General features: G+C 44.4%; 1 protein-coding gene across 1 annotated transcript; it reads right to left on the minus strand.

The window, feature by feature from the left end:
- Window positions 1-35,646: 35,646 nt before the first annotated feature.
- Window positions 35,647-64,427, minus strand: LOC308046647 (adhesion G-protein coupled receptor V1-like; the record flags this gene model as incomplete). Its single annotated transcript, XM_080354635.1, has 24 exons — window positions 35,647-36,142; window positions 38,283-38,443; window positions 39,798-39,937; window positions 40,109-40,358; window positions 41,521-41,705; window positions 43,438-43,845; window positions 45,990-46,232; window positions 48,575-48,746; window positions 49,645-49,762; window positions 50,722-51,569; window positions 53,180-53,315; window positions 53,700-53,871; window positions 55,119-55,262; window positions 56,036-56,512; window positions 57,361-57,510; window positions 58,174-58,413; window positions 59,480-59,699; window positions 60,204-60,402; window positions 60,504-60,652; window positions 61,145-61,377; window positions 61,691-61,876; window positions 61,996-62,134; window positions 63,272-63,395; window positions 64,385-64,427. The coding sequence occupies 24 exons, from the start codon at window positions 64,425-64,427 to the stop codon at window positions 35,970-35,972; spliced, it is 5,310 nt and encodes a 1,769-aa protein (XP_080210761.1). The 3' UTR covers window positions 35,647-35,969.
- Between the last annotated feature and the right edge of the window lie 79,752 nt (window positions 64,428-144,179).

Consider the following 144,179-nt stretch of genomic DNA (forward strand, 5'->3'; position numbering starts at 1 on the left):
GTAGGATAAGTTTTAGGTTTAGGGGTTAGGATTATGGATAGGGTAAGGGATGGATAAGTGTTAGGGTTATGGCTTAGGGAGTTTTGTTATTTGAATGGTCAGTTTTAGGTTTTAGATTTATATTGCAGGGTTAGGGATAGGACACTGGGTTAGGGTTAGAGGTAGTGTTAGTGTTATTTTTGGGATAGGGGCTCAGGGTTATAGTTAGTCTTAGAATGATGGGTTAGGCTTTAGCATCAGATTAGAGCTAGGTTTAGGTTAGGCTTTAGGGTTAGGCTTAGAGGTTGAGTTAATGGTTAGGGTTAGATATTGGGGTTGGGTTAGTGTTAATTTTAGTCTAAGTGCTTACGGTTGGTGGCTGGGTTCATGGGCTAGGGATATGAATGGGGCTAGGATTAGATTAGGGTTATGTTTAGGTTTAAGGTTTGGGTTAGAGGTGAATTTAGGAGTTAGGTGTAGATTTCAGGTTAGAATTAGGGTTAGTGTTGGGTCTGTGTTAGTGTTCGTGTTAGGTTAGGATAGGTTAGTTACGGCTTACCATTAAGGTTAGGTTAGTGATAGAGTTCGTGTTAGGTTAGGGTTAGAGTTTAGTATTGCGGTTAGAGTTTAGGGTTACTGTTAGAGTCAGCATTAGGGCTCAGTTTTAGATTTATGGTTAGAATTAGTGGTAGTGGTTAGGATTAAGGTTAGGGTAAGGGTTGGAATAGTGTTAGGTTTGGGGGTTAGGGTGTAGTGTTAGGGTCAGTTGAAGTGGTTAGGTTTAGAGGTTAGGTGTATGGGTTAGGGAAAGGGATAGGGTTAGGGTTAAGTTTAGATTTAAATTTAGGTTTTTGATTAAAGTTAGAGGTAGGGTTAGGGTTTGAGTTTAGGCTTAGACTCAGGCTTTGATTTAGGATTAGAGTGGGGGTATGGGTTAAGCATTATGGTTAGATTTTTTTTTAGAGATAAGTTGTAGGGGGTAGGCTTACGGTTAGGATTAGGTTGTGAATAGGATAGAGTTTGGGGATGGGGGTAGAGATTAGGTTAGGGTTAGAGTTATGGTTTAGAGGTTAGGATCAGGGTTGAGGTTGAGCAATGAATGTTCATATATGTGGTTATGGTTAGGGGTTAGTTTTATGGGTTAGGGGAAGGGTTAGTGATTAGGGAATGAGTTAGTATTATAGTTAAGGATAGGGTTAGGGTTAGCAGTTATGACTTAGGGTTAGGGTTTCAGCTACGGTTAGATGATGGTTAGGGTTAGAGTTGGCATTACTAGTTGGCGGAAGGGTTAGGGTCTGGTGTTACGGTTTTGGTTAGGGGTAGAGTTAGCGTTAGATGTTTAGAGTTAGACTTGGAGTTAGGTTTAGGAATTACAGTTAAGGTTAGTGTTAGGGTACAAGTTAGGGCTTAGTTTAAGGGTTAAGTTAGGTTTAAGAGTTAGGATTGCATTTAGAGTTAGGGTTAGCACTAGGGTTATCATTTAGATAAGGGTTAGTGTTGGATAAGGTTTAGGGTTAGGTTTAGATGAGGGTTAGGGAATAGAGTTTGAGTCAGGGTCAGGATTAGAGTACAGGTTAGGTTTAGGGGTGAAGGCCTATGGTTAGTGCTTGGGGTTAGGCATTTGAGATAGGGTTAGGGGTTAATTTTCAGGTTAGAGTTAGGCATACTGTTAGGATTAGGCATTAGAGTTAGTGAATAGTATTAGTGTAAGCAGTCAGAGTTAGGTTTTAATACTAGGTGTGAAGGGTAGGATTATGGTTAAGTATTAGAGTTAGATTAGGTTTAGAAGAGGGTTAGAATGTAGGGTTGGAGTTAGCATTAGGGGTTAGTTTTATGTTTTGGGTTAGAGTTAGGATTACGTTTTAGCTTTAGATTTAGTTAGAGTTAGGGGTGGGATTAGCATTAGGATTAGGGTTAGTGTTAGGCAGTAGCGATAGTGGAATGGTCAGAGTTGGGTTTTAGATTTTTATTAGAGATTGAGGGTGGTTTTGGCACTTAGGGTCAGAATTCTGGTTAGTAGTTAGGGGGTAGTGTTAGTGTAAGTCGTTAGGATTAGTATAAGGGGTTAGTTTTATGAGTTTGGGGTAGGGAAAGCATTAGCGCTACATTAATGGGTTAAGGTTTGAATTAGGGATATTTCAGGGTTAGAGTCAGTCATAAGAGTTACAGGTTAGGATTTAAGGTTAGGGCTTGGTTTAGTTTAGTGTTTGGTTTAAGGCTGGTGTTAGTATGATGGGTTAGGGTTAGTTTTAGGGTTAGGCTAGGGATATGGTTTAGGTTTAGAGGTCACATTAGGGTGATATATCAGGTAAGAGTTTGGGTAAGGCTAGGGTTAGGGTTAGTTTTAGGATTATGGGGGGTTTGGTTTAGGTTAGATTTTGGGCAAAAGGTAGGGTTAGTTTGGTGGTTGGGTTAATGTTAAGGTTAGTTTTAGGTGAATGATAGGTGTAGGGTAAGTTTGAAGTACAGGGGTTAGGATTAGGGTTAGGGTAAGGGATGGGTAAGTGTTAGGTTAGGGCTTAGGGAGTGGTGTCAGTGGAAGTGGTTAGGGTTGGGGTTTAGCTCAGGGTCCCAGGGGAACTTGTGAGGTACCAAGACCTGGATGAAGAGCTCCCTTCTGGGTCGCACACATCCCAAAAGACAGGGACACGTCTGTGACTGATCTGCCTGGCGCTGTCCCACCAGCAGTGGCAGATGCATCCTGGAGAGGAGCGGAGCTGCCAGGCGCTGTCAGAGGATCTCCCTGAGGTGCCACTCACTGCCCACCCAGACTCACACACTGTCCCTGGCTGGGACAGATACACCAGCTACGAGCTCTGGACACAGGACACAACAGTCCAACAGCAAAGACCATCTCTCCTGTCCTGACAGACTCTTATGACCCCTGGAGCCCAAAGCCATGGACCACATGAACTCATGGGACATTTTAGAGGCGGGGCATATAGACTGAGGAATGAGATCTGTATGTATATCCAGAGATAGGAAAGTGCTGTTGATTAACTGGAATGTATTGGAGAGTGTGGGACCCGGGCACAACACAGATGGTACAGAATAAGGGGGGGGGGGGCACTGTCCTGGTTTCAGCTGGGAGAGAGTTAATTTTCTTCCTAGTAGCTGGTAGAGTGTGGTGTGTTGGATTTAATCTGAGAAGAATGTTGATAGCATAGGGATGTTTTGGTTGTTGCTAAGCCATGTTTATCATAAACCAAGGAGTTTTCAGCAAGGAGGCTGGAGATGCACAAGAAGCTGGGAGGGGCACAGGCAGGACAGCTGGCCCAAGTGGCCAAAGGGATATTCCACACCATATGATGTCATGTTTGGTATGTAAACTAGAGAAAAGTTATCTGGGGGAGCGCTGTTTGGGATCTGGCTGGGTGTCACTCAATGGGTTGTGAGCAATTGCATTGTGCGTGACTTAGATTATTACCATTTTTGGTAATAATTATGGTAATAATTTTTTGGTAAAAATTATTACCATTTTTGCAATTACTACTATTACTACTGCCATCATTATTATTATAATTACTATTACTATAATTATTTTATTTATTATCATTATTATATTATATTTATTGTAGCTCTTGTAGCTATTGTAGCTGTTATTGTTTTGCCTTTCTGTCTCATTAAACTGTCTTCATTTTAACCCAAGATATTTCTTTCTTTCCTGATTCCCTCTCCCATCCCACTGGGCTGGAGAGAGGAAGAGAAGGGCTGTGTGTGATGTTCAGCTGCCCGCTGGGTTAAACAAAACAGTCCTGGTCAAAGGAGTGATCATGCAAGGTGTCCCAGAGGAAGAGGTGAACCTGAGGAAGGCACAGGGTAACAAGGGCCCTTCAATGCCAGGACAGGCTGTGAGGAGCCAGGATGCCAAAAGATGTCAGACTGGAGACTGTTTCAGGACACCATCTTGGTTCAGCCCTCCCCTGCCCTCTGTGCCATGAGAGACACCCCATGGTCCTGCCCAGCCTTGTCCTGGGCTCCTGAGCCAGCTGGGAAGATGGAAAGGGCTCAGCAGCAGTGATCCTCATCCAGCTGGGTCTGTTTCCCAGCCCAACCAGCGTGGCCAGAGCAGAGTCACCCATGGCCCCAGGGCACCACAGCCCCTCGCTCTGCAGAGCAGCATGGCCAGCTCAGGGCCCTGTGGGGAGCACAGGGAGGGAACCAGGACCAGCCGGCCAGGCCAGGCTGGACACCCTCACCTGGGGAAAGGGATGTCCCTGGAGAAGAGCAAGGCAGCATTTCTGTGCCTGCAGGGAGGAATCCAGGAGCAAGAGAAACCTCTTTCTGCAGACACTCATTGGGGTCAGGCTGCTCTGTTGCTGGAGCAGGACTCTTGTTCTGGTCTGAGGAGAGGGGCTGGCACTGATGGACACAGGTCATCTGTGGTGGGGGTCTGCTGGAGTTGAATCTGCTTTTCCTGTCTGTCCACACCTCCTCAGGAGACATTCTGCATCGGTATCCATGGGGGAATTCTTCTATCACATGTTCAAAGTGCTCACTGCCAAAACGGTGTCATCCTGACCAACTTCTCTGTCATCTTCACTCACACAAGATAAATCAACCTGTTGGCCCATGTCATTGAGCAGCTCCATAGATCTGAGCTGGTCCTTCACACAGGGGGATCCCTCTGTCCTCACTCTCCCTGGGACTCTCTCCAGCAGACCCTGTATCCTTCAACTGAAACACCACAGCTCAGCAAGCTGCCCCACCTCACCTCATATAATCCAAAACTGTCACAGTGCTTTGACAAGGCATGGAGCACCTCCTGGCAGTGGATGTTCGGAAGCTTGTTCAACGCTACACCATCTGGCTTTCCACCATCCAGAGGGACACAGATTGCCTCTGTGATACCCCTCTTGTAGAGTCAGACCTAATGAACAGCATTTTAAACAATACCTCAGACTCTGAGTGCATTTCCTTCGGGGGTCATACCAGACCAGCATCAACTGGGGAAAAACACTCTCCCAGCACTCTTGGCTGCAAACCCTCTGGTCCCAAGGGCTGGTAAGGCTGCAGTTTGCTCATGAAACCCCTGGCTTGATCCTCATCCACCACAGCTGTTGCCCTCCAGAGTCCTGCCTGGAAGCACAAAGGCCTGGAAAACTTTGCTGCTGACAACTGATGCAAAGACATGGAGACATCTTAGGTCTACCTACACCTTGTCTTACTAAATTCAGTAACAGTCTCCCAGTATTTAGAATTCTCCTTTAGCTGTTTCTGAATTAGCAACAGCTTATCTTGATGACCTTCAATTCCTTTTGGAGTTTTAATTGTGTTTTGATATGAACCATTGCTGTGCCTGGAGGACGTTGTCCTTGAAAACTAGATGTATCCAGGCATATTGTGAAAGTATTTGGTCTTTTTGTTGATTGTATCATCAAGAGACTGAGTGAAGATCCATGTGTGATGTGCTGCTTGTTCATGCAATGCCTGCAGCTGTTGGGTAGAGAAGAGACCAACCTTGCTTTTCTGATGACATCTGATGACTGATGTCCCTGGGAAAGCAATGGAACAGCTTCTCCTTGGTGCCATCTCAAGGCATATCAAGGATAAGAGGGTTATTAGGGTCAGTCAGCATGGCTTCACCAAGGGTAAGTCATGCTTGACCAACCTCATAGCCTATTATGAGAATGTAACAAGGTGGATGGATGATGGCAGAGCGGTGGATGTGGTCACCTTGACTTCAGGAAAGCCTTTGACACAGTCTCCCACAGCATCCTCACAGCTAAGTTGAGGAGGTGTGGTCTGGACAATAGAGTAGTGAGGTGGGTTGCAAACTAGCTTAAGGAGAGAAGCCAGAGAGTGGTAGTCAATGGTGCGGAGTCTAGTTGGAGGCCATTACCTAGTGCGGTGCCTCAGGGGTCAGTACTGGGGCCAATATTATTCAATATATTAATTAACAATTTAGACGAGGGAATAGAGTGTACTATCAGCAAGTTTGCTGATGACACTAAGCTGGGAGGAGCGGCTGACACGCCAGAGGCTGTGCTGCCATCAGAGACCTGGACAGGGTGGAGAGTTGGGCGGGGAATAACCTGATGAAATTTAACAAGGGAAAGTGTAGAGTCCTGCATCTGGGCAGGAACAGCCCCAGGTTCCAGTATAGGTTGGGAAATTACATATTAGAGAGCAGTGTAGGGGAAAAGGACCTGGGGGTCCTGGTGGACAACAGGATGAACATGAGCCAGCACTGGGCCCTTGTGGCCAGGAAGGCCAATGGCATCCTGGGGTGTATTAGAAGGGGGGTGGTTAGTAGATCGAGAGAGGTCCTCCTTCCCCTCTACTCTGGCCTGGTGAACCCCATCTAGAATATTGTGTCCAGTTCTGGGCCCCTCAGTTCCAGAAGGACAGGGAACTGCTGGAGAGGGTCCAGCGTAGGGCAACAAAGATGATTAAGGGATTGGAGCACCTCCCTTATGAAGAAAGGCTGAGGGAGCTGGGTCTCTTTAGTTTGGAGAAGAGGAGCCTGAGGGGTGACCTTATTAATGCTTATAAATATATAAAGGGTGAGTGCCATGAGGATGGAGCCAGGCTCTTCTCAGTGGCAAACAATGATAGGACAAGGGGTAATGGGATCAAGCTGGAACACAAGAGGTTCCACTTAAATTTGAGAAAAAACTTTCTCAGTGAGGGTGATGGAGCACTGGCCCAGGCGGGTTGTGGAGTCTCCTTCTCTGCAGACATTCCAACCCACCTGGACACCTTCCTGTGTAACCTCATCTGGGTGTTTCTGCTCCATTGGGGGATTGCACTGGATGAGCTTTCCAGGGCCCTTCCATCCCCTCACATTCTGGGATTCTGTGATCCCAAAGGGGTGGCTAAAGTAAGATCTGCTTGTGTGCTGCAGATCTCTGCATGGAAAGAACACCTCTGTATAGTGACTGATTGATCAAATAAACCGAAAAATCTCCACTCTCTAAGACTAAGGACAAAAGCAAATACAGCTCAGAAATTAGGTGTGAGGACTTTACAGGGAGTACCTTGATAGGTTGGACATGAGGAAGAGGTTCTTCAAAGGTGGGTGGTGGACACGAGAACAGGCTCCCCAGGGAGGTGTCACGGCCCCAACCTGACAATGTTCAAGAAGAGACTGGACAACATCCTCAAACACATGGTGTGAACTGTGGGGTGTCCTGTGCAGGGACAGGAAGTGGACTCCATGACCCTTGTGGGCCCAACTCATAGATTCTATGAATATACCTCAGACAGTGTTATAGGCTTAGATTACATATTCTATTTGTCCCTGTTTTGGAAGCAAGGCTTAAGTACCTCTACAGTTTCTAAAGATTCTCTTAAATCATAGTCATCTGGAACAAAATACAATGGCATTATTAAGGCAACCAACATGGTACCTGGTTAATCAAAGAACTAAACAAAATCAGCATGTTCACTTTTCAAAAAATTCTACATGGATAATAATCAAAAGAAAGTAGATTAATAAGAGAAAACACAATATTCTTTTGTGCTTAATTCTGAGTATTAAGTATGAAACACCCTCGACATCATACAGTTCGTCTTGTGTTTAACTTTACAATTCTGAAAGAGAACAGAAAGTCACTTTATTTCTCTTAAAAACTTTTCCATTCCTTCATGGTTTCCCACCAACAAATGCAATAGTCAAGAGGGAAAATTTTCTGAAATCACTTAAATATAGACAATTTAGGGCAAGGATGACTGATCCTCTCTCTCCAACCTGATACTGCTTATTAATTTCAAATTTACGACTCTGGTCACTCTTCAGATGTTCTCAAAATACCAGTCCCCTACCCTACTGCTACTGGCTGCAGTATGTCAATTTAAACTACATGTACTCCTAATGTTCTCTCATCAGAGCTTATTAGATATTCAAAACACGAATTGTGCATGCCACATTCATCTGCACAATTACCACAGATCAATGGGACAATTCAGAGGAGTAGGCTTGTTTACCATGAAACAAAGTTGTTTTGGACCTGAACGGCATCCTGCTGTGATGTTTCATGGGAAAGGAGAGGACGAGTTTCTCATGTTCACCACCACAGAGACGGCATTTGTAACTGAGCACATTAAGAGAAGTCCCACGGCATGAAAGAATAAGGAGAGTACAGTGCCCGATAACAACTGGTGACCATCATTTGAAGAGTTAACAAGGGCTACGGGTTAAATGAAAAGGAGATAACAGAGTTAATTAGCTTAGCTGAATGCAAGAAGTTTATGTTGTGATTAATTTGAGGAGTGACAGGAGTTGTGGAGAGCTATCAGAAGGAGAAAGGCTCTCATGAGAAAGCAGCAGAAAGTCGAATTACAGCATCCAGCATTCGGTCAGAGCCAAGGAGTAGATATGAAGAGGTCAGGGTTGGCAAAGATCAGTGAAGGAGTGAAGTGGGTTTAGGCAGAGACACTGCTGGAGAAAGAAGGAAGAAGTAAAAATAAATGCAGAATTTTGGTGTAGCAAGGGTGGGATGTAGGAGAGGATGGAGAGATGGCTACAGTGAGCATGATATGAGCCATTGTTAAGCAGCAGCTGATCAAGATTTAAGGCAGAAAGTAAACAAAGGAAAATTCCAGTAACTACTGTAGGAAACAGACTGGTCTCTATGCTTATGAAACAAATTTTCATTAACCTGGCAAAGAGTAGCAATGGGAGTATTCTGGCCTCTGCACTTTGAATCGCTGTGGGACAATTCAGAGGAAAATGACCTGTGCCTCATGAATCTGGAAAGCCTACAAGAGATGAAGTAACCAGATTAACTACAGCATATGCAACCAGAATATTAAGAGGAGTGGGAAATGACATTTCTTCAATATCATTCCATCATGGCACACACCTGAAATATTTTGAAAAGAGCTGGCATCACAAAAATAAGAAGCAGAGTCTCCTGGATAAGTGGGATTTCAGGAATAAATTGGAGAAAAAACAGAAGGAAACTAGAAGAGCACAACGAGCCAGTTCCCACATTTACTAATACCATTATTGAAAATATATAATTAAAAAAAAAAAAAATAGGCACACATTCTCTAGTCTGTCATTTTCTGCAGCTTTTTTTTGGTTGCAAATTGCGTCAATGTTTAGGTTTTCAGCTTAGTCTTCTAGTCTGCCTCAGCTACTTTAGTCTAGCTTGTCTGGTCTGGCTAGTCTTTGTCTTTTGGTTTCTTTTTTCTCTATGACCCTATCTGTGTATATATATCCATCTCATATATATCTCTCTATATATCTCCCCATTTATTTTTATGTGTATATCTATGCGTGTATATAAAGCAAGGTCAGTTTTTAGTCTGGTAGAGCTTAGACACACTTTCAAAATACGAAAAGTTTTATACACTTCATATTTTTATACTTCATTTTTCACTGACACAGTGATCCCTGAGGAATGTTATTAATTCACTGAAGATCCTCAGAACATCCTTAATACAAGTTCCAATGTCAGTGTAGTGAAATCAGATTTTTCCAGTTCTGAAACAGATTCCAGAATCTTCCCATCTTGAGATACTTATTCCTAAGCAGCCTGAATTAAATAAATGAACCAACTCAAAGAATAACTTGCAGCAAGTGGAAGAGTGACAGAAGCTCATAATTGATTATTGACATAACCTCCATCTTTGGAAACATAAAACACGTCAGTCAGATTAAAACTACTTCTTAACGGTCATAATTCAAAATATTTATCAAAGTCTCGATAAAAATATTTCAGTAATACTATCCTTAGCAATCTAGTTCTAGGAACAATGAGGATGACTCCAACTACAAAAAGTTACAAGACGTAACAATGTTAGATATTAAAGACTTTTTGTTTGTTTGTTTTCAGTTCTATGATATTAACATACCACTTATCCAACGTTAGGGGGAAAAAAAGTTATGCCAACTGTATGTTAATTCTTCCTTCACTATTAACTACACAGTGTAGAAGAGGTACTCTCAATTAAATACAGAAGGACCTGGTTGCCCTGTTTCCCATATTGCGATTGTATCCACTTCTGCTGTTGGTCAGTTGTGAAGCACTTATCAAGACAGTAAATTGCCACCTGATATTAAGGCCCACAGAACAAACAAACATCACTGTAACCTCATACAATAATTTCACACAATAGAAGCTGATGAAGCTTAACTGTTTCCAGGTTCTTATATCACCTGAAAACTACATAATCTTCACCTTCATCAAGGGCCTGAGATCCCACATTCACTGTCCAAATAAAGAAGTTTCTGAATTCATAAGGACAGTAGAAAATATAGTACTGGATGGGTGGAAAAATACCAGATTACAAAACCCCCCACAGTAATCCTTTAATGAAGGTTTTAAACTAACATGAACCCATTAAATAATGTCACATTTAATGAGTACTTAAATAATATCATTAATAATGGAGTAATTGGACCTCTTTACAAAAAGAAAATCTATTTAACACTGTCATCATTTCCGGCAATACAAGTCACAGAATAGTGTCTTGTTCTTAGTTGTTATTATTTTTTAAACATAAATAAGCCAGAAATAATGAGTGAGAGCAACTTTTCCGGGAACTGCAGCCCAACCATTTAATTTCTGTTCTGTAAAAAAAAAAACCCAAGACACTGTCCATCTGCTATTATATCAGGTGGGAATATAAAATTACTATTGTGCTTGTGTTGTCTTGGAAATGCCTGCATCTTGGCCAACTGACTGGCAAGATGACATTTTATCATCCAAAGACAAAATCGACAATGAATTTTTACTATGTATGTATTCACATTCACATATGACTTTAAAGGTTTATCATATTAAGTTTTATATATGGCCATCAATTAAGAAAATTAATTTAGCATTCATCATGTCATTCTTTAAACAAAGTCATAGTTTAAACACTATAGTGCCATTTAGATAAATAGACCAATGTCAGACCAGTCAAAATTAATTTTTCTTTCATTTTGTTCGATCAAGGGAAAGGAATTACTTTTATAAATATATATAGATGCTTTTTAGAGCAATGAGTTTGAATAAATTCTCAATTTGAAGTATTTCTATATTGACACTTCTCAAGATTTTAAGATGAAAAACTGTACAGCTAAGAGAAAGAAATGTGTCAAGTCCAGTACCCACACTCAAAATGTTCAATTAGTCTAGTAACTAATCTTTATACTAAAGAAATTTCTTAGCATATGCAATTGTCAGTTTTTATATTCTACTCCATTATTTGTTATATAAAATTTAAATTATTCATCATAGATAGCTAGACCATCTTTAGATGTCTGATTAAAACTATATAGTCAGACTACTCATGTAACTGCCTAAACTTCTGTGACGCTCACACAGGTCCAGCTCTAACAAAAACACCTAGAAAACACAGGGCTGAAAATCTATGCTAATATAAGTCACTAGTACAAATTTTTCAGTCTAGTACTTCAGCAACATAGATTTTTTTCAGTGATTAAATTTGTGTTTAATTATGAGAAAGTGAATTTTGTTCTCAACTCAGATTTTATTAATTTCTAATCACACTAATAACTTTTTTGTTGTTGTTTATAACAAAGACTTGCAAGAGAAAATGTTAGTTTTGGTCCCTGTGAGCAATTGTTAAGAATCTGAAGAGAAAGGTGGAGCCTACAGAGCTCAGCAGCACATGGCAGGTATAACGTGGCAGCCACCTGTAAACTGAAGTCAGGTGCAAATCAAACAGGACTGAGTGACGCAGGGCTGGATTGCTTCCTTTTTGTCTAGTTTCTTGCAAAACCGGAGTCTGATATTTCCCATTCAGCTCAGGATTGGCCAATTCTAACTGAATCTGCAGTGCTCCCATACACACCTGTTGTTATTCTTGATCCCATCCATAACTTCAAAATGTATAACACACCTGATAATTTATTTTCACTTGTTTGCTTTTAAAAATTCTGTTTTGTTTTAGCAAAAGAAATATTTTTCCTGTACCATGTTGTGCTGCTTTTCTTCACTTTTCTATGTTAAATATATATATATATATAATAATAATAATAGGCTTAAAAAAATGATACAGATGAGTTACCTGTCAAATTTATCTTCATTTCACATGAAGCAGGACACCATTGACAGCAATTAAACTTACACTACACTCCTTGATCTTGATCCATATTCTAAACCAAAGATTAGAAAATGAAACCAAGGTGGAGATTACTCTGTGAGAGGTACATAGTAGTCTTGCTTTTGCTGAAGCCTACCCTGCAAGAAGAACCTCTAAGCACACCAGTCTGCAGTGTCCATCTCAGATACATCTACACAGTTATTCCAGATATCTTTTTAGAGTGTGAAAGAAAGCCTAGTTTGGGTGTTTTGCTTGAATTGCTTAGAAACAGCTCAGAAAACTATATTAAAAAACACATACCTTTGATACCACAGTGATGAAGACTGTATCTTTTCTCCACGTCACCCAGAATTACATATTGTACAATAAAATACCTGCATTGGAACAACTGAAATTAAGCAAACAAATGTGTTTTCTGAAATTCAGCAGGCAACAATATGATCTGCAGAGTTAAACCATCAGAAGCACCTTAATTCACGCATCTCAGCGTAATCACTAAATGTAACACTTTGAAAAACAAATGTCGTTGGAATTATTTAGCCTATTTAGAGCATTTTAGGCTATTGATGAATTATGATAGATTCCAATGAGAAGCACTGGATTTACAATTTGGGACAAACTGAGTTACATCAAGAAAAAAATCTCCAAATCCCATTTTGAATTTCAAGTCCACCTATAAATACTAGAACTGCAAGAAAAAAGCCACTTTTAAGTATAAATTTGTTTGATCAGTTTGATCAGTTCTCTGTATATTCTCTCACTTGCACAGGGAGCTTTTAACAAAGAGTGGGACTACATGATCTCTAGAGCTTCTCCAATCGTAATTATTCTGTGATTCTGTTCTACGATTTGTCCGTTAATGACCGGTTAATTTCTACCATGATACACGCCCTCCAAACAGGTGTATCTGGGTCAAACTCGCTCTCCATTCATAGCTCTGCTTGAGTCACCTCAAATGCTACCAAGCACTGGGGCAAGGAAATACATGATAGAAGGAACTTTCATGGACAGCTTTGTTGTTGGAACAAAAACCAGTAAAACCACAGAAACAGAAGTGACACACTGACAAGGACCATAGGGAGTCATAACTTTCATCACCTTTACAGAATTGCGAAAACAAGAATAAGAAAACAAGACAAGTCCAAAATTGATGCAACTCTTACAGCACAGGGGAAAAAACCTCATTCTCAAAACCGCTTGGGAATCCCTAAGTGCTACCTTGACAACCTATACCAACACAAGAAAGTCTGCCAAAGCAAAACAAAACCCACCTCCAAACCCCTAAAATTTAATAAATAAATAGCAGGCTCTTTCCTTGTACTTAGAAACTCAGTACTTTGAGGAAAGGGCAGTCAACCATGAACAGAAAGGAAATAATCTTTTTTTTTTTTTTTTTCAAATTATAAAGTAGATCTATAGAACTTCTTATTTCTAATAGAATGCAGACTTGCTAAAACTCCAGTGGAAGCAGAAGGATATTTAAAAAGCACACCCACTTTTTCACCTGCTCCATACATTCAACACCACACCTATTAAATTAGGAGGGGTACTTTAGCAGCTAAAGTAAAAATAAGGACAATTGCAAATAATATATTCTCCCAGAATTTCCTTGAGTACACAGGAAAGAATGAAAGAAAATTCTCATCTAGAAAAGAACATGAAAAATTCCACACAGACTAGTAAAGCTCTGTAATCTGATCTATGACATGGCTACGCTATCAACACCGATAGTTAAGTGTTTTAGTGAAACATAGAAAGCTTTACAATATCCATAGTTCAGATGGTTTCAGGAAGAGTGGGTAATATGTTAATATGACACAGAACAAAAAATCAATTACATGGACCCAGTCCAAGTTCACCAACACCTGTAGGATGAAACAGGCTTTGGACAAAATCCATCTGCTTTTTACATACTGGTGACCTGTTCAGTGGGATGGAAAGTTTATCATTCCCCTTGTTAAATATATTTTCCATTTTATCATTTTTAAAATATTTGAAAGAGCAAACATCGCAGGGCAGGGCCCACCCCTTAGGCTACTACTGTAATTACAGAGTGAGTTCAAGGTGAGTATTCAACTCTGTCTGACTGAAAGTTGGAAAACCAGAGCTCAGCAGCAGGATTAAGCTTGGAACTCAATTTAATGAATATGACATCACTAAATACATCCTAGAATTGCACTAGGTGAAGCATATTTTCATTGAATCACAGAATCCTAGAATGGTTTGGGTTGGAAGGGACCTTAAAGACCACCTAGTTCCAACCCCTGCCATGAGCAGGGACATCTTCACCAGCTCAGGTTGCTCAGAGCCCCGTCCAGCCTGGCCTGGGATGTCTCCAGGGATGGTTCATCTACCACCTCCCTGGCGAACCTGGGACAGGCTCTCACCATCCTCAGGGGAAAGAATTTCTTCCTTATATCTAAGCTAAAACTACCCTCTTTCAGCTTAAAGCCATCACCCCTTGTCCTATAACTACATGCCCTTGTATAAAGTCCCTCACCAGCTTTCTTAGAAGTCCACTTTAGGTACTACAACCCCAACTCTTTCAGCCGGTGCTCACAGGAGAGGTGCTCCAGGCCTCTGATCATCTCCATGGCCCTGTTATTATAGGATCTAAAATTCACATTGTTTTCAGCAGCACAATAACTCCAAAAGGAAATGTAAAAGTAAATAAGCAAAAATAAATCAAACATAGAACTTAAAAATAGAATTAGTTTTAGTAATCCCATACCATCTGAGAGTACAGAAACTGGGTCATGATAAACAACAAGAGGGCAATTATGCTATTGAGCTGACCACACAGTTGGACTGAGGGTAAAAGCAAACTATAAGGAAAATATTTGTCTCCAGATTTCCACCTGCTGTGTGGGTAAGTCTTGGATGCATAGGGAAAGGAAAGGGAAATTAGGGTCTGATATGGCTAATGCGTGTTCCTGATTTATCAGTGATACTTGACTTTTCTGAACAGCACCCTCTGTCATAGGAAGCCACTACACAAAGCTTTGCAAATCTTGTTTAGAAAGCTCTGGCAATATTAAAATTATGTTCAACAATGTGACCTAGCAAATAATTTATTTTTGGGCACGTACTACAATCAGTCCATGTATATCATTCTATCTTAAGAAAACCCACTTTATTAGTAAGTAAATGACAGCTCATAATTTACTAGATTGCTTGAAGCACATTAGTTTGTAATTATCAAACAAGAGCTTGCTCTTAACTTCATGAATTTGTTTCTTGCATCTGATGAAAATAACCTACAATGCTTCATTGAAAGTCTTGACAAGTGGGCACAAAGCAATATTAGAAAGCAGAACGTTGAGCTTGAGTTGATAATACATCTCAGTTCCCTCTGTTTCAGACTAGAAATGCTGAAAATTAAATTACAGGGACTCTACCCTTTTATTTTATTCTACAGAACTACAATCCTATTTTAAAAATACATTAAATAAATGTAGTAAATTAATCTGAGGCTCTGAAAGCATGGTGTTGGACCTTGGTTGAAATCTAGCTACTATAGATACAACTCCTTCAACAATTCACCTATATAGTAGCTCAAAAATTAGCATGGTGCCAAATAAAGTTCTACTAAGCATTTATTTTCTCCAGTTTAGTGTTCCTTCAGTGTTTGACTGCAGTTGTGTGATACACCAGATTGTATAACAGAACTATCTAGGATTATTTAGCATCCAAGATCATTCAATGCATGTCAGGATAGCATCACTACAAGTACTTGTGGTCTGTTTAAGACTAAATTGTGGATAAATATGAAATAAGTCATGTGGAGCTGCAACACTTACATTTTCATCATTGATGGCAAGTGATAACCTCCTAAATTGGATTAATCTTCTGTACCTTTCTTTCTCTCTCTCTTTCTTTCTTTCTCTTTCTTTCTTCCTTTCTTCCTTATTTATCTGTCTGTCTATCTATCTATCTATCTATCTATCTATCATCTCAATCAACAACCCTCAGCAGCTTAAAATATTCTGAAAGGATAATACAATGCAATTTTCAGGAGAAACTTCAGGCAGAAAATATGTCTAAAGCTAAAGTCAAGGATTAGTTCTTCTCTTCAGATATCTGTTTGTAATGTTTAGCGCATTGTAAGTATCACAAACAGTGCGTAACTTCATAAAGTAATGAAGCTACAAGTGAGCAACTTGTATACAACTATGAAACAATTAAGCAGGCAATGACCTACTGAAAAATAAAGGCTTGCATTAATTTGGTTTCGCTTTATTAAAAAAAAAAAAATTGTTTCCAGTTTTCTAGAACTATATTAATGAAATAGGCAGTGAATTTTGAAAAGGGGATAGCTTGTGTTATACATAGCTAAACGTTAGCAGATCCCTCTAGAATATTTTAATGGTTTGAAGATATCATTGTAAGTAATTTCAGAGGCTGGAAAAATAAACTGCTTCTTTTTTCCTTTGATAAATCTACTGGAATCTGACATTTATCAGGCCCACTAATAAAGCCTGTGATCTCAGCATTTCTGGACAAAGGCAGTTTCTGAAGGTGGTGAAGCTTAGTAAGGACACTCAGAATTGTGAAGGCTGGAGGAAAGAATGACATGCGCCTTTCGGCAGACTGCTTAGATCAGCACTGATATGTTGTGTTTCCTCCTCCAAAAGTGAACTGTTTCAATATAAAGATTAAAAAAATTAAACCTGAAAGACCTAAAGCATTAGCAAATGCCGTGAAAGTCACCACAGCTCTGTGCATGCAGATTAGTGCCTTCAGTGTCTAAACAGAAAATCAACATAGCCTTACATTTGCTTCCTATATCAGGGAAGATCTATTAGCACAATTAAGATCAAGTTCACCTTTGACTTTACCCTTTTAGTAGTACCCAGCATATAGGCATAGAACAAAGCAAGCTTAAAATGTAAGTGATAGAAGCCTCCAAGCTAAATTATTTTAAAACTCTTAAATAGACACACCAAGAATACATTATGGAGTAAAAATTTCACAAAGGTAGAGGAAGATAAACGTGACCTTTCCATCACTGATTCGTAAGATTTTATACATGGAAGGCTGCTGAAAAGCTAATGCTTTAGACTTAGCAATCACACAGTGAACATCACCTCATCCATCTTCCTTATTTGCTTCTATTCCACTCCTTTTCCAGTGAAACCACATTTATGCAATGCTTTAAGAAAACAGCCTGATGTCAACAAAACATATTTTAACAACAGATAGCATTTACTATCAAATACATCCTGGAACTTTTTGCTCTTCAAAGTTGGGAAGCTGAGACACACAAAATAATAATTATCCTGAAGTGATTCATTGCTAGATGTTTGACCTCAGCTAAAAGTTAGTAATGAGCAAAGAATTAATGCCATATATTTGTCTGCATAAAGTCGAAGGTAAGGTACTTGTTTTTACAAACTATAAAGGTTAATATATGAACATCACTTTAAGCTGACCCAGGTCAAGGGTAGGACTCTGTGCATCACAATGGGTTAATGACTTAGCAATCATTAAGATGAGGGTTTAGGCACACATTAGCCACCAATGTACCCAAAACTCTGCTCTAAATTGAGAGACTGCAGGATCTGCACTAACTAAGGAGCACGGTTTAATCTGAGGATAGATTTTGTTAACAGAGCTCAGTCTTTTATCTCCTGTGCAGACCTTTTTGACAATGTTCGTGTAATTGTCTCCAGCTAAAGTTCACTACTGTATCTAGGTCACACATTACACTCAAGCACAATTCACAGTATTTTAAAAATACTTCAGAAATAACAAATAGCACCAACTATGAGCCACTTACACGTGTGCATTTAGAAAGAACAGACAGTTCTGTACATACACTTTTCACCTATGTGTTTCCCTATCTGCCTCTCATTTTGTGCTGAATCATGCACATCTATGAAAGAGGTGGCAGGAAGATAAAACATGTGGGTATGTTAGACTTAGAGGACTGATGTATCCTCAACGGACACACTTATGTTATATGACTTCTTGATCTCTCTTGCAAACTTTGTTCTCATTGTGACAACGCATTAAAAAAAAAAAAGTCATCTATCATGAACCAGGGCTTCAGTTATTGCTTTAGTTTTCTGTCTGTTTGTGGTGGGTTTTTGTTTGTTTGTGGGGCTTTTTTGTTTGGTTGGTTGGTTGGTTTGGTTTGGTTTTGTCTCGAAAAGAGAAATTATTTCCTAACTTACCCTCAAGGTTGAATTTTCCTGATTTTGAACCTGAACACTGTAGAGCTCAACCACCCTAAAAGCACACGTGAGGGGGATCTGCTTGGCCTTGTATAACATAGTGAAAACATTTGTATGCCCCCCATTTGCCACCTGCTTCTGTAGAGTGGTGCAAGATCATGCAGTTCTGTATCAGACCACGGACGAGAGCAATGTCTGTCCAAAACTGTTGCAGGACACAATAAAATACTGTGAGTCTCCGGATAGTATCTGTGCAAGGACCAAGGATAAATACTGGTTGGGGGGGCTAACACTTTTCATCAGAAAATCTGTCTTTCGGGTGGAGCAGGCATTTCATGGGTAAATGGTGAGATGACTGGGTGTTCATTTGATGCAGTTCTCTTTGTTTACTCACAGACAGTCTTAAGGCCCTGAATTCCTGTGCTTTCCAAGTTACTTCTTGCCAGCTGACCCACAATTATTGACTAAGGGAAGATTCCTATCCCATTCCAGCTGTGAAGTAAAAACAAAGTTGTCGATTATCTTGTATTTGCTTATTTCCCTCTCTCTTCTCTCCTAGAAACATATAAAATTCTGTCATTGCCAGAAGACTTTCCAGCCACACAATTTCTACTGATGTACATGTCTTGTGTTTAAGAAGCTGGTTTCTATTATTTCGTCTTTCTTATTCCAAAAAGATCTCTCCTGCTTCCTTCATTTTCTTTGATTGTCCACTAGCTGCCTAGCTATTAATTTAGAAAGAACAGAGCAGCATTTCATATATGATGTCTCTTCATTGACTGGATTCCCATCAAAATAGCACCTCAGTGGTTTTGAACAGTTTTCTGCAATGTTTTGAAGCAGGTGACAAGATCTAGGCATATACTTTGCCATTTTGTTACATCAAGCAATCTTTTAGATTGCCTGAGTTTCCAAATCCTTTAATATAAGAAGAGAAGGTTCCCACTGAAAGGGAAATATGGAAATATACCATAGCCTATGATCAATGATCATGGTTTTGTAAGCCTTTTTTTAATGACTGAACACAAACAGTCTATTTATTTTCAGCACATGACCATATACTTCATATGCTCCTCATTTCCCCCTCTGGCTAATATACAGCCCAAACTCTTTATTAATTATTTCACTCATCATTCACTGTCATTCCCAGCATTTATGGATTCATGGTCATTTTTTAGAGTCTATTCAGATCAGCATCTGTATTAGTACTTTGCTGCAAATCATATTTTATTTAGCACAAGATACTGACATGACCTATATGGAACAGTAAAGAATAACCAAAATGGACATTCTATCTTGTCTTTGTGTTGTGACCTGTTTGTTTGACTATTGTAAATACACACAATGCCATTTTCAAAAGACACTTTCTATACAACAACAGTAAAAAATCATGATGTGAACAAAATCCTATATATAAGTGTATAAAATTCTACTATAGCCTGCTTATTAAAGTATCAAAAATTATAGAAGTGTATTTAATCACACTTAACTTTAATAATTAGTAAGCTGATATTTAGTAAAATCTTTTTCATTTATTTCAAATGCTATTAGGACTCTGGTACGCCTAAAACTACACTTGCCATATGAATCTCGCAAGGTCAGGCTCTGGTTTCATGTATACCAATAATTAATCCAATTAGATCTTGAAAATGACTTGTTAATCTACTGCTTATGGAACATTAGCTGCCTGGAAGATATGAAGAAGTAGGTCATGAGAAAACCAGCAAAGAAAAAGAAACAAAAAGACAATTTCAAAACATTCTTGCACATACTCTTGCACTTGGAAGTGAGCAAAAAAAGTGACAGTGGTGGAGTGAAAACAGGAGCTGAACATTCAGTGGTTGGTATTATTTAAATTGTCTGTAAAGGAAAAACATCGAGGTGCTATTGTTCACAAAAGCCTATGGATTTCTTTCTCCACAAGGCAAGATAAATTAATAATGGTTTGGAAGGTTCAGATTCACAATGCACAGCTGTTTCTAGGGCCAGAATTTATGGGTAAAGCAGCTACTGCGGTTCATCTCTCCATCTAGACAGGGCTGAGGAAAAACCTGTAGTGGGGAAGTGAGCAATGGGAGATTGGCTAATTAGGAGGAGTAATAGATATCTACCTTCTTATTAAAGCAGATGGGCATGCATGAGTGGACAGAACAAAGGGAGAGGAAGAAAGGAGAACTGGGAATGAGAGCTGAAAAATAGCAATGAAAAGCATGAAGCAGAAAGAGGCAGCAGTGTAACCTGCCTCTCCATAAGACAGAGGGAAAAGCAATGAATAGGCACCTTGGGAATGTTTCTGCCTATTCCTCTCAGTGTGTGGTCCCCAACTGTTTGTGATGTTGGGGAAAAAAAGAAAATAGGGTATAATGAAAAAAGAGCTGGAAGGCATTAGCTGATAGAAATCTCATATCTTTTACTTTAAAGTGATAAACAGAACATTTGACTGTTTGCAATGAAGACAGAAGGTGTGAGATATCGTAGTAGCATTCTAACATATGGTATAGTATTGCTCATATATCTGAGTTCTGGCAAACACTAGAAGATAATCTATAAGAAGATACTAACAGCCTGTGCATTGACACTACGTGGTGACTCAACACAGAAAAGTGAATAAGGGTGGTAAAGTAACATTATCCCTATGAATAGTGAAAGCAAAAATACATGGGTACTGCCGTTGCAATAAATTACCAGTGAGACACCAAAATCCTGTGTTGGCTGATGAAAAACTTAACATAAAATGTAAACAATCTGTGTATTTCAGATCTATTTCTTACATGTCCCATCACCCACCATGACTCCTAGAGCACCACTTCTTGCCCTCCCTCCATCATATATCAGCTGCTTCTACACCTCCACACTCCCTAGACTGAGATCTTAAAAATCCACTTTTATAGGGACTGCATTGCTCTTTATTTTTGCCTGAGCTTTGGGTATCTACACATGGGATCATGTGTATTTCAAGCCTCTCAGAGCCACAGCAGCTCGACATCTGATGGAACTCCATAGGCAAGATGACTCCCTCTACTGGAAAAAGGGAAAGATGCTGCAACAAGGTCCCAGTGGCTAAACCGCTCTTCTCATCTCCTGACATCTCGAGAAAAATTATAATTTCTTCCACTACAAATCCCTGATTAGCTCCATCTTTGATTATCTGATTCTTCTTGGATATTGAAGACTCACAAGTAGTAACATAATTTAATAGAGATGGGCCCTCGGAGCCTGATCATAAAACTGCATTGCTTTGCTACAAAAGCATTCAATTTGGATTACTCTGCTATGAAATTGTCTTTTATGATGTAAACTAATCCCCAAATACTTCTACTAATTACTAGGTTGAAACTGCTTCTGAAAAAGAAGTTGCATGAACACTCTGCTGTGTCTTGGTGAGAATGACTGAAATCAGCTAATAAGTAATTAAATTAGTAGGAAGCCTACTAATACAGTTGCTGGCAGGAAAGGTTTAGGTGTTAATTCTTCTTGCAAAGGTAACAAAGAACACAGGTGAGACTCCAAGAAATGCCTACATGTTGTATTATACCAGAACATGTTATCAGCAGAACTAGGGAATACATATCGCATACCCTGAAACAGAGTGACCGTTGTTGTAAAACAACTATCATTTATTTACTGAAATCATAAAAATGTCATTTAAGGAATTGGTCAAAGCAGCTTATCCACATAAACATTCTTAGTGATGTATTTTTCCCTTCTGACATCCCCAACAAGTGTCTTAGCTAGCTGTGCTGGACAGAACTCTAATTTTAACAGAAATGTGTAATTTAAACTAATATTGCTACTCTTCTACTATATAATAAAAATTAATTTTAAATATAAATTTGCTGGAAAACATAATTATCATCCTTATATTTGATAATGGAAGTAAATTATGTGGTATCAACTGAAGCCTAACGCTGACCCTTCAGAGTGACCCCAGACTCCATGGAAGTAATGCAAGCCAGACTTCCAGGAATACACAATTTTTTATTCTGGTGATAACAAATGATTAGCAGAAGGACTGTTTTCCTTTATCGGGAAATATGACAGTAAAGGCCTACCAGGAAAGTCTGCTCATCCTATGGAAACTTCACTTATCCCAAGACGAATGGAATATTCCACAATTGTCTTAGCAGAAGTTGTGCAGGGACAGAGAGATTGCACACCATCCTTAAGAATTCAACCCATTATGAAATCCCACCTAGGGAGTTAATGGCTGAGTACTCATTTGAGAAACATTCTCATCACTTCAACATCATCAGGTATTCCAAAATGCAAAGAATGTCCAGTTTTCTTGAATAAGTAACAATATTCCTCTAAGAGAAATTGAAATCTTTTCCACCTTTCACTGTAAGTAACACCTGTAGAATCTCCCATTCTCTAAATGATAATTTTTTAGATATTATTATCCCAAAGATAAGAACACTGACAATAAGTGTGGAAGAAGACCACCTACTACTCATCATTCTTCTTACTGAAAAATTTCACGTTGAAGAGTAACAGGAAAAAACACATTAACATGACACCGAATTTGCAGAGTAGGCACCAATTCTGGATCCCCAGGTCTCATTCTCACTGGCTTATTCTGGACGTTCCCAAAATTTATGGCTTTCTCAGCTTCACAAAGGGCAGACGGTACCATGTGCAGCATTATTTACTGATGTCATGTTACAGCAAGAAAATCAGAGCAAGGAAATTGCAGGCCTAGTTACCCTCAAAGACAATTAGGTTTTATAAAGAAAATTCCCTCACCCTGGGCAACTGGGTTCTAACTGTAAAGTAATGCACAAAAATATTTGTTTCGTATTCCATAAGAGGTTTCACATTCCATATGGACGCAGAGTTTAGTGAAGCTCTGCAACAGGGTTCTCAGAAATAGCTTTGTAATTAGTATTCCCTATCAGTGACTAAAAAGCAGAGGTTTACCATAAAGAAGGACCGAATTGAGTTGAAGGCTCCTCTCTACTGCCAGGACAGGGTCCTGTTGGAGAGGGGCCAGAGGAGCCACAGGAATGATCCGAGGCTGGAACAGCTCTGCTAGGGGACAGGCTGAGAGAGTTGGGGTGTTCAGCTGCAGAAGAGAAGCTCTGGTGGCCTTTCTGTACTTAAAAGGGCCCGTGAGAAAGATGGGGACAGACTTTTGAGCAGGGCCTGTTGTGACAGGACAAGGGGTGATGGTTTAAACTAAAGGAGAGAGATTCAGGCCAGACATGAGGAAGGAATTGTTGTCCCTGAGAGTGGTGAGAGCCTATGCCAGGTACCCAGAGAGGTGGTGGATGAACCATCCCTGGAGACACCCCAGGCCAGGCTGGACGGAGCTCTGAGCAACCTGAGCTGGTGAAGATGTCCCTGCTCATGGCAGGGGTGGCACTGGGGGAGCTGGGAAGGGCCCTTCAACCCAAACCATTCTGTGATTCTATACACTTTATAAACTCCCCATATCCAGGTACATATGACATTTTCTTTTGGGTTTTGATTATATCTGGAAGTTTGGAAGAGAAGGGTTATGATTAACAATACAGCAGAAGTAACATTTCACAGTTAATGCAGAAGATTTACATTTATACAATGGCAGAAACTGCAGGCTCTATGATCATTCATTCACACCCTGCTCCTTCATCATCTTGTGGAGATTTAATCACATCTTTAAAATTTATCTCAGTTCTGTCAGAACTGTGTTTTCTATCTTCCTCCTGATCTAAATCCAAATAACAAAACAACAGTTTTACCAAGGCTGCAGCCTATAATTTCCAAATAAATGTTCGAGAATTTTTTAAACTAGGATTGTTTGTACCATTTCTTCTTCTAAAAAAAAAAAACCATAAATGACATGTATGTTTGTATTTCTCTTCAGGCTGGATAACGCACAGCTGAACACAGTAGATATAATCCTTCATGATGCATTTCTGTCAAAGTCAATGGTAGGATGAATTTGGCTTGCCAGCTTGGTAATTATTACAGATGTTAGAGTGATGCATAATGATGCTATGTGCTACTGTAGCTCAAGGACTGGTTCAATTAGAAAACATAAACTTATAGTTTGACAAAAATAGGATGACAGTTCCCCATATGGCCTTTTTGCTATTTGACCATTAGACTTTATTTTTGCATTACTAGCCAGAAGAATAGCAGGCCATTTGTACAGGGTTATTGCTGTAAACAGACTGGGAACGTTCAAATATTGCAGAGGAACAGGGAGTGCACATACACAGAGCGGCTCAGCAGTGCACACATGAAAACTCTAAGTGGAGAACTCAGCACATGTTCACATCATTTGCAACACTCGGCACATGCTATAGAAATGGCCAACGCATCCACACTGAAACTTAATGAGGACAAGAGGCACCAAGCTGAATATACACGTAAAAGCCATGTACACAGTGCTTATTCATGTATTTCTGCCTGGGAATCCCCAAGCAAAGCACAGGAGCCATAAGCAATGGTTCCTACTAAGCCTGTAATCTAGGTTTAAAACTGTTTTGAGAATAAAAAACAGTTAGTATGATTAGTATGACTGTACTGAGACACTGTGAAGTATGTTCTCATTGTACTTTAATTTTTCAAATACACAAATCTTCACCTAAATTTACTCCAAACCCAAAAATCTCAGTAATTTTTTCTTCATGCATTTGAAGTATTGTTGCATGAACTTATAACACGCTGGTTAAATGAACAAACAAAATACTATGACTAATGATCCAAGAAGTAGTGTTGGCTGGAGACATTACAATTCTTTGAGTTATTATCAGAATGGAAAGGAAAAATATATGTTTAGAAATATCTAGCCTTTTATGTCTTTCCAATGAGTTCCACGAAACATCTATTCTTGAATGCTTTACAAATGCTGCATTAACACTAGAAGCTCTAGACACACCGAGAATGAAATGAAGGTCGAATATTGTGAATCACTATTCCCTGTCAGTGACAGAGTAACAGATTCCCGTGAGAAACCACAAAACACAAATTTCTGAGCAATGTGCTGAAAAGGTTTGACTGCCATCTGCAGACAATAGTCATTAGTGCACTGGTAGCAACTGCAGGAAAACAAAATGAAACAAACGCCAAACCAACCAAAGAAATCAACAAACAAAAACCCAACATGCACTACAAGACTAATAAAAATCTAACCTGGAAAGCTTCTTAGTTTGCTTTTTCTTTTCTGGTAAAAATATAACTGCTCACATAAACATCAGCTCCTTCATTCTCTAGAGTGGTTTGAAATCTAACAGGTACAATCCTGGTGTCTCCTACTACCTAAATATTACTAGACAAAAATGCAAAGTGTTAATATTTTCCTTTTATTTAAACTGGGAAATATTAAGTGCTGATTTACGCATCGTAAGTTCTCAGTTAAAACTGTCTTAAAACAACTCCTCTCATAGAAAGTCATTGGTTAGCAAAATTACAAAACTTAATTGCATTGTTAACATATAATCATATGTATAGACTCCAAATACTGTAGGTGCATATACGTTGTTTCCCTGAAAATAAGACCTATCTCAAAAATAAGCCCCAGCATGATCTTTCAGGAATTTTTAGGATGCTCAAAATATAAGCCCTACTCCAAAAATAAGCTCTAGTTACAGTTCATTGAAAAAGTCAATTTAAATAGTGTACAGGCAGCTACGCATGGAAAAAAGTAATGACTTTTGGAGCAAAAATTAATAGAAGACCCTGTCTTATTTTTGAGGGAAACAGGGCAGCTGTCCAAGTATCTTCTATTTAGAGTTTTCTGTTAAACTCAGGCTTCCTAATCATGCTAGTTCTCTCTAGGCAGAACATATGCCAACACATCACAACACAAGTAACTGTATAAAGATTTTCCTTCAGCTGTTCAGAACAGCCAACACAGCAGTTCAGTTCACTCTTGTCAAACAAATCCTTTCTCTTTTCACTTTGCCTTAAAGCCACTTTCTTTTCTTCAACAGCTGCTGTCAAACTGTCTTTATTTCCTTTCCAAGCCAGCTAATTGGCTCAGCAGTTGCCCTGCTAAAATCCTCTTTCAAAAGTTTTGTTCTACACTTGCAGAATAATTGCCTGGCAAAAGGAAACGAGATGGGAGGATTGAGGATGAATAACAAAAGGACTTAGAACTGTTCTAAATAGTCCCTCTATAATTAATCTAAATTACTATATACGCACCAGATGACACTGGTCTCAAGAATTATTCCGCACAGACGAGTACTTCATATAGAAGTTTAAAAGCAGTGTATTTGAACAAAAAGATAGCAAGCAGATAGAAAAACCTGTGAGCATTAGCTGAAGTTAACTTTTTCAGTTTCAAAGTCCTTCAGCAGCTGGAACTGAGCAAAGTGTTCCAGAAGCCAGAGATATCTGACTTCTCAATATTACCTTTATATATGAAGAAGAAAAGGCAATAATGGCATTTTTATACTCTTAAGCCTTAGAAGAAAATCCTTTCTTTCTTAATCTGTTACTTCTGTAATATTTCCTGCATTAACAATTACTGTTTTTCTCCACCCATGTAGTACATGCTTTTCATACAGTTTTCCTTTATATATATATACATATATATATATGTATATGTATTTCTTGAGAGAAACCTGCAAGATGACAATGGAGTTACTATTTGGAAATCTGGATTTGTCGGCAGATAAAAACTTCTAGGTCATACAACTGACAGTCCTCTTGTATATGTATATATACATATATATATATATATAAAAGTGGTATGTTTATAAAGTTTAGAGCTGCATTTAGCAGAAAGAAATGCAGTAACTTTATATTTTAGTTCCCATTCAGGTCCAGCCTCAAAAACATCTGTTTACTTTCTTTTATACTGTCCTGGTTTTGTTAAAAACAAGTTTCTCTTTCAGTGAATTTGCCTGTCAGCTAAAGCCTTCATATAACTGCATTTTCCTGGAGAACCAGACACATGTTTTGGTAAACCTAGCAATGGAATGCAAACTTATTGATAAGCATGGATGGACATCTCGCGAGAGGGGCGACGAGAAATATCTGACCAACTGTGTGTAACATTCCATTCACGTGAATACTTCATATAAAATGGGAGATCACGAGGATCTCGGCCCTTTTCCCTTTTTTTTTCCCTATGGCCGACATTAGGAGAGGACCTTGCTAGTCGTCCCTGCGAACTGAGGCCTAGTGACAGACTGAATCCAGCTCTGGTTGGCTGTGGAGTCTAATCCAGGACTTTGGGTGCTGGCTCTGCAGTTGCTGAGACTTTCAAGATTGGTTTTGTATATTTTGTATTATTTTCTCTATTCTTATTAGTAGCATTAGTAAAACATCTTTAATTTTTTCCAACTCTCTTCTCTCTGTTCTTCTTTTTCCCTCCTGATTGCCTGTCCTGAGTGGAAGGAAGGGGGAGAGGGAGGGGCAAGAGAGGGAAGTGGGGGGGAAGAGGGGGTTAACAATACATCTGCCAGGGTTTTATTGTCACCCCGCAATCTTAACCCTCGACAGATAAATTGGCGCCCAACGTGGGGCAAGAGAAAGGGGTAAATTTGGAGATTTTTGGCTTTTCTGCTGCTCTGACGTACCTTTCAATTTTCTTGGCACGGTGCCAACTCATAGAGTTGTGATACTCGCGCGTCTGTTTGCTTCGGATATTATTTAGTGGTATTAAGGCAAAGTGAATTACATTGATATAATGATGTTATGACGTAAGTTGTATCAGTTATTTTCTACATTGTGCTCACTGATTCCATATCTGTGTTGGGCTTTCTTTTTAAATCGAAGTATTCATTATATAACAACAAGGAACTGGACAATGCTCATGATGATACTGTGTGGTTTGTCACTGGTTTATTTCATTATACTGCAGCCGCTAATGAATTTCTACTCGCTTCTGCTTTACCTTGAAAAGCCTCCAGGAGAGATTAAAGAGCAGTACGGCTCTGTGTTTGCTAATTGGTCAAGCGAACCTTTAGAAAGGCTGACTAACAATACTTTCGTTTTTTCGCTAGGACAGTTCGCAAATGTTTTAGAGAGCTTTGAATATCCTTGGAGTTTTGATAGAACTGTGATGGTGTTATCTGGTTTGCTGAATGTGTGTCAGTTTGTGCTTCTGTTAAGAGAAATGGCATTCAACAGGAGGTTTGCGTCTCTTTGTTGTCCTGAAATTTGCGGTGCGTCTTCGGAAGCTTTAGCAAAAAGCACTCCTGGCCGCTCGAGAAAGAGCAAAACAGTGAAAGCTGCCGTTGCAGCTGCTGCCCCCGCCACGGCGCCTTCGCAGGCTGAAGGTACAGCTCCTCCGCAGAGTGCCAAGGTCACTTCTGATAACAATAATTCTGCAGCCTTAAAGGCAGCCCCCTCTTCTTCACACACTGGGCACTGTTGCTGCTGTAACCATAGCGATCACTGTGACAGTCATTCAGACTCTGGGAATGAATCAAATGATGGTAAACCCATATCAGCATCAGTTGCTGGTTGTAAGAAAGTCACTAGAAAGACCACCCGTGCAGCAGATGATGGCACAGGGCCAACATCAACTCAAGGGGTACCATCAGGACAGGGAGGAGATGAAGTGACCACCACTCGGTCCTTTTCTCCAGGTGAGCTGAGAGATCTACGAAAAGACTTCAGTCGTCGTGAAGGCGAGAATATTTTAATCTGGCTGCTCCGATGCTGGGACAATGGGGCAGATACAATTGAACTGGAAGGTGGTGAAGCCAGGCAGCTGGGATCTCTGTCAAGAGATTCCACCATTGATAGGGCAATTTCAAGAGAGTCTAACGCCACTACTCTCTGGACCCGACTCCTGGCAGCTATGAAAGTAAGATTTCCCTACAAGGAAGATTGTATATCCAGGTTAGGGAAATGGAATACTATGGAGAAAGGTATTCAGTTCCTGAGAGAATTAGCTGTGCGAGAGATCATCTATTTTGGACCAAACAGCCAAGAGGGAACAGATCCAGATAGAATCAATTGTACACGACCTCTGTGGCGCAGATTTGTACAAAGTGCATCACCTGCATATGCTAAGTCATTGGCAGGAATGCTCTGGTCATCTAGAGGTGGACAAGATATTACTGAAGTGATTGAGCAGCTCCGTGAATTTGAGGACAGCCTTGCTGGTTCTCTACGGGCTTGTGTCTCTGCTGTAGAGAGACTGTGTGAAAAATCTGATGACCGATTTGAAAAGCTATTGCAAGAAATCAAAGAACTCAGAGAAGACACATACCATTCACGACCTGCACAAACCTATGTTTCAGCTGTTAGGAAAAGGCGTTTCCAATCTCGAGAGAGAGGACAGAGGCAGCCCACAAAAAGAGGTTCACTGTGGTTCTTCCTACATGAGCAGGGAGAAAACATGAATAAGTGGCATGGGAGACCTACCTCAGAACTTCAAGAACGAGTACATGAGATCAAAGCAAAAAACTCCTAGGAAGGTGGCTGCTCCAGTTTACAAAAGGAGCAGAAGAGATTCTGATGCTCTTGAAGGAACCTCTAATTCACACCCAGAGACTGTGCAAAACAGAAATTAGAGGTGCCCTGCCTCCAACCAGGTGGAGGAAAGAGATAACAGAGTTTATTGGACTGTACAAATACGATGGCCTGGTACAACACACCCCCAGGAGTACAAAGCTTTAGTGGACACTGGTGCACAGTGCACAATAATTCCTTCTAATTATAAAGGAACGTAATCCATCAATATTGTTGGAGTGACTGGGGGATCCCAAGAGCTGACTGTTGTAGAGGCTGAAATGAGCCTAACTGGAAAAAACTGGCAAAAGCATCCCATTGTGACTGGTCCAGATGCTCCGTGCATCCTTGGCATAGACTACCTCAAGAGAGGGTATTTTAAGGACACAAAAGGGTATAGGTGGGCATTTGGTATAGCAGCTGTGGACACTGAGAAAATTGAACAGCTGTCTGATTTGCCTGGTCTTTCAGATGATCCTTCTGTTGTAGGACTGCTGATGGTTGACGATCAGCAGGTGCCAACTGCTACCACGACAGTGCATCGCCGGCAATATCGCACCAATCGAGACTCTTTGATTTCTATCCAGAAGTTGATCCGTCAATTGGAAAGCCAGGGTGTGATCAGTAAGGCTCGCTCACCTTTTAACAGCCCAATCTGGCCAGTGCGTAAGTCTAGTGATGAGTGGAGACTAACTGTGGACTACCGTGGCCTGAATGAAGTTACACCACCACTGAGTGCTGCTGTGCCTGACAGGCTAGAACTGCAATTTGAACTGGAGTCAAAGGCAGCTAAGTGGTATGCTACAATTGACATTGCTAATGCATTTTTCTCTATTCCTGTAGCAGAAGAGTGCAGGCCGCAGTTTGCTTTCACCTGGAGAGGCATCCAGTACACGTGGAATCGCTTGCCCCAGGGGTGGAAACACAGTCCTATCATCTGCCATGGACTGATCCAGACCACGCTGGAGCAAGGTAAAGCTCCAGAACACTTGCAGTATATTGATGACATCATCGTATGGGGCGACACAGCGAAAGAAGTCTTCGAGAAAGGTGAGAGAATAATTCAGATTCTTTTGGGTGCTGGTTTTGCCATAAAACGAAGCAAGGTCAAGGGACCTGCACGAGAGATCCAGTTTTTAGGAATAAAATGGCAAGATGGCCGTCGTCAGATCCCAATGGATGTGATCAACAAAATTGCTGCAATGTCTCCACCTACTAATAAAAAGGAGACACAGACTTTCTTGGGCGTTGTAGGTTTTTGGAGAATGCATATTCCTGACTACAGCCAGATTGTGAGCCCTCTCTATCGAGTGACTCGTAAAAAGAACCAGTTTGAGTGGGGCCCTGAACAACGACAAGCCTTTGAACAAATTAAGCGTGAGATAACTCATGCAGTGGCCCTTGGACCAGTTCGGACTGGACTAGATGTTAAAAATGTGCTCTACACCGCAGCCGGAGATAATGGACTTACCTGGAGCCTCTGGCAGAAAGCACCAGGAGAAACCCGAGGTCGACCCTTAGGTTTTTGGAGTCGAGGATACAAAGGATCTGAGGCCAACTATACTCCAACTGAAAAAGAGATACTAGCAGCATACGAAGGAATTCGAGCTGCTTCAGAAGTGATCGGTACTGAAGCACAGCTCCTCCTAGCACCTCGACTGCCAGTGCTGAGCTGGATGTTCAAAGGGATGGTTCCCTCTCCACATCATGCAACTGAAGTTACGTGGAGTAAATGGATTGCATTGATCACGCAACGAGCTCGAATTGGAAGTCCCAACCGCCCAGGGATCTTAGAAGTGATTACAGACTGGCCAGAAAGCAAAGACTTTGGGATGTCTCCAGATGAGGAGGAAGTAAAACGTGCTGAAGAAGCACCACCGTATAATACACTTTCAGAGACTGATAAGCAGTATGCACTGTTCACAGATGGATCCTGTCGTCTTGTAGGAAAACATCGAAGGTGGAAAGCTGCTGTGTGGAGTCCCACACGACAAGTTACAGAAGCCACTGAAGGACAAGGTGAATCTAGTCAATTTGCAGAAGTGAAAGCCATCCAGCTGGCTTTGGACATTGCTGAACGAGAGAAGTGGCCAATACTTTATCTCTATACTGACTCATGGATGGTAGCAAATGCCTTGTGGGGGTGGCTACAGCAATGGAAGAAAAACAACTGGCAGCGCAGAGGTAAACCCATTTGGGCTGCCACACTGTGGCAAGACATTGCTGCTCGGCTAGAGAGCCTGACTGTGAAAGTTCGTCATGTAGATGCTCATGTGCCTAAAAGTCGAGCCACCGAGGAACATCTAAACAACCAACAAGCAGATCAGGCTGCTAAGATTAAAGCAGCTGAGGTGGACTTGGACTGGCAACATAAAGGTGAACTTTTCCTATCTCGGTGGGCCCATGATGCTTCAGGGCATCAAGGTAGAGATGCAACATATAAATGAGCTCGCGATCGAGGGGTGGATTTAACTATGGACACTATTTCACAGGTTATTCATGAATGTGAAACTTGTGCCGAAATCAAACAAGCGAAATGGTTAAAGCCTGTATGGTATGGGGGGCGATGGTTAAAGTATAAGTATGGAGAAGCTTGGCAAATTGATTATATTACACTTCCACAAACACGTCAAGGTAAGCGTTATGTACTTACAATGGTGGAAGCAACCACAGGATGGTTGGAAACATATGCTGTACCTCATGCTACAGCCCGAAATACTATCTTGGGCCTTGAAAAGCAAATCCTTTGGCAACACGGTACGCCAGAAAGAATTGAATCCGACAATGGTACTCATTTCGAAAACAGTATTATAGACAATTGGGCCAAAGAACATGGTATTGAGTGGGTATATCATATTCCATATCATGCACCAGCCTCTGGGAAAATTGAAAGGTACAATGGTTTGCTAAAAACTACACTAAAGGCACTTGGTGGTGGAACCTTTAAAAACTGGGATTCACATTTAGCAAAAGCCACTTGGTTGGTCAACACCAGGGGATCAACCAATCGAGCCGGGCCTGCTCAATCAGAAATTCTACGGACTGTAGAAGGAGATAAAGTCCCTGTAGTACACATGAAAAACCTGTTAGGAAAGGCAGTCTGGGTTACTCCTGCCTCAGGCAAAGGCAAGCCCATTCGTGGGATTGTTTTTGCCCAGGGACCTGGCAACACCTGGTGGGTGATGCTTAAGGATGGAGAAGTTCGGTGTGTACCTCAAGGGGATTTGAGCTTAGGTGAAAATATTCAATACTGAACTGCATGATGTGAATTGTTGTACTAACAGTATTTAATGTGTCTTTCAGATCAAGACAGTGATGATGAAACAAGAGCTAGCTTCTTCGAGTGGCGCCTGACAACTTCTTCGAAGTTGATGTCTTTAACCCACGAACAGTGGTCATGAAATGCACTTGTACCATTTTTCCTGCCCTGGGAAACTGTTGTGACAAAATGAACTTAATGAACTTTTCAAAGGATGGTCCACTGATTAAGATTAATTACTCCTGGGTATATACGTACATATGTGTATATATATATATATATATGTAGTAGTAGTGATTAATTAGATTGTATTGATAGATTGTATTGACAAGGTTTAAGCATTCAGTGAATGGCATATTATAAGGGGTGGAATGTCCTGGTTTTGTTAAAAACAAGTTTCTCTTTCAGTGAATTTTGCCTGTCAGCTAAAGCCTTCATATTAACTGCATTTTCCTGGAGAACCAGACACATGTTTTGGTAAACCTAGCATTGGAATGCAAACTTATTGATAAGCATGGATGGACATCTCGCGAGAGGGGCGACGAGAAATATCTGACCAACGGTGTGTAACATTCCATTCACGTGAATACTTCATATAAAATGGGAGATCACGAGGATCTCGGCCCTTTTCCCTTTTTTTTTCCCTATGGCTGACATTAGGAGAGGACCTTGCTAGTCGTCCCTGTGAACTGAGGCCTAGTGACAGACTGAATCCAGCTCTGGTTGGCTGTGGAGTCTAATCCAGGACTTTGGGTGCTGGCTCTGCAGTTGCTGAGACTTTCAAGATTGGTTTTGTATATTTTGTATTATTTTCTCTATTCTTATTAGTAGCATTAGTAAAACATCTTTAATTTTTTCCAACTCTCTTCTCTCTGTTCTTCTTTTTCCCTCCCGATCGCCTGTCCTGAGTGGAAGGGAGGGGGAGAGGGAGGGGCAAGAGGGGGAAGTGGGGGGGAAGAGGGGGTTAACAATACATCTGCCAGGGTTTTATTGTCACCCCGCAATCTTAACCCTCGACATATACATAGTCTCGAGATAAGTTGACTTAGACTATTTTCATGAAAAATAAATTTTGATTGAACATGCAGTTCAAGTGAAAAATTTCCCATAGCTGTAGCTGTTTTCACCATATATTCTTTGGAAAGTGTGTGTGTGACAGCATGACATTAATTTTATAGCAAAGCAGATCTATCACTAGCCTGAGAATGAAGGAACAGAAGTTTAACAGCTTTATACAACCTGGAATGAAAATTCTACCAGTAAATTAGGGAAATCGTGTTTAGTGTATCTTCAGAAATAAACAAGCAGTTCTTGGACTGAGTGGCAGCTGTAGTCCAAAGATGCTATAAAGTCCCGTGCAAGTACAAATAAGGGTAGTTAATGAACTACTAAGTAACTCTAAGGATGATAAAGGTATTTATGAAATAACTAAAGCAAATCTGAGAAGTAAGGCTGGAGAAAGGACTGGAAGAGGTTGCAAAGGGAAGTTGTGGAGTTTCCATCTTTGGAATGATTCAAAAGTCACCTGGATATGGTTCTGGGCAACCGGCTCTAGGTGACCCTGCTTGAGCAGATGGGTTGGACAAGAGAAGCTCCAGAGGTCCCCTTCTAACTAAACCATTCTGTCTTATTCCACATGTAGATTAAGATGTTTCAAGGGGTCCAAAAGACCAGTAAGGAGTCCTTACAGAGGAAAAGAAAAAACAAAAGACTTCTGTGAAAAACAAATTCACTGTAAAAAGAAACAAGTTTCTCTGTACTGGAAATACAATATATTACCAAAGAAATGGAAAAGTATTGGAGATAGAAAGAATGCAATATGGATAAGTGTAGTTCCATTATACACAAAATACTAAATAATTCTGAGAACACAAACAACTCAACATTCACTACTAAGGAAAAGTAGAAGAAGCTTTTGCAAAATCTATCTTTAGAGTGTTAAAATGTGCTGTAATGCTCTCAGTAATCCTGTTTTGTATAATTTTCACATATGCAGGTGCTTACCTGAGCTACAAGCTATGTGTCCCAAATGAAGCCTGCTCATTGGTATACCAGTAACCACGCACATTACGGCTCCCTGGAATAAACTATCTTTCCATGTAACTAAATAGAACAGCTAAAAAACCAACACAGTTAAAAAATCAGGAACTGAGATGTCAAAAATCTTTTACTCCCTAAAATGCAAGGAACCTGCAGGTATCCAGTGATCTCTAGATGGAGCTGAGGAACCTCTCCCGCTCCTTCTATTTTAAGTCCAGTCGCATGATGAATATTATCAATGCAATCCGCTGTACAACAAAGAACTATATCATGAGGTAAAATGAATGAAATGATGCAGTAACTATGGCAGTATACCAAATATTGTCTGAGAGATATTCCAGTTGGTAAACTGCAGGTAACACAGAGCTGTTTCAATTATCTACGGAGTATTTCCCTGATTTCAGACACTCTTCTAAGAACCTGCCTGCTAATACGCTTAGTATCTCCACATTTAAATTTGTATTTACATCCTCTTTATAGCATTAAAGAGATACATAAACTCTCCCTTTTAAGAAATCTTTCCATAAAGTAATTTTTAAGATACTTGAGGTTATTCATAGCTTTCCATTTCACCAGATGTATGAAAGCTGAGGAAGTTATATTTTATAGGACAGAGAGACATATTCTCTTTTCACGTGCTCCTTCAGTTTTCTGACATTCCATTAACTACTATTTGAAAAGGTGTAAGAGAACAAGGAAGACAATTTATTCTCTTTTATCATATAAAGTCTTCATAATTATACCTTCCAACAAACACTAGAGCGCAAAAGGGCTTTCAGCACCTGCTACTCAAAATAAACCTTTCCCACAGAATTTAAGTGCACTGGCATTAACCTATTTAATAAATAATTATGTTAATGATGGAACTCTTTCATCTCAATTATATAGCCCACCATCAAAACATTAATTGTTGCACATACATGCCTATCTTCTCATGTGGCTATACATCCGTAAATTTTCTCTAATTATTTTCAGAAATTGTATAATTACAATTGAATTCTCTGCATAGGATATGAATATTGGATTAATTATAAGTATTGTGTTGAAATTTTACATTTTCCAAACATGTTTGCACTGTGGAAAAGCAAAGCAGATCTGTTCAGACGAGGCTATGAAAGTGAGGAAAAATAAAATAAAGAGGTAATTAATTTACACTTAGAGACTTCAGCCTTTTTTCTCACCTGAGTACCCAAACAAGCAACCATCATGTGAGTGAGAAGTTTAGCTGCAAACATTGCACACCTGGTGCAGAACAGGTGGGAGATAATAGCCAAAGTGTAACCTACAGAGAAACAATTAAAAAAAAAAAAAAAAAAAAAGAAGAAGAAGAAAAGAAATTTAAAGCTTACTCTATGAAGCTATGCTAGATAAGAACAACAATGCAACAATGCTGGATCTCTTGAAGATGTAGATCACCAAAGGTAAACCCCAAATCCTATAGAGAGAATAAACTTTTGTTCACACTGGGATCACACATGAATGTATTACCTAAGGAATAACATCTATTTAACGTTTTATAGGATTGGGATCTAAAATAATTGCATGATGTAAACAAATTATTTTTTCAAAGTGCTTTTTAAAAAAAAAAAAATTATCCTTGATATGGATTATTGTCATAACAGTTTATCATAAAGCAAAGGTAACTCTCCAGTGTTCAAACTACTGCATCCAAAAATGCTTTTAGAAATGAATAAATAAAAAATTGCCTTCAGCTGGGTAGCATTGCCTTAGGACATAGCTATAACTTTCTAAATGCCAGTCTCCCATTTGGGTTCCATGTAGAAGTATATTGTAACAGTACTCAGAAAGAATAACACTGCTTTTCATTTCACTAATTGTGAATATGAACATGAACAGAAATGGGAAGGGCTCCTTACCTACCAGTAAGCTGTTCTTGCAAGAAGGGCCCTGGGAACACTGAGCCGCTATGGAAAACATGAGCTAAAGCTCATGTAAAGTTGTTTGTGCACTTGCACACCCCAGGAAGGGCAGGGATGTGGATACTTAAGGCAGATCTTTTATTCTCTCTTGAGACAGACTGGTTGTTCAACTACAAGCATTTGTAAGATGCAAATTAAACAAATCATTGCAAAAAGATCAATTTCTAAACCTTTCAAGAATTAGCTAGCGATATTTATAAAATTATTTGTGTAAATTAACTTCAGAAATAATAATGTTCTATTTCATTCTACTTTTTTTTATTTTTATTCTTCACACCTAGGTGGAGATGTTAGAGAAACAATATCCTCATAGCTCTTGAATCTAAAGGAATTTCTTAATCACTAAATTTAAATATTTATAATCATGCAAGGAAATACCTTCAGCCAGCCAAAGAAGCCAAAAGGCACTGCAGTTACATTCAAGGCAAATCCTTAAGCAGGCTAAACTGTTCTAATTATTAAAATACATTCTTATGACACATGACTACAGTAAAAAAACAACACTGAAGATATGCAGGTCTTTATTTCTTCTAGTTCAGCAAAATGTTTCTCTTAGCTTCAGTTTCAACAGCACACTGGTTTACTTTGTATTTTTTTTCTTCATTTTCTATAAAATTCGGCATTCTGTGGCATATTTGTCTCATCAATTAAATTTTTCTGTAGGCCAGTAATTACATTTGTTTATTGTATATTATAGTTTGTCTTTTTATTTTTACTTTCAGTTACACAACATGAGTTAGAAGCTTAACTGTATTTTAAAATCTGCTCTTTTTTTGTCTGCTAAAAAATTATTATTTCATAATTGTTAAATAAAACAACCAGTTTTTATGAAGTAGGTGGAAACCAGAGGGTTTTCTTCTCTCTCCTTGTCTTCTTTTTTTTTATGGCTGAGCTTCTAAAACAATTAAGGAGCTTACCTTCAGCCTTTTAGGGCAGTTTGCTGAGAGGGGATCAATAAGAGATTTAGCTGCTTGCACTGGTTTTGTTACTCACACACTGATGATCTAGTATAGAAGCTACAAACCTCACAAGGAGCAGACCTAGAACCTCATTTAAGTCCCCTAAGGCCAAATTAAGAAGTCATTTAGTTGGTTTTCTCAGTGACCCTCCTGCTCTGAGGTTCCTCCTTGCACAGTGACTATCAACGCCAGAAGGAAAATTTACTTTAATCCCGCACGCAGGTGAATTTTGGATTTTTAAGTTTCTTTCCTTAAATGAATGATGTATTTCTCTCTTATATGGTTAAGTAAAGGTTCACAAAAAAACCACATTTCTTTGCTGGACTTTTGTTTCTTTTCAGTGGCAAAATTTGTCACTGTACAAATATTGGATCAGATGGCAACTAAAATATCATGAAGTTAGTTGACATTCCTCTAATACCCATCTATAGAAACAGATTGTTATCAGTTACTAAAATGGTTAAAAATCAGTCTTACTGCTCGTCAGTTGTTATTAATGAGAAAACTGTTTTACATAACTGACCTGAAATGCAGATGAATCCAGAAGAAAAAAAAGCCTCGTTGTATGAAGACAAGTTATCTGTTTGGGCATAAACTGCATAAATGGACGTATGAGAACAAGAGCATTCCACATAGTCTGATGTGTCGTCAACCACTTTGCAGAACCCGCTGTCGGACAGCCAGCTGCAAAACAAAATGTTCACAAAGTTGGAAATCGACTTGTCTAATTCACACGGTAAACAGGCTTGAAAATTGTTGTATCTCTGAAAACACCGGGCTTTCTAAACTACTGCATAAGTTTATCTTCATCTATTGCACATCTTTCATGTGCAGTTTTTAGAATAGCATATTTACATGAAATTAAAACAGCTTTTAAAAAATTATATTATTAAAAAGTATAAGTATATAGTCATGAACTTTGTTTTTCTGCTAGAAATTTTTTTTGTGGCCATGTTTTAAAACTTACACAAGATTCACAGTCCCATCTGAATTTTTAAATAGTGTGTTGCTTGTACTTGCACAGTGCTTTAGCCCATTCTGAAGAACACTTGCTGTTTGCTGTTTTGAAACTAAAATACATGTTCTCCTTCAGTATTGCTGAAAATTTTGGAAAAGGATACTAGAGGTGACATCCTAAGCCATTTCTAGTGGAAACCACCTTGTTCTGTGATACAATGTCTAGATAAAAGGAGAGTATGCAGGTAAATTCTGCTGCATCTCCTTCCTGAATAGTTTATATCAGTGACAGACTGATATAATCCAGACCATCTAATGAAATCATATCTAAACTAACTAGTTGTCAGCAGGATATAGAACGTAACTCTAATTTCATTTATACTGTGTGAACAGGAAAGAAATAGGCAAATCAAATAATAGGGCATTGAAGGGAATACACAGAAAACTTGAGCACATCGCTTGCAATGGTGTGAGTAGCAATAAGAATGGAAAATGATCAGCAGTTCACCACTTCTGAAAACCAGGATACATCAAGTCAAGCTAGCAGCAGCAATATTAAAAACTACCAGGAGATGGCTTTTCTGTCAAAAAGTAAGAGCCCTACAGAGATCATCGTCAAAAGTTATGCCAAAATTCTGGATATTAGCAAATAAGGAATATTCTGTTTCAGTGACTTGAAGCAATACCAGAGAAGCAGGTTTAATTCTTTGTAAGAATGAACTCGAAATGTTGTCTGATAACAAGTGTAAAGAGTACAAAAGACGCTAATATTAATGAAGCGATGCCATTCTGGAATTTATGGCCTCTCAGCATTGCCCAACACATCATTACATAAACTAAACAGTACTGTAATGAAAAAAATCAATAGTAGAAGTCTGAGAAATCTCTAAGTTAGAATAACTACACATTTTATTATACAGAATGTTTTACGTGCTGGTACAAAGGCCAGAAAAGTTAAGGGAAAAAGATGGATAAGAAAAAGATCAATTTCGTACTTGCAGGCGATCTGATCGGACTTAATGGGATCTTATACAAATACACATGTTAGAAACTGGAAAACTAAACAGATTAATAAAACAACCTTTCAGCAGCTTGGTTCCAGAGGAGACATAGAGACTTTTGTGGAACAATCCGACTTCCTGTAGCATAAATCCGATAAACAACTTCATTGTTATCTTTCAAAGGGTATGAACTCCGACCCTTCAAACTCATAGAAAAAACCTGAAACAATACACACAACATAAACACAAACTTAATATTAAAATTCAACAGTCAGTGCTCATTTTAATCACAAACACACTAAAACGCTCACATCATTTTAAAGACATTTAAGATGGTTCGAGTAATATATAAATTAATTTATTGAAAAAATAAATTGCATTATCTTCAAACCTTGTTCTTCAAGGCAAGCTCTTTGTCTCCAGTAAGGAACCACTGCTGACTGCTATATTCTGTGAACTGTACAGATTCACAGCTCTCTTCTTGAAGAGGGGATAACACAACAGAGACCTTTAACAAATGTTCAGGTACTTGAATAAAATCTCCATCTTTTCCATCAAATCTGTGTCCGTTGATTTGCTGAGGAAACCAGTTGTGAGCCATTATTGCAATGTACGGGCAGCTGTCAAGGCTATTTTTACCTCTGTTGAAGAGGAAAAGCAACAGGGCTGGTAAGTGGAACTGAACTTTCACTATGCTTCACATAATTACTCTAAAATGTATGTGTAATTAATATTTTATTCCTTCATCATTTTAGGCTTTATTACATTTATTACATTTATTACATTTAATTACATTTAATAAAAAGACAGCTTCCGTTTCTTCTCCATTTCTCCTCTGGATTTTGCTCACTATGATCTGTAAGAAAAAACATCCCATGGTAAAACAGGTTATCATAATATTTATCTGTATAACTTGATGTAGAGAAGAGTCAATAACAAGGAGAAGCATTAAAATGGATGATCTAGATCTTATTCCCAAGAGATGACACAAAAAACTTGCAATAACGAATTTGAACTTTCAAGTTCTGGACACTGTTCCAGATAGCACTGTTATTTATGCCATTTACTGTCTTTTGGCTGAGATGGGCATCTTAACCCCTTATAACTTATGCAATGTCACAGAAAGTTACATCTCCAAAAGAAACTGAGAAAGAAATCTAAAGTATGCTGATTTTCACCTGATGGGAAAAAAGAAAAAAGGTATTTTTTTATTCTAGATTCAACTACCAGTTTTTTAATAGGTTCACAATGGGAGAAACCCACTGTTGAAAAGTGTTTGTGTCATAAAACTGTCATTTGTTTCTGCAGTCATCTATTTTCCCTGCCCATTAGCCTGGCCATAGGTTATGATGCACTTCCAGAAAAAACTAGGAATTTGAAACTACATGTAAAAACTATGAGTTGCTTTCAAGCAATTCTAAATAATGTTCAAGTGAGCAAAAGCATGTATACAGAAATTAGAGAATGCCAGTAGAAATTTTGGGTTACTAACTGTTACCTACATCTTACAGCATAGCTCTCCATCATATAATTACGTTATTTTCTTAGCAAGATTAATTAATCCTTTTCTAAGCAATATTTAAGCTAATGGTGACTTAATACAGATCCCAGATCTCCTGACTTCTACTCTCAGAGCTACCCCGCATTTGTGACACCAGCTCTTAGAGCTTTGTAAGATTCCGACAGAGTGCAACACATTTTCATACAGGTAACGAGTCCCTTTTCTAAAAAATATCATTTACATTTTTACTGTATTAGCTTTCCGGTATTTTCAAAACGTATTTTGAATTCAAGGTTACTTACCTTTCTCCCGGTGACCCACACATTACCCCTGTCAACAGGGAAAAGGCATATTTCTCGGTCACCGCAGCAAGCAGGCTATATCCTCGTGTGTCCTCGCGCTTCGGGCTAGCCAGGGTGCAGAGTATCTCATAGAATAGGCTTCTACTTTTATGAGTGAGTAACTGTTTCTCACCAACATCTGTCACCTAAAGGGAGGAGAAGAAATCGAACATTTTATGCACACAAGTCTGCTTGTAACATTTCCTCATAAAACGAACATTTATCCCAGTGTTCATTCTGAAAGTTCAGCATATTTTTCATTTCTTGATCACTGCGGCCAAGGCATCAGGTGCAGTCTAGGTCAAAACTACACAAAGATATCCTTACTAACATGGATTTATTAAAGAAATCATGTGGGACTTTTCATTCCTTCACAAGTCAAAGATCGTTGCGCCCTGAGGATTCTTGATATGATTTCTGTGTCAAAATGGCAACAGTCACAAATGAATTATTCTTCATTAATATTTTTATACTGTTTTGTGTCTAGGTATTTAAACATTTTCCAGCTCCACATTTAAACACTTTCCAGATGCATTTTGCATTGCTCCACAAGTCCAGAAGAGCCAGGAAGCCACAAAACTAGTCCCAGGGTTTTCACAGAACTCAGGGCAATGCTGAAGTGCTCAGGTACTTGCCAGCCCGATTGCCAAAGATAATGCAGAGGGAAAAAAAAATGAAAAGAATATGCAGGCCTGGTTAAGACAACAGCAGAAGACTCCAGCTGGTCCTGGTAGGACTTGCTGGTGTGTTGACTGTATTCAAATGTGAAGATAAGAACAACCTATCAGAGAGCAGTGTAGGGGAAAGGGACCTGGGGGTCCTGGGGACAGCAGGGTGACCACGAGCCAGCACTGGGCCCTTGTGGCCAGGAAGCCAATGGTACCTGGGGTGGGTTAGAAGGGGGTGGTCAGTAGGTCAGAGAGGTTCTCCTGCCCCTCTGCTCTGCCCTGGGGAGACCACACCTGGAATCTTGTGTCCTGTTGTGGCCCCTCAGTTCCAGCAGGACAGGGAACTGCTGGAGGGAGTCCAGCACAGCCACCAAGATGCTGAAGGGAGTGGAGCATCTCCCGTGTGAGGAAAGGCTGAGGGAGCTGGGGCTCTGGAGCTGGACAAGAGGACACTGAGGGGTGACTCATTCATGGGGATCAATATGGAAAGGGGGAGCGTCAGGAGGATGGAGCCAGGCTCTTCTCGGTGACAACCAATGGTAGGACAAGGAGTAATGGGTACAAACTGGAACACAGGAGTTTTGGAGGTTCTGCTTAAATTTGAGAAGAAACTTGTTCCCGGTGAGAGTGGCAGAGCCTGGCCCAGGCTGCCCAGGGAGCTTGTGGAGTCTCCTTCTCTGCAGACATTCCAACTCGCCTGGACATCTTCCTGTGTAACCTCATCCAGGTGTTCCTGCTCCATGGGGGGATTGCACTGGGCAGATTGCAGCTTTCCAGGGCCCTCCAACCCCTGACATTCTGTGAATCTGTGATTCTGTGAACCCTGAGCCTCACTGCCTTGTGCCAGGGCTAAAACCAACAAAGATATGCCCTGAGAATCAAGAAATCGTAACAAGCTCTGTGAAAGCGTGACACCAAAGGGAAAATGTGGCACAGCACAAAACATCGTGCTATAGGTACATACACAAAATCAATACCAGTTGTTCTTTTCAACCTATTTGATTGTTGATTGCCGGCCACCATCCTAACTTGTAGCAGGCAAACGTCTTCCATGACTGGGACTTCACAGCTTCTATTTTTACCTTTGTCTGTGTCCCTGGATCCCTGGGTCCCTGCTGTGGATGCTGTCCTTGATCTTATCACAGGCCTGTGTGTTATTTTACTCTTATTAAAGTCATTGGTCATTCAAGAAAGAGCAGGAAAGGTTTACCTTATCTATTATATGCATCACAGCAGTAAGCTGCTCTTCTGTGGTTTCTGTAGCCACTTTGACATTCAGATTCTGGAGGACTCTGTGTAAGATGGTGTCATCAAGAGGCTGATGGAGTTGATCAATGAGCACCCAAACTGGCAAGGAGTCCAAATCTGACACAATGGTGACGTTAGCAATGCCATACACGTCATCTACCCTGGCACCGCCTGTGAGATTAGAAAGTACAACCTGGAAACGCTTTGGAAATGGGTTTAAAGATCCTGTCTTTGGAGTCAGGGTCACATCCAGGAACATATTTCTCTGTCCAGGTTCAAAAGTTAATAAACCCTCAGATCTGGCAAAATCTTGTCCTGCCACAGCTGGAGAGATGAAGGTCCGGCCAATAGGTTCAGGTTTCTGTAGCTCCTTAAAACAAATCAAAAGAGTTTGGGGTAACATTATGATAGATACAATCGTTCAAAAACAGCTGCTGTAGAACTCCTGTTGTAAATGGGTAAAATTTAAGTGTGTAAAAAAAGAAACCCTCTTTCAAAATGCAGTTAAGAATTATATAACAATTACCTTAAATGAAATATCTCCCTGAAGTAGCAATCTGTCACCTGTAATCACTGACTACCCAGGGAAAGAATTATATATATTGTCGATAGTGTACAGGATCCCTCTCGTTCTTTTGCAAAACAAAAATCACAAAGCTTTTTCTGGGTGAACAGATGTTACAGAAATGTTAGCACATCTGTAAGGTGAATTCCAGAGGGCACAATGTAAGTTTAGGTCTGTAGCATGAAATTCCCTTGGTTCAGGGTACAGACAGGCATTACAGATACATAAAAACTAAACAAAAGGAAAAAAATAAACCACTCTGGAAACCTATGCCCAAATTAATATCAGTTCATGATATTTTTAGTCCCAGTAAAGATACCTAGGAATGCTATAGGGCCTCATTTCTTCTGTGAAGTAGCACTCTTTTCACCTTCCATGAGGTCTGCAGATTCTTCATATCCTTACTGGTTTTGTCAGTTGCCATAATCTTGATATTATATCTCGTAATATAACAAACTTTCCTTAAGTGGAAACTAACATTCCGGGCTATTATTCAAATTCAATAGTATTTATTAATTTAGTAAGAACTGATTGTATACTGACTATTAAACAAAGATGTTTATTTGTGAAATACTAGACCGCTTTTGAAAACATTTTGCTTTAATTAGTAGAGTTTACTTATGGAATAAATCAGAATTTTTTTTGAGTTCAGAGAACTTAGTAAATCAGTGCGGTGTGTATCTCTTTCAAAATTGCTCTAGAACAAAATCACATAATCTGTGCAAATTTCAGTAAGAAGTTTCCTTTTGTTTACCCCTTCCAATCGAGAACTAGGAAATGGAGCAATAAGTGGTAATAAAAGCACCAGTGGCAAGAGCATTGTTTAAGAAACCTTTGTAGAAATGAGATAAACATCTGTTTCCTGTCTGCCACGGCTTCTTTTTTTTACAGGTACCAAGAGCACCAATAATTTGGTGTGTGCTCATGCACACTCATAACCTAAAAATATCCGAAGAAGGGTTGCTATATAAAAATTATAAACAGGTAAAGAAATGCTCCCTATATTTCAGCCTAAATATACACTGGACAGTAGCAATTTCTTCTCCATTTAACATCTAAATTATAATGAACTTTTGGCTGGAAAGAATGTGAAAATTTGTTATCACGCAATTGAACAAAAGCTCTGGTCAGCTATAAGAAATGGATGGAAATATCACGTAATCCCATGCAGTTGAAATAAATATGCATCCAATACAGCAATAGAAAGCAAAGCATTTTATTGTAAAGGTTGATGGAATTACACCCCTCTTGCAGCCTGTTCCTTGACCTTGAAATCAAGGAAGGAATCATGTTTTTGCAGTTGTGTTACTTCTGCTAAAGGAGAATCTTCATAATCTGTCAGTTAATAATGAGGTAGTCATTTAGAGATAAAAGGGTCCCAAGTTAGAAGTGTCTGATGTTACAGCTGTAAACAACCAAAAAAATGAAAGGGGATGGTAAAATAGGCTTAAGCACGTGAGATTTTTTAATCAGATAATTTTAGTTTAGAACTTCAAGAAAATGGAATAAAATCTGATGAAAGCGCTCCTTCTCTTTTCCTAAGTGTGCTCTGTGTATTAATACATTTTTCACCTAAAACAGCAAGTGTGTTGGCATCTGAATCTTGACAGGCATACACATAATAAAAACTTAATTTGAGAGAAAAAAGCCTCAAAAATTTGAGGATTTCAAGAACTTTAGGACAAAGAAAGAAATGTATTTAATGCCTGCCTGCCCGTTGTCTTTGAGGTAACTGAAAGGTACTATGAAACAAATCACTCTTGATAATACAAGAGTGAACAAGGCCTTTTTACTGGTGGAAAACAAACAAAATTATAATATATGGGCCCAGCAAATGCTTGACTGCTTCCTGAAAAAAATGCTAATTACAGCCAGATTCACTTTACAGAATGAACGATTTACTAGCAAAAAAATAAGTTAAATTATAAAAACAGCAATAGACGCTTTACCTGCATGCTGGAGCTGACCACTGTGGTTACCGATGTACTAGAATCTCTATGCACTTGCAGGCTGATTAAAGTTGTCTTCTTGTGAGCCACAGCAAAACGAGATCCCACAGCAAAATACACTAAACCACGAGGAGCGTCGCTTTCAAGGACGGTTATAAAAGCAAATCTGGCACTGCTGTTCAATGCAGCTCCTGTGCTTACAGCATAAAGCTCAACAAAAAAATACGTCTCAAATTCAGGTACCTGTAAAGAGGGATGATTTTCATGTTGTTATAAGACCCACTAATTATTTGTTTTTTAAAAGTTTGCGTTATTTTGTATGCACGATGGATACTAACACCATAAGCATGCCTCTTGAAATGTGCAGTAAGTGCAAGGAAGTATTAATATATCCTAAAAATAATAATGTTGCAGCAATGCCACCTGCAATGATGACATCGTGAATTTTTACATGGGACTCTACCGCAATAAAACAGCTATTTGTATACTACACGTATTGTTACTGTAAATTTGCCATAAGACAAGATAGTAAATGCTTTAAGAGCTCAATTTTCCAGATTATGGAGTTACACAGCTGTACATTTTGTAAGGAATTTGCTCTTTCACTTAATTTTTGCCTTATGAAAAGGCATGTACCCACCTTCTTACCTGTGTAAAAAACTCCATAGAAGAGTGAGTATGCAGTTTTGAATCTTCAGTTAATATTGACTGTATTTTAATATTGGACTTTGCTAACCACAGCTTTGAATAACATTTTACACACAGCCTTAGTGTTTGTGCACTAACATGTTTGCACATATTTTTACAAGCAAAACTCACTAGGTTTGGATGTTTAACTGAATTTATCCAAAATCCCAAAGCCTGCAGATACTACCTGGTAGGCCTTTGTGAGGTTTAGAATATACAGAAATCTTGTGTTGGTCTGGAAATACAGGCTATTGAATTTCAGCGTTCACATGTCAAAGAATTAGTCTAGGAATTTCTACAAACTGAATGCCTGGTTATTGAAAATAAGGTAGCAGTATTAAATTACACTATGACGTGTTGCCCTCCCTTTGATATTCTATCTACACTACAGATATAACATGTTTAGAAATAGATATCCGATTCCTGAGATTCCATAAATAATTGGAAATATGGCATCTGAACCTATTAGATGCACTGAGGAAGCAGCAAACCAGCAAAAAAACACTCCATAGTTCTTTACAAGACAACAGCATTATAAAAAAAAGTTGGTAATTGAAGACGCTTTCAAGTACAGATTTTTTTTCCGGGTTTGTTTTTTTGGAAATTCTGCTGTAATTCTAGGAAAGCAGGATCCAGCTCTCAGCAAATGAAGTCAGTGCAACTGACCAAGCAAAAACTTTCTAAAAGCTAGATGTCATACCGTACGTCATAAAAACGTAAAATATTTATTGAATGCATTTATTACTTCATCATTTCATAATGTATTTGTTGCTAATTTATAAGCTATTTTATGGAAGAAGAACTGGAAGAAGAATTAAAGAATATTTGGGGGGGCTAAACAGCATATATTTTTAATCGAGTAGTCATCAAGTAATTATTTACATGGAATGATCTTGACTAATGGATGACAGGCACAAATTCACTGTAGCGCCACAGGGAACTAACCTTCCATTAACACCTGTTTGAGTGGCACAGGCTTGTGCTTCATGTGGTATAAATGCATGTTTCTAACGCTGCCAGTCTGCTGTCATTAACTAATGATAACACTCCTCTGGAATAAACAGGTTCAAAATCACAGTTTGCTCAGCGAGGCCACCTGTGATCCACTCATGCATATATTTTATTCCTTGGCTCTGTAATTTAAAAATTACATCCGAAGATGCAGAAGGAAAATAGTCCTCTGAGCTAAGGGAATGCACACAGTTCCCTAGTGGGAAATAATTGTTTCCCACATCCTACATCTTGCGTTGTTTTCTAAAGTGTAGTCAGACAAACTGTAGAAACCTTCTCATATTGTCTTTTTTCCATTCCCCAGACCTCAGCTTTGCCACTAACCTGACGGTTGAGATAGTTTATCGGAAAATTTCAAACTCTTCACTCTGAAAGAATGACAAACATTAATCTTTCCTTTCTTAAGGGACTGTTCTAAGCACCAGGTGTTCAAACAAAATTATTGTTTCCTTTTGTTTCCAGTAAAAATTGTTGCAATAAAAGCGTTTTGTTTCTTTTTTTGTAGAATGAGGTGTTATGCTTTCTATAAAACACCCTAAGAAGTCCTTTAACTGATTAAAAATTTACTGTGTGGAGGATAAGAATGCAGCAAATGAATACACACCTCACTGAGATAACTCCATTCTTTTTTCTTATGGTTCTATAAAAGATCTGCATTTTACTCTTCAAATTAAATACTCATCTTCCCAAGTTTTTAGCAGTCACCATGGACGCAGCACAAGCCTGTAAATAAACATGTATTTGCAGAGGAGCTGAGCAGATGTCAAGTTACCATCTCCAGACTGTGTCCCACACATCACTTCCTCCAGATCAGAGGGTTTTTTCAGTCTTGATAAGCTGCAATTCAACACCACAGGGCTATACACAAATGAGTAATAATTACTTACGTTATCAGGCTTTAGTTCAATGGAGATGTTGCACAACGTTTGACCTGCCATGCAGGTAGCGGATCCCACCACAGATACAAGTTCATTCTCCAAGTTCACGCCATCCTTCAGAAGGACAACACCTGTTTTATTAAAGGTCACACGCAAAAAGATCTTCACCTCTTCAAAAGCCCTATAAGCAAATCGAGAGTATATATGTACTGAAGGAGATCACTATTGTTTTAGGAAACATAAACCACGGAGGTAACACACGTTTTCTGTTATTATTCAAAGCTTATCACCAGGGAACAAACTGCTGTAGGATGAAAACTTCTCTTTTTTAATTTAAATTCCTTCACCTGACATGTGTTTAGATCACAAAAACATCACACAGGAAGAAAATAAAGCAATTACACGGAGCTAGATTATTCTCAATTTTTATTTCAGAAAACATGACATTAGCTGCATAAGAGACACTGGTTCTTGGAAGGGAGTTACCCATGTACCTTCCTTAATACTACAGTAACCGTTCGCCTGGAAAACTAGGTAGGATTTGTCTTTCCTCTAAGTTTAAGGAACGTGAAGTACTTGAGCATATTTGATTAAAAATACACATCAATGTGCAACATATAGATATAGATATAGATATATATGTGCTAATTAGAAAAAATATAGTGTGTCTGTGTGACTGAAAACATTATCATAGTGCTGACACTCAGGTGCCTTCTTAATTGCTCATTTTAGTATTCATACCTTCATTGTACTACACGGGGAGTTGAGAACTTGAATTACACCTCGAGCAGGGCAAATATTTTAACTCAAGCAAATCTTTCACACTTGTAGCCTTATAGTGTAAGTTGGAAAATACTTGTTTTTCCTGTCTCTGCTTTATCACAGCAGAGTGACAGACCTAATCACATTCACAACTTAAAGCCAGTTCATCAACTTCTGAGAAGTTACTAAAGCAGCTGAAAGGCAGATTTATTTTAAAACTCTTTGATAAACTCTTCCACTAACAGCAGCTCCTGTGGTAAACAACGCAGCATGTTACAACATGTGGGAAGCACATTGGAATCGACTGTTGCCTGCACCTGTTTGGTTGCCTTGTGACAATCAGCAGCACCTCTCTGTTCTCCGAGTCTTCATCAAGTACGAGACCGCTTTGTACTTCTGGAACAAATCCCAAAATGCCATTCTGGAGATCACTTCCTATATAGGAAACAGTCCATGAAGGTAAGCAAGAAAGTTAAGTTGAGACTAAATTATAACCTTCATGTGAATAACCACTAAAAAAAAATTAAAATAGGTATCAAAACAATGCTACAAAGTATCATCTGGGGACACCTTGAGAAAATTTATTATAATATTTCTGGGTTTAATTTACACTACATAGTTATCCAGAACTTTAAATGTTGGCATTTCTAAATTTTATTTTAACCAGTAGAATAAGCATTTTTGAAAGCAGATATAGTAGGGTACGGGATGAAGATGGGCTTCCAAGGACAGCTTTCTTATTCGTCCCAATCATACTCTTGTTGAACCCATTAATTTTTCCAAATTGTCACATCAGCTTTTCTTCTGCATCTTTAATTCAGTGTGTGCAAGTATGGAGCTGCACAATACTTCACTGTTCTCATGGGAATATAAACATCTTTGGCAAAACAGCAGTGTATGGAAAAAAAATCCAGGTTTAATGAGGGGAAGCTAATGTCTTCACAGTGTCCCATTAAATCTTGTTACTAAAGGATTTCTCCTTTACAGGTAGCAATGGCTTTACTTACCAGTGCATGCTGAATGTCAATATAGAGACTGATACTTTGCACAAACCCCATTGTATGTAAAAGTGACAAAATGGCAAAAGTAAAAATCTAAAATGCCTGCAATGCTACTGGATCTACGTAAAAACTACTCAAGATTAGTCTTTTCCCTTAACGAGTAAAAAAGGGCAAGAACAGAGATAAGCATAATCTCTAAATGTATTTTGAGCTACGTTGCTAAGGGACGCGTAGTAGCTTTGTACATTAGATGCTTCTTCTGCTCTGGAAAACTCAAGATTTCACAATAGAATACCCTGCTTATCGTCAAATAGATTGCCAATCTTTACATGAAAATTGCTATGAAAACATAGTTATTTACTGTTATTAATTTTCCCGGGGAAATAATATTACCTGCAATAATTACTGTTGCAAAAGCAGCAAATCCATATTCATCCTTTCCTTCTACAATCTGAGCTCCATATTCAGGATTTGAGAGGAAAACATAAAACAATTCCTGTCCTTCAGGCTCATCATCGTCAAAAATCTTTATGGACACCCTGCTTTCTCTTTGTCCATCCAGCAAAGTCAAAGAGACTGACTGTTCCTCAAAATCTTCCCCTTCCATTGCCCAAGTGAAGTTGGATCTTCCATAAACGCTTCCAAAAGGATATGAATCTGCTCCACTTTGTGCACTCACTCCCCCAAAGGTTTTAATGGTTACTTCAACATCGCCAGTAAAACCCTTGGTGCTTCTGATACGAAGTATCGCTGTGTTGGGGGTACTGTTGTTGGCATCTTCTTCAACATAAATAAACTCTGGCCCCAAACTTAGTATTCCATGAAGAATATCATTAGCGAGGATATTAACAGTTGCAACACTGAAAGCTGGATTCAGACGTGGACTCCAGGCAAGATTCACAGGTTGAACATCCAAAATTTCCACACAAGTCAAATTTACAAAAAAAAATTCCTCAGTTTCAGAGACAGAGTCATCAATTATTGATATTTCTATCACAGCGTTTTTCTGAAAATGTAAAAACATAAGCTCTCCATTGTAGATGGGTACAAAGTCCTCTAGTGGTTTGGCACTTCCTGGAATGGTCTGATATGTCAATTTAGTGAGATTACTTTGAAAACCAAACAATCTTTGGACATGTAGTGTGACTGTCCGAACACCTTCTTCAACTGAAACAGACCTTGAGTTAAGAGCAAACTGGAAGATCCCCATTGGCTCAATTTCAGCTGTTGTAAAACCCGATCTGAAACAAAACAGACACCAAAGTTGACAGAGGAAATACGAAGCGTGAAGAAAAGTAAAACATTAAAGCAGAATAATTGCCAGTGAACAATCAATGATGGCTCTAAGAAAGCGGATTAAACAAATGTCTAATAGCAGAGGGAAGAAATAGCAACCATACCAAAGCAAGATGTAACATGATTGCCTGAAAAATGATTTTGTAATAATAGGATCGAACGGCCCTCCTCAGATGCAATGCACCCAAATCAGCACAGGATACAGAGTAAAGTTTAAATAAAATAAAGTCTTCCTGAGAAAATGGAGAAGCAAAGGAAAGTATGATGTTTTCCCGTTGTGGACACAATGAAAGAAGATATATTACAATACAGCCACCCCGAGTAATACCAGTTGTATCTATAGAACAAACTTCCCATTTCAAAGGAAAACTGAGGGATAGACAGATCCTAACGGATCTACAGTTAGAGCCAGGAAGCTAGAGAATGAGAGGAAGTTATTTTAAAACTTACAGTGGGGCTTTGAAATACTAACTGCCCCCTCACAGGAATTTTTTTTCCAGATCTGAGCCCTGTGATCAATATAAACTTAAGCTCTACTTCGTTCATATTAAATATATCCCTTTCTTATTAGAAAATAAGCATAGAGGCAAAACTCTTTGTTAAATCTTGTGTCTTATACCTGTCTGCAGAACTGACCTATTATTCAGTGCTAGAGGCTATCAAATGGCACTAAAATTACAGTGATTTTGGTCAAAAAACTAGACCATTTCCACCACTAAGGGAGCCAAAAGCTCTTCAAAGTCACCTTTACCCTCCATGGGATGTCATCTTCAGTTTTCTAGGAAAGGTCATTCTCACATACTTAATGTATTTGATTCACAGGGTAAATAGGGGCTCTGAGGACACCAGTCCACAGGACAGACAAGCCCAGGAGAAGGGCTCAATCTCAGGATTTATCCATCCATTTCACTCCTGACTTCCTTCAGATTTGCCACTGTAATTGTAACATGGCGAAGCCAAAACCTTTCTCCATACGTGGTGTTACTCCATGTCCATTCTTTTTATACCACTTCTAGCTATCAATGGCTAAGGATGAATGAAAATAAAATAGCTTGAAGAATAGATAACTTATCTGAGATGGAAAACTACATTAAATGTAATGGTTTTGGTTTTTTAAAAAATAAAAAGGAGGTTTTATATAAATTAGGTCTTTTCAGAACATTTCTTGTTTTATTTTTCTTATTATAAATAATTTCTTATGTAAGACCTTCTAAATACGGATTTTTAGGGACACGAATGAAAACTGTTAAGAGTTGCTTTCAGTCTTCAGCTTCCCGGCTAAAACTGTTGATCTTCATTTTCTTGACTGTCTCCGTTATTCTAGGCACCTATGAAATAGACTGGAGTTGGATAAAAGCCTCAGTTCTGAACAGGTCAGATCTAGATCACTTTGTTCTCACCTGAGACAAGCTATACACATTTATCAAAGAATGGACTACAAGTTACTAGCTGCCTATAATAATAACAACAGGGATTTGTATAAGTTTTGTATCTGTACACAGGTCATAATTCTTATGGCATTGGTGCGACTCAAAAATACAAGTAGCATCCTTACCTCAGGCGAGCCCCACCAGACACATTGCTGTGCGCTGCTGTTAAAGTGATGGCAAATGACTCACATTTATTTAGGCTTGGAGTGGCCTGAAATGAAATCACTTTACTTTGCTCACCAGAGGAAAATGCAACAGTACCTGAAGGAAAAAGAGAGCGAGAGAGAGCAAAAGTCAAAATAATCCAATAGGAATCCTCTTTTTATCTGGGAATGTGCTAAAGTACAGACTTTAATCACAATTGTACTCCATTTAGGAAGAAGAAAACTGGATAAGGGTCTTTCCTATATGAAGCTGTCCTTCATGGCCACAGCATCGTGCCTGCCTCCCAGACATGGATCTATGAAGTTGAAGGGTTTTTTTGCTTATAAAATGAACACATCCCTTATAGCTAAAAATTAGACCATACCATTTCAATCTAATGACTCTTTATTAATAGAGAAAGCATACAGAGGTATATATAACTAAAAGGTGGTATCATCACTTATGCAACTTTCGTAGCTGTTTCCTCAGACTGTTACTCACCAAACAGAGGAGTAATATTGCCTGACTGAGCAAAGTCAGTGATCAGGTCTGCTGGGTATTCTGAGATCCAGCTCACGATGACAGAGCCATAAGCTCCTTTTCTGGTGATGACAGCCTGGCCTGTCCCTGCTATAATGTCTGTAAGTCGTAAAATCACAGATTCAAAGCCAACCTGTGGAAACATAGTAGATTTTGTTATAGAAAATGGAATAAAAGTGGACAATAAAATATATGAAAGAGTACTATATTTTGTAAGGCATCTTAACAGTAGTTACACATGCATATAAATATATGTATGTACATGTCTATATATGTTTGTGTATATCTATATATATATATATATATAAATGCTTTCTTCACAACTCTTCAACATTTCTAAATCTTAGACTTCTGAGAATTAGATATCAGGGAAAAAAGGAACCAGTATTAATGACATTTTGGTACTGAAAACACTGAATATAGCATTTTGTGTCTGTCATTCAAAAAGAAAACAAACCAACCTGCCCTTAATGCTCACATGCAATGGCTGTGGTACCATACAGATACACACAAGTCTAAAATAAAGTATCATTTGTCTATCCAGTGAAAGTAAGTTGTTGTCACATTACATTGTTCACAAAAACATTCTTGATAGTGTGATGTACTTTTCTTTCTTTGACCAAAAAATGGGAATGAAAAGATAATTCACACATTCTAAAATGATAAGTGGATGTATGGTAGTAAAAAATGTTTACAGAAAGACCACTTGAATTAAGTTCAATTCCAAATTGAAAGACAAAATAGTATGTCAAGAGAATTAAAATCATTACATAAAAACTTCAATAAAATTTAAGAGACAAAAACTCAGCATGTGGCATGTCTTTGCTTGCCACATAAAAAGGGAACTGTAGCACATAGACCATATTGGAACAGGTATAGTATATTTTTTCTGTCTCATACAAAGCAGACAAATGGAAAATTCCCCACTCAGTGATTAGTCAAAGGTACTGTCAACTGCATTAAAACGCAGCATGACCTCCACTTCTTTTTGCACATGATACTGCATGCATGCTCTTATCTACTTTGGGGCTGCTGTACTTAAAGGAATAACATCGTCCAGAACTAGCTATTTTCCTCTAAGTCTCAGAACTTCCACTTCATGTAAACAAAAGCATAAGTAAATCATAAGATTTATGCTATTTACATTTTATAGATGAAGAGACCTCTTCAAACTGCATTTACACATCTCTATATGAATTTGTATCAGAGAAAAGTCAATATACAGTACAAGTAATAACTGGAACAGTCTTGTCGGTCATTAAATTGGTTGCAATGATGAAAACTTTAAGGAGCAAACTGAATTCTTATAGCGGCTGCCTTTTGTAATGAAGCGTACCTTCCTTCTGCGGTAGAAAATTACACTGCAGTCAGTCTACTGACCTGTGAATTGGCAGCTTCCTCAGGAACAAGCAGAATGGCTGACTTCGCTTTTCCTAATATTTTAGGCACATCCTTGGCACTTATCCCAACCAGGCGTACGTTAGTCAGTTCCAGGGTAACATTCAAGCCCAGTACAATAAACGCCTTTGAGAGGAAGAATGCAATTAAAATGGTGGAAATGTAATTCCACTGAAAACACGATAACCACCAGTTCAAAGAGTTAAGTGGCAGAAAAATCAGCAGATTTTGTTGTTTGCATGAAAAAGCAGTGTTTTCAAGTCAAGCGTTTTGTTGATTATCTTTCTATAAAGAAACACAGTTAAAACAGCAATATTGTGATTGTAATTTACCAGCAGATAACTGAAAGATGAGTTTATAGAGCAAGTATTGCCATTTTACTGAATTGTATCTAACATAGTGGGTCTCAGCTTGATTTTAACTCTTAGGGTTAATAAGATGCAAGACAAATGTAAAAGGATGTAAGCATGGATGGAAGACTGTAATAATAATAATAGTAAACAACCAGGGAACACTGGGAAATGCAGGTAAATTTATCTGCTGCTTCGTGAGTCAGCACTGACACATCACTATTTACAATGCAAAAGAGAAATTGAAAGAATATTGGAATACATAAAATAACAAAATATTGAACTGATAGTAACACAAATCAATGATGGAAGCAAACACTGGATATTTGAACGCATGCATAGAGTGATTTTGCAGTTATTACCTGAAAATGTGATATTTGAACCCACTTCTAGTCCATAAATAGGAAATTCATTATACCAAAACTCTCTTTGCTTCTTCTTGACAGTGGACAGTATTGAGAGTTCAGTATCTTATTCCAGCACATTTGTATTGTCATGAACACAAATGGAAACAATAGATACCACATGACTTAAAAGGATAATACAGACCTGGTTGCTTATTGGCACTCTTTGCACTCCGAAGCTGGCACCGTCTTTTATTGTGAGGTATCCCACCTCATTCTCAGGCTCAATTAGTGCTTCTTCACAATGAGATGTGATATGGTACTCAACAACTGCTTCTCCAAATGCCCCAGCATGCCGAGTTACATTGATCTGAACATACTGACGATCCAGGTTCCTCTCTACGAGTACTGACTGCTGGTCAGAGTACAGGGTGAACACTCCATAGGCGTCACCATTTGCAAACACATTGATTTCCGAAATTCTTTTCTCTTGGTCTAAATCTGCTCCACCTTCTACTGAAATCAGCTGCACCACATAGTTCTCATCCAGTGCTGGAACATCGTCAGGTAACAGGTAGATGATTATCTCAGCTGTGCTCTCCTGGTCAGCAATGACAACAGATCCCTCTGTCCTAAGAAAGTCACCTGTGATGTCAGATTCACTACGTATTTCCCAGTAAACCTGAGATTTACTTAGAAAATGCACAAAATGAAGGCAATATCACCCACAGAGTCGGAAACTTTCACATTCATGGTTCAGTATAGATTGCATACGGAATAGGTTGGGTTTAAATGGGTAAAATAAAAATTTGTTTAAGTATGCATAGAAAGAAGCACATAGACTATCTTACAAAGTGATGTGTTGTTCTGCCAGCAGTACTGTGAATGCAAAGATTACCTTTGTATATCTTCTGGACACCTACGTAAAACTATACGGAATCTCTGAACAATTGCTTGAAATTATTTCTATTTTTACACCAAGATATCCTTGCTGTTTTTCCAGTTTCCAGAATTCCTCACAACAGAAAGGTGTGAAGAGTTCTCATTAAACACATTAGATGCTTTTATTAATTTTTTTTTTTTTTTTTTTAATAAATGAGTACTTGTGAAAATGCTGACTTGTAAACAACTTTAGATAAAGACAATGTAGGTGATGATTCTAAAATGTCTGATTCTTACCTTTACATATGGCTGAAAAAGAGTAAATTGTGAGGATCCCAAAGAAAGCTCACTATGAAAGTCTGGTCTCTCCTGTTCTCCCATCAAAAGCACAGGAGCAGAGGGAGAGAGAAAGCAAGACAAGCACTCCAGTGCTGTTTTTCTGGTTTTTTCACTGACCAGGGGAGACTGAATCTGACTCTACAAACCACAACTACTAGAGCTGAGCCCTTGCTAAACTCAGTCTAAAAGGCGACATTTCAAAATTTGAGAAATACGCAATTGAAAGGCACAGAATAAGATCTCCCTCCATGCATTGATACAGAGGATTATTTCAGATTACAATATTGATGAGGAAGAGAGTGAGAATACCGTTATGTTTCCCATGGTGCCCTGGATTCGTCTGACAAACAGTGTAATACCTTGTGGCCCTTCCACTGCAGAGCGTTCTGTGAAGTTTTTCTCAGTTAACGATTCAGGAGCAAACTGTACCATTCCGTTGGGATCACCAAACTTCTGTATCTTTAAGGAAGTAATTGAATAAAAAAAAAATTAAAAATCAGAATTGTAAAGTGAATAGTATTCTTGTTTGAAACATTGAGATTTTCATTGCTAGATGCTATAGGGAATGTATCAATTAGTTCTTCCTATTGAGTTTTCTCCTCTTCAGAAGACTCAAGAGTACATCAGTATTTAGAAGAGAGTCTGAGAGAGTCTGCTCTCTAATAGGTCATTTCCCAACTTATACTGGAACCTGGGGTTGTTCCTGCCCAGACACAAGACTCTACACTTGCCCTTGTTCTATTTCATTCAATTTCTCCCTGCCCAACTTTCCAGCCTGTCCAGGTCTCCCAATGGCAGCACAGCTTCCAGTGTCAGCCACTCCTCTCAGCTTGGTGTCATCAGCAAACTTGCTGACAGTCACTCTGTTCCCTCATCCAAGTCATTGATGAATATATTGAATGATACAGGCCCCAGTACTGACCCTTGAGGGACTGCACTAGATACAGGCCTCAACTGGACTCTGCCCCATTGACCACGACCATCAAACCCATGTAGTAGGGGAGGCAAAAGAAAAAGAGGCAAATGACAAGCTATTCAATCATTATGATTACCCTTCAAAGCTTTGCAGGATCAATACCAATACCAGAGATCTCAAGAGAAAGAAAAGCAATAATGACTTACTATTAGTGTAATGCTGTTTGCCTTAGGATCTAGGTCTGCTTCACCTTTCATAAGGCTCAGCCTAATAATGAAGATCTCCTGAACTTCAACTTCTTCACGGGGATGGATTTGTAGATTAATAGTTCTCAGCCCTCCTTCCCCTTCTCCAAAATAGAATGATCCATTCACAGGGTCACCAATGTCACTATTCAGGGGAGATAAAACCTCTTCTGAATTGGGTCCCAAGATGTCCCAGTTAATCTGTGGAAGATACCAGTTTCAGATTTACAGTAGTGACATATTATAACTGCCTCCCAGGTCAGGGGAAGTGACAGAGTAACACAAGCGACATAAAAATTCTTGCATCTCCTAACAAGCTACATTTAAATATGTGCTCTTTTTACAGAACACAACATATTAATAATTGATTATAGGTGGGAAAATATATAATCCTTTGGAGAAAAATAAACATTAAAAATAGAAATTCTGAAGTGCTAGTTAGCCACAATGCCATTTTATTAAATTCTAGATATTAGTTACAGAAAAGAAAATAAACTGAGGTTTCTGTAGCACGTAACAGGAAATGCACAGGCCAGTTTACTTTTCTCTTCCTTTCACAATTTGTTTTGAAAAGCTCACCAAATAAGTATCCTGACCAGAAACATTCCCTGGGAAGTGTGATATCAAGACTGAAAACGACAAATATTTTCTGCAATAGAAGTTTTTAATGCCTCAAATCACGATTCACACTTCCTCAGGCTGATTAAAAGCTAGAATATTTTCAAAATTTCCCACAAATTAGATTGTTTTTGAAGGGGTCCTATTCAGCATCTTAAAATTATTATTTTGACACTTAATTGTTTTTCAGTTTTCTTCAATGACTTCTAGGAAAAGTCAAAGAAGACCACGGCAATTTTCACATGAGGAGAGCAGTAGCTCATGGCCTTTAATGCCAATTTTCCAATCATTTGCCCAGACTGTGGAAGCCTTATCTTGGTTCATATTTATACTTTCACTTTGGCAGTGATACGTACAGACTAAAAAAAAGTCTAGAGGCCTCATAGTAAACAATTTACTGAAAATAAAAATAAATTGACCAGCTTCAGGAAGTAATTCAACTGAGTTAAATTAAATTAGCGGTGGTGCATGAAATTACCAAAAAGTAACAATATTTTCTGTTCTTCTGCAACTATACAAAATTCACGCTTAATGAAAAGCTGCAACTATCCCATTAGAAATCAGTCACAAGGAAGCCCCTGATGGCAAAAAAAGAAGATTTTTGGCCTTGTCACTGGAAAACATTCCGTTTTTGAGAACCAGGGCCCACCTGTGTCTCCCCAAACAAGTTTCCTGTCCTTTCCAGCACCAGCGACACCGTTGTCGGTGTAACGGGGTTGGGAAAAGAAATTCGACTTTGGCTGAGAAATCGGATGATGCCCTGGGGGGAGTCGCTTTTGGCAATGGTGACCTGGCTCAGTAGATGGAGCCCAAGGGCTGCTCCACCAGTGGCTCCCGTCAGCTGGATTTCAAATTGCTCTGCAAATTCGCTGCATGGAAAAAAAAAAACAACAGAAAAAAAGACCTTCTGAGACACACAAGAACAAAAAATTAAAATTATGATTTGTCATTCAACCATGCGTCCAGTTGGATCTGTTTAAAGATATACAGAAGTCATCTCTGTAAGCATACAGCAGAAGATTCCCCCCATTTGCAGAGAATGGTGATATCTGAAATAAAAATGTTGTTTTATTTTCCACATGTGCTAAATTAAAAAAAAAAAAAAACAATCAGCAAAATATTTTATTATTCACAGCAGTACTATTAACACCCAAACTTTCTGATAATCTAGGTAAAAAGAATGTAGTTGTTTGCATAAAATTTAACAGGCACTATGAAACTCCAATCATAGCTTCTTTTCCCTCCCTTTAAATATTTCAGGGCTGCAGAAATTTGCTTTTCAATTCAAACTCTGCTGATAGGCATACTGCACACGCTAAAAAACAGTTTCTCAGAAGTAGATTAGTGAATAAATATCTGAAAAAAATAATTACCTTTCTTCATCATCTATGATAGAGATATAGATAAAAGTCTGGTTCTGGCCATGATAAAAAATGACAGAATCATTATGGATGATGTAGTCAACGTTCGGAAGTGCAGAAATACTTCGAGAAAGGAAATCGGCTGTTACATCACCATACGTTCCACGCTTTCTCACAACAGGAGTCATGATTAATCCAGCATCCTCTTGCACTTCAAGAAAAACTGGGAAAAAAAGTTATTTTATTTCAAAATTTGTGAGAGAGCCACAGGCTTATCCTCTAAACCATAGTGAAAACCTCTGGTAAACTTACCCTGTAGAAGGATATACTGTGGATCAAATTCTATGATGCCTTCTGCATTATCACTTTTTGCTATAGTGACTCGTACTGTGGAGATATTTCCTATTACTGGGGGTTGATCTATCTGTAGATCATTTTCCTTTACGGTGAAATCAAATCCACTTGCAAGAACATAAAAAGGAATATTACATTAAAAAAAAATCTTGCAAAAGTATTGTAATGCAAGTATGACAATTTTCAATTACCACGAATACTTTTATTTTCTAACAGTTACCACTAAAGATTTTTGGTCACACTTTTTCAAACTATATCTGCAAAACTGGCAGTTTTTTCACAGAAATGTGGATCTTTCGCTTTTTCTTTCACATTTTATCTTCTTCTTTGAGTTTCATGTGATTTGACAACTTCTATGTGATGGATGGACTTTCAGCTTTAATAAATCTGAATCAGCAAAATCTTAAAATTAATGTTGAAAGAATTTGGATTGCCATATATCCAATTTGTATTATTATTACTATTATAGCTGCCATATGAAATTTTACAGTAAAACACCTGAAATCCAGCGGTGCCTTTATGCAGGTAGGTCAGATTCCAAATACAGTTTGATCTCCTGCTTTTAATTAATTTTATCTTATAATTAATTTTATCTTGACCTTCCTTGGAGTTCCACTTTGGTAATCATCACTGAAAAGTCTTCAGGACCTTCAGGAAAGTCGTCATCATGAATTTCAACCGAAATCATTCTACTCTCCTCATGTGGTTCAAATAACAGTTCCCTTACTGTGGGGGTGAAATCAACTCCCTCCTCTGCAGTCCCATTTATTCTCTGGAAGCAAAGACGCACTTTGCCATAGGATCCCCTTGAACGCAAAACAGTGATGTTAACCTGAGGGAGAGAGGACATTTGCTTTAAAAAATGGCTTTGCTTTTCTGTTACCATTCTGAGACTGTTCTAGAGGCACCTTCTCAACGGTTCTGCCAGGTAACAATTTGCTCTAGTAAGTGCAGAATACACATAATTTAACAGACGGGCATCTTTCTCAGAGTATTAAAAACACCAAAAGCCTCAGATGGACTGTGCTATGATAAATGCAGAATAAATCTCTGCCTTTTTTTTTTTTCCTAAAGTTAAGTATAAATCTACCAACAATATTGATATCTATCGATATTTTACGTAAGAAGGAATTTTAACCATATACCCATTTTTCTTCTTCTGTTGTCAGCAATACTTCTCGTGAAAATGTAAACTCTCCGTATGGAAAATCACTGGCGGCCATGGTAATATTTGCTGTGCTGCTAGATTCGTTTATGAGTCCTCCATCACTGATCCCAGTTAATTCAAATGTGTAGTAATGCTTCTCCTCAGGACGGTTATCATCGACAGCCTAGGGAGAAGAACCAATTAACCATTTCCAGGTAGAGAGGTATAACTAATTTCTAATCAAGATGCTGGCTAGATAAAAGGAAGAACCTGAAAGAGCTACTGGTGTAAAATCTCTTGTATCTGTATTAGAACCACTGCTGCACACTGCCTGTCTCGCATTGTCAAGGCCCCCGACGTCTCAATAAATTCTGTGTGATAAGGGGGCGTTATATTCCAATATATTATGATTTCACCAAAAATCCCTGAGCCACGTGTCAGGCTGCAGAATGCAAACACAGATTTAATCTTCTACCTTTAATATTTGATACCAAATCCAGAGATATAAAGCATAGATATTGTTGTGCATGGAAGAAATGTTACCAGCACTGTGAAGCTTGAATTTTAATCTATTAAGTCACTATTAAGATCTTTACCATAACCTCTTCAGAGCAATAACGTGTCTGCAGTTCTGATTTACTTCCCCGTGTTGGGAGGCATCTTGAGCTGTATTTTTACCCAGAGCACTTTATAGTTTCTTTGTGCATACAGCCCAACGTTGGCAGCTGAAAACTGAGCTGTCTTTCTGCTTTTCAGGAAATAGACATGCAAAACAGAAGGGAAATGGGACTTATGGGTAGCACCCAGAGGTAATTTGGTTTTGAAGGCAGAAAGATACGAGAATAGTACTATGAGATCACTCGAGAAATGTTCTGTGTGCTGCTTGTCTAAAAACCTAGAGGCTAATCCTACTCATGACATTCTCGGTGAACTGAAGCATGGCAAGAAATTGTCTATACCATGATCTACTACATGTTCTAAACTGGTGCTGCACAAAGCATCCCTTTGTCTGTTGGGATTCTCAGGGCAGCATGAGAATCTGTTTTCTTGCTTCTATTTGCTGTTTCACTAAGGGAAAGTGTTGTAATACTTTTTCTCCAATTCTATTAGAAGGTATGGTAACATTGTGATTTCTTCATCTTGTTTTCAGCTGACTGAATGCAGTGAAAGAATTGCATCTTGTTTCAACTAAGACCCAGTGCTGCTTTGGTTATGCTGATCATTGTAACAATGTACCGAATTTCAGCTCAAGCACCAATCCTGAACTGAATCCTGAAAAGCACAAAGCATCTTCAAATATAATTGACTGCCTTCCCCTATTCCTTTGATTAGAATCCTCTTTCCTTTAATGAATCTATGTTGTAAATAATTGGAAGACATATCTAAAGCTCCTCAGCAATACTGAAAAGACACCTACGTAGTATGTTCTGCCCTTCTTAAAAAACAAGCATCTAATTTTAAAAATACTTATGATTTTAGAAGTGATAATGAAATGCAGCATTCAATTAATTCTTGCCAAATGTGGAGTCTCATAGCTTTTGAAACAGAGCTGTTTTGGATAAATGAGTGATGTACTCACCTAATAAGAGCAGTCCCATTATAATTTCCTGAAGGTTCTCCAATCAGAACATGCTGGGATGAATGTGCTATCCCAGCCACCCCAGAAGCTCCTTCATCACCCACAATAATGATGGTTGCAACACCTATGAAGAGAACAAAAGCTTCTCATGATAAAACAAAGCTAACTAGTGAGGTATTTTTTTAGCATGTTTTGTGACACAAATGGTTAAGCACCAGCTTCCCGGGGAGCCCATGGAATCCCCAACCTTGGAGATATTCAGAATTTCAGTAGACAAGGCATTCAGTGACCTGATCTCATTGTGAAGGCAATTCAACAAGATGACCCCCCTAGATGGTCTCTTACAAACGAAATTATTCTATGCTTCTTACAGGTCTGAACCTGGTTTTGGTTTCTGCTTGTTTTTGTTAAACAATTCTTTACAGACAATGTTGATTATCTGAACACAAAAGTCTACGCCAACACTTGATTTAGACGGAAAAAATACAATCTAAAATTCGCTTTGATTTCTTCAGATAAGGAAAAAACTGAGGGAAAAAATACTGACCTCCTTTTGTCACAGGAGCTCTGCTAGCTCGTTTCTTCTATGTTGTTTCTGGGGGGAGTTGGGTTTTATTTACGGGGGGGACGTTTGAGTCGATTCATGTGAAGATACACAATGCTGCACTAGCTTTTAAGAAATGTGTCTTTTTTTCAGACCACTTCACTTCTTCACAGAAAATCAGTTCTAACTATAACATTCAGCACATATTCGGCTCCTCTCTTTGACTTGTAGAACGAATCCCAAAAGATACATCTTCTTAGGACTCAGAGTGTCTAGCACACAGACAGCCGCGGCACGAAAGCCGTGCCCACAGGACACAGAACCCGCCGCGCCTCGCCCCGAGCTCCCGCCGAAGCGGCGCCCCACTCACCACGCCACCAGCTCTGCTTTTCAACGTCCCCCCGACTAACGGGGGCTGCGCCGCTCCTGGAGGGACCGCCGGACCGAGCACGGGCGCTGCGCCGGAGGGAGACACGGCTCCAGACCGCCAGCCTTCAGCGCACCTGCCCGCAGGGTCACACGCCTCCCGCCAGCTTCGCCAGCTCGGCGGGGGGGAACCGGAAACGAACGCCTCCGCGCCGCCAAATCCCGCCCCTCCCGTTCCACCGGCATGGTCACCCCCGCCGCGGCCGCACTCACCTGCCGCCTCTTTCGCCGCTCCGCTCCCGCGAGCCGCTCGTGCTTTGGGCATGCGCGGTAGCGAGACCGCAGCACCCACCCCTTGCCGCGTCCCGGTTGGCTGCCTAGGACACGTCAATCACCTCTCTCGCCGCCTAGCAGCGCTCGCGAGTCGGGCATGCGCAGTACGGAGACCTCAACGCCCGCCCCTCTGGCAACCTGATAGGCGGACAGAGTGGCGACTGACGTGCCTAGGCAGCCAACCAGCGCTCCGCCCCTCCAGCCCCCCAGCCCTCCCGCGCCAGCAGCCGCGTTGCAAAGGGAACAATAAACCGCGCTCCCCTGCTTTCCGCTGAAAAGGGGGGCGGCTGGGTCCCCGCAGCAGAAAAAACCCTTCCGTCCTGCATTGCCCTTCACCAGTACAACTGCACAGCTGGGAACTCGGCAACGTCAAGCGGCCGTCTGACAGACGCACACTCGGAACTTGACTAGGCTGGCGATTTTGGCTGGCTTACACACACGGACTTGCACTTCTCTGAGGAAACAAATTCTTTTTTAAGCACAGCCTCTCCTTGGGGAAGAAAAAACGCCCCCTCTGAGCTCCCAAACACTAGGCAGCCATGGGGAAACCACTGAAAGCCAAGACCGACAGCAGCAACGTCGAGTGCAATCTGGCTTCAATTCTGATCACGCACTTAAAGGCCTCTCCCAGGCCTACCAATGACTGCTCCTTTTCTGGAAGGACAAACTGAACGTCCTAAACTGAAGACTGCACGGAACACAACTCCACTGGCAGCCCATTTGCCTCTTCTCCGGCTTCCACGGGGAATATCTTGTAGCGTCCTCCAACTCGCAAACGTTCTTCCTCAGTGCACGGCCCCAGACGCGCAATCTCCTGAGCAGCGAGCGGAATCAACCGCGCGGGATTTTCTTCACGGCACCGAGAAGGCGGCGCTGGCAAAAAAGCAGGCCAAAGCACTTGAACCTGGCAGGTCTCTCTCCCCTCTGCCCCCCGGCACCGAGGAGGCGCTGCCGCCTCGCCTGTGCCCCCTCGCAGTGGGGCCGCCCCGGGAGAGCCAGGGGACCCCGCCTCGCCGCTGCCCCCGGGAAGGGCACGGACGGGCGTGGGTTTAATCCTCGAGGGAGAGAGAGGCCGGGCTCCCCGCGCTCACCTCCCCGGGGACAGCCCGGCCAACAGCCGCTCCAGCTCTGAGCGGCAAGTCACTTCGGCTCCGCCTGACGCAGCCCCCGGGCAGCGCGCTCCGTCCATCTGCCGCAGCTCTGGCTCGTCGAGGCCCTTCCTCCACAGCTCCCACTCCCGACGAGCTCTGTGCAGCAGCCTGGGCTTCCCGCGAGGTCACAGATCCACCGCTGCCAAAAAAAACGAGGATTGGGATTAACCCTTCTAAGGAGCCATCGAGGGAGGGATGTCGTTTTCACACAAATGGGGACCAGACCCCTGCGGGGAGACGAACACTGACACGCACAGACCTGACTGCGAACCCTGCGGGTCAAACAGCATCTCTTCCCACTGGCCGTGCGCTGCAGTACCCGAGTTTCGCCACAGGGCGGCACGTGTCCACGTGAACACACACGATTCCGCCCTGAAAACCAAGCAGAAACATTTTCACAAGTTCCCAGGTAGGCGCACCCACCACATCGCGCGCGCGAACGCAGCTAGAGAAAAGCACCTGCCTTTTCACACACTGGATTCTGACGGACGTCTTTTATGCCATAGCATTACGAAGGTATTTGCGTTCAAGCAAGTATCAGAAACAACGTGTGAACCGAGGATCTGAGGGTATGCTTCGTGGTAGCTTACTTGCCAATCGCAGGCTTAGCGGTTTCTATACACGACTCGGTATAGGGAGAGAAAGAGAGCGCATCGGAAAACTTGGCGTTTTCTGCGCTGGAACCTGGCTGCTACGCCTTCTGTTTGTCCACGTGAACACACACGATACCCCACTGAAAACCAAGCAGAAACCTTTCCACAAGCTCCCAGGTAGGCGCAACCACCACCTCGTGCACGCGAGCGCAGCTAGAGAAAAGCACCTACCTTTTCACACACTGATGCTTAAGGAAACACCTGGCCACACACATGCACACATCCGCAAGCGCACCCACTCCCATCTATGCACAGAAAGACGTACGCGAAACTTACTGACATGCTTGAGGGTAAACGGGTGTGCGTGGATGGTTGACGTACTGCATCACGCATACGTGGCTGCACGAGAATATTCTTTTGGAGGGTACGTGCAGATACGTCCCTGTACTTGGACCACCGTGTGCGTGAAAGCATGTGTGTCTACAAACGATGGTCTGTCCACATGCGTGTGCCTTGATGCAGGCTCCATTAGTGCTTAAGCTGGAGTGAGTGCACAGCTGCGCCGTTTGTTGGCAAGATTCCGTGTGTTGCACGACGTTGCCCAGTCCTGCATTTCTCACGCGGAAAGATGCACGGGAGCTCTGCTAGTAAAGGAGCAAAGACAGTCGGAGGCAGAACTGAATGCTGCTCCGAGCTACTTCTCACCCTTGGCAAATGCTTCACAGTGGCGCGAGGAATAGCGTTCCGCAGCCGATCTACGAGAGAATCGAAACAGGTCATGCCTTAACGCGAAAGAGCAACAGGGCATCACTGTGCAAGCTTGTCCCTGATCTACATCTGAGAGCGAACACTTGTGTGCTGGTCAGAGAGATTGTGTCTTGCCTGTAAATGTCTGGGAGTTTGGCGCAGGTCAGTGTGGTTGGTTCGATAATCAACGTTTAGGATACCTGCAGAGTGGTCCCGGTTGGTGCGGGGACAGTGTGTCTGGAAGTCAGTCTGTGTTCCTAGCGCCTGCTGTATCTATTCGTCGCTCCCCACGCGTGTGACTCCATGTCTTTCTCTCCACAAGGATGTGTGCTGATTTCGTCGCACATGTGCATCTGTGCTAGTGTTGAGCTCAGCGGAGTGTGTCTCTCGACACTTGGTGTGCGTTGGCTGTGCCTGTGTGTAACACAGCACAACCATGACTTCTCCGGTGAAGAGAGACCAGCGAAATCATCTCGGCAGAGTCAACAAAGGAAAACCAAAGAGGGATTGACGTGTGCTCGACAGAGACGGATTTCCTGCGCTGACATTTCTCAGTAACACGACAAGAAAGCTGAGCGGTAGATCGACCGGAGAAATGCTTCCCTAGCCAACATTTAGAGAATGAACTGCAGAGTGCGCGACTTTCGGGATTGTGCCTGAAAAGTGCAAAAACTAGCAGAGCCTGTGCTCAAAAGCTAGTGGCTGTGTGACCGCATTGATGCACGTTCCCCTGCCTGCGAGTGTACAGACTGCTGTTTCATGTTCACACAAAGGCACCTGGTCGGGTGCATCCCAGAGACAGCATCCCTGATTCAGCATCCCCGATACAGCTTCCCGGATACAGCATCCCAAATACAGCATCCTAGATACAGTATCCTAGATACGGCATCCTAGATACAGCATCCCAGATACAGCATCACAGGTACAGCATCCCAGATACAACATCCCAGAGACAACATGTCGAGCTGTGCTCCCCTCCCACACCAAGTGCTGATCGTGGGGCTCAGGGTGAGGGTGGGCAGCGAGGGGGTCCGTGGACTGGAATAAGTTTTGTTTGGGGTTTTTCAAGTGCCTCTGCTGACATGTCATATAAAAACCGATTGCTGCAGTGCTAAGGAATGAACAGGAGGATGAGCAACAGACTGGAGAAACTGCTTGCGTTTTGGTTTATTGAAAAATTCTTATTGAACTCAAAAAGCACTACGATCTTGCAGTGGTCTTCTAATACCTAGTGACAGCTTTTAATGTACTGGTTTGGAACTTTGAGATGAGATTTGAGATGAAGGGCTGTTCCATTGTGGAATATTGCAGGAGTAAATTTCAGGCATTTCAGCATGCCTGGCAGATCTGCAGCTTGATAAAGACCTCAGGCTGTTTGGTTTAATCAGACTTTTGTAGACCCCACCTTCACTGGTCAAAGCACCGGCTGCCAATGTGTTTTCTGGTGTTGTCACTTCTTTCTGACCAAAGACGGCAGAGGCAGCAGCTCTACTGGTGGTGTCTGTTTTACTGAAACATGGGTATCTACAGGAACTTTAACCTGAAAGCTCAGGAAGCTGTGGTCCGTGGTCTATCTTTGTAATGTTTGTAGATTCTTCCGCAGATATTCTTATGCCAACGAGCACGGAACGTTTGTGAGTGTGAACTGCTGTGCAGGTAGAAGGAAGAAAGATGTGTGAGCTAAAGCAGCAGGAAGGCTGCAGCCGTGTAAGCCGGGGGTGCAAGCGGCACGAAACAGGCTGCAGCGGCGGAGCCCTCCGTCCCGGGCCGTCCCGGGCAGGCGGCGGAGCCCTCGGTCCCGGGCCGTCCCGGGCAGGCGCAGCCCGAGCGCTCCCGGCCCCGATGACGCTGCCCCGCCGGGGCCGGGGCCACGCTGCGGGCGGACAGCGCCGCTCTGCGGCCGCCGGCGGCTCCGGGCTGGGAGGGGGGGCGGAGCCCGGTGGCAGGCGCGGACGGGATTGGCTCCTGCCCCGGAAGGGTGGGGCCACGCTGCAGAAGCGCGCGGGCCGAGGAGCGACTGCAAGCCGTGCGGCGGCGGGGCCGGCGGTGAGCGAGGGGCGGGCGGACACCGGAGAGACTGGACGGGGCCGCCCCGGTCCCGGCTGAGGGGAGAGGCTGGAGGGGAAGGGACGGGCTGGTTTGGGCAGGAGGAAGGCGAGGGGCAGGCAGCCGCAACAGCGCGGCCCCGGGCCGGGCCGAGCAAGGGGCGAGGGGGAAACACGCGGGCGGCTGTGAGGGAAGGGAGCCCCGGGCTGAGCGCTGCGCGGGGCTCGGGCGGGGCCTTGGGGCGGAGAGGGGAGCCCGTGGTGCCACAGGGCAGAGGGAGGAAGGCGAGCGGGAGGGGGCAGCGCCGGGTCGGGAGGGGCCGGGAACGGGGGGAGCGGTGGGAGTGGCGGAGGAGCCTGAGGGCGGGACGGCGCAGAAGGAGCTTGGGCGGGAAAGGCTAAGGGACTTCGGAGGGGGAGACATCGGGGAGGCTTTGGCGGGAATGGCTGAGGGACCTCGGCGGGGGGTGACATCGGGGAGGCTTTGGCGGGAAAGGCTGAGGGAGCTCGAGGAGGAGATGGCGTCGGGGAGGCTGCAGGGGGCAATGCTGAGGTAGCTCAGGACAGGATGGCACTCAGGTCTGGTTTCAAAGGGAAATGCTGAGGTACCTTGAGGAATGGACGCTGGGCTGGGAACTATGAACACATCAGACTGGTTAAGAGAGTGTTCATGACAGAAATTTGTGCAGTGAAGTATTCCAGCAAAGAGCGGGAGAAGAGCCAAACTTAGATCAGGCCTCCTAGGACGCCTGCGAGTTTGGGGACAGGGATGACGAGGTTGTTAATCCGGTCCAACTGTTTCTTTCTCTGTCCCTCTCTTGCAGCACCTGACTGAATGGAGGAGCAAGTGGACGGGAAGTTCCTGCGCCACACACAGATCACATTTATTACTCTCGCCCTCAGAGACCCGGAGATCCAAACCATTTGCATCGTGGGTGAGGACCGTGGGTGTTTGTACTGAGCTGTGACATCTCTAACCTGTGACACTGGGGTCCCGCAAGTACCAAGGAGCAGGTGAGGACCGTGGACATTTGTACTGAGCTGTGACATTAACCCGTGACATTGGGGTCCAGCAAGTACCACCGGTGGTGGAACCGCAGGTCAGGAGAGCTCAAGGAGGGAGAAAGGTGACTGTGGCCGTATGGGTTTTTGTAGCTCACACACCAATGAAAACAGTTTGGATAATAAAATAAATGTATGCAAACCCAATAATTAAAGGCAGAGAATGTTTGTATGCTATGTATGGGGTAGACCTGAAGGTATATTTCTTCCTACAAGGAAGGAGAATTCGCAGTGGTAATTAACTGAAGATGTGAATTTCCAGACTGCATTGGCAACATACGCAGGGAACATATCAGTTTATTACTGTCAACATAAACTGTGGGCTGAAATTGGTAATTTACCATTGTACGGCAAATGCTGCTGTCAGCAACGACCAGTAAGCGACAAGACTGTATTTACTGATGCCTCTGGTCGCTCACGTAAAGTTGCAATGACATGGCTAAACTCAGATACCCAGTGCTGCAAACACAAGGTAGAAAAAGAGACCAAGGGTCAAACAGGTTCTTGAGCTGACAGCTGTTAGGATCGCTTTGAGGTGTTCTGTAACGAGCCTTTGAATGTTGTAACTGGCTCATATTATGCAGCTGGCATACTGAACTGCCTGGAAGCTTCTTTTCTTAAGGAAGAGGATAATCCTCTTTTGATGGCTGAATTGAGAATGCTATGGTTTCTAATAAATCATAGACATCATGAGTATTACGCAATGCACACCCGCTCTCGCACGGCCCTTCCAGGACCACTTGCGGAAGGCAATAGGAGGGCCGATGCACAAGCTGTGCCGCTCACTGTGCCTAAAGCCTTGGAGCAAGCTAAATGATCACATAAATTCTTTCACCAGAGTGCAAAGGCATTAAAACGACAATTTCAAATGACAGTGGATCAGGCCAGGAGCGTTCTTATGTCCTGCCCTGATTGCCAATAGTTGGCACCCGTGCCATCCACAGAGGGTGTTAATCCAGGAGGGGTTACTGCCAATGAAGTACGGCCAGCGGATGTAACACATTGTTCTGAATTGGGTAAATACGTACGTGTTTCTGTAGACACTCATTCCAGATTTCTCGTTGCTGCTGCACGCGCTGGTGAAAGAGCACGAGACGTCTGTAACATTGGTTGGCATGTTTTGCTGTTCGAGGAGTTCCACGATCTGTAAAACCAGAGGAAAGCGGAACGCACGCTCGATTAGAGGAGTGATCCCCTAGCGCGCTGTAATAAAAGTGCCTGCTTTTTAACACTTTCAAAGGAGTCTTAAAGAGTCTGTTTGCCGACTTTTCGGTATCATTTCTGGCGATGAAGATGGATAGTCTGCCTGACCAGCAATTTGATAAAGGTACCTTTAGTGATTTTGCTGTTTGTGCCTTAGCAATTGTATAATTGTTTGTGTCTTTAGTGGTTTGTTGTTGTTGTTACTTGTGTCTTGGGGGATTTTATAGTCCAGTACTTAGGGTTCAGCAATTGTCTGTCATTGTGATTGTGAAGTAGGTAGTGGACAATCGTCAGGAGGATTCGGGAGAAATCTCCCCCGGGCTGTGTTTTCTGACATTGGAAAAGGATCATTTGCTGTTCAACAGGACGTCAACCAGGGAGAATCTGATTGAATATTGTAATTAATGGTGGCCACTGTAAATAATATTAATATGCTTCACAGGTCTAGGTGGGTATACTTTGAGATCTGTGGTATAGTAATGTGCTACATGTAATATATAATAAGATAGATATTTTAAATCATATGTTGCCTGTTACATAAGGCATATTACACAATACGTAATGTTACATATGCATTGTCTTTATCCCCTTCAGATCCATTTGTTTTGAAAAAGGATAATCAGGGAAAGAAATGGAAACCAGTAAAAGGTTTGTTGAAGAACAGCTATTGGTGTAGAATACACAGAGAACATGAGATCAAAATTGTCCCTCGGTCAGTCCAGGGTGGGATCCCTATATCCTTATATGGAGGGACAGGCTGCATTGGTATCGCCAGTGCATTTTATAAGGGATTAGACACGCTGCGCCTAAAGCTGTAAATACACCAAAACCTTCTGAGATTAAACAGGATCATGAGGAGTCTCCCACTGAGTTTTTACACCGTCTTAAACCGACAGCTCAGTAATATATTAATATAGATCCTGACTTGGAGAACAGAGAATGAGAATTCTTAGTTGACTGGGAGCTCATTATTCTGTATTAAACACTATGCAGGGAATATTAAGTAGCGATTCTGTAACAGTTATGGGAGCCACAAAAATTGCGAAACACGGCCCTTTAACCCGCTGCTTAGAATGTTTGTATGTGGAGTCTGTACTTATTGATTGTGTACCATGTGTCTTCTCTTGTGCACAACGAATGGTTGAAAAAAGCTTTAATGGTGCAATGGCTGTGCAGTTACACACTGCTATGGCTGCAATTGTTAAAGAAAGAAGGGGAGATGTGGCAGGGTTGTGACATCAGGCCCGTGAGAAACTGCAAGAGTCACAGTGTGAGAACAAGCGCTGGTGGAACAACAAGCAGCAAAGACTGTGTGGGACATGAACCATCAGGGACAGAGGGACTGATACGGGATTGGTACATCAGGGACAGAGGGATTGATACGGGGTTGGTACATCAGGGACAGAGGGATTGATACGGGATTGGTACATCAGGGACAGAGGAATTGATACGGGGTTGGTACATCAGGGACAGAGGGATTGATACGAGATTGGTACATGAAGGACAGAGGGATTGATACGAGATTGGTACATCAGGGACAGAGGGATTGATACGGGATTGGTACATGAAGGACAGAGGGATTGATATGGGATTGGTACATCAGGGACAGAGGGATTGATACGGGATTGGTACATGAAGGACAGAGGCATTGATACGGGATTGGTACATGAAAGACAGAGGGATTGATACGGGGTTGGTACATCAGGGACAGAGGGATTGATACGGGATTGGTACATCAGGGACAGAGGGATTGATACGGGATTGGTACATGAAGGACAGAGGGATTGATACGGGATTGGTACATCAGGGACAGAGGCATTGATACGGGATTGGTACATGAAGGACAGAGGGATTGATACGGGATTGGTACATCAGGGACAGAGGCATTGATACGGGATTGGTACATGAAGGACAGAGGGATTGATACGGGATTGGTACATCAGGGACAGAAGGATTGATACGGGATTGGTACATGAAGGACAGAGGGATTGATACGGGATTGGTACATCAGGGACAGAGGTCCACGATGTTTCAAATGCAAACCTGAGTTTGTATTAAATGTCTCTCTGCATCTTAAAGACCATAGAGACCATAGAGGATGAATCACCATGGGCACAACACCAGGAACCCGCCTGTTTGTGTCCAGGATATCCACTCCAGCAGACACGTTTTAATTGGTACTTGCATTATGGATTAGATGCAACAAAAATCCATACTTTCTTTTATTCTTTACTGTACAGGAGGGGGTTGAACTTTTCTATAGCAGATTCGATCACTTGTTGTAAAGGAATGAAATAAATCACTTAGGCTTTTTCTATGAATAAACAACGTTTAATCCAATTCATTAATTGTATTCCTTAAACACGTGTTCATTAGAGCATAAGCAAATCAGCACTGGGTGCGCGGGGGATTCGCTCCGCCCAGCACGCACAGCTTTAAACAACAAGAGGTGTGCTTGAATACAGTAAGGTGTTACATATTCATCATGACCCCAGGAACGCCTGTACATATCCATAACCTTTCCTGCTTTTCATTCAAATGAGTCTCAGAGAACCATTTCCATAGTCTCCTCCTTGACCTGCCCCTGTTGCGCCTGTGCAGTGTCACTTGGTGGCTTTGAGGAGGGATCTCTATGGTGTCTATGGGACTCTATGGTCTCTGTGGTCTTTATGGATCTCTATGGGACTCTATGGTTTCTGTAGTCTTTATGGGTCTCTATGGGTCTCTATGGGTCTCTGTGGTCTCTGTGTGTCTCTGTGGGTCTCTGTGTGTCTCTATGGGTCTCTATGGGACTCTATGGTCTCTGTGGTCTTTGTGAGTCTCTATGGGTCTCTACGGGTCTCTGTGGTCTCTATGGTCTCTGTGGTCTCTATGGGACTGTATGGTCTCTGTGGTCTTTATGGGTCTCTATGGGTCTTTATGAGTCTCTGTAGTGTCTATGGGTCTCTACGGATCCCTATGGTCTCTGTGGTCTCTATGGGTCACTATGGGCTCTATGGTCTCTGTGGTCTCTATGGTCTCTGTGGGTCACTATGGGCTCTGTGGTCTCTATGGTCTCTGTGGTCTCTATGGGTCTCTATGGTCTCTATGGGTCTCCCAAGCTGCCAAGTCGACCGAAACCAGACTGGCCCCCCTTTTGCTGTAACTCTTGGCTGTCTTGTCTCCTCAAGGTTACAGCTGGTGCTGTAAAACTTCTGATCTCGGCACTCGATGAGGTTCTGGTTTTTCTTAACACAACTGGTTACATACAGCTCTAAACTAGATACTCATGATGTGGCTTCAAGTGTTAGTTCATTAGTAGGCCCTTATTATGTGTTTGGTTAACCCTGAAAATGTTAGCTCCCTCTATCAATATAACCTCATAAAGAAGTTCCAGAACTTTTTACATAGAACTTACCCACCTTTTCCTTTTTGCAGGTTCAGAGCCCGAGCCTCATTTGGTTGTATCTGTAAACATGAAACATCTCAGCACGAATCACAACTGCATTTCTCACAGACAGAAGTGCCTGAACTCCACAGCTTGCCTGGCAGTGCAGAGAGCAGGAAGTGCGGTGAGTCCTGGGCCTTTGGGGACATTTCACTCTGTTTTGTGTCCCAGTCCCTCCCCGCTCCCTCCTCTTTCCTGCTGTGCCCTTCTTCCTCTTCATCTCTTCTCCCTCTGGCCCTCTGCTGCTTCCTCACCTATTCCCCCACCCTTCTGAATCTCTGTGCAGGGTTTCTCGTATCTCCCTCTCCATCTCCACCCCTCTGTGTTCTCACCATCCCTGGTTTCTCTTTGTCGTCATTCTTGTCTGTTGCTCTGTCCCGCTCCGTGCCCCATCATTTCTCACTGTACCCCTCTGTCCTGCTCCCTGTGCCTATTCCTGCCCCTCTTCTTTTTCACTCCCTCTCCCTCTTGCTGCCCACCCCAGGATTTTTTCCCAATCTCTATCCTGCCCCAGCCCTTATTGTTCATTCTCTCTCCTGCTCCCTCTCTGTCTTTCTGCCTGTCTTCCCTTTCCCTGCTGCTTCTTTCTCCATCTCTGTCCAGACTATTGCCCCTTTTCCTTCTTGATGTCTTTCTGTCCTGTTTGTCTTTCTGTCTTCCTTGCCTGTTCCCGGCCCCATCCCCTCTCGCTGTATCTTCCCTGTCCAGCTGGCTCTGCCTTTTCTTTGTCTTCTCTTCCTCTTTCCTGCTCCTCAGCCCTCTTTTCCTCTTCCTCCAGCTCATTGCTGCATGTTTTCCCTTTCCAGTCTCTTCATTTTGACCTGAACTTTGTTTTGTTTCTCAGTCCCTTTGTTCTATTCCTTTCCTGTTGCCTCTCAGTGGGCAGTAACAACCTGGTTCAGAGACAGCACGGCGAACACACCCCAGGTCGCTCGGTCCATCAGCACACAGACACCAATGTGGTGGACGGCAAATGGCGTTTATTAACAACTAACACAGCGTTATATACCTTAAGTTTACAACGTCACGTCCGTCTGCTTGCCTCACATACTCCTACCTACCTGGGGAGGGGCTACTATCTTTCCATACAGCGCGAGATCTTGCAGCCACCAGACCCTAACTAACTACAGGCGTATGTCACAAACACCCCTGGACACCGTTTGTGTAAGAAATGCCTTTGGACAGGGTGTGTGTCACAAACCCCATTGGACATCGTGTGTGTCACAAACCCATTGGACAGTGTGTGTCAAAACCCCCCCTGGAAACTGTGTGTGTCACAAACACCCCTGGACACGGTGTGTGTCACAAACCCCATTGGAGAGTGTGTGTGTCACAAATCCCATTGGACAGCGTGTGTGTCACAAACCCCATTGGACAGCGTGTGTGTCACAAACGTCATTGGACAGTGTGTGTGTCACAAACACCCCTGGACAGCGTGTGTGTCACAAACCCCATTGGACATCCTGTGCGTCACAAACCCCATTGGACAGTGTGTGTGACAACCCTCATTGTGCAGGGTGTGTGTCACAAACACCCCTGGACAGGGTGTGTGTCACAAACCCCCCTGGACAGCATGTCTGTCACAAACTCCATTAGACAGTGTGTGTATCAGAAACCCCATTGGACAGTGTGTGTCACAACCGCCCCTGGAAACTGTGTCACAATCCCCATTGGACAGCCTGTGTGTCACAAACCACATTGGACAGCTTGTGTGTTACAAACCCCATTGGACAGGGTGTGTGTCACAAACACCATAGGACAGCGTGTTGGTCACAAACCCCATTGGACAGTGTATGTTTCACATACCCCATTGGACAATGTGTGTGTCACAAACCCCATTGGACAACGTGTGTGTCACAAACCCCATTGGGCAGCGTGTGTCAGAAACACCCTTGGACAACGTGTGTGCACAAACGCCCCTGGAAAGGGTGTGTGTCACAAACCCCATTGGACAATGTGTTTGTCACAAACCCCATTGGACAGAGTGTGTGTCACAAACCCAATTGGACACTGTGTGTGTCACAAAACCCCATGGATACCGTGTGTGTCTAAAATGCCCCTGAATAGTATGTGTGTCAGAAACACACCTGGACAGCGAGTTTGTCACAAACCGCATTGGACAGTGTGTGTGTCAAATACCCCATTGGACAGCGTGTGTGTCACAAACCCCATTGGACAGACTGTGTGTCACAAACCCCATTGGGAAGCGTGTGTGTCACAAATCCCATTGCACACCGTATGTGTCACAAACACCCCTGGACATGATGTGTGTTCACAAACTCCATTGGACAGTGCGTGTGTCACAAAACCCATTGGAAAGTGTGAGTGTCACAGCCCCCCCTGGACAGTGTCTGTGTCTAAAAGACCATTGGAGAGTGTGTGTGTCACAAACCCCATTGGATAGCGTGTGTCAAAACTCCCCCTGGACACTGTGTGTGTCACAAACACCCCTGGACACGGTGTGTGTCATAAACCCCATTGGAGAGTGTGTGTGTCACAAATCCCATTGGACAGCGTGTGTGTCACAAACCTCATTGGGCAGTGTGTGTGTCACAAGCCCCATTGGACAGCCTCTGTGTCACAAACGTCATCGGACAGTGTGTGTGTCACAAACGCCATTGAACAGTGTGTGTGTCACAAAACCCATTGGAAAGTGTGAGTGTCACAGCCCCCCCTGGACAGTGTCTGTGTCAAAAGACCATTGGAGAGTGTGTGTGTCAAGAACCCCATTGGACAGCGTGTATCAAAACCCCCCCTGGAAACTGTGTGTGTCACAAACACCCCTGGACACGGTGTGTGTCACAAACCCCATTGGAGAGTGTGTGTGTCACAAATCCCATTGGACAGCGTGTGTGTCACAAATACCATTGGACAGTGTGTGTGTCACAAGCCCCATTGGACAGCCTCTGTGTCACAAACGTCATTGGACAGTGTGTGTGTCACAACCACCCCTGGACACTGTGTGTGTCACAAACCCCATTGGACAGAGTGTGTGTCACAAAACCCTTTGAACAACGTGTGTCACAAATGCCCTTGGACAGCGTGTGTGTCAGAAAATCCATTGGAAAGCCTGTGTCTCACAAATCCCATTGGACACGGTGTGTGTCACAAATCCCCCTGGACACAGTTTATGTCACAAACGCCCCTGGAAGGTGTGTGTGTCACAAACCCCATTGGAGAGCCTGTGTGTCACAAACGCCACTGGATACTGTGTGTGTCACAAACTCCCTCGGACAGTGTGTGTTTCACATACCACATTGGACCGCGTGTGTGTCACAAACCCCATTGGACAGCGTGTGTCACAGCCCCCCCGGACAGTGTGTGTGTCACAAACCCCATTGGAAAGTGTGTGTGTCACAAAGGCCATTAGACAGTGTGTGTGTCACAAACCCCATTGGAGAATGTGTGTATCACAAACCCCATTGGACAGGGTGTGAGTCAGAAACACCTCTGGACAGCGTGTGTATCTCAAACCCCATTGGACAGGGTGAGTGTCACAAACACCCCTGGACACTGTTTGTGTCAGAAACGCCCCTGGACAGGGTGTGTGTCACAAACCCTATTTTACAACGTGTGTGTCACAAACCCCATTGGAGAGGGTGTATGTCACAAACCCCATTGGACAAGGTGTGTGTGTCAAAAACCCAATTGGACAGTGTGTGTGTCACAAACCCCTTTCGACAGCGTGTGTGTCACAAACCGCACTGGACAGTGTGTGTGTCACAAACCCCATTGGACATCCTGTGCGTCACAAACCCCATTGGACAGTGTGTGTGTCACAATCCTCATTGTGCAGGGTGTGTGTAACAAACACCCCTGGACACCATTTGTGTCACAAACGCCCCTGGACAGGGTGTGTGTCACAAAGCTCCCTGGACAACATGTCTGTCACAAACCCCATTGGTCAGTGTGTGTATCAGAAACTCCATTGGACAGTGTGTGTCACAACCGCCCCTGGAAACTGTGTCACAAACCCCCGTTGGACAGCCTCTGTGTCACAAACGTCATTGGACAGTGTGTGTGTCACAAACACCCATTGGACAGTGTGTGTGTCACAAACGCCATAGGACAGCGTGTTCGTCACAAATCCCATTGGACAGTGTGTGTTTCACATACCCCATTGGACAGTGTGTGTGTCACAAACCCCATTGGACAACGTGTGTGTCAGAAACCCCATTGGAAAGCCTGTGTCTCACAAATCCCATTGGACAGGGTGTGTGTCACAAATGCCCCTGGACACAGTTTGTGTCACAAACGCCCCTGGAAGGTGTGTGTGTCACAAACCCCATTGGACAGCGTGTGTGTAACAATCCCCCTCGGACAGTGTGTGTTTCACATACCCCATTGGACAGCGTGTGTGTCACAAACCCCATTGGACAGCGTGTGTCACAGCCCCCCCGGACAGTGTGTGTGTCACAAACACCATTGAACAGTGTGTGTGTCACAAACCCCATTGGAAAGTGTGTGTGTCACAGCCCCCCCTGGACAGTGTGTGTGTCACAAAGGCCATTAGACAGTGTGTGTGTCACAAACCCCATTGGAGAGGGTGTGTATGACAAACCCCATTGGACAGGATGTGTGTCAGAAACACCTCTGGACAGCGTGTGTATCACAAACCCCATTGGACAGGGTGAGTGTCACAAACACCCCTGGACACCGTTTGTGTCAGAAACGTCCCTGGACAGGGTGTGTGTCACAAACCCCATTGGACAACGTGTGTGTGTCAAAAACCCCATTGGACAGTGTGTGTGTCAGAAACACCGCTGGACAGCGTGTGTGTCACAAACCACACTGGACAGTGTGTGTGTCACAAGCCCAATTGGACATCCTGTGTGTCACAAACCCCATTAGACAGTGTGTGTGTCACAAACCTCATTGTGCAGTTTGTGTGTTACAAACGCCCCTGGACAGGGTGTGTCACAACCCCGCCTCGAAACTCTATGTGTCACAAACACCCCTGGACAGGGTGTGTATCATAAACCCCAGTGGAGAGTGTGTGTGTCACAAACCCCATTGCACAGCGTGTGTCACAACCCCCATGGATAGTGTGTGTGTCCAAAATGCCCCTGGACAGTGTTTGTGTCAGAAACACACGTGGAGAGCGTGTGTGTCACAAACCGCATTGGACAGTGTGAGTGTCAAATACTCCATTGGACAGCGTGTGTGTCACAAACCTCATTGGACAGCGTGTTTCACAGCCCCCCCGACAGTGTGTGTGTCGCAAACGCCATTGAAGAGTGTGTGTGTCACAAACAGCCCCGGACACCGTTTGTGTCACAAACACCCCTGGACAGGGTGTGTGTCATAAACCCCAGTGGAGAGTGTGTGTGTCACAAACCCCATTGGACACCGTCTGTGTCACAAACCCCATTACACAGCCTGTGTCACAACCCCCCATGGATACTGTGTGTCTCTAAAATGCCCCTGGACAGTGTGTGTGTCAGAAACACACCTGGACAGCATGTGTGTCACAAACCCCATTGGACAGTGTGTGTGTCACAAGTCCCCCTGAACAGTGTGTGTGTCACAAACCCCATTGGACATCCTGTGCTTCACAAACCCCATTTGACAGTGTGTGTGTCACAAACCTCATTGTGCAGGGTGTTTGTCACAAACAGCTCTGGACAGCGTTTGTGTCACAAACACCCCTGGACAGGGTGTGTGTCACAATCGCCCCTGTACAGAATGTGTGTCACAAACCCCATTGGACAGGGTGTGTGTCACAAACCGCATTGGACAGGGTGTGTGTCACAACCTCCCTGGACAGCGTGTGTGTACAACTTCCTCTGGACAGTGTGTGTGTCACAAACCCCATTGTACAGTGTGTGTCACAAACCCCCCTGGACAGCATGTCTGTCACAAACCCTATTGGACAGTGTGCGTGTCAGAAACCCCATTGGACAGCGTGTGTCACAACCGCCACTGGAAACTGTGTCACAAGCCCCATTGGACAGCCTGTGTGTCACAAACCAGATTGGACGGCGTGTGTGTTACAAACCCCATTGAACATGGGTGTGTCACAAACCCCATAGGACAGCGTGTGTGTCACAAACCGCATTGGACAGTGTGTGTCACAAACACCCCTGGACAACGTGTGTGTACAAACGCCCCTAGACAGGGTGTGTGTCACAAACCCCATTGGACAGCGTGTGTGTCACAAACCTCATTGGACAGCGTGTGTCACAAACACCCCTGCACAACGTGTGTGCACAACGCCCCTAGACAGGGTGTTTGTCACAAACCCCATTGGAGAGAGTGTGTGTCACAAACCCCATTGGACACTGTGTGTGTCACAAACCCCATTGGAGAGCGTGTGTCACAACTCCCCATGGATACTGTGTGTGTCTAAAATGCCCCTGGACAGTATGTGTGTCAGAAACACACCTAGACAGCGTGTGTGTCACAAACCGCATTGGACAGTGTGAGTGTCAAATACTCCATTGGACAGCGTGTGTGTCACAAACGCCATTGGACAGCGTGTTTCACAGCCCCCCCGACAGTGTGTGTGTCGCAAACGCCATTGAACAGTGTGTGTGTCACAAACCCCATTGGAAAGTGTGTGTGTCACAGCCCCCCCTGGACAGCATGTGTGTCACAAACCGCATTGGACAGTGTGTGTTTCACATACCCCATTGGACAGTGTGTGTGTCACAAACCCCATTGAACAGCGTGTGTCACAAACAGCCCTGGACAACGTGTGTGCACAAAAGCCCCTAGACAGGGTGTGTGTCACAAACCCTGTAGAGCGAGATAAGGACCAAGCAAAACAAGTCGATTCAATGTGAATCACGCTAAGCCATTTATTACAGAAACAAATCTCCTTATATACGTAACTATATTCTAATCACGCGTCCACGCTCCAAACCTGGATTCGTTAAATGAGTATCGTGGGTTGTCCGTGCTCTGGAGTCTCACTGATGATACGTCCGATGATTCATGCCACGCCAGGACCCCGGTGATTGAGAAACGCCCCTCTTTCTCACAGCAGACTCTGTTCTCGAAGTGGCCTTGAGATACCTTTGAGCCTGACTAATTCAGCAACAGGTCTTAATCTATCAAGACCTATCCACACTTCCCCCTTTCTTTTCCTGAATTAGTCAGGCCCCTTAAACCGCACGGTGCATCATTTTTGAAATATACTGCAACATAGAACACGTGATTAACAACATAATTACAATTACATATAATGCAGTTAAACCTTACTTAATAAGATCAAACAACTACCTGCCTATTCTTAAAACCTTAATTCTACTATGACAACCTTATTAACACACTATCTTAATAGATTCAAAATATCCAGACAAGTTAATACAATATATTCTCTTAAATTCCTAAAAGATTTATAACTGCGCAGTTTATAGGGTAACATACTTAATATCATCAGCATATACTAATAATTGAATTAATATCTTAAAAGTTATCTTAACCTATTTAAAAGATCAATAGCTTAACCTTAATATCCCTTCTAAAACTTTATCAGTTGCTGAACTTAGATTACTATGATAGAGATATCTCATAATTTTACCTTATCTATGCATTGACTATCTAATCATAATATCACCCTTTTGGATCTCCTGCTGATTGTTCAAATTGCCATTCTCCACAGAAGGTACACCACCTGCTTGCTAATAGGCCTCTAGACCACCGGGTCTGTGAGCATCTGTAACACTGAATTAGGATCCATGGTTTACATCTGAAACAGTCCTCACAACTTATCTCCCTCCTGTCCATCTGCATCCGTTGAATCTTTGTTGAATCCACTTCAATCCTTGGCATGTAATGACACAAACATAACCTTTTCCCCAGGTTATCAATTGATGTGGCCTTTTTAATTGACTAGTGATTTGACCATAACTAGGTTCTTTCTGATTTAGCATGGTTTTAGGTCATACTTGCAAAGTATTTCATCACATACAGTGCTTTTGACAATTGGTTTTGTGGTGCTTCCCCTACTTCCCCCCCCTTTTTTTTTGTAAAACAAACAAACAAACAAACAAACAAATTCAGAACCAGATATGTGCGTTGGATCTTGACTACGTACTCAGAATCACAAATCAAATTTAGAGGTTCCTCCTTAAAAAGCTCTAAGTACTTTAAAGCTGTGCCAAGTTCTGCTAATTGGGTTGAACCTTCAATAATTTTTACAGAATGACGCCAATTGTTATCTCCACACCAAACCACTACAGCTTTATGAGACTTCCCAGAACCATCAACAAAAACTTTGCAAGTATGTAGGATGAGACCAAATACAAGTATGGCCTATGGCCTGATGTTAAAGACTTGCAGGTTCTGCAGCAATTTACATTTTACATTTATGCATGCCAAAAGCTGTGCTGTTAAGAAAACCAGCTAGTGCAATTTATAAAGACATAGATTACAAACAAAAAAAATCAGAATTAAATTTCACAAATGGTACATATATGACAAAAGGATCATGGTCCTTTAAGACTTAAATTCATTCCCTGCATTTTCTTGATCTGAGTGACAATTGGTATATAACAATCGGTATATCAGTTTGCTAGCAATCTCATCATACTGTCCCACAATAGCCACAGGTTGTTTCTATGTTGTAGCTATAAATAGACAAATCTGCAAGTCCAATCGAATGCAGCCAGCCTGTAAGGTTGTCATAAATTCATTCCTCAAAGTTTCTAACTCCATTTTGGCTGTCATATTTATTGGATATTGTTTTCCCTTACCGGATCGAAGTCGTATTTCAGATCTATCAGTGTAGTGTTTGCTTTATCGAAACATTGGCTGTTAATACTAGTAGAAATACAGCATTTGAAATTTCCTTGGAGATTTCTCACTTGCAGCAAGCAGATCTGCACCATCCCAGCAGCTTCTTGTAGGCCGTACAACTAAACAGAATTCTCAGAAAACGTTATTTGAGCTTACAATTTACTTAACAAATCCTAACCTAAGAGAGGTATAGGACTTTCTGGCAAATATAAGAATTCATGTATTAAAACTTTGTTCCAAATTTGGCATTCCATTGGTCTCAAAAAATGGCCTTTCTTTCGTTCTCTCCCATGACCTCAACAACTAGCATGGTGAATTTACTAAGAAGTCACTTACAACTAAGTACCACAGAATAAGTCTATTAACGAATTTTTGGTTTAGTTTTCCAGTTTCATTAGAACTATGGATCCACTGGTGATGCCTTTAAATTTCACCCTCAGACTCCTTCATGCAGTATCACAGCTCTCTAGCAGTAACATTGCTTGGGGGAGGGGCGCGAGGGGGAATAAAACTTCCCTCTCGCCCCCACCTGAGATGGCAAGACGTACAGCCCAACATGAAAACACATCAGGTTGAACTCCACATCAAACCAATCTGGCTCCACTCCACATCCAAATCAGTACCAGTCTGACCCAGAGAAGCACTGAACACTGTGACCCCCCAAAGCTGACCAGTGTGAAAAGACTGACTTCAGCAAGGAGGCAAAATTATGAGCTCTTTTTCCCAAATGTGCCAAAACCTAGGAAACAAGACAGAAGCAAAAATAAACAACACCAACAACCCCGGATTCAAAGACGAAAAACAACACAGTGCCACAACAAAAATGGCTGACAATACTTCAGGGGAAAAAAAAAAAAAAGGACAGAGCAGGGGGAGTAAAGCCCCCCTTTCTCTGCTTAGCCAAGGTCACGCAGCTGGTACGAGGTGGAAGGCTCTGGTAAACTCCTCAGTTACAATGAGCTGCACATAGGCCTGGAATATTTTGCTGTTTTGTCTTCCCATTTCATTCCAACCATAATACACTTTATATGTAATTTCAAGTAGCTCAGCAATAGTTACATTCCTTAGCTCCATTTACCTATTACAATTTGGAGATGTCAAAAAACAGTATAAACCAGTATAATAAACATAAATCCATTATTCTATTTTCCTAAATCTAAATCAGTTACTATTCTAGCAACTTTTAAATACAACCTCTTCCAAATTCACAGCTATCATAGCATTTTAACAATTTAAATGCTTTTCTAACAATATAAGCAGTTACTCTAATGTGTAAGGATGCATCCTAAGGGGGAGCAAGGTGGAATTTTAGCAGTGGAACCGGTTCCCATTTTGTAATTATCTCCCCAAACAAGATTCTTTTGGTACCAAATATGAATATGCAAACTAAAATACTGAGCTCAGATATGAAAACCATATACCAAGTTCAAATATGCAGATGGATCACAGTTACACCAATTTAAGACAATATCTCAATTTTTTATATTGCACCTTTGGGCCGCTCACTGCTCAGCCAGGAGGTACCTCTGGGTCTCCCTGACAAAAAAAGTCAGTTGCGCGCTGAAACCCATCCGCACCCGCCGAGCCGGACTGAGCAAGGCCTTTTTTTGTTTTTGTTTTGTTTTTGTTTTTAGTGTCTCATCTGGTGCACTACAGCTGTTATTCCAAAACCAGGATTCTTTACATGATGTGAATACAGAAAAACCAAATCCAGCGCACCGAGATGAGACACAGCCTGTCACAGAGTTGCGCAAGTCTGAATGCTGGAATAAAGCTAGCATGCTGGAGAAAAAAAAAATAACAGATACTACGCTCAAAATTTTACGATCACATTCACGCAGTAAAGAACTAAATTACTCATGATCTTCTGAATTATCACAAAATGCACATTTTGAGTCAACGGATTCTCATGATTTAACAGACTGTGAACTTATCGTACCATATAGCACAAACCTACCAAAATTGCAACATACTTAAACAGATACCCACAAAGAAAACAGGTTAATGAGGAAAGCATCTTGCAGACTTTAACAAGTTTTCTGTGACCTGTGTGTTACCAGTTAACTCTCTCTCAGCTTGTTGAAGTTCAAAGCACCCCGCCTGTAAAACTGTCTGAAATGATTTAATGATCTCTTGTAGGGATTTATTTTGTCCTGATCTTCTCGCCCTAAAAACAACATTAATCGCAACAAGATTCTATTGTCCGGACACTTTTCCCAATCATTTAAGTTATACCGCAGCCACCATTAATTACAATATTTTACAAGATCTTCCTTCCTTATAATTCCGAGTGCTTTCCTAAGTTTTAAAACACCTCCCAATACTGATTTTTTAGGAACACAACTGAAAACAATTATTCCTGACCCCATCTTGCAAGTAAAAACCTTGAGAAGGAGGGGGAGGGAGGGGGAGGAAGGCACAGGACTGCTTGCAGCAAGAATGGGAAAAGTGGGAGAAGGTTTTACAGCACACTTAAAAACAACTAGTAAAACAATTAACTCACATTCCTGACAAGCTGCTTGATTTTCAGAAAGGCAATACACAGGAGCACATAATATGTACTGGAAAACTTGCAAATAACACATTGATAGCAAACATTAGCATTCTCTACTGCTAATCTCAACACTAGTGCTTCCTTAGCTTCTAAGTTTTCGGCCTGCTTACTGATGGCGTCTTGAAGATGGTCAATAAATTGCATGTAATTCTCATTGGGACCCTGATTAATAGTTGCAAATGATTTGGCACCTCTCACATAGCTTGATATGCAAGATCTGTTGACTGCCTCAGGATTTCAGAAACTTATCATGTCTGTAGTTGCGGTGTGTCGATTGGTGTCTCTTCCAGGAGTTGTGGGACACCTGCCCCCCTCGACGAATTCCCATTGTTCTGTCCTAAATGATCTATAGCTGTTACATTTCACACAGTTCTTTTGACAAATTATCTTACTCCAGTTCCTTGGACTGCTTGGTCTCTTTAGGGTCGTGTGATGGTATGGGAGGCCATCCACTCCATAATTTTCCTCCCCCCACCCCAGACCGCTGCACCAGTGCCACCGGCACAACAGGGGATGGAGTGGGGAGGGGGTCAAAAGACACGATCCGGGTAAACTTCACAGTCATTTTTGGATTTGTTATCAGGCTGCAACGCTGGAAAAATTCTGGCAACGGTAGCCCGCTCAGCCTTAAAGTCTTTTAAGGTGGAAATTTTAAGCTTCCATTTAGTCGCTAGTGATTTTGTTTCTTTATCATCTCCATTGCTGACCCTATTCCATAATTTCTGCCTTTTATCATCCCAAAGTTAACGTTTAAAAGCCTTCTCGTTTTCTCCTGGGTAGCCTTTAATTCTATACCGAATTAATAGTCCACATATGTTACTTTCTTCTTATTTAAGTCCTCTCATAGAGAGAATAGGCAGGAGGAGTTTAACTACGGCTTCTTCCTCAAAGGATTTATTTTGCCCCATAACTTCACTCTTCCCTTCTCCCGCTCCCAGCCGCTCACCGTTTTTACGGTGACTTCTTCAAAAACGCGGAACGTCCGTACGCCTCCGCCCGGTTCTCAGTCCAGCTGATCCGCCTCCGGCTGGGCCGCTCTAGCCTTTTCCCCATCTTCCGTGGTGCGCTGGTCAGAGTATCACATCGGGGTCACCAGATGTAGAGCGAGATAAGGACCAAGCAAAACAAGTCGATTCAATGTGAATCACGCTAAGCCATTTATTACAGAAACAAGTCTCCTTATATACGTAACTATATTCTAATCACGCGTCCACGCTCCAAGCATGGATTCGTTAAATGAGTATCGTGGGCTGTCCATGCTCTGGAGTCTCACTGATGATATGTCCGATGATTCATACCACGCCAGGACCCTGGTGATTGAGAAATGCCCCTCTTACTCACAGCAGACTCTGTTCTCGAAGTGGCCTTGAGATACCTTTGAGCCTGACTAATTCAGCAACAGGTCTTAATCTATCAAGACCCATCCACAAAACTCCATTGGACAGCGTGTGTCACAAACAGCCCTGGACAACATGTGTGCACAAACGCCCCTAGACAGAATGTGTGTCACAAACCCCATTGGACAACGTGTTTGTCACAAACCCCATTGGAGAGAGTGTGTGTCACAAACCCAATTGGACACTGTGTCTGTCACAAACCCCATTGGACAGCGTGTGTCACAACTCCCCATGGATACTGTGTGTGTCTAAAATGCCCCTGGACAGTATGTGTGTCAGAAACACACTTGCACAGCGTGTGTGTCACAAACCCCATTGGACAGCGTGTTTCACAGCCCCCCCAACAGTGTGTGTGTCGCAAACGCCATTGAACAGTGTGTGTGTCACAAACCCCATTGGAAAGTGTGTGTGTCACAGCCCCCCCGGGACAGTGTTTGTGTCACAAAGGCCATTGGACAGTGTGTGTGTCACAAACCCCATTGGACAGGGTGTGTATAACAAACCCCATTGGACAGGGTGTGTGTCACAAAGATCTCTGAACACCATGTGTGTCACAAACACCCCTGGACAGGGTGTGTGTCATAAACCCCAGTGGAGAGTGTGTGTGTCACAAAACCTATTGGACAGCGTGAGTGTCACAAACCCCATTGCACAGCGTGTGTGACAACCCCCCATGGATAGTGTGTGTGTCTAAAATGCCCCTGGACAGTGTGTGTGTCGGAAACACACCTGGACAGCGTGTGTGTCACAAACCGCAATGGACAGTGTGTGTTTCACATACATCATTGGACAGTGTGTATGTCACAAACCCCATTGAACAGCGTGTGTAACAAACACCCCTGGACAACGTGTGTGCACAAAAGCCCCTAGACAGTGTGTGTGTCACAAACCCCATTGGACAGCGTGTGTGTCACAAACCTCATTGGACAGCGTGTGTCACAAACACCCCTGGACAACGTGTGTGCACAAAAGCTCCTAGACAGGGTGTGTGTCACAAAACCCATGGGAAAGTGTGTGTGTCACAGCCCCCCCGGGACAGTGTGTGTGTCACAAAGGCCATTGGACAGTGTGTGTGTCACAAAGGCCATTGGACAGGGTGAGTGTCAAAAACACCCCTGGACACAGTTTGTTTCAGATACGCCCCTGGACAGGGTGTGTGTCACAAATCCCGTTGGAGAACGTGTGTGTCACAAACCCCAATGGAGAGTGTGTGTGTCACAAACTCCATTGGACAGCGTGTGTGTGTCAAAAACCCCATTGGACAGCGTGTGTGTCAGAAACCGCAATGGACAGTGTGTGTGTCACAAACCCCATTGGACATCCTGTGCGTCACAAACGCCATTAAACAGTGTGTGTGTCACAAACCTCATTGTGCAGGGTGTGTGTCACAAACAGCCCTGGACACCGTTTGTGTCACAAACGCCCCTGGACAGGGTGTGTGTCACAATCGCCCCTGCACAGGGTGTGTGTCACAAACCCCATTGGACAGGGTTTGTGTCACAAACCCCACTGTACAACGTGTGTCACAAACCCCCCTGGACAGCATGTCTGTCACAAACCCTATTGGACAGTGTGCGTGTCAGAAACCCCATTGGACAGCGTGTGTCACAACCGCCGCTGGAAACTGTGTCACAAACCCCATTGGACAGCCTGTGTGTCACAAACCAGATTGGAAAGCGTGTGTGTTACAAACCCCATTGGACATGGGTTGTGTCACAAACCCCATAGGACATCGTGTGTGTCACAAACCCCATTGGACAGTGTGTGTCACAAACACCCCTGGACAACGTGTGTGCACAAACGCCCCTAGACAGGGTGTGTGTCACAAACCCCATTGGACAGCGTGTGTGTCACAAACCCCATGGGATAGCGTGTTTCACAGCCCCCCCGACAGTGAGAGTGTCGCAAACGTCATTGAAGAGTCTGTGTGTCAAAAACCCCATTGGAAATTCTGTGTGTCACAGCCCCCCCTGGATCGTGAGTGTGTCACAAAGGCCATTGGACAGTGTGTGTGTCACAATTGCCCCTGGACAGGCTGTGTGTCACAAACCGTATTGGACAGGGTGTCTGCCACAAACCCCATTGTACAGCGTGTGTCACAAACTCCCCTGGACAGCATGTCTGTCACAAACCCTATTGGACAGTTTGCGTGTCAGAAACCCCATTGTACAGCGTGTGTCACAACGACCGCTGGAAACTGTGTCAGAAACCCCATTGGACAGCCTGTGTGTCACAAACCACATTGGAAAGCGTGTGTGTTACAAACCCCATTGGACATGGAGTGTGTCACAAACCCCATAGGACAGCGTGTGTGTCACAAACCCCATTGGACAGTGTCACAAACACCCCTGGACAACGTGTGTGCACAAACGCCCCTAGACAGGGTGTGTGTCACAAACCCCATTGGACAGCGTGTGTGTCACAAACCCCATTGGACAGCGTGTACCACACACACCTCTGGACAACGTGTGTTCACAAACGACCCTAGACAGGGTGTGTGTCACAAACCCCACTGGACAACACGTTTGTCACAAACCCCATTGGAGAGAGTGTGTGTCACAAACCCAATTGGACACTGTGTGTGTGTTACAAACCTCATTGGACAGGGTGTGTCACAACCCCCCATGGATACTGTGTGTATCTAAAATGACCCTGGACAGTATGTGTGTCAGAAACACACCTGCACAGTGTGTGTGTCACAAACCTCATTAGACAGTGTGAGTGTCAAATACTCCATTGGACAGCGTGTGTGTCACAAACCCCATTGGACAGCGTGTTTCTCAGCCCCCCCGACACTGTGTGTGTCACAAACGCCATTGAACAGTGTGTGTGTCAGAAACCCCATTGGAAAGTGTGTGTCACAGCCCCCCCGGGACAGTGTTTGTGTCACAAAGGCCATTGGACAGTGTGTGTGTCACAAACCCCATTGGACAGGGTGTGTGTCAAAAACACCCCTGGACAGAGTTTGTTTCAGATACGCCCCTGGACAGGGTGTGTGTCACAAACCCCATTGGAGAACATGTGCGTCACAAACCCCAATGGAGAGTGTGTGTGTCACAAACTCCATTGGACAGCGTGTGTGTGTCAAAAACCCTATTGGACAGCGTCTGTGTCAGAAACCGCAATGGACAGTGTGTGTATCACAAACCCCATTGGACATCCTGTGCGACACAAACCCATTGGACAGTGTGTGTGTCACAAACCTCATTGTGCAGGGTGTGTGTCACAAACAACCCTGGACACGGTTTGTGTCACAAACGCCCCTGGAGAGGGTGTGTGTCACAACCGCCTCTACACAGGGTGTGTATCACAAACACCATTGGACAGGGTGTGTGTCACAAACCGCATTGGACAGGGTGTGTGTCACAAACCCCCATTGGACAGTGTGTGTGTCACAACTCCCTCTGGACAGTGTGTGTGTCACAAACCCCATTGCACAGCGTGTGTCAGAAACCCCCCTGGACAGTATGTCTGTCACAAACCCTATTGGACAGTGTGTGTGTCAGAAACCCCATTGGACAGGGTGTGTCACAACCGCCGCTGGAAACTGTCTCACAAACCCCATTGGACAGCCTGTGTGTCACAAACCAGATTGGAAAGCGTGTGTGTTACAAACCCCATTGGACATGGGATGTGTCACAAATTCCATAGGACAGCGTGTGTGTCACAAACCCCATTGGACAGTGTGTGTGACAAACACCCCTGGACAATGTGTGTGCACAAACGCCCCTAGAGAGGGTGTGTGTCACAAACCCCATTGGACAGCGTGTGTGTCACAAACCCCATTGGACTACATGTTTGTCACAAACCCCATTGGAGAGAGTGTGTGTCACAAACCCAATTGGACACTGTGTGTGTCACAAAGCTCATTGGACAGGGTGTGTCAACCCCCCCATGGATACTGTGTGTTTCTAAAATGCCACTGGACAGTATGTGTGTAAGAAACACACCTGCACAGAGTGTGTGTCACAAACCGCATTGGACAGTGCGAGTGTCAAATATTCCATTGGACAACGTGTGTGTCACAAACCCCATTGGACAGCGTGTTTCACAGCCTCCCCGACAGTGTGTGTGTCACAAACGCTATTGAACAGTGTGTGTGTCACAAACCCCATTGGAAAGTGTGTGTGTCACAGCCCCCCCTGGACAGTGTTTGTGTCACGATGGCCAATGAACAGCGTGTGTGTCACAAACCCCATTGGATAGGCTGTGTATCACAATCCCCATTGGACAGGGTGTGTGTCACAAACATCTATGGACACCATGTGTGTCATAAACGCCCCTGGACTGGGTGTGTGTTAGAAAACCCATTGAACAGCGTATATGTTACAATCCCCATCGGACAGTGTGTGTCAAAACCCTCCCTCGAAACTCTCTGTGTCACAAACACCCCTGGACAGGGTGGGTGTCATAAACCCCAGTGGAGAGTGTGTGTGTCACAAACCCCATTGGACAGCGTGTGTGTCACAAACCCCATTGCACAGCGTGTGTCACAACCCCCTATGGATAGCGTGTGTGTCTAAAATGCCCCTGGACAGTGTGTGTGTCAGAAACACACCTGGGCAGCGTGTGTGTCACAAACCGCATTGGACAGTGTGTGTTTCACATACCCCATTGGACAGTGTGTATGTCACAAATCCCATTGAACAGCGTGTGTCACAAACACCCCTGGACAACGTGTGTGCACAAAAGCCACTAGACAGGGTGTGTGTCACAAACCCCATTGGACAGCGTGTGTGTCACAAACCCCATTGGACAGCGTGTGTCACAAACACCCCTGGACAACGCGTGTGCACAAAAGCCACTAGACAGGGTGTGTGTCACAAATCCCATGGGAAAGTGTGTGTGTCACAGCCTCCCCGGGACAGTGTGTGTGTCACAAAGGCCATTGGACAGTGTTTGTGTCAAAAACCCATTGGACAGGGTGTGTGTCACAAACCCCATTGGACAGGGTGTGTGTCAAAAACACCCCTGGACACTGTTTGTTTCAGATACGCTCCTGGACACCGTGTGTGTCACAAACCCCATTGGACAGCGTGTGTGTCACAAACCCCATTGGACAGCGTGTGTCACAAACACCCCTGGACAAAGTGTGTGCACAAAAGCCCCTAGACAGTGTGTGTGTCACAAACCCCATTGGACAACGTGTGTGTCACAAACCCCATTGGAGAGTGTGTGTGTCTCAAACTCCATTGGACAGCGTGTGTGTGTCAAAAACCCCATTGGACATCTTGTGTGTCAGAAACCGCACTGGACAGTGTGTGTGTCACAAACTCCATTGGACATCCTATGCGTCACAAACCCCATTGGACAGTGTGTCTGTCACAAACCTCATTGTACAAGGTGTGTGTCACAAACAGCTCTGGACACCGTTTGTGTCACAAACGCCCCTGGACAGGGTGTGTGTCACAATCGCCCCTGCACAGGGTGTGTGTCACAAACCGCATTGGACAGGGTGTGTGTCACAAACCCCCTGGACAGGGTGTGTGTAACAACTCCCTCTGGACAGTGTGTGTGTCACAAATCCCATTGTACACCGTGTGTCACAAACCCCATTGTACAGCGTGTGTCACAAACCCCCCTGGACAGCATGTCTGTTACAAACCCTATTGGACAGTGTGCGTGTCACAAACCCCATTGGACAGCCTGTGTGTCACCAACCAGATTGGACAGCGTGTGTGTTACAAACCCCATTGGACATGAGGTGTGTCACAAACCCCATAGGACAGCGTGTGTGTCACAAACCCCATTGGACAGTGTGTGTCACAAACACCCCTGGACAACGTGTGTGCACAAACGCCCCTAGAGAGGGTGTGTGTCACAAACCCCATTGGACAGCGTGTGTGTCACAAACTCCATTGGACAGCGTGTGTCACAAACACCCCTGGACAACGTTTGTTCACAAACGCCCCTAGACCGGGTTTGTGTCACAAACCCCATTGGACTACATGTTTGTCACAAACCCCATTGGAGAGAGTGTGTGTCACAAACCCAATTGGACACTGTGTATGTCACAAAGCTCATTGGACAGGGTGTGTCACAACCCCCCATGGATACTGTGTGTGTCTAAAATGCCCCTGGACAGTATATGTGTCAGAAACACACCTGCACAGCGTGTGTGTCACAAACCGCATTGGACAGTGTGAGTGTCAAATACTCCATTGGACAGCGTGTGTGTCACAAACCCCATTGGACAGCGTGTTTCACAGCCCCCCTGACAGTGTGTGTGTCAAAAACGCCATTGAACAGTGTGTCTGTCACAAACCCCATTGGAAAGTGTGTGTGTCACAGCCCCCTCTGGACAGTGTTTGTGTCACAAAGGCCAATGAACAGTGTCACAAACCCCATTGGATAGGGTGTGTATCACGATCGCCATTGGACAGGGTGTGTGTCACAAACATCTATGGACACCATGTGTGTCACAAATGCCCCTGGACAGGGTGTGTGTTAGAAAACCCATTGAACAGCGTATGTGTTACAATCCCCATTGGACAGTGTGTGTCACAACCCTCCCTCGAAACTCTGTGTGTCACAAACACCCCTGGACAGGGTGTGTGTCATAAACCCCAGTGGAGAGTGTGTGTGTCACAAACCCCATTGGACAGCGTGTGTGTCACAAACCCCATTGCACAGCGTATGTCACAACCCCCTATGGATAGTGTGTGTGTCTAAAATGCCCCTGGACAGTGTGTGTGTCAGAAACACACCTGGGCAGCGTGTGTGTCACCAACCCCATTGGACAGCGTGTGTCACAAACACCCCTGGACAATGCGTGTGCACAAAAGCCCCTGGACAGGGTGTTTGTCACAAAACCCATGGGAAAGTGTGTGTGTCACAGCCCCCCCGGGACAGTGTGTGTGTCACAAAGGTCATTGGACAGTGTTTGTGTCACAAACCCATTGGACAGGGTGTGTATCACAAACCCCATTGGACAGGGTGTGTGTCAAAAACACCCCTGGACACTGTTTGTTTCAGATACGCCCCTGGACAGGGTGTGTGTCACAAACCCCATTGGATAACGTGTGTGTAATACACCCCATTGGAGGGTGTGTGTGTCGCAAACTCCACTGGACAGCATGTGTGTGTCACAAACCCCATTGGACAGCTTGTGTGTCAGAAACCGCAATGGACAGAGTATGTGTCACAAACCTCATTGTACAGGGTGTGTGTCACAAACAGCCCTGACAACCGTTTGTGTCACATACGCCCCTGGACAGAGTGTGTGTCACAATCGTCCCTGCACAGGCTGTGTGTCACAAACCCCATTGGACAGGATGTGTGTCACAAACTGCATTGGACAGGGTGTGTGTCACAAACCCCCATTGGACAGCGTGTGTGTCACAACTCCCTCTGGACAGTTTGTGTGTCACAAACCCCATTGTACAGCGTGTGTCACAAACCCCCCTGGGCAGCATGTCTGTCACAAACCCTATTGGACAGTGTGCGTGTCAGAAACCCCATTGGACAGCGTGTGTCACAACTGCCGCTGGAAACTGTGTCACAAACCCCATTGGACAGCCTGTGTGTCACCAACCAGATTGGACAGCGTGTGTGTTACAAACCCCATTGGACATGGAGTGTGTCACAAACTCCATAGGACAGCATGTGTGTCACAAACCCCATTGGACAGTGTGTGTCATAAACACCCCTGGACAACGTGTGTGCACAAACGCCCCTAGACAGGGTGTGTGTCACAAACCCCATTGGACAGCGTGTGTGTCACAAACCCCATTGGACTGCGTGTGTCACAAACACCTTTGGAAAACGTGTGTTCACAAACGCCCCTAGACAGGGTGTGTGTCACAAACCCCATTGGACAACGTGTTTGTCACAAACCCCATTGGAGAGAGTGTGTGTCACAAACCCCATTGGACACTGTGTGTGTCACAAACCCCATTGGAGAGCGTGTGTCACAACTCCTCATGGATACTGTGTGTGTCTAAAATGTCCCTGGACAGTATGTGTATCAGAAACACATCTGGACACCGTGTGTGTCACAAACCGCATTGGACAGTGTGTCAAATACTCCATCGTACAGCGTGTGTGTCACAAACGCCATTGCACAGTGTATGTGTCACAAATCCCATTGGAAAGTGTGTGTGTCACAGCCCCCCGTGGACAGTGTGTGTGTCACAAAGGCCCCTGGACACGGTGTGTGTCACAAACCCCATTGGACAGGGTGTGTGTCACAAAGATCTCTGGACACCATGTGTGTCACAAACGCCCCTAGACAGGGTGTGTGTCACAAAACCCATGGGAAAATGTGTGTGTTACAGCCCCCCCGGGACAGTGTGTGTGTCACAAAGGCCATTGGACAGTGTGTGTGTCACAAACGCCATTGGACAGGGTGTGTATCACAATCCCCATTGGACAGGGTGAGTGTTAAAAACACCCCTGGACACCGTTTGTTTCAGATACGCCCCTGGACAGGGTGTGTGTCACAAACCCCAATGGACAACGTGTGTGTCACAAACTCCATTGGATAGCATGTGTTTCAGAAACCGCACTGGACAGTGTTTGTGTCACAAACCCCATTGGACATCCTATGCGTCACACACCCCATTGCACAGTGTGTGTGTCACAAACCTCATTGTGCAGGGTGTGTGTCACAAACAGCCCTGGACACCATTTGTGTTACAAACACCCCTGGACAGAGTGTGTGTCACCATCACCCCTGCAAAGGGTGTGTTTCACAAACCGCATTGGACAGGATGTGTGTCACAAACCCCCTGGACAGCGTGTGTGTCACAACTCCCTCTGGACAGTGTGTGTGTCACAAACCCCATTGTACAGCGTGTGTCACAAACCTCCCTGGACAGCATGTCTGTCACAAACCTATTGGACAGTGTGCGTGTCACAAACCCCATTGGACAGCCTGTGTGTCTCAAACCAAATTGGACAGCGTGTGTGTTACAAATCCCATTGGACATGGGGTGTGTCACAAACCCCATAGGACAGCGTGTGTGTCACAAACCCCATTGGACAGTGTGTGTCACAAACACCCCTGGACAACGTGTGTGCACAAACGCCCCTAGAAAGGGTGTGTGTCACAAACCCCATTGGACAGCGTATGTGTCACAAACCCCATTGGAGAGAGTGTGTGTCACAAACCAAATTGGACACTGTGTGTGTCACAAACCCCATTGGAGAGCGTGTGTCACAACTTTCCATCGATACTGTGTGTGTCTAAAATGCCCCTGGACAGTATGTGTGTCAGAAACACATCTGGACAACGTGTGTGTCACAAACCGCATTGGACAGTGTGAGTGTCAAATACTCCATTGGACAGGGTCTGTGTCACAAACCCCATTGGCCAGCGTGTTTCACAGCCCCCCCGACAGTGTGAGTGACGCAAACGCCATTGAACAGTGTGTGTGTCACAAACCCCATTGGAAAGTGTGTGTGTCACAGCCCCCCCTGGACAGTGTGTGTGTCACAAATGTCATTTGAGAGGGTGTGTGTCACAATCGCCCCTGGACAGGGTGTGTGTCACAAACCCCATTGGACAGGGTGTGTGTCACAAACCGCATTGGAGAGGGTGTCTGTCACAAACGCCATTGTACAGCCTGTGTCACCAACTCCCCTGAACAGCATGTCTGTCACAAACCCTGTTGGACAGTGAGCGTGTCACAAAACCCATTGAAAAGCGTGTGTCACAACCGCCGCTGGAAACTGTGTCACAAACCCCATTGGAAAGCGTGTGTGTCACAAACCTCATTGGACAGCGTGTTTCACAGCCCCCTCGACACTGTGTGTGTATCACAAACGCCATTGAACAGTGTGTGTGTCACAAACCCCATTGGAAAGTGTGTGTGTCACAGCCCCCCGGGACAGTGTGTGTGTCACAAAGGCCATTGGACAGTGTGTGTGTCACAAACCCCATTGGACAGGGTGTGTATCACAAACCCCATTGGACAGGGTGTGTGTCACAAACATCTCTGGACACCATGTGTGTCACAAACGCCCCTGGACAGGGTGTGTGTCAGAAAACCCATTGAACAGCGTATGTGTTACAATCCCAATTGGACATTGTGTGTCACAACCCCCCCTCGAAACTCTGTGTGTCACAAACACCCCTGGACAGGGTGTGTGTCATAAACCCCAGTGGAGAGTGTGTGTGTCACAAACCCCATTGGACAGCGTGTTTGTCACAAACCCCATTGCACAGCGTGTGTCACAACCCCCCATGGATAGTGTGTGTGTCTAAAATGCCCCTGGACAGTGTGTGTGTCGGAAACACACCTGGACAGCGTGTGTGTCACAAACCGTATTGGACAGTGTGTGTTTCACATACCTCATTGGACAGTGTGTATGTCACAAACACCCCTAGACAGGGTGTGTGTCACAATCCTCATTGGACAGGCTGTGTGTCAGAAACCCCATTGGGAAGCGTGTGTGTCACAAACCCCATTGGACAGCGTGTGTGTCACAAACCCCATTAAACAGGGTGTGTGTCATAAACTCCATTGGACAGCGTGTGTGTCACAAACCCCATTGGACAGCGTGTGTATCACAAGCGCCCCTGGACAGTGTGTGTGTCACAAACCCCGTTGCACAGCATGTGTGTCACAAACCCCATTGGACAGGGTGTGTGTCACAAAGACCCCTGGACAGCGTGTGTTTTACAAACTCCATTGGACAGAGTGTGAGTCATGAACCCCATTTGAAAGCGTGTGTGTCACAAACCCCATTAAACAGTGTGTGTGTCACAAACCCCACTGGACAGCGGGTGTGTCACAAACTCCATTGGACAGCGTGTGTGTGTCTCAAACGGCATTGGACAGTGTGTGTGTAACAAAGACCCCTCAACAGCGTGTGTATCACAAAACCCATTGGACAGGGTATGTGTCACAAAGACGCCTGGACAGCGTGTGTGTCTCAAACCCCATTGGACACCGTGTGTGTCACAAACAGCCCTGGACATGGTGTGTATCACAAACCCCATTGGAGTGTGTGTGTCACAAACCCCATTGAACAGCGTGTGTGTCACAAAGCCCATTAAACACTGTCTGTGTCACAAACCCCTTGGGACAGCGTGTGTGTCACAAAACCCATTGCACACCGTCTGTGTCACATACACCCCTGGACATGATGTGTGTCACAAACCCCATTGGACAGTGCGTGTGTCCCAAACCCCATTGAACAGCGTGTGTGTCACAAAGCCCATTAAACAGGGTCTGTGTCACAAACCCCACTGGCCAGGGTGTGTGTCACAAACCCCACTGGCCAGCGTGTGTGTCACAAACCCCATTAAAAAGGGTGTGTGTCACAAACTCATTGGAAAGAGTGTGTGCCACAGTCCGCTTTGGACAGCCTGTGTTTCACAAAACCCATTGGACACCGTGTGTGTCACAAACACCCCTAGACAGGGTGTGGATCACAATCCTCATTGGACAGGGTGTGTTTCACAAACCCCATTGGGAAGCGTGTGTGTCACAAACCCCATTGGACAGCGTGTGTGTCACAAACGCCCCTGGACAGTGTGTGTGTCACAAACTCCATTGTAGGGCCTGTCTGTCACAAAGACCCCTGGACAGCGTGTGTGTCACAATCTCCATTGGACAGAGTGTGAGTTACAAATCTCATTTGAAAGCGTGTCTGTCACAAACGCCATTAAACAGGGTGTGTGTCACAAACTGTATTGGACAGCCTGTGCGTCACAGACCCCATTAGACACCGTGTGTGTCACGAACACCCCTGGACAAGGTGTCTGTCACAAACCTCGTTGGACAGCGTGTGTATCACAAACCCGATTGGATAACTTGTGTGTCACAGACCCCATTAGACAGTGTGTGTGTCACAAACCCCATTGAACAGTGTGTGTGTAACAAAGACCCCTGGACAGCGCGTGTGTCACAAATCCCATTGGAGAGGGTGTGTGTCACAAACCCCATTGGACACAGTGTGTGTCACAAACACCCCTGGACAGGGTGTGTGTCTCAAACCCCATTGGACTGTGTGTGTGTCACAAACCCCATTGGACAGCGTGTGTGTCACAAAAACCCCTGGACAGCGTGTGTGTCACAAACCCCATTGGACAGCGTGTGTGTTACAAACGCGATTCGACAGTGTGTGTATCAGAAACTCCATTGGACAGAGTGTGAGTCACAAGTCCCATTGGAAAGCGTGTGTGTCACAAACCTCATTAAACAGGGTGTGTGTCACAAACTTCATTGGAAAGAGTGTGTGTCAGAAACCACATTGGACAGCCTGTGTGTCAGGCTGTGGACAGCGTGTGTGTAACAGACCCCATTAGACAGGGTGTGTGTCACAAACCCCTTTGGACAGCGTATATGTCATAAATCCCATTGGGCAGCGTGTCTGTCAGAAACCCCATTGGACATCGTGTGTGACAAATGCCCCTGGACAGCGTGTGTGTCACAAACACCCCTGGACAGGGTGTGTGTCACAAAAACCCCTGGACAGCTTTTGTGTCACAAACCCCATTGGACAGCGTGTGTGTCACAAACCCCATTAAAAAGGGTGTGTGTCACAAACTCATTGGAAAGAGTGTGTGTCACAGTCCGCTTTGGACAGCCTGTGTTTCACAAAACCCATTGGACACCGTGTGTGTCACAAACACCCCTAGACAGGGTGTGGATCACAATCCTCATTGGACAGGGTGTGTATCACAAACCCCATTGGGAAGCGTGTGTGTCACAAACGCCCCTGGACAGTGTGTGTGTCACAAAACCCATTGGACGGCCTGTCTGTCACAAAGACCCCTGGACAGCGTGTGTGTCACAAACTCCATTGGACAGCGTGTGTGTTACAAACCCCATTCGACAGTGTGTGTATCACAAACTCCATTGGACAGAGTGTGAGTCACAAACCCCATTGGAAAGCGTGTGTGTCATAAATCCCATTAAACAGGGTGTGTGTCACAAACTTCATTGGAAAGAGTGTGTGTCACAAACCACATTGGACAGCCTGTGTGTCACAAACCCCATTAAACAAGGTGTGTGTTACAAACCCCATTGGACACCGTGTGTGTCACAAACACCCCTAGACAGGGTGTGTGTCACAATACTCATTGGACAGGCTGTGTGTCTCAAACCCTATTGGACAGTGTGTGTGTCACCAAGACCCCTGGACAGCATGTGTGTCAGAAACCCCATTGGACAGTGTGTGTGTCACAAATCCCATTGAAAAGCGTGTGTGTCACAAACCCCATTGGACAGTGTGTGTGTCAGAAACCCCATTGAAAAGCATGTGTGTCCCAAACCCCATTGGACAGCGTGTGTGTCACAAACACCCCTGGACAGGGTGTGTGTCTCAAACCCCATTGGACAGCGTGTGTGTCACCAATCCCATTGGACAGTGTGTGTGTCAAAAAAGCCCCGCAACAGGGTGTGTGTCACAAACGCCATTGGACAGCGTGTGTGTCACAAACCCCATTGGGCAGCGTGTGTGTCAGATACCCCATTGGACAGGGTGTGTGTCACAAAGACCCCTGGACAGCGTGTGTATCACAAACCCCATTGGACAGCGTGTGTGTTACAAACCCCATTCGACAGTGTGTGTGTCACAAACTGCATTGGACAGAGTGTGAGTCACAAACCCCATGGGAAAGCGTGTGTGTCACAAACCCCATTAAACAGGGTGTGTGTCACAAACTTCATTGGATGGAGTGTGTGTCACAAACCGCATTGGACAGCTTGTGTGTCACAAATCCCATTGGACAGTGTCTGTGTCACAAACCCCATTGGACACCGTGTGTGTCACAAACATCGCTAGACAGAGTGTGTGTCACAATCCTCATTGGACAGGCTGTGTATCACGAACCCCATTGGGAAGCGTGTGTGTCACAAATCCCATTGCACAGTGTGTGTGTCACAAACCCCATTGAACAGGGTGTGTGTCACAAATCCCATTAGACAGCGTGTGTGTCGCAAGCATCCATGGACAGGGTGTGTGTCACAAACCCCATTGGATAGTCTGTGTGTGACAAACCTCATTGAACAGCGGGTATGTTACAAACCCCATTGTACTGCGGGTGTGTCAAAAACTCCATTAAACAGGGTGTGTGTCACAAACTCCATTGGGAGCGTGTGTGTCACAAACTTCATTGGACAGCGTGTGTGTCATAAACGCCCCTAGACAGTGTGTGTGTCACAAACCCCATTGGACAGCGTGTGTGTCACAAAGACCCCTGGACAGCGTGTGTGTCGCAAACTCCATTGGACAGATTATGAGTCACAAACCCCATTGGAAAGCATGTGTGTTACAAACCCCATTAAATAGGGTGTGTGTCACAAACCCCATGGGACATCTTGTGTGTCACAAACCTCATTGATGAGTGGGTGTGTCACAAACACCCCTGGACAGGGTGTGTATCACAAACCCCATTGGACAGTGTGTGTGTCACAGACCTCATTGGACAGTGTGTGTGTCACAAACCCCATTGAACAGCGTGTGTGTGTCTCAAACCCCCTTAAACAGTGTGTGTGTAACAAAGACCCCTGGACAGCGTGTGTGTCACAAACCCCATTGGACAGTGTGTGTGTCACAAATCCCATTGAAAAGCGTGTGTGTCACAAACCCCATTGGACAGGGTGTGTATCAAAAATCCCATTGGACAGCGTTTGTGTCACAAACACCCCTGGACAGGTTGTGTGTGGCACAAACACACCTGGACAGGGGATGTGTAACAAACCCCTTTGGATAGTGTGTGTGTCACACTGTGAATTATACAGCCTGTGTGTCCCAAAACCCATTGGACAGCGTGTGTGTCACAAAATCCATTAGATAGCGTGTGTAACAACACCCCCTGGACAGTGTTTGTTTCACAAACCCCCTTAGATAGTATGTGTGTCACAAAGCCCATTACACAGGGTGTGTGTCACAAACCCCATTGGACAGCGTGTATGTCACAAACCCCATTAGACAGCGTGTGTGTATCAGACCCCATTGGACAGTGTGTGTGTCACAAATACCGCTGGAAATCGTTTGTGTCACAAACGTCCGTGGACAGGGTCTCTGTCAGAAACCCCAATGGACAGCGAGTGTGTCACAAAAATCTCTGGACATGGTGTGTGTCACAAACCTCATTGGACAGGCTGTGTGTCCCAAACCCCATTGGAAATCGTGTGTGTCACAAATCCCATTAGACAGCGTGTGTGTCGCAAACCTCATTGGACACCGTGTGTGTCACAAACACCCCTAGACAGGGTGTGTGTCACAAACCGCATTGGACAGTGTGTGTGTCACAAACGCCCCTGGACAGGGTGTTTGTCACAAACCCCATTGGACAGCGTGTGTGTCATAAACCCCATTGGGCAGCGTGTGTCTCACAAACCCCATTGATCATCGTGTGTGACAAATGCCCCTGGACACTGCAGTGTGCCATAAACCCCATTGGACAGGGTGTGAGTCACAAAAACCCGTGGACAGCGTGTGTTTCACAAACCCCATTGGACAGCGTGTGTGTCACAAATTCCATTTGACGGTGTGTGTGTCACAGACTCCATTGGAAAGAGTGTTAGTCACAAATCCCATTGGAAAGCGTGTATGTCACAAACCCCATTAAACAGGGTGTGTGTCACAAACTCCATTGGAAAGAGTGTGTGTCACAAACCGCAATGGACAGCCTTAGTGTCACAAACCCCATTGGACAGTGTGTGTGTCAGAAACCCCATTGGACACCGTGTGTGTCACAAACACCCCTGGACATGGTGTGTGTCAGAAATCGCATTAGACAGTGTGTCTGTCACAAACCCCATTGAACAGCGTGTGTGTCACAAAGCCCATTAAAAAGGGTACTGTGTCAGAAACCCCATAGGGAAGCGTATGTGTCACAAAACAAATTGGACAGCGTGTGTGTCACAAACCCCATTGGATGGCCTGAGTGTCACAAACTCCATTGGACAGCGTGTGTGTCACAAAGTTCATTGGACAGCGTGTGTGTCATACACCCCATTGGGCAGCGTGTGTGTCACAAACCCCATTGGTCATCGTGTGTGACAAATGCCCCTGGACAGCGTGTGTATTATAAAACCCCATTGGACAGAGTGTGAGTCACAAACCCCATTTGAAAACGTGTGTGTCACAAACCCCATTAAACAGGGTGTGTGTCACAAATCCAATTGGACAGGCTGTGTGTCACGAATACCCGTGGACAGGGTGTTTGTCACAATCCTCATTGGACAGACTGTGTGTCAAAACCCCATTGAGAAGCGTGTGTTTCACAAACCCCATTGAACAGCGTGTGTGTGTCTCAAACCCCATTGGACAGTGTGTGTGTAACAAAAACCCCTGGACAGCGTGTGTGTCACAAAGCCCAGTATACAGGGTGCGTGTCGCGAAGACCCCCGAACAGCGTGTGTGTCACAATCCCCATTTCACAGCCTGTGTGTCACAAACACCGCTGGACATGGTGTGTGTCACAAACCTCATTGGACAGACTGTGTGTCACGAACCTCATTGGACAGGGTGTGTATCACAAATTCCATTAGACAGTGTGTCTGTCACAAACACCATTGGACATCGTGTGTGTCACAAAAATCCCTGGACATGGTGTGTGTCACAAATCCCATTAGACAGTGTGTGTGTCACAAACCCCATTGAACAGTGTGTGTGGCACAAAGCCCATTAAACAGGGTCTGTGTCACAAACCCCATTGGACACCATTTGTGTCAAAAACCCCATTGGACAGCATATGTGTCACAAACGCCCCTGGACAGGGTGTGTGTCACAAACCCCATTGGACAGCGTTTGTGTCATAAACCCCATTGGTCAGCGTATGTGTAACAAACCCCATTAGTCATCGTGTAAGACAAATGCCCCTGGACACAGTGTGACTCACAAACCCCATTGGACAGCGTGTATGTCACAAACCCCATTGACCATCGGGTGTGTAACATACCCCAGTGGACAGCGGGTGTGTCACAAACTCATTAAACAGGGTGTGTGTCCACAAATTCCATTGGACAGCGTATGTGTCACAAACGCCCCTGGACAGTGTGTGTATCACAAACCCCATTGGACAGCGTGTGTGTCACAAACCCCATTGGACAGGGTGTGTGTCACAAAGACCCCTGGACAGCGTGTGTATCACAAACCCCATTGGAAAGCGTGTGGGTCACAAACTCCATTGGAAAGAGTGTGTGACATAAACCGCATTGGACAGCCTGTGTGTCACAAACCCCGTTGAACAGCGTGTGTGTAACACACCCCATTGGACAGCATGTGTCACAAACACCCATGGACAGGGTGTGTGTCACAAACCCCATTGAACAGTGTGTGTGTCACAAACCCCATTGGACAGCATGTTTGTCACTAACCCCATTGGACAGGGTGTGTGTCACAAAAACCCCTGGACAGCGTGTGTGTCACAAACTCCATTGGACAGAGTGTGATTCACAAACCCCATTTGAAAGCGTGTGTGTCACAAACCCCATTAAACAGGGTGTGTGTCGCAAACGCCATTAAACAGCGGGTGTGTCACAAACCCCAGTGGACAGCGTGTGTGTCATAGACCCCATTGGACACTGTGTGTGTCACAAACCCCATTGAACAGCGCGTATGTGTCTCAAACCGCATTGGACAGTCTGTGTGTAACAAAGACCCCTGGATAGCGTGTGTATCACAAACCCAGTGGACAGGGTATGTGTCACAAAGACCCCTGGAAAGCGTGTGTGTATATAACCCCGTTGGACACCGTGTGTGTCACAAACCCCATTGAACAGCGTGTGTGTGTCTCAAACCTCATTGGACAGCATGTGTGTCACAAACCCCATTGGACAGGGTGTGTGTCACAAAGGCCCCTGGACAGCGTGTGTGTCACAAACTCCATTGGACAGAGTGTGAGTCACAAACCCCATTTGAAAGCGTGTGTGTCACAAACCCCATTAAACAGGATGTGTGTCACAAACCCCATTGGACAGCGAGTGTCTCACAAACCCCATTGGACAGCGTGTGTGTCACAGACCCCATTGGACAGTGTGTGTGTAACAAAGACCCCTGGACAGCGTGTGCATCACAAACCCCAGTGGATAGGGTATGTGTCACAAAGACCCCTGTACAGCGTGTGTGTCTCAAACCCCCTGGACAGTGTATGTGTCACAAATCCCATTGAACAGCGTTTGTGTCACAAACACCATTGGACAGGGTGTGTATCACAAATCCCATTGGACAGCGTTTGTGTCACAAACACCCCTGGAAACTGTGTGTTTCACAAACACACCTGGACGGGCATGTGTAACAAAGCCCTTTGGATAGAGTGTGTGTCACACTGTGAATTGCACAGCCTGTGTGTCCCAAACCCCATTGAACAGCGTGTGTGTCACAAAATCCATTGGATAGCGTGTGTAACAACACCCCCTGGACAGTGTTTGTGTCACAAAGCCCCCTAGAAAATTTGTGTATCACAAAGCCCTTTAAACAGAGTGTGTGTCACAAACACCCATGGACAGTCTGTGTGTCACAAACCCCGTTGAACAGCGTGTGTGTCACAAACCCCATTGAACAGCGAGTGTGTCACAAACCCCATTCGACAGTGTGTGTGTCACAAACTCCATTGGACAGAGAGTGAGTCACACACCCCATTGGAAAGTGCGTGTGTCACAAACCCCATTGGACTGCGCGTGTGTCACAAACACCCCTGCATAGGGTGTGTTTCACAAACCCCATTGGACAACGAGTGTGTCGAAAACCCGGTTGTATAGTGGGTGTGTAACAAAGCCCATTAAACAGGGTGTGTGTCACAAACTCCATTGGACAGCGTGTGTGTCACAAACCCCATTGGACAGCGTATGTGTCACAAACGCACCTGGACAGTGTGTGTGTCACAAACCTCATTGGACAGGGTGTGTGTCACAAAGATCCCTGGACAGAGTGTGAGTCACAAACCCCATTTGAAAGCGTGTGTGTCACAAACCCCATTGAACAGCGAGTGTGTCACAAACCCCATTCAACAGTGTGTGTGTCACAAACCCCATTCGACAGTGTGTGTGTCACAAACTCCATTGGACAGAGAGTGAGTCACAAAGCCCATTGGAAAGTGTGTGTGTCACAAACCCCATTGGACAGCGCGTTTTTCACAAACCCTATTCGACAGTGTGTGTGTCACAAACTCCATTGAACAGAGAGTGAGTCACAAAGCCCATTGGAAAGTGTGTGTGTCACAAACCCCATTGGACAGCGCGTGTGTCACAAACATCCCTGCATAGGGTGTGTGTCACAAACCCCATTGGAGAGCGTGTGTGTCACAAACCCCATTCAACAGTGTGTGGGTCACAAAAGCCCCTGAACAGGGTGTGTTTCACAAACCCCATTGGACAGCGTTTGTGTCACAAACCCCATTAAACAGGGTGTGTGTCACAAACTCCATTGGAAAGCGTGTGTGTCACAAACCGCATTGGACAGTGTGTGTGTCACAAACCCCATTGGACACCGTGTGTGTCACAAACACCCCTAGACAGGGTGTGTGTCACAATCTTAATTGGACAGGCTGTGTGTCAGAAACCCCATTGGGAAGCGTGTGTGTCACAAGCCCCATTGAACAGCGAGTGTGTAAAAAACCCCGTTGGATAGCGGATGTGTCACAAACGCACCTGGACAGTGCGTGTGTAACAAAGCCCATTGGACAGCATGTGTGTCACAAACCCCATTGGACACCGTGTGTGTCACAACGACCCCTGGACAGCGTGTGTGTCACAAACTCCATTGGACAGAGTGTGAGTCACAAACCCCATTTGAAAGCGTGTGTGTCACAAACCCCCTTGGACAGTGTGTGTGTCACAGACCCCATTGAACAGTGTGTGTGTAACAAAGACACCTGGACAGCGTGTGTATCAAAAACCCCAGTCGACAGGGTATGTGTCACAAAGACCCCTGTACAGCGTGTGTGTCTCAAACCCCCTGGACAGTGTGTGTGTCACAAATCCCATTGGACAGCGTTTGTGTCACAAACACCCCTGGAAACTGTGTGTGTCACAAACACACCTGGACGGGCATGTGTAACAAACCCCTTTGGATAGAGTGTGTGTCACACTCTCAATTGCACAGCCTGTGTGTCCCAAACCCCATTGAAAAGCGTGTGTGTCACAAAATCCATTGGATAGCGTGTGTAACAACACCCCCTGGACAGTCTTTGTGTCACAAAGCCCCCTAGACAGTTTGTGTATCACAAAGCCCATTAAACAGAGTGTGTGTCACAAACTCTATTGGAGAGCGTGTGTGTCACAAACCCCATTGGACAGCCTCTGTGTCACAAACACCGCTGGACATGGTGTATGTCACAAACCTCATTGGACAGTCTGTGTGTCACAAACCCCATTGGGAAGCGTGTGTGTCACAAATCCCATTAGACAGCGTGTGTGTCATAAAACGCATTGGACACCGTGCGTGTCACAAACACCCCTGGACATGATGTGTGTCACAAACCCCATTAAACAGTGTGTGTGTCACAAACCCCATTGAACAGCGTGTGTGTCACAAAGCCCATTAAACAGGGTCTGTATCACAAACCCCACTGGCCAGCGTGTGTGTCACAAACGCTCCTGGACAGGGTCTGTGTCACAAACTCCGTTGGACAGCGTGTGTGTCATAAACCCCATTGGGTAGCCTGTGTGTCACAAACCCCATTGGTCATCGTGTATGACAAATGGCCCTGGACAGCATGTGTGTCACAAACCCCATTGAACAGCGAGTGTGTCACAAACACCATTCAACAGTGTGTGTCACAAACTCCATTGGAAAGAGTGTGTGTCATAAACCGTATTGGACAGCCTGTGTGTCACAAACCCCTTTAAACAGTGTGTGTGTAACAAACCCCATTGGACAGCATGTGTCACAAACACCCATGGACAGGGTGTGTGTCACAAACCCCATTGAACAGGGTGTGTGTCACAAACCCCATTGGACAGCATGTTTGTCACAAACCCCATTGGACAGGGTGTGTGTCACAAAAACCCCTGGACAGCGTGTGTGTCACAAACTCCATTGGACAGAGTGTGAGTCACAAACCCCATTTGAAAACGTGTGTGTCACAAACCCCATTAAACAGGGTGTGTGTCGCAAACCCCATTGGACAGCAGGTGTGTCACAAATCCCAATGGACAGCGTGTGTGTCACAGACCCGATTGGACACTGTGTGTGTCACAAATCCCATTGAACAGCGTGTGTGTGTCTCAAATCGCATTGGACAGTGTGTGTGTAACAAAGACCCCTGTACACCGTGTGTATCACAAACCCCACTGGACAAGGTATGTGTCACAAAGACCCCTGGAAAGCGTGTGTGTCTCAAATCCCATTGGACACCGTGTGTGTCACAAACCCCATTGAACAGCGTGTGTGTGTCTCAAACCTCGTTGGACAGTGTGTGTTTAACAAAGACCCCTGGACAGCGTGTGTGTCTCAAACCCCACTGGACAGCATGTGTGTCACAAAATCCATTGGATAGCGTGTGTAACAACACCCCCTAGACAGTGTTTGTGTCACAAAGCCCCCTAGACAGTGTGTGTATCACAAAGCCCTTTAAACAGAGTGTGTGTAACAAACTCCATTTGAGAGTGTGTGTGTCACAATACCCATTGGACAGCCTGTGTGTCACAAACCCCATTGAACAGCGAGTGTGTCAAAAACCCCGTTGGATAGCGGATATGTCACAAACCCCATTAAACACGGTTTCTGTCACAAACTCCATTGGACAGCGTGTATGTCACAAACCCCATTGGACAGCGTGTGTGTCACAAACCCCATTGGACAGGGTGTGTATCACAAAGACCCCTGGACATCGTGCGTGTCACAAAGACCACTGGACAGCGTTTGTGTCTCAAAGCCCATTGGACAGTGTGTCTGTCACAAAAACCGCTGTACATGGTGTGTGTCACAAACCTCATGGGACAGGCTGTGTGTCACGAACCCCATTGGGAAGCGTGTGTGTCACAAATCCCACTTAGACAGGGTTTGTTTCACAAACTCCATTGGAAAGAGTGTGTGTCACAAACCCCATTGGACAGCCTGTGTGTCATAAACCCCATTGGACTGTGTGTGTGTCACAAACCCCATTGGACACCGTTTGTGTCACAAACACCCCTAGACAGGGTGTGTGTCACAATCCTCATTGGACAGGCTGTGTGTCAGAAACCCCATTGGGAAGCGTGTGTGTCACAAACCCCATTGGACAGCATGTGTGTCACAAACCCCATTGAATAGCGAGTGTGTCAAAAACCCGATTGGATAGCGGATGTGTCATAAACCCCATTAAACAGGGTGTGTGTCACAAACCCCATTGGACAGTGTGTGTGTCACAAGGACCCCTGGACAGCGTATGTGTCACAAACTCCATTGGACAGAGTGTGAGTCACAAACCCCATTGGAAAGCATATGTGTCACAAACCCCATTAAACAGGGTGTGTGTCACAAACTCCATTGGACAGAGTATGTGTCACAGACTCCATTGGGCACTGTGTGTGTAACAAAGACCCCTGGACAGCGTGTGTGTCTCAAACCTCACTGGACAGTGTGTGTGTCACAAATCCCATTGAAAAACGTGTGTGTCACAAACCCCATTGTACAGGCTGTGTATCACAAATCCCATTGGACAGCGTTTGTGTCACAAACACCCCTGGAAACTGTGTGTGTCACAAACACACCTGGACGGGCATGTGTAACAAAGCCCTTTGGATAGAGTGTGTGTCACACTGTGAATTGCACAGCCTGTGTGTCCCAAACCCCATTGAACAGCGTGTGTGTCACAAAATCCATTGGATAGCATGTGTAACAACACCCCCTGGACAGTGTTTGTGTCACAAAGCCCCCTAGACAGTTTGTGTATCACAAATCCCTTTAAACAGAGTGTGTGTCACAAACTCCATTGGAGAGTGTGTGTGTCACAAACCCCATTGGACAGCCTCTGTGTCACAAACACCGTTGGACATGGTGTGTGTCACAAACCTCATTGGACAGGCTGTGTGTGACAAACCCCATTGGGAAGCGTGTGTGTCACAAATCCCATTAGACAGCGTGTGTGTCACAAAACCCGATTGGACATCGTGCGTGTCACAAACACCCCTGACCATGATGTGTGTCACAAAACCCATTGGACAGCGTGTGTGTCACAAACGCCCCTGGACAGGGTGTGTGTCACAAACTCCATTGGACAGCGTGTGTGTCATAAACTCCATTGGGCAGCGTGTGTGTCACAAACCCCATTGGTCATCGTGTATGACAAATGCCCCTGGACAACGTGTGTGTCACAAACCCCATTGAACAGCGAGTGTGTCACAAACCCCATTCGACGGTGTGTGTGTCAGAAACTCCATTGGAAAGAGTGTGTGTCATAAACCGCATTGGACAGCCTGTGTGTCACAAACCCCCTTGGATAGCGTGTGTGTCGGAAACCCCATTGGACAGCGTGTGTCACAAACACCCATGGACAGGGTGTGTGTCAAAAACCCCATTGAACAGCGTGTGTGTCATAAACCCCATTGAACAGCGAGTGTGTCACAAACCCCATTCGACGGTGTGTGTGTCACAAACTCCATTGGACAGAGAGTGAGTCACAAACCCCATTGAAAAGTGTGTGTGTCACAAACCCCATTGGATAGCGGGTGTGTCACAAACACCCCTGCATAGGGTGTGTGTCACAAACCCCATTGGACAGCGTGTGTGTCACAAACCCCTTTGAACAGCGTGTGGGTCACAAAAGCCCCTGAACAGGGTGTGTGTCACAAACCCCATTGGACAGCGTTTGTGTCACAAACCCCATTATACAGGGTGTGTGTCACAAACTGTATTGGAAAGAGTGTGTGTCACAAACCGCATTGGACAGCCAGTGTGTCATAAACACCATTGGACAGTGTGTGTGTCACAAACCCCATTGGACACCGTGTGTGTCACAAACACCCCTAGACAGGGTGTGTGTCACAATCCTCATTGGACAGGCTGTGTGTCACAAAACCCATTGGGAAGCGTGTGTGTCACAAATCCCATTTAGACAGTGTGTGTGTCACATACCCCATTGAACACTGTGTGTGTCACAAACACCCCTGGACATGATGTGTGTCACAAACCCCATTGGACAGTGTATGTGTCACAAACCCCATTGAACAGCGTGTGTGTCACAAAGCCCATTAAACAGGGTCTGTGTCACAAACCCCACTGGCCAGCGTGGCTGTCACAGACCCCATTGGACAGCGTGTGTTTCACAAACGCCCCTGGACAGGGTGTGTGTCACAAACTCCATTGGAGAGCGGTTGTGTCATAAACCCCATTGGGCAGCGTGTGTGTCACAAACCCCATTGGTCATCGTGTATGACAAATGCCCCTGGACAGCGTATGTGTCACAAACCCCATTGAACAACGAGTGTGTCACAAACCCCATTGGACGGTGTGTGTGTCAGAAACTCCATTGGAAAGAGTGTGTGTCATAAACTGCATTGGACAGCCTGTGTGTCACAAACCCCCTTGGACAGCGTGTGTGTCACAAACACCCATGGACAGGATGTGTGTCACAAACCCCATTGAACAGCGTGTGTGTCAGAAACCCCATTGAACAGCGAGTGTGTCACAAACCCCATTCAACGGTGTGTGTGTCACAAACTCCATTGGACAGAGAGTGAGTCACAAACCCCACTGGAAAGTGCGTGTGCCACAAACCTCGTTGGACAACGTGTGTGTCACAAACCCCATTGAACAGCGTGTGGGTCACAAAAGCCCCTGAACAGGGTGTGTGTCACAAACCCCATTGGACAACGTTTGTGTCACAAATCCCATTAAACAGGGTGTGTGTCACAAACTCCATTGGAAAGAGTGTGTGTCACAAACCGCTTTGGACAGCCTTTGTGTCATAAACCCCATAGGACAGTGTGTGTGTCACAAACCCCATTGGACACCGTGTGTGTCACAAACACCCCTAGACATGGTGTGTGTCACAATCCTCATTGGACAGGCTGTGTGTCAGAAACCCCATTGGGAAGCGTGTGTGTCACAAACCCCATTGGACAGCGTGTTTGTCACAAAACCCATTGAACAGCGAGTGTGTCAAAAACCCCGTTGGATAGCTGGTGTGTCACAAAGCCCATTAAACAGGGTGTGTGTCACAAACTCCATTGGACAGCATGTGTGTCACAAATCCCATTGGACAGAGTGTGTGTCACAAACGCCCCTGCACAGTGTGTGTGTCACAAACCCCATTGGACAGCATGTGTGTCACAAAACCCATTGGACAGTGTGTGTGTCACAAAGACCCCAGGACAGCGTGTGTGTCACAAACTCCATTGGACAGAGTGTGAGTCACAAAACCCATTTGAAAGCGTGTGTGTCACAGATCCCATTGGACAGCATTTGTGTCATAAACACCCCTGGAAACTGTTTGTGTCAAAAATACACCTGGACAGGGCATGCGTAACAAACCCCTTTGGATAGAATGTGTGTCACACTGTGAACTGCACAGCCTGTGTGTCCTAAACTCCATTGGACAGCGTGTATGTCACAAAATCCATTGGATAGCGTGTGTAACAACACCCTCTAGACAGTGTTTGTGTAACAAAGCCCCCTAGACAGTGTGTGTATCACAAAGACCTTTAAATAGAGTGTATGTCACAAACTCCATTGGAGAGCGTGTGTGTCACAATCCCCATTGGACAGCCTGTGTGTCGCAAACAAAGCTGGACAGGGTATGTGTCACAAACCTCATGGGACAGGCTGTGTGTCACAAACCCCATTGGGAAGCGTGTGTGTCACAAATCCCGTTTAGACAGCGTGTGTGTCACAAACCCCATTGAACACCGTGTGTGTCACAAACACCCCTGGACATGATGTGTGTCACAAACCCCATTGGACAGTGTGTTTGTCACAAACCCCATTGAACAGCGTGTGTGTCACAAAGCCCATTAAACAGGGTCTGTGTCACAAACCCCACTGGCCAGCGTGTGTGTCACAAATGCCATTGGACAGCGTGTGTGTCACAAACGCCCCTGGACAGGGTGTGTGTCACAAATCCCATTGAACAACGAGTGTGTCACAAACCCCATTCGACGGTGTGTGTGTCAGAAGCTCCATTGGAAAGAGTGTGTGTCATAAACCGCATTGGACAGCCTGTGTGTCACAAACCCCGTTGGACAGCGTGTGTGTAACAAACCCCATTGGACAGCGTATGTCACAAACACCCATGGACAGGGTGTGTGTCACAAAACCCTTTGAACGGCGTGTGTGTCACAAACCCCATTGAACAGCGTGTGTGTCACAAACCCCATTCGACGGTGTGTGTGTCACAAACTCCATTGGACAGAGAGTGAGTCACAAACCCCATTGGAAAGTGTGTGTGTCACAAACCCCATTGGACAGCGGGTGTGTCACAAACACCCCTGCATAGGGTGTGTGGCACAAACCCCATTGGACAGCGTGTGTGTCACAAACTCCATTGGAGAGCGGGTGTGTCATAAAACCCATTGGGCAGCGTGTGTGTCACAAACCCCATTGGTCATTGTGTATGGCAAATGCCCCTGGACAGCGTGTGTGTCACAAACCCCATTGAACAACGAGTGTGTCACAAACCCCATTGGACGGTGTGTGTGTCAGAAACTCCATTGGAAAGAGTGTGTGTCATAAACCGCATTGGACAGCCTGTGTCTAACAAACCCCGTTGGACAGCGTGTGTGTAACAAACCCCACTGGACAGCGTGTGTCACAAACTCCCATGGACAGGGTGTGTGTCACAAACCCCATTGATCAGCGTGTGTGTCACAAACCCCATTGAACAGCGAGTTTGTCACAAACCCCATTTGACGGTGTGTGTGTCACAAACCCCATTGGACAGAGTGTGTGTCACAAACAAACCTCCATAGGGTGTGTGTCACAAACCCCATTGGACAGTGTGTGTGTCACAAACCCCATTGAACAGCGTCTGGGTCACAAAAGCCCCTGAACAGGGTGTGTGTCTCAAACCCGATTGGACAGCGTTTGTGTCACAAATCCCATTAAACAGGGTGTGTGTCACAAACTGCATTGGAAAGAGTGAGTGTCACAAACCGCATTGGACAGCTTGTGTGTCATAAACACCATTGGACAGTGTGTGTGTCACAAATCCCATTGGACACCGTGTGTGTCACAAACACCCCTAGACAAGGTGTGTGTCACAATCCTCATTGGACAGGCTGTGTGTCAGAAACCCCATTGGGAAGCGTGTGTTTCACAAACCCCATTCGACAGCGTGTGTGTCACAAAACCCATTGAACAGCGAGTGTGTAAAAAACCCCGTTGAATAGCTGGTGTGTCACAAACCCCATTAAACAGGGTGTGTGTCACAAACTCCATTGGACAGTGTGTGTGTCACAAACCCCATTGGACAGCGTGTGTGTCACAAACGCCTCTGGACAGTGCGTGTGTCACAAACCCCATTGGACAGCATGTGTGTCACAAAACCCATTGGACAGCGTGTGTGTCACAAAGACCCCAGGACAGCGTGTGCGTCACAAACTCAATTGGACAGAGTGTGAGTCACAAACCCCATTTGAAAGCATGTGTGTCACAAACCCCATTAAACAGGGTGGGTGTGGCAAACCCCATTGGACAGCGGGTGTGCCACAAACCCCATTGGACAGCGTGTGTGTCACAAACCCCATTGGACACTGTGTGTGTCACAAACCCCATTGAACAGCGTATGTGAGTCTCAAACCGCATTGGACAGTGTGTGTGTAACAACGACCCCTGGACAGCGTGTGTATCACAAACCCCAGTGGACAAGGTATGTGTCACAAACACCCCTGGACAGCGTGTGTGTCTCAAACCACATTGGACTCCGTGTGTGTCAGAATCCCCATTGAACAGCGTGTGTATGTCTCAAACCGCATTGGACAGTGTGTGTGTCACAAACCCCATTGGACACCGTGTGTGTCACAAACACCCCTAGACAGGGTGTGTGTCACAATCCTCATTGGACAGGCTGTGTGTCAGAAACCCCATTGGGAAGCGTGTGTTTCACAAACCCCATTCGACAGCGTGTGTGTCACAAAACCCATTGAACAGCGAGTGTGTAAAAAACCCCGTTGAATAGCTGGTGTGTCACAAACCCCATTAAACAGGGTGTGTGTCACAAACTCCATTGGACAGTGTGTGTGTCACAAACCCCATTGGACAGCGTGTGTGTCACAAACGCCTCTGGACAGTGCGTGTGTCACAAACCCCATTGGACAGCATGTGTGTCACAAAAACCATTGGACAGCGTGTGTGTCACAAAGACCCCAGGACAGCGTGTGTGTCACAAACTCAATTGGGCAGAGTGTGAGTCACAAACCCCATTTGAAAGCATGTGTGTCACAAACCCCATTAAACAGGGTGTGTGTGGCAAACCCCATTGGACAGCGGGTGTGCCACAAACCCCATTGGACAGCGTGTGTGTCACAAACCCCATTGGACACTGTGTGTGTCACAAACGCCATTGAACAGCGTGTGTGAGTCTCAAACCGCATTGGACAGTGTGTGTGTAACAAAGACCCCTGGAGCGTGTGTATCACAAACCCCAGTGGACAAGGTATGTGTCACAAACACCCCTGGACAGCGTGTGTGTCTCAAACCACATTGGACTCCGTGTGTGTCAGAACCCCCATTGAACAGCCTGTGTATGTCTCAAACAGCATTGGACAGTGTGTGTGTAACAAAGACCCCTGGACAGTGTGTGTATCACAAAGCCCAGTAGACAGGGTGCGTGTCACAAAGACCCCTGGACAGCGTGTGTGTCTCAAACCCCATTGGACACCGTGTGTGTCACAAATCCCATTGAACAGCGTGTGTGTGTCTCAAACCGCATTGGACAGTGTGTGTGTAACAAAGACCCCTGGACAGCATGTGTATCACAAAGCCCAGTACACAGGGTGCGTGTCACAAAGACGCCTGGACAGCGTGTGTGTCTCAAACCCCATTGGACAGTGTGTGTGTCACAAATCCCATTGAAAAGCGTGTGTGTCACAAACCCCATTGGACAGGGTGTGTATCAAAAATCCCATTGGACAGCGTTTGTGTCACAAACACCCCTGGAAACTGTGTGTGTCACAAACACAACTCGACAGGGCATGTGTAACAAACCCCTTTGCATAGAGTGTGTGTCACACTGTCAATTGCACAGCCTGTGTGTCCCAAACCCCATTGGACAGCGTGTGTGTCACAAAATCCATTGGATAGCGTGTGTAACAACATCCCCTGGACAGTGTTTGTGTCACAAAGCTCCCTTGACAGTGTGTGTATCACAAAGCCCTGTAAGCAGAGTGTGTGTCACAAATTTCATTGGACAGCCTGTGTGTCACTAACTCCGCTGGACATGATGTGTGTTACAAACATCATTGGACAGGCTGTGTGTCACAAACCCCATTGGGAAGCGTGTGTGTCACAAATCCCATTAGACAGCGTGTGTGTCACAAAACCCATTGCACACCGTGTGTGTCACAAACACCCCTGGACATGGTGTGTGTCACAAACCCCATTGGACAGTGCGTGTGTCACAAACCCCATTGTACAGCGTGTGTGTCACAAAGCCCATTAAACAGGGTCTGCGTCACAAACCCCACTGGCCAGGGTGTGTGTTACAAACCCCATTGGACACCGTGTGTGTCACAAACCCCATTGGACAGCGTGTGTGTCACAAACGCCCCTGGACAGCGTGTGTGTCACAAAACCCATTGGACAGCGTGTGTGTCAGAAACCCCATTGGGCAACGTGTGCGTCACAAACCCCAGTGGTCATCGTGTATAACAAATGCCCCTGGACACCGTGTGTGTCACAAACCCCAGTCGACAGGGTGTGTGTCACAAACCCCATTGGACAGTGCGTGTGTCACAAACCCCATTGTACAGCGTGTGTGTCACAAAGCCCATTAAACAGGGTCTGCGTCACAAACCCCACTGGCCAGGGTGTGTGTTACAAACCCCATTGGACACCGTGTGTGTCACAAACCCCATTGGACAGCGTGTGTGTCACAAACGCCCCTGGACAGTGTGTGTGTCACAAAACCCATTGGACAGCGTGTGTGTCAGAAACCCCATTGGGCAGCGTGTGCGTCACAAACTCCAGTGGTCATCGTGTATAACAAATGCCCCTGGACACCGTGTGTGTCACAAACCCCAGTCGACAGGGTGTGTGTCACAAACCCCATTGGACAGAGTGTGTGTCACAAACACGACTGGACATTTTGTCTGTCACAAACCCCATTGGACAGTCTGTGTGTCACAAACCTTTTTGAACAGCGTGTGTGTCACAAAAGCCCCTGAAGAGGGTGTGTGTCACAAACCCCATTGGACAGCGTTTGTGTCACAAACCCCATTAAACAAGGTGTGTGTCACAAAGCCCATTGTAAAGAGTGTGTGTCACAAACCACATTGGACAGCCTGTGTGTCATAAACCCAATTGTACAGTTTGTGTGTCACAAATCCCATTGGACACCATGTGTGTCACAAACACCCCTATACAGGGTGTGTGTCACAGTCCTCATTGGACAGGCTGTGTGTCAGAAACCCCATTGGGAAGTGTGTGTGTCACAAATCCCATTGGACAGCGTGTGTGTCACAAACCCCATTGTACAGCGTGTGTGTCAAAAACCCCGTTGGATAGCGGATGTGTCACAAACCCCATTAAACAAGGTGTGTGTCACAAACTCCATTAGACAGCGCGTGTGTCACAAACTCGACTGGATAGCGTGTGTGTCACAAACGCCACTGGACAGTGTATGTGTGACAAACCCCATTGGACAGTATGTGTGTCACAAACCCCATTGGACAGCGTGTGTGTCACAAAGCCCATTAAACAGGGTCTGCGTCACAAACCCCACTGGCCAGGGTGTGTGTTACAAACCCCATTGGACACCGTGTGTGTCACAAACCCCATTGGACAGCGTGTGTGTCACAAACGCCCCTGGACAGTGTGTGTGTCACAAAACCCATTGGACAACGTGTGTGTCAGAAACCCCATTGGGCAGCGTGTGCGTCACAAACTCCAGTGGTCATCGTGTATAACAAATGCCCCTGGACACCGTGTGTGTCACAAACCCCAGTCGACAGGGTGTGTGTCACAAACCCCATTGGACAGAGTGTGTGTCACAAACACGACTGGACATTTTGTCTGTCACAAACCCCATTGGACAGTCTGTGTGTCACAAACCTTTTTGAACAGCGTGTGTGTCACAAAAGCCCCTGAAGAGGGTGTGTGTCACAAACCCCATTGGACAGCGTTTGTGTCACAAACCCCATTAAACAAGGTGTGTGTCACAAAGCCCATTGTAAAGAGTGTGTGTCACAAACCACATTGGACAGCCTGTGTGTCATAAACCCAATTGTACAGTTTGTGTGTCACAAATCCCATTGGACACCATGTGTGTCACAAACACCCCTATACAGGGTGTGTGTCACAGTCCTCATTGGACAGGCTGTGTGTCAGAAACCCCATTGGGAAGTGTGTGTGTCACAAATCCCATTGGACAGCGTGTGTGTCACAAACCCCATTGTACAGCGTGTGTGTCAAAAACCCCGTTGGATAGCGGATGTGTCACAAACCCCATTAAACAAGGTGTGTGTCACAAACTCCATTAGACAGCGCGTGTGTCACAAACTCGACTGGATAGCGTGTGTGTCACAAACGCCACTGGACAGTGTATGTGTGACAAACCCCATTGGACAGTATGTGTGTCACAAACCCCATTGGACAGGGTGTGTGTCACAAAGACCCCTGGACAGCGTGTGTGTCACAAACTGCATTGGACAGATTGTGAGTCACAAACCCCATTTGAAAGCGTGTGTGTCACAAACCCCGTTAAAAAGGGTGTGTGTCACAAACCCCATTGCACAGCGGGTGTGTCACAAACCCCATTGGACAGCGTGTGTGTCACAGACCCCATTGGACAGTGTGTGTGTCACAGACCCCATTGGACAGTGTGTGTATCACAAACCCCATTTAACAGCGTGTGTGTGTCTCAAATCCCATTGGACAGCGTGTGTATCACAAACCCCAGTGGACAGGGTATGTGTCACAAAGACCCCTGGACAGCGTGTGTGTGACAAACCTCATTGGACACTGTGTGTATCACAAACCCCATTGGGCAGCGTGTGGGTCACAAACCTCATTGAACAGCGTGTGTGTCACAAACCCCATTGAACATCGTGTGTGACAAATGCCGGTGGACAGCGAATGTGTTACAAACCCCATTGGGCAGTGTGTGTCACAAATCCCATTGAACAGCGTGTGTGTCACAAACCTCATTCAAGAGTGTGTGTGTCACAAACTCCATTGGACAGAGTGTAAGCCACAAACCCCTTTGGAAAGCGTGTGTGTCAGAAACCTCATTAAACAGAGTGTGTGTCACAAACTCCATTGGAAAGAGTGTGTTTCCAAACCCCATTGGACAGTGGGTGTGTCACAAACTCCCTTGGACAGGGTGTATGTCACAAACCTCATTGGACACCATGTGTGTCACAATCCCCATTGAACAGCGTGTGTGTGCCACAAACCCCATTGGACAGTGTGAGTGCAACAAAGACCCCTGGAAAGCATGTGTGTCAGATTTGCCAGTGGACAGGGTGTGTGTTACAAAGTCCCCTGGACAACGTGTGTGTCACAAACCCCATTGGACTGTGTGTGTGTCACAAATCCAATTAAACAGCGTGTGTCACAAACCCCATTGGATAGAGTGTGTATCACAAATCCCATTGGACAGCGTTTGTGTCACAAACACCCCTGGAAACTGTGTGTGTCACAAACACACTTGGACAGGGTATGTGTAACAAATCCCTTTGGATAGTGTGGGTGTCACACTGTCAATTGGACAGCCTGTGTGTCCCAAACCCCATTGGACAGCGTTTGTGTCACAAACCCCATTAAACAGGGTGTGTGTCACAAACTCCATTGGAAAGAGTGTGTGTCACAAACCGCATTGGACAACCTGTGTGTCATAAACCCCATTGGACAGTGTGTGTGTCACAAATCTCATTGGACACCGTGTGTGTCACAAACACCCCTAGACAGGGTGTGTGTCACTATCCTCATTGGACAGGCTGTGTGTCAGAAACCCCATTGAGAAGCGTGTGTGTCACAAACTCCATTGGACAGCGTTTGTGTCACAAACCCCATTGAACAGCGTGTGTGTCAAAAATCCCGTTGGATAGCGGGTGTGTCACAAACCCCATTAAACAGGGTGTGTGTCACAAACTCCATTGGACAGCGTGTCTATCACAAACCCCAGTGGACAGGGTATGTGTCACAAAGACCCCTGGACAGCGTTTGTGTCTCAAAACCCATTGGACACCGTGCGTGTCACAAACACCCCTGGACATGGTGTGTGTCACAAACCCCATTGGACAGTGTATGTGTCACAAACCCCATTGAACAGTGTATGTGTCACAAAGCCCATTAAACAGGGTCTGTGTCACAAACCCCACTGGCCAGCGTATGTGTCACAAACCGCATTGGACAGCGTGTGTTTCACAAACGCCCCTGGACAGGGTGTGTGTCACAAACCCCATTGGACAGCATGTGTGTCATAAACCCCATTGGGCAGAGTGTGTGTCACAAACCTCATTGGTCATCGTGTATTACAAATGCCCCTGGACAGCGTTTGTGTCACAAACCCCATTGGACAGGGTGTGTTTCACAAAAACACCTGGACAGCGTGTGTGTCACAAATCCCATTGGACAGCGTGTGTGTCACAAACCCCATTCGACGTTTTGTGTGTCACAAATGCCATTGGACAGAGTGTGAGTCACAAACCCCACTGGAAAGCGTGTGTGTCACAAACCCCATTAAACAGGATGTGTGTCAAAACTCCATTGGAAAGAGTATGTGTCACAAACCGCATTGGACAGCCTGTGTGTCACAAACCCCTTGGGACGGGGTGTGTGTTACAAACCTCATTGGACAGCGTGTGTCACAAACACCCATGGACAGCGTGTGTGTCAAAAACCCAGTTGAATAGCAGATGTGTCAGAAACCCCATTAAACAAGGTGAGTGTCACAAACCCCGTTGGACAGCGGTTGTGTCACAAACCCCATTAAACAGGATGTGTGTCACAAACACCCATGGACAGCGTGTGTGTCACAAACCCCATTGAACAGCGTGTGTGTCACAAACGCCCCTGGACGGTGTGTGTGTCACAAACCCCATTAAACAGGGTGTGTGTCACAAACACCAATGGACAGGGTGTGTATCACAAACCCCATTGGACAGCGAGTGTGTCACAAACCCCATTGGACAGCAAGTGTGTCACAAAGACCCCTGGACAGCGTGTGTGTCACAAACTCCATTGGACAAAGTGTGAGTCACAAACCCCATTGGAAAGTGCGTGTAGTCATAAACCCCATTGGACAGCGGGTTTTTCACAAACGCCATTGGACAGCGGGGATTAACAAACACCCCTGGATAGGGTGTGTGTCACACACCCCATTGGACAGTGTGTGTGTCACAAACCCCATTGGACAACGTGTGGGTCACAAACCCCATTGAACAGCGTGTGTGTCACAAACCCCATTGAACATCATGTGTGACAAATGCCCCTGGACAGCATATGTGTCACAAAACCCATTCAACAGTGTGTGTGTAACAAACCCCATTGGACAGCGTGTGTCACAAACTCCATTGGACAGAGTGTGAGTCACAAACCCCATTGGAAAGCGTGTGTTTAACAAACCCCATTAAACATGGTGTGTGTCACAAACTCCATTGGAAATGGTGTGTGTCACAAACCGCATTGGACAGCCAGTGTGTCACAAATCCCATTGGACAACATGGGTGTCACAAACACTCCTAGACAGGGTGTGTGTCACAATCCTCGTTGGACAGACTGTGTGTCACAAACCCCATTGGGATCCGTGTGTGTTCACAAATCCCATTGGACAGCGTGTGTGTCACAAATCCCATTGGACAGGGTGTGTCACAAGCACCCATGGACAGCGTGTGTGTCACAAACTACATTGGACAGAGTGTGAGTCACAAATCCCATTGGAAAGTGTGTGTGTAACAAACCCCATTGGACAGTGGGTGTGTCACAAACCCCATTGGAGAGTGGGTGGGTCACAAACCCCATTGAACATCGTGTGTGTCACAAACCCCATTGAACATCGTGTCTGACAAATGCCCGTGGACAGCGAATGTGTCACAAACCCCATTGGGCAGTGTTTGTGTCACAAATCCCATTGAACAGCGTGTGTGTCACAAACCCCATTCAACAGTGTGTGTGGCACAAACTCCATTGGACAGAATGTAAGCCACAAATCCCATTGGAAAGCGTGTGTGTCAGAAACCTCATTAAACAGGGTGTGTATCACAAACTCCATTGGAAAGACCGTGTTTCACAAACCCCATTGGCCAACGTGTGTGTCACAAACCCCATTGGACAGTGGGTGTGTCACAACCCCCCCATGGACAGGGTGTGTATCACCAAACCCATTGCACAGCGCGTGTGTCAAAAAACCCATTGAACAGCGTGTGTGTACCACAAACCTCATTGGAAAGTGTGTGTGTAACAAAGACCCTTGGACAGTATGTGTGTCCGAATCGCCAGTGGACATGGTGGGTGTCACAAAGTCCCCTGGACAGTGTGTGTGTCACAAACCCCATTGGACAGTATGTGTGTCACAAACCACATTGAACAGCGTGTGTGTCACAAACCCCATTGGTCAGGGTGTGTATCACAAATCTCATTGGACAGCGTTTGTGTCACAAACACCCCTGGAAACTGTGTGTGTCACAAACACACCTGGCCAGGGCATGTGTAACAAACCCCTTTGGATAGTGTGGGTGTCGCACTGTCAATTGGACAGCCTGTGTGTCCCAAACCCCATTGGACAGCGTGTGTGTCACAAAATCCATTGGATAGCGTGTGTAACAACACCCCCTGGACAGTGTTTGTGTCACAAACCCCCCTAGACAGTGTGTGTGTCACAAAGTCCATTACACAGGGTGTGTTTAACAAACTCCATTGGACAGCGTGTGTGTCCCAAACCCCATTGGACAGCGTGTGTGTCACAAAGCACATTGGACAGTCTGTGTGTCACAAACACCTCTGGACATGGTGTGTGTCACAAACCTCATTGGAAAGGCTGTGTGTCACAAAGTCCATTGGAAAGTGTATGTGTCACAAACCCCATTGGACAGCGTGTGTGTTACAAACGCCCCTGGACAACGTGTGTGTCACAAATCCCATTGGACAGCGTGTGTGTCGTAAACCCCATTGGTCATCGTGTATAACAAAGGCCCCTGGACAGTGAGTGTGTCACAAACCCCATTGGAAAGTGTGTGTGTCACAAACCCCATTGGACAGCGGGTGTGTCACAAACCCCATTGGACAGGGTGTGTCACGAGCACCCATGGACAGCGTGTGTGTCACAAACTCCATTGGACAGAGTGTGAGTCACAAACCCCATTGGAAAGTGTGTGTGTCACAAACCCCATTGGACAGCGAGTGTGTCACAAACCCCATTGGACAGCAGGTGGGTCACAAACCCCATTGAACAGCGTGTGTGTCACAAACCCCATTGAACATCGTGTGTGACAAATGCCCGTGGACAGCGAATGTGTCTCAAACCCCATTGGACAGTGTGTGTGTCACTAATCCCATTGAACAGCGTGTGTGTCACAAACCCCATTCAACAGTGTGTCTGTCACAAACTCCATTGGACAGAGTGTAAGCCACAAACCCCATTGGAAAGCGTGTGTGTCAGAAACCTCATTAAACAGGGTGTGTGTCACAAACTCCATTGGAAAGAGTGTCTTTCACAAAACCCATTGCACAGTGTGTGTGTCAAAAAACCTATTGAACAGCGTGTGTGTACCACAAACCCCATTGGACAGTGTGTGTGTCACAAATCCCATTGAACAGCGTGTGTGTCACAAACCCCATTGGACAGAGTGTGTGTCAAAAAATCCATTGGATAGCGTGTGTAACAACACCCCCTGGACAGTGTTTGTGTCACAAACCCCCCTAGACAGTGTGTGTGTCAGAAAGCCCATTACACAGGGTGTGTGTAACAAACTCCATTGGACAGCGTGAGTGTCCCAAACCCCATTGGACAGCGTGTGTGTCACAAAGTACATTGGACAGCCTGTGTGTCACAAACATCTCTGGACATGGTGTGTGTCACAAACCTCATTGGACAGGCTTTGTGTCACAAAGCCCATTGGAAAGTGTATGTGTCACAAACACCATTGGACAGCGTGTGTGTCCCAGACCCCATTGGAGAGCGTGTGTGTCACAAACCCGACTGGACAGCCTGTGTGTCACAAACACCGATGGACATGGTGTGTGTCACAAACATCATTGGACAGGCTGTGTGTCACAAACCCCATTGGGAAGCGTGTGTATCATAAATCCCATTAGACAGCGTGTGTCACAAACCCCATTGGACACCGTGTGTGTCACAAACACCCCTGGACATGATGTGTGTCACAAACCCCATGGGACAGCGGGTGTGTCACAAACCCCATTAGACAGCGGGTGTGTCACGAAAACCACTGGATATGGTGTGTGACAAACCCCATTGGACAGTGTGTGTGTCACAAACTCCATTGGACAGCCTGTGTGTCACAAACATCTCTGGAAATGGTGTGTGTCACAAACCTCATTGGACAGACTGTGTGTCACAAACCCCATTGGGAAGTGTGTGTGTCACATATCCCATTAGACAGCGTGTGTGTCACAAACCCCATTGGACACCGTGTGTGTCACAAACCCCATTGGACAGCGTGTGTGTCACAAACGCCCCTGGACAGCGTGTGTGTCACAAACCTCATTGGGCAGCGTGTGTGTCACAAACCTCATTGGTCATCGTGTATAACAAATGCCCCTGGACACCGTGTGTGTCACAAACTCCATTGGACAGTGTGTGTGTCACAAACCCCATTGGACATCGTGTGTGTCACAAACACCCCTGGACATTTTGTCTATCACAAACCCCATTGGATAGTGTGTGTGTCAAAAACCCCATTGGACAACGTGTGTGTCACAGACCCCATTGGACAGTGTGTGTGTCACAAACCCCATTGAACAGCGTGTGTGTGTCTCAAACCCTATTGGACAGCGTGTGTATCACAAACCCCAGTGGACAGGGTATGTGTCACAAAGACCCCTGGACAGCGTGTGTGTCACAAACCCCATTGGACAGCGTGTGTGTAACAGACCCCATTGGACAGCGTGTGTGTCACAAACTCCATTGGACAGCCTGTGTGTCACAAACACCGCTGGACATGGTGTGTGTCACAAACCTCATCGGACAAGCTATGTGTCACAAACCCCATTGGGAAGCCTGTGTGTCACAAATCCCATTAGACAGCGTGTGTGTCACAAACCCCATTGGACACCGTGTGTGTCACAAACACCCCTAGACAAGTGTGTGTGTCACAATCCTCATTGGACAGGCTGTGTGTCACAAATCCCATTGGGAAGCGTGTGTGTCACAAATCCCATTAAACAGGGTGTGTGTCACAAACTCCATTGGACAGCGTGTGTGTCACAAACGCCCCTGGACAGAGTGTGTGTCACAAACCCCATTGGACGGCGTGTCTGTCACAAAGACCCCTGGACAGCGTGTGTGTCACAAACTCCATTGGACAGAGTGTGAGTTACAAACCCTATTGGTCAGGGTGTGTATCACAAATCCCATTGGACAGCGTGTCTGTCACAAACACCCCTGGAAACTGTGTGTGTCACAAACACACCTGACCAGGGCATGTGTAACAAACCCCTTTGGATAGTGTGGGTGTCGCACTGTCAATTGGACAGCCTGTGTGTCCCAAACCCCATTGAACAGCGTGTGTGTCACAAAATCCATTGGATAGCGTGTGTAACAGCACCCCCTGGACAGTGTTTGTGTCACAAACCCCCCTAGACAGTGTGTGTGTCACAAAGCCCATTACACAGGGTGTGTTTAACAAACTCCATTGGACAGCGTGTGTGTCCCAAACCCCATTGGACAGCGTGTGTGTCACAAAGCACATTGGACAGTCTATGTGTCACAAACACCTCTGGACGTGGTGTGTGTCACAAACCTCATTGGAAAGGCTGTGTGTCACAAAGTCCATTGGAAAGTGTATGTGTCACAAACCCCATTGGACAGCGTGTGTGTCACAAAGGCCCCTGGACAGCGTGTGTGTCACAAATCCCATTGTACAGCGTGTGTGTCACAAACCCCATTGGACAGAGTGTGTGTCAAAAAATCCATTGGATAGCGTGTGTAACAACACCCCCTGGACAGTGTTTGTGTCATAAACCCTCCTAGACCGTGTGTGTGTCAGAAAGCCCATTACACAGGGTGTGTGTAACAAACTCCATTGGACAGCGTGAGTGTTCCAAACCCCATTGAACAGCGTGTGTGTCACAAAGCACATTGGACAGCCTGTGGGTCACAAACACCTTTGGACATGGTGTGTGTCACAAACCTCATTGGACAGGCTGTGTGTCACAAACCCCATTGGGAAGTGTGTGTGTCACATATCCCATTAGACAGCGTGTGTGTCACAAACCCCATTGGACACCGTGTGTGTCACAAACCCCATTGGACAGCGTGTGTGTAACAAACGCCCCTGGACAGCGTGTGTGTCACAAACCCCATTGGACAGCGTATGTGTCACAAACCCCATTGGGTAACGTGTGTGTCACAAACCTCATTGGTCATCGTGTATAACAAATGCCCCTGGACACCGTGTGTGTCACAAACTCCATTGGACAGTGTGTGTGTAACAAACCCCATTGGACAGCGTTTGTGTCACAAACCCCATTAAACAGGGTGTGTGTCACAAAGCCCATTGTAAAGAGTGTGTATCACAAACCACATTGGACAGCGTGTGTGTCATAAACCCCATTGTACAGTTTGTGTGTCACAATCCCCATTGGACACCATGTGTGTCAAAAACACCCCTAGATAGGGTGTTTGTCACAGTTCTCATTGGACAGACTGTGTGTCAGAAACCCCTTGGGAAAGTGCGTGAGTCACAAATCCCATTGGACAGCGTGTCTGTCACAAACCCCATTGTACAGCGTGTGTGTCACAAATCCCGTTGAACAGCGAGTGTGTCAAAAACCCCGTTGGATAGCGAATGTGTCACAAACCCCATTAAACAAGGTGTGTATCACAAACTCCATTGGACAGCATGTGTGTCACAAACCCGATTGGATAACGTGTGTGTCACAAACGCCCCTGGACAGTGTGTGTGTCACAAATCCCATTGGACAACATGTGTGTCACAAACCCCATTGGACAGGGTGTGTGGCACAAAGACCCCTGGACAGCGTGTGTGTCACAAACTCCATTGGACAGAGTGTGTCACAAACCCCATTTGAAAGCGTGTGTGTCACAAACTCCATTAAATAGGGTGTGTGTCACAAACCCCATTGCACAGCGGGTGTGTCAAAAACCCCATTGGACAGCGTGTGTGTCACAGACCCCATTGGACAGTGTGTGTGTCACAGACCCCATTGGACAGTGTGTGTGTCACAAACCCCATTGAACAGCGTGTGTGTGTCTCAAACCCTAATGGACAGCGTGTGTGTCACAAACCCCAGTGGACAGAGTATGTGTCACAAAGACCCCTGGACAGCGTGTGTGTCACAAACCCCATTGGACAGCGTGTGTGTAACAGATCCCATTGGACAGCGTGTGTGTCACAAACCCAATTGGACAGCCTGTGTGTCACAAACACCGCTGGACATGGTATGTGTCACAACCTCATCGGACAGGCTATGTGTCACAAACCCCATTGGGAAGCCTGTGTGTCACAAATCCCATTAGACAGCGTGTGTGTCACAAACCCCATTGGACATCGTGTGTGTCACAAACACCCCTAGACAGGGTGTGTGTCACAATCCTCATTGGACAGGCTGTGTGTCACAAACTCCATTGGGAAGCGTGTGTGTCACAAATCCCATTAAACAGGGTGTGTGTCACAAACTCCATTGGACAGCGTGTGTGTCACAAACCCCATTGGACAGTGTGTGTGTCACAAACGCCCCTGGACAGTGTGTGTGTCACAAACCCCATTGGACGGTGTGTCTGTCACAAAGACCCTTGGACAGCGTGTGTGTCACAAACTCCATAGGACAGAGTGTGAGTTACAAACCCCATTGCTCAGGGTGTGTATCACAAATCTCATTGGACAGCGTTTGTGTCACAAACACCCCTGGAAACTGTGTGTGTTACAAACACACCTGGCCAGGGCATGTGTAACAAACCCCTTTGGATAGTGTGGGTGTCGCACTGTCAATTGGACAGCCTGTGTGTGTCACAATCCTCATTTAACAGCGTGTGTTTCACAAAATCCATTGGATAGCGTGTGTAACAATATCCCCTGGACAGTGTTTGTGTCACAAACCCCCCTAGACAGTGTGTGTGTCACAAAGCCCATTACACAGGGTGTGTTTAACAAACTCCATTGGACAGCGTGTGTGTCCCAAACCCCATTGGACAGCGTGGGTGTCACAAAGCACATTGGACAGTCTGTGTGTCACAAACACCTCTGGACATGGTGTGTGTCACAAACCTCATTGGAAAGGCTGTGTGTCACAAAGTCCATTGGAAAGTGTATGTGTCACAAACCCCATTGGACAGCGTGTGTGTCACAAACGCCCCTGGACAGCGTGTGTGTCACAAATCCCATTGGACAGCGTGTGTGTCGTAAACCCCATTGGTCATCGTGTATAACAAACGCACCTGGACAGCGTGTGTGTCACAAAACCCATTGGAGAGAGTGCGTGTCACAAACACCCCTGGACATTTTGTGTGTCACGTACCCCATTGGAGAGTGAGTGTGTCACAAACCCCATTGGAAAGTGTGTGTGTCACAAATCCCATTGGACAGCGGGTGTGTCACAAACCCCATTGGACAGGGTGTGTCACGAGCACCCATGGACAGCGTGTGTGTCACAAACTCCATTGGACAGAGTGTGAGTCACAAACCCCATTGGAAAGTGTGTGTGTCACAAACCCCATTGGACAGCGAGTGTGTCACAAACCCCATTGGACAGCAGGTGGGTCACAAACCCTATTGAACAGCGTGTGTGTCACAAACCCCATTGAACATCGTGTGTGACAAATGCCCGTGGACAGCGAATGTGTCTCAAACCCCATTGGGCAGTGTGTGTGTCACAAATCTCATTGAACAGCGTGTGTGTCACAAACCCCATTCGACAGTGTGTCTGTCACAAACTCCATTGGACAGACTGTAAGCCACAAACCCCATTGGAAAGCGTGTGTGTCAGAAACCTCATTAAACAGAGTGTGTGTCACAAACTCCATTGGAAAGAGTGTCTTCCACAAAACCCATTGCACAGCGTGTGTGTCAAAAAACCCATTGAACAGCGTGTGTGTACCACAAAACCCATTGGACAGTGTGTGTGTCACAAATCCCATTGAACAGCGTGTGTGTCACAAACCTCATTGGACAGAGTGTGTGTCAAAAAATCCATTGGATAGCGTGTGTAACAACACCCCCTGGACAGTGTTTGTGTCACAAATCCCCCTAGACAGTGTGTGTGTCAGAAAGCCCATTACACAGGGTGTGTGTAACAAACTCCATTGGACAGCGTGAGTGTCCCAAACCTCATTGGACAGCGTGTGTGTCACAAAGCACATTGGACAGTGTGTGTGTCACAAACCCCATTGGACAGCGTGTGTGTCACAAACACCCCTCGATATTTTGTCTGTCACAAACCCCATTGGAAAGTGTGTGTGTCACAAATCCCATTGGACAGCGGGTGTGTCACAAACCCCATTGGACAGGGTGTGTCACGAGCACCCATGGACAGCGTGTGTGTCACAAACTCCATTGGACAGAGTGTGAGTCACAAACCCCATTGGAAAGTGTGTGTTTCACAAACCCCATTGGACAGCGGGTTTGTCACAAACCCCATTGGACAGCAGGTGGGTCACAAACCCTATTGAACAGCGTGTGTGTCACAAACCCCATTGAACATCGTGTGTGACAAATGCCCGTGGACAGCGAATGTGTCTCAAACCCCATTGGGCAGTGTGTGTGTCACAAATCCCATTGAACAGCGTGTGTGTCACAAACCCCATTCGACAGTGTGTCTGTCACAAACTCCATTGGACAGACTGTAAGCCACAAACCCCATTGGAAAGCGTGTGTGTCAGAAACCTCATTAAACAGGGTGTGTGTCACAAACTCCATTGGAAAGAGTGTCTTCCACAAAACCCATTGCACAGCGTGTGTGTCAAAAAACCCATTGAACAGCGTGTGTGTACCACAAACCCCATTGGACAGTGTGTGTGTCACAAATCCCATTGAACAGCGTGTGTGTCACAAACCTCATTGGACAGAGTGTGTGTCAAAAAATCCATTGGATAGCGTGTGTAACAACACCCCCTGGACAGTGTTTGTGTCACAAATCCCCCTAGACAGTGTGTGTGTCAGAAAGCCCATTATACAGGGTGTGTGTAACAAACTCCATTGGACAGCGTGAGTGTCCCAAACCTCATTAGACAGCGTGTGTGTCACAAAGCACATTGGACAGTGTGTGTGTCACAAACCCCATTGGACAGCGTGTGTGTCACAAACACCCCTCGATATTTTGTCTGTCACAAACCCCATTGGATAATGTGTGTGTCACAAACCCCTTTGGACAGCGTGTGTGTCACAAAAGCCCCTGAACAGGGTGTGTGTCACAAACCCCATTGGACAGCGTTTGTGTCACAAACCCCATTAAACAGGGTGTGTGTCACAAAGCCCATTGTAAAGAGTGTGTGTCACAAACCGCATTGGACAGCCTGTGTATCATAAACCCCATTGTACAGTTTGTGTGTCACAATCCCCATTGGACACCATGTGTGTCACAAACACCCCTAGACAGGGTGTTTGTCACAGTCCTCATTGGACAGGCTGTGTGTCAGAAACCCCGTGGGGAAGTGTGTAAGTCACAAATCCCATTGGACAGCGTGTGTGTCACAAACTCCATTGTACAACGTGTGTGTCACAAACCCCATTGAACAGCGAGTGTGTCAAAAACCCCGTTGGATAGCGGATGTGTCACAAACCCCATTAAGCAAGGTGTGTGTCACAAACTCCATTGGACAGCGTGTGTGTCACAAACCCCATTGGACAGAGTGTGTGTCACAAAGACCCCTGGACAGCGTGTATGTCACAAACTCCGTTGGACAGAGTGTGTCACAAACCCCATTGGAAAGCGTGTGTGTCACAAACCCCATTAAACAGGGTGTGTGTCAAAAACCCCATTGCACAGCGGGTGTGTCACAAACCCCATTGGACAGCGTGTGTGTCACAAACCCGATTAAACAGGGTGTGTCTCACAAACCCCATTGAACAGCGTGTGTGTGTCTCAAACCCTATTGGACAGCGTGTGTGTCACAAACCCCAGTGGACAGGGTATGTGTCGCAAAGACCCCTGGACAGCGTGTGTATCACAAACCCCATTGGACAGCGTGTGTGTAACAGACCCCATTGGACAGCGTGTGTGTCACAAACTCCATTGGACAGCCTGTGTGTCACAAACACCGCTGGACATGGTGTGTGTCACAAACCTCATTGGACAGGCTATATGTCACAAACCCCATTGGGAAGCCTGTGTGTCACAAATCCCATTAGACAGCGTGTGTGTCACAAACCCCATTGGACACCGTGTGTGTCACAAACACCCCTAGACAGGGTGTGTGTCACAATCCTCATTGGACAGGCTGTGTGTCACAAACCCCATTGGGAAGCGTGTGTGTCACAAATCCCATTAAACAGGGTGTGTGTCACAAACTCCATTGGACAGCGTATGTGTCACAAACCCCATTGGACAGCGTGTGTGTCACAAACGCCCCTGGACAGTGTGTGTGTCACAAACCCCATTGGACGGCGTGTCTGTCACAAAGACCCCTGGACAGCGTGTGTGTCACAAACTCCATTGGACAGAGTGTGAGTTACAAACCCCATTTGAAAGCGTGTCTGTCACAAACGCCATTAAACAGGGTGTGTGTCAGAAACCGTATTGGACAGCCTGTGTGTCACAGACCGCATTAGACAGCGTGTGTGTCAGGAACAGCCCTGGACAGGGTGTCTGTCACAAACCTCGTTAAACAGCGTGTGTATCACAAACCCCTTTGGATAGAGTGTGTGTCACAGACCCCATTAAATTGTGTGTGTGTCACAAACCCCAATGAACAGTGAGTGTGTAACAAAGACCCCTGAACAGCATGTGTGTCACAAACCCCAGTGGACAGGGTGTGTGTCACAAAGACCCCTGGACAGCGTGTGTGTCTCAAACCCCATTGGACAGTGTGTGTGTCACAAAGCCCATTAAACAGGGTGTGTGTCACAAGTTCCATTAGAGAGCGTGTGTGTCACAAACCCCATTGAACAGCGTGTGTGTCACAGTCCCCATTGGACAGCCTGTGTGTCACAAACACCGTTGGACATGGTGTGTGTTACAAACCTCATTGGACAGGCTGTGTGTCACAAACCACATTGGACAGGGTGTGTATCACAAATCCCATTGAACAGCGTTTGTGTCACAAACACCCCTGGAAACTGTGTGTGTCACAAACACAACTGGATAGGGCATGTGTAACAAACCCCTTTGTATAGTGTGTGTGTCACACTGTCAATTGCGCAGCCTGTGTGTCCCAAACCCCACTGGACAGCGTGTGTGTCACAAAATCCATTGGATAGCGTGTGTAACAACACCCCTTGGACAGTGTTTGTGTCACAAACCCCCGTAGACAGTGTGTGTGTAACAAAGCCCATTACACAAGGTGTGTGTCACAAACGTCCATGGACAGGGTCTGTGTCACAAAACCCCTTGGACAGCGCGTGTGTCATAGACTCCATTAAACATCGTGTGTGTCACAAACACCCTGGGTAACCGTTTGTGTCACAAAGGTTCGTGGACAGGGTCTGTGTCACAAACCCCATTGGACAGCGTGTGTGTCACAAACCCCATTGGACACCCTGTGTCTCACAAACACCTCTGGACATGGTTTGTGTCACAAACCTCATTGGACAGGCTGTGTATCACAAACCCCATTGGGAAGTGTGTGTGTCACAAATCCCATTAGACAGTGTGTCTGTAACAAACCCCATTGGACACCGTGTGTGTCACAAACACCCCTGGACATGGTGTGTGTCACAAACCCCATTGGACACAGTGTGTGTCACAAACACCCCTGGACATGGTGTGTGTCACAAACCCCATTGGACAGCGTGTGTGTCACAAACCCCATTGGACAGTGTGTGTGTAACAAAGAAACCTGTACAGCGCGTGTGTCACAAAAACCATTGGACAACGTGTGCGTCACAAACCCCATTGCACAGCGTGTGTGTCACAAACGCCCCTGGACAGTGTGTGTGTCACAAACCGCATTGGACAGCGTGTGTGTCTCAAACCCCATTGGACAGGGTGTGTGTCACAAAGACCCCTGGAGAGCGTGTGTGTCACAAAATCCATTGGACAGAGTGTGAGTCACAAACCCCATTTGAAAGCGTGTGTGTCACAAACCTCATTAAAAAGGGTGTGTGTCACAAATCCCATTGGACAGGGGGTGTGTCACAAACCCCATTGGACAACGGGTGTGTCACGAACACCCCTGGATAGGGTGTGTGTCACAAAACCCATTGGACAACATGTGTGTCACAAACCCCATTGGGCAGTGTCTGGGTCACAAACCCCATTGAACAGCGTGTGTGTCACAAACCCCATTGGACAGTGTGTGTGTTAAAAATCCCATTGAAAAGCGTGTGTGTCACAAACCCATTGGACAGGGTGTGTATCACAAATCCCATTGGACAGCATTTGTGTCACAAACACCCCTGGAAACTGTGTGTGTCACAAACACACCTGGACAGGGCATGTGTAACAACCCCCTTTGGATAGTGTGTGTGTAACACTGTCAATTGGACAGCCTGTGTGTCACAAACCCCATTGGACAGTGTATGTGTCACAGACCCCATTGTACAGTGTGTGTATGTCACAAACACCCCTGGAAACCGTTTGTGTCACAAACGTCCGTGGAGAGGGTCTGTGTCACAAACCCCATTGGATAACGTGTGTGTCACAAACCCCATTGGACACCCCGTGTGTCACAAACACCCCTGGACATGGTGTGCGTCACAAACCTCATTGGACAGGCTGTGTGTCATCAAACCCCATTGGGAAACGTGTGTGTCACAAATCCCATTAGACAGCGTGCGTGTCACAAACACCCCTGGACAGGGTGTGTGTCTCAAACCCCTTTGGACAGTTTGTGTGTCACAAACCCCATTGAACAGCGTGTGTGTCACAAAGCCCATTAAACAGGGTCTGTGTCACAAACCCCATTGGACACCGTGTGTGTCACAAAAGCCCCTGAACAGGGTGTGTGTCACAAATCCCATTGGACAACGTGTGTGTCACAAAGCCCATTGGACAGCGTGTGTGTAACGAACACCCATGGAAAGGGTGTGTGTCACAAACCCCATTGGACAGCGTGTGTGTCACAAACCCCATTGGGCAGAATGTGAGTCACAAACACCATTGGACCGCGTGTGTCTTACAAACCCCATTGGGAACCGTGTGTGTCACAAACCCCATTGGACAGCGTGTGTGTCACAAACCCCATTGGACAGCGTGTGTTTCACAAAGACCCCTGGACAACGTGTGTGTCACAAACCACATTGCACAGCGTCTGTGTCAAAAACCCCATTGAACAGCGTGTGTGTGTCACAAACCCCATTGGACAGCGTGTGTGTCATAAACCCCATTGGGCAGCGTGTGTGTAACAAACCCCATTGGTCATCGTGTATGACAAATGCTCCTGGGCAACTTGTGTTTCACAAACTTCATTGGACAGGGTGTGTGTCACAAAAACCCCTGGACAGCGTGTGTGTCAAAAAACCCATTGGACAGCGTGTGTGTCACAAATCCCATTCGACGGTGTGTGTGTCACAAACTCCATTGGAAAGAGTGTGTGTCACAAACCCCGTTGGACAGTGTGTGTGTCACAAACCCCATTGGACATTCTGTGTGTCACAAACCCCATTGGACACCGTGTGAGTCGTAAACACCCCTAGACAGGGTGTGTGTCACAATCCTCATTGGAGAGGCTGTGGGTCACAAATCCCATTGGGAAGCGTATGTATCACAAATCCCATTGGACAGGACGTGTGTCACAAACCCCATTGGATAGCGTGTGTCACAACGACCCATGGACAAGGTGTGTGTTACAAACCCCATTGGACACCATGTGTGTTCACAAACCGCTTTGGACAGCATGTGTGTCACAAACCCCTTTGGAAAGCGTGTGTATCACAAACCCATTGAACAGCGTGTGTGCCACAAACCGCATTGGACAGTGTATGTCACAACCCGCCGTGGAAACTGTGTGTGTCACAAACACCCCTGGACAACGTGTGTGTCACAAACCCCATTGGACAGTGTGTGTGTCACCAACCCCATTGGACAGCGTGTGTGTCACAAACCCCTTTGGACAGTGTTTGTGTCACAAACCCACCTGGACAGCGTGTGTCACAAACCCCTTTGGACAGTGTTTGTGTCACAAACCCACCTGGACAGCGTGTGTCACAAACCGCTTTGGACAGCATGTGTGTCACAAACCCCTTTGGAAAGCGTGTGTATCACAAACCCATTGAACAGCGTGTGTGCCACAAACCGCATTGGACAGTGTATGTCACAACCCGCCGTGGAAACTGTGTGTGTCACAAACACCCCTGGACAACGTGTGTGTCACAAACCCCATTGGACAGTGTGTGTGTCACCAACCCCATTGGACAGCGTGTGTGTCACAAACCCCTTTGGACAGTGTTTGTGTCACAAACCCACCTGGACAGCGTGTGTCACAAACCCCTTTGGACAGTGTTTGTGTCACAAACCCACCTGGACAGCGTGTGTCACAAACCCCTTTGGACAGTATTTGTGTCACAAACCCACCTGGACAGCGTGTGTGTCACAAACCGCAAAGGACACTGTCTGTATCAAACCTCCATGGACAGTTTGTGTGTCACAACTACCATTGGACAGTGTGTGTGTTACAAGCCCCGCTAGACAGTGTGTGTGTCACAAACCCCCCTGGACAGTGTGTGTAGCACTAAGCCCTTTGGACAGTGTGTGTGTCACAAACCCCATTGGACAGCGTGCGTGTCAAAAACACCCCTGGACACTATCTGTGCCAGAAACACTTTTTGACTGCGTGTGCGTCACAAACCCCATTAGACAGTGTGTGTGCCACAAACCCTTTTTGACAGTGTATGTGTCACAAACCCCATTGAAAAGTGTATGTGAGACAAAACCCATTGGACAGGGTGTGTGTCACAAACCCCATTAGACAGTGTATGTGTCACAAACCCCTTTGGACAGTGTCTTTGTCTCAAACCCCATATGACAGTGTGTGTGTCACAAACACCAGGAGACAGTGTCTTTCACAAAGCTCATTGGACAGCGTGTGTGTCACAAAGCCCCCGTGACAGTGTGTGTGTCACAAACCCCATTGGAGAGCGTTTGTGTCACAAACCCATTTGAACTGTGTGTATTTCACAAACCTCATTGGACAGCGTATGTGTCAGAAACCCCTCTGGACAGTGAGTGTGTCACAAAGCCCATTGGACAGTGTGAGTGTCACAAAGCACCTTAGACAGTGTGTGTGTCAAAACCCCAGTAGACAGCGTGTGTGTCACGAACCCTATTGGACAGCGTGTGTGTCACAAACACTCCTGGACTGGGTGCGTTTCATAACCCCACTGGACAACGTGTGTGTCACAAACACCATGGGACAGTGTGTGTGTAACAAATCCCATTGGACAACATGTGTGTCACGAATCCCATTGGACAGTGTGTGTGTCTCAAACCCTCTTGGATACTGTGTGTGTTACAAACCGTCCTGGACAGCGTGCGTGTCACAAACCCCATAGGACAGCGTGTGTAACAACCTCCCCTGGACAGTGTGTAAGTCACAAACCCCCCTGGACAGTGTGTGTGTCACAAACACCCCTGGACAGCATGTGTGTCACAAACCCCATTGGAGAGCGTGTGTGTCACAAACCAATTTGGACTGCGTGCAACCCCACTGGACAACGTGTGTGTCCCAACTCCATAGGACAGTATGTGTGACACAAACACCATTGGACATTTTGTGTGTCACCAACGCCATTGGACTCTGTGTCACAAACCGCATTGAACAGCATGTGTGTGTCACAAACCCCATAGGACAGTGTGTGTGACACAAACACCAGTGGACATTGTGTGTGTCACAAACCCCATTGGACTGCGTGTGTCACAACCCCACTTGGACAGCGTGTTTGTCACAAACCCCTTTGGACCGTGTGTGTGTCACAAACCCACCTGGACAGCATATGTGTCACAAACCCCAAAGGACAGTGTCTGTGTCAAACCCCCATGGACAGTGTGTGTGTCAGAACTACCCTTGGACAGTGTCTGTGTCACAAACCCCGCTGGACAGTGTGTGTGTCATAAACCCCATTGGACTGTGGGAGTGTCACAAACCCTCCTGGACAGCGTGTGTGTCACAAAGCCCATTGGACAGTGTATGTGTCACCAACCCCATTGGACAGGGTGTGTGTCACCAACTCCATTGTGTCACAACCCCTCCTGGACATTGTGTGTATCACAAACACCCCTGGACAGTGTGTGTGTCACAAACCGCATTGGACAGCATGTGTGTTCACAAACCCCATTGGACAGCATGTGTGTCACAAACAGCATTGGACTCTGTGTGTGTCACAAACTCTCCTGGACAGTGTGTGTGTCACAAACCCCATTGGACACACAGATGACTACAGTAAAAAACCAACACTGAAGATATGCAGGTCTTTATTTCTTCTAGTTCAGCAAAATGTTTCGCTTAGCTTCAGTTTCTGCAGCACACTGGTTTACTTTGTATTTTTTTTCTTCATTTTCTATAAAATTTCACATTCCGTGGCATATTTGTCTCATCAATTAAATTTTTCTGTATACCAGTAATTACATTTGTTTATTGTATATTGTTTATTATAGTTTGTCTTTTTTTTTGTATAAGCTCTCTATTTATTTTTATTGTATATTGTTTATTATAGTTTGTCTTTTTATTTTTACTTTCAGTTACACAACATGAGTTCGAAGCTTAACTGTATTTTAAAATCTGCTCTTTTATTGTCTGCTAAAAAATTATTATTTCATAATTGTTAAATAAATCAAACAGTTTTTATGAAGTAGGTGGAAACCAGAGGGTTTTCTTCTCTCCCCTTGTCTTCTTTTTTTTTATGGCTGAGCTTCTAAAACAATTAAGGAGCTTACCTTCAGCCTTTTAGGGCAGTTTGCTGAGAGGGGATCAATAAGAGATTTAGTTGCTTGCGCTGTTTTTGTTGCTCACACACTGATGATCTAGTATAGAAGCTACAAACCTCACAAGGAGCAGACCTAGAACCTCATTTAAGGTCAAATTAAGAAGTCATTTAGCTGGTTTTCTCAGTGACCCCCCTGCTCTGAGGTTCCTCCTTGCACAGTGACTATCAACGCCAGAAGGAAAATTTACTTTAATCCCGCACGCAGGTGAATTTTGGATTTTTAAGTTTCTTTCCTTAAATGAATGATGTATTTCTCTCTTATATGGTTAAGTAAAGGTTCACAAAAAAACCCACATCTCTTTGCTGGACTTTTGTTTCTTTTCAGTGGCAAAATTTGTCACTGTACAAATATTGGATCAGATGGCAACTAAAATATCATGAAGTTAGTTGACGTTCCTCCAATACCCATCTATAGAAACAGATTGTTATCAGTTACTAAAATGGTTAAAAATCAGTCTTACTGCTCGTCAGTTGTTATTAATGAGAAAACTGTTTTACATAACTGACCTGAAATGCAGATGAATCCAGAAGAAAAAAAAAGCCTCGTTGTATGAAGACAAGTTATCTGTTTGGGCATAAACTGCATAAATGGACGTATGAGAAGAAGAGCATTCCACATAGTCTGATGTGTCATCAACCACTTTGCAGAACCCGCTATCGGACAGCCAGCTGCAAAACAAAATGTTCACAAAGTTGGAAATCGACTTGTCTAATTCACACGGTAAACAGGCTTGAAAATTGTTGTATCTCTGAAAACACCGGGTTTTCTAAACTACTGCATAAGTTTATCTTCATCTATTGCACATCTTTCATGTGCAGTTTTTAGAATAGCATATTTACATGAAATTAAAACAGCTTTTAAAAAATTATATTATTAAAAAAATATAAGTATATAGTCATGAACTTTGTTTTTCTGCTAGAAATTTTTTTTGTGGCCATGTTTTAAAACTTACACAAGATTCGCAGTCCCATCTGAATTTTTAAATAGTGTGTTGCTTGTACTTGCACAGTGCTTTAGCCCATTCTGAAGAACACTTGCTGTTTGCTGTTTTGAAACTAAAATACATGTTCTCCTTCAGTATTGCTGAAAATTTTGGAAAAGGATACTACAGGTGACATCCTAAGCCATTTCTAGTGGAAACCACCTTGTTCTGTGATACAATGTCTAGATAAAAGGAGAGTATGCAGGTAAATTCTGCTGCATCTCCTTCCTGAATAGTTTATATCAGTGACAGACTGATATAATCCAGACCATCTAATGAAATCATATCTAAACTAACTAGTTGTCCGCAGGATATAGAACGTAACTCTCTCTAATTTCATTTATACTGTGTGAACAGGAAAGAAATAGGCAAATCAAATAATAGGGCGTTGAAGGGAATACACAGAAAACTTTAGCACATCGTTTGCAATGGTGTGAGTAGCAATAAGAATGGAAACCAGGATACATCAAGTCAAGCTAGCAGCAGCAATATTAAAAACTACCAGGAGATGGCTTTTCTGTCAAAAAGTAAGAGCCCTACAGAGATCATCGTCAAAAGTTATGCCAAAATTCTGGATATTAGCAAATAAGGAATATTCTGTTTCAGTGACTTGAAGCAATACCAGAGACACGCAGGTTTAATTCTTTGTAAGAATGGACTCGAAATGTTGTCTGATAACAACTGTAAAGAGTGCAAAAGACGCTAATATTAATGAAGCGATGCAATTCTGGAATTTATGGCCTCTCAGCATTGCCCAACACATCATTACATAAACTAAACAGTACTGTAATGAAAAAAAATCAATAGTAGAAGTCTGAGAAATCTCTAAGTTAGAATAACTACACATTTTATTATACAGAATGTTTTACGTGCTGGTACAAAGGCCAGAAAAGTTAAGGGAAAAAGATGGATAAGAAATAGATCAATTTCATACTTGCAGACGATCTGATTGGACTTAATGGGATTTTATACAAACACACATGGTAGAAACTGGAAAACTAAACAGATTAATAAAACAACCTTTCAGCAGCTTGGTTCCAGAGGAGACATAGAGACTTTTGTGGAACAATCCGACTTCCTGTAGCATAAATCCCATAAACAACTTCATTGTTATCTTTCAAAGGGTATGAACTCCGACCCTTCAAACTCATAGAAAAAACCTGAAACAATACACACAACATAAACACAAACTTAATATTAAAATTCAACAGTCAGTGCTCATTTTAATCACAAACACTCTAAAACGCTCACATCATTTTAAAGACATTTAAGATGGTTCGAGTAATAGATAAATTAATTTATTGAAAAAATAAATTGCATTATCTTCAAACCCTGTTCTTCAAGGCAAGCTCTTCGTCTCCAGTAAGGAACCACTGCTGACTGCTATATTCTGTGAACTGTACAGATTCACAGCTCTCTTCTTGAAGAGGGGATAACACAACAGAGACCTTTAACAAATGTTCAGGTACTTGAATAAAATCTCCATCTTTTCCATCAAATCTGTGTCCGTTGATTTGCTGAGGAAACCAGTTGTGAGCCATTATTGCAATGTACGGGCAGCTGTCAAGGCTATTTTTACCTCTGTTGAAGAGGAAAAGCAACAGGGCTGGTAAGTGGAACCGAACTTTCACTATTCTTCACATAATTACTCTAAAATGTATGCGTAATTAATATTTTATTCCTTCATCATTTTAGGCTTTATTACATTTAATAAAAAGACAGCTTCCGGTTCTGTGAAAAAAGGAGGGGCGGAATTATTATGTATCTTGGCTTCTCCATTTCTCCTCTGGATTTTGCTCACTATGATCTGTAAGAAAAACCACCCCATGGTAAAACAGGTTATCATAATATTCATCTTTATAACTTGATGTAGAGAAGAGTCAATAACAAGGAGAAGCATTAAAATGGATGATCTAGCTCTTATTCCCAAGAGATGACACAAAAAACTTGCAATAATGAATTTGAACTTTCAAGTTCTGGACACTGTTCCAGAGAGCACTGTTATTTATGCCATTTACTGTCTTTTGGCTGAGATGGGCATCTTAACCCCTATAACTTATGCAATGTCACAGAAAGTTACATCTCCAAAAGAAACTGAGAAAGAAATCTAAAGCATGCTGATTTTCACCTGACGGGAAAAAAGAAAAAAGGTATTTTTTTTATTCTAGGTTCAATTACCAGTTTTTTAATAGGTTCACAGTGGGAGAAACCCACTGTTGAAAAGTGTTTGTGTCATAAAACTGTCATTTGTTTCTGCAGTCATCTATTTTCCCTGCCCATTAGCCTGGCCATAGGTTATGATGCACTTCCAGAAAAAACTAGGAATTTGAAACTACATGTAAAAACTATGAGTTGCTTTCAAGCAATTCTCAATAATGTTCAAGTGAGCAAAAGCATGTACACAGAAATTAGAGAATGCCAGTAGAAATTTTGGGTTACTTACTGTCACCTACATCTTAAAGCATAGCTCTCCATCATATAATTACGTTATTTTCTTAGCAAGATTAATTAATCCTTTTCTAAGCAATATTTAAGCTAATGGTGACTTAATACATCCCAGATCTCCTGACTTCTACTCTCAGAGCTACCCCGCATTTGTGACACCAGCTCTTAGAGCTCTGTAAGATTCCGACTTTTCATTCCTTCACAAGTCAAAGATCGTTGCGCCCTGAGGATTCTTGATATGATTTCTGTGTCAAAATGGCAACTGTCACAAATGAATTATTCTTCATTAATATTTTTATACTGTTTTGTGTCTAGGTATTTAAACATTTTCCAGCTCCACATTTAAACACTTTCCAGATGCATTTTGCATTGCTCCACAAGTCCAGAAGAGCCAGGAAGCCACAAAACTAGTCCCAGGGTTTTCACAGAACTCAGGGCAATGCTGAAGTGCTCAGGTACTTGCCAGCCCGATTGCCAAAGATAATGCAGAGAGAAAAAAAAGGAAAAGAATATGCAGGCCTGGTTAAGACAACAGCAGAAGACTCCAGCTGGTCCTGCTAGGACTTGCTGGTGTGTTGACTGTATTCAAACGTGAAGATAAGAACAACCTATCAGAGAGCAGTGTAGGGGAAAGGGACCTGGGGGTCCTGGGGACAGCAGCATGACCATGAGCCAGCACTGGGCCATTGCGGCCAGGAAGGCCAATGGTATCTGGGGTGGGTTAGAAGGGTGTGGTCAGTAGGTCAGAGAGGTTCTCCTGCCCCTCTACTCTGCCCTGGGGAGACCACACCTGGAATCTTGTGTCCAGCTGTGGCCCCTCAGTTCCAGCAGGACAGGGAACTGCTGGAGGGAGTCCAGCACAGCCACCAAGATGCTGAAGGGAGTGGAGCATCTCCCGTGTGGGGAAAGGCTGAGGGAGCTGGGGCTCTGGAGCTGGACAAGAGGACACTGAGGGGTGACTCATTCATGGGGATCAATATGGAAAGGGGGAGCGTCAGGAGGATGGAGCTAGGCTCTTCTCGGTGACAACCAATGGTAGGACAAGGGGTAATGGGTACAAACTGGAACACAGGAGTTTTGGAGGTTCTGCTTAAATTTGAGAAGAAACTTGTTCCCGGTGAGGGTGGCAGAGCCTGGCCCAGGCTGCCCAGGGAGCTTGTGGAGTCTCCTTCTGTGCAGACATTCCAACCCGCCTGGACACCTTCCTATGTAACCTCATCTGGGTGTTCCTGCTCCATGGGGGGATTGCACTGGATGAGCTTTCCAGGGCCCTCCAACCCCTGACATTCTGTGAATCTGTGATTCTGTGAACCCTGAGCCTCACTGTCTTGTGCCAAGGCTAAAACCAACAAAGATATGCCCTGAGAATCAAGAAATCGTAACAAGCTCTGTGAAAGCGTGGCACCAAAGGGAAAATGTGGCACAGCACAGAACATCGTGCTATAGGTACATACACAAAATCAATACCAGTTGTTCTTTTCAACCTATTTGATTGTTGATTGCCGGCCACCATCCTAACTTGTAGCAGGCAAACGTCTTCCATGACTGGGACTTCACAGCTTCTATTTTTACCTTTGTCTGTGTCCCTGGATCCCCGGGTCCCTGCTGTGGATGCTGTCCTTGATCTTATCACAGGCCTGTGTGTCATTTTACTCTTATTAAAGTCATTGGTCATTCAAGAAAGAGCAGGAAAGGTTTACCTTATCTATTATATGCATCACAGCAGTAAGCTGCTCTTCTGTGGTTTCTGTAGCCACTTTGACATTCAGATTCTGGAGGCCTCTGTGTAAGATGGTGTCATCAAGAGGCTGACGGAGTTGATCAATGAGCCCCCAAACTGGCAAGGAGTCCAAATCTGACACAATGGTGACCTTAGCAATGCCATACACGTCATCTACCCTGGCACCGCCTGTGGGATTAGAAAGTACAACCTGGAAACGCTTTGGAAATGGGTTTAAAGATCCTGTCTTTGGAGTCAGGGTCACATCCAGGAACATATTTCTCTGTCCAGGTTCAAAAGTCAATAAACCCTCAGATCTGGCAAAATCTTGTCCTGCCA

Source organism: Nesoenas mayeri, assembly GCF_963082525.1.
Source record: "Nesoenas mayeri genome assembly, chromosome: 16".
Lineage (NCBI taxonomy): Eukaryota > Metazoa > Chordata > Aves > Columbiformes > Columbidae > Nesoenas > Nesoenas mayeri.